Source organism: Microcaecilia unicolor, chromosome 10, assembly GCF_901765095.1.
Source record: "Microcaecilia unicolor chromosome 10, aMicUni1.1, whole genome shotgun sequence".
In the NCBI taxonomy this organism is placed as follows: Eukaryota; Metazoa; Chordata; class Amphibia; order Gymnophiona; family Siphonopidae; genus Microcaecilia; species Microcaecilia unicolor.
The window spans coordinates 196,839,508-196,961,591 of record NC_044040.1 but is presented as its reverse complement, the minus strand read 5'-3'; the positions used below and the strand labels follow the sequence as shown (position 1 = coordinate 196,961,591).

Below are 122,084 nucleotides of genomic sequence, written 5' to 3'. Positions count from 1 at the left end.
CAGGGACTGTCTCTTCATGTTCAAGTGTACAGCGCTGCGTATGTCTAGTAGCGCTATAGAAATGATAAGTAGTAGTAGTAGTCTCTGGGATTCTGGAATCTTGCTACTCTTTGGGATTCTGGAATCTTGTTACTCTTTGTGCTTATCCCTTATTTGTCCTGTTTGTCTGCCCTAATTAGATTGTAAGCTCTGTCGAGCAGGGACTGTCTCTTCATGTTCAAGAATACAGTGCTGCGTACGTCTAGTAGCGCTTTAGAAATGATAAGTAGTAGTAGTAGTCTCTGGGATTCTGGAATCTTGCTACTCTTTGGGATTCCGGAATCTTGTTACTCTTTGTGCTTATCCCTTATTTGTCCTGTTTGTCTGCCCTAATTAGATTGTAAGCTCTGTCGAGCAGGGACTGTCTCTTCATGTTCAATTGTACAGCCATCCCAGCCTAGAAATAACTGCTTGCAAGCCTACCTTTCAGGTTAAACTTTTACTATATGCCTTTCCGTGAGTACAAAGATTAATGTATCAGAGGAAAAGAATGGTGCAGAGGCACAAATAGAGCTTGACTTCAGGCTTGTCTTACAGTCGCTCAAACTGCTCTGCCTTTTCCTCAACACTCTGTTTACTTTTCCTCTTTTTTTTTTTTTTTAGCAAATGTTTTGAATTTGTCTATTTATTAATCAAGAGACTTTGGAAGTAGCTTTTCGGGCTGTGTGTGCTCTGGGTATGGGGTTTTTTTTTTTACTTCATCTCATTGAGCCACAATATTTTAATGCAAATTACATCTGTCAAGACGGGAAAATGAACAAAATGAAGAATCACGTCCCGGGATGTGCTGCATCGTCTAGAGCAGATTTGAGATCAACCGGGAGGTGAAAGTCGCACCTTTGAAATTTCACCGTTGATAAAAGTAATTAATTTTATGACCCTGTGCGACCTATAAACTCCCTCGTCTCCTACTTCAAAGATGCAGTAAAAAAAAAGTGTTGTGGAGTCAGAGAATAAGTATCATTCAGCCGATGGACTAATAGGTGTTGGTTGGGTCCCCCCCCCCCCCCCCCTTTAATACCTCATTCCTCCTCCTCCTATAAATCCGCTCAATCTGGATTTGCAACAGTACTGGTGGCAAACAAGGGAATGGACAGGAGTAAAATGCATGAAGACAAGGTACTGATTTCTTCCATTTTTCCTGTTATTTGAGTTCTATTGATTTATGCCGTTAGGCAAAAAAAAAAAAAAAATCTTATTATGTTACTCTGTTAATTTAGTAAAACAACATTTTCTAATTCGTGGCTTCATATTTATTTTGATTCATGTGGATTTTTGACTCACGCCTATTTCAAGGCGAGTTACACTGTTTAGAGGAACATTTTTTCTGGATTTTATCTTTCCCTTTTCGGGGAAAAACTCGTTTATACTTACAGTACAGGATTATTCCAACGTAAGACCAGCGTTAACTTTGCAAAGCTTCGCGGGTTTCTGTTAACCCTTTTTGTGTTTCAAGGATGTTACTAAAGAGCAGGGAATTCATTTCCACAGTTTGGGGATTTCTGCTAACCTTTTTCAATTCTTCATTTACAATTTTTGGACACTGTCTTTCCTGGATTTTGCCAGAGAATAAATGATCGAATTTGGGTTAAATGTGGACCTTTCTTTCTGGTTGCTGGTGTGGGCTGCATGTTGAGCTAAGCAGTGAATATCACAGAAAACGAATTAAATTATTTTTATTTTATTTTTGTGTGGGTTCTAGTCAAACATAGGGTTCCTTTTACTAAGGTGCGCTGAAAAATGGCCTGCGGTAGTGTAGACGCGTGTTTTGGGTGTGTGCAGAATCATTTTTCAACGCACCTGCAAAAAAAATGCCTTTTAAAATTGTTTGCCAAAAATGGACGTGCGGCAAAATGAAAATTGTCGCGCGTCCATTTTGGGTCTGAGACCTTACCGCCAGCCATTGACCTAGCAGTAAAGTCTCACACGGTAACCTCGTGGTAATTTATTTTATTTTTATTTATTTTATTTGTTACATTTGTATCCCACATTGTCCCACCTATTTGCAGGCTCAATGTGGCTTACATAGTACCGGAGATGCATTTGCAGACTCCGGTGGGAACAAATACATAGTGATGCTGAGATAAGATTAAGTTCAGATGGTCCAACCACATAAGGGAATCGTGCAACGGGAGAGTTGTGTTATGTCCGTTACATGTTTTAGTTTTGGTGTGTTGCAGAGGTCAGGCATTTATGTTGGGTTGGTAGGATATGCCTTTTTAAACAGATGAGTTTTTAGTGTTCTCCGGAAGTTTAGGTGGTCCTACATAGTTTTCAAGGTTTTTGGTAGTGTGTTCCACAATTGCGTGTTTATGTAGGAAAAACTGGACGCGTAAGTTGATTTGTATTTGAGTCCTTTGCAGCTTGGGTAGTGCAGGTTTAGGTAGGCTCGTGTTGATTCGGATGCGTTTCTAGTTGGTAGGTCGATCAAGTCTGTCATATATCCGGGGGCTTCACCATAGGTAATTTTGTGAACCAGAGTGCACATTTTGAAAGCAATGCGTTCTTTGATTGGGAGCCAGTGTAGTTTTTCGCGGAGGGATTTTGCGCTATCAAATCGGGTTTTTCCAAAGATAAGTCTAGCTGCTGTGTTCTGAGCGGTCTGACGTTTCTTTAATGTTTGTTCTTTGCATCCCGCATAGATTCCATTGCAGTAGTCTAGATGGCTTAGTACCATTGATTGTATCAGGTTGCGAAATGTTTCCCTTGGAAAGAATTGTTTCACGCGTTTGAGTTTCCACATTGAATGGAACATTTTCTTTGTTGTGGATGTCACTTGGCTCTCTAGTGTTAGGTTGCGGTCCATTGTAACTCCGAAGATTTTCAGGTTGTCTGAGATAGGGAGGGTATAATCTGGGGTGTTGATTATTGTGGGGTTGTCCTCTTTGTATTAGGATGAGACAATGAGAGAGTGTTTTTTTCTTTGTTGAGTTCTAGTTGAAATGCATTTGCCAAGGTAATGACCTATGCGCGTCAAATGCCACTTGGCGCGCACTCAATATGCGTGCCTGAAAATAAAAATGATTTTTCAGCTGTGCATATCAGACATGCGCCAAAAATGAAATTACCATAAGAGCCACATGGTAGCCAGGCGGTAACTCCATTTTGGCGCACATTGGGCACATGTAGACGCTTACGCGGCTTAGTAAAAGTGCCCCTAAAAGAACACAAAAGTAAAAGAACAGAAAAAGCACAAATCCACATATAATTTAAAACAACAAAGTACAGCTTTCAGGGAAATTGGCACTGAACGTGTGCCATCCAAAGTCATTGGGACATGGTTGTCTGTCTGTTCAGAGAGCCAAATCTTCAATAGAGACTTAAACTTTTTCAGAGAAAGTTCACTATGGAGCGACAGAATTACACAAATGTGGAACTACAAAGAAAAAGGCAGTATTTTGGGTGGACTCCATCTGCACTGAAAGTGGACCTGGCAGGACCATACGATGATCATCGTTAAGCCATCTCAGAACACATGCTGGTGAATAAGGGATAGTCAATGTGGACAAGTAGGATGGAGTATCTCCTGGAAATGCCCAGGAAAGAAAAACCCTGTCAGGGAGTTGACAAACTGAGGTGATCATGTGGCTGAATGCGGGGTTAATGAGGAGGAGCCACAGACGTGAAATTGTGGGCAGTGCATTCAACTGCAGAAATTTACATTTTTTTTATTTATTAGGATTTATTTACCGTCTTTTTGAAGGAATTCACCCAACGAGGTGTATGTAAGAATAAATCAAACATAAGCAATAGACAATTACAGCAGTAAAAATATTCAAATAACAATACAAAGTATGGCATAGTATACTACTTATCATCAAAAATCCAATGTGGTGTGGAAATAATAGCAACTCAGCAAATAACTCAAAAAATCTACGTACTAAAAAATGACAAAAATATCAAAAATATATGTGCTGCACTGACTGATCATAAGCACATAGAAGGCGTTCAATACAATGCAAGAAGGAAAAAGGACTCAAAGAGCTCCAAGATATTAAATAATCTGACGGAGCTAAAACAGATCTTTATGATCTTCTCTTCATCATCGGCCAAAACACCTTCTGAAATATAGTAAACCTCCACCTCATGTAGTGATCAATTATGGATGAAGGTTATCTAGCAACCAATATGCTTTTTCTTTATTAGTCTTAATGTAGGTAGACCACTAATCGAAAGCACTTGATACAAACACCAGCACTTCTCTTTGGAGGTGGTGCACACAATGGATCAAGTGTTCTGCTCTGTAGTGTTTCACATCCAGCCCCGAGCCGATGGTAGGAGTGGATAAACCTGTCCAGCTGCTGTATGTGCAGCCTGTGTCACTCGTGTGTGTATGTATGTGTGTGGGTGTGTGAGAAACAGGGGCGTAGCCAGACTTCGGCGGGAGGGGAGTCCAGAGCCCGAGGTGAGGGGGCACATTTTAGCCCCCCCCCCCCGGCACCACCGACCCCTCCCCGCCATTGCCGAACCCCCCGCCACCAACAACCCTCTTGACCCCCCTCCCGCCGCCAACAACCCGCCATCGCCGTTGCCTACCTTTGCTGGCGGGGGACCCCAACCTCCGCCAGCCAAGCCGAGGGCCTCTTCTTCCCAATCCCGTGCAAGGACGTCAGACTAGAACGAAACCTTGGGCGGGATTGGAAAGATGAGGACCTCAGCTCGGCTGGCAGGGGTTGGGGTCCCCCACCAGCAAAGGTAGGCAACGGCGGGTTGTTGGCGGCGGGAGCGGGGTCGAGAGGGTCGTCAGCAGGGGGTCCAGGGGCAAATCTACGGGGCCCCATGTTGCTACACCCCTGGTGAGAAAGACTAAGAAGTTAGTTACTTCTACCATTAAAGGCTAATCATTAGCGCATGCTAAGTCTGTTAGCGTGCCTTAGTAAAAGGAGCCCCTATTTTATAGACGATAAGGGCTCATGTGCTAAGTATGCGCTAATCAGTTAGCGTGTGTCAATGTAGCTTTGCTAATTGATTAGCACAGAACACACTTTCTGCTCCCGATCCGCCCCAGCTCTAAAAAAATAAATGTTATTTGTAGCACGTGGGTAGTGTGCACACATACAAAATTACCGCAGGACACCTGAGCGTGCCCCGCAGTAAGCTCTTTTTTGCTGCGCTAAACACTACTACTACTACTACTTAACATTTCTAAAGCGCTACAAAGTGTACGTAGCGCTGTACAAACACAGAAGAAAGACAGTCCCTGCTCAAAGAGCTTACAATCTAATAGAAACTTAGGGCTAGATTATATATATGGAGCCTGAAAAATCCAGGATAAAAAATAATACACCTAGGCATGTTCTATAAAGTACGCCTAAATTTAGGCATACACCGAGCGCCCGTCTGCACAACTAAATTTAGTTGCGGGCCATGTAAATCCTAACGCTTAAATTAGGTGCGGACTGAGTGTATTCTATAACAATGAGCACAGATTTGAGAAATGTCCATGACCCACCCATTTCATGCTCTTGGCCATGTCCCCTTTTCAAATACGCAATGGAATTTACGTGCATCACGTTATAGAATGCACTTAGACAGTTGTGCATGTAAATTCTAATTAATGCTAAACTGTGTCCATAATTGTTAAGTGGCAATTATAAGTACCGATTGGCTTAACTAATTAAGTTGCGCACGCAAATCCAGACCAGATTTGCACACATTAATGCTTACCACAGCTTAATAAAACAGAGTGGAGGAGTAGCCTAGTGGTTAGTGCAGTGGACTTTGATCCTGGGGAACTGAGTTTGATTCCCACTGCAGCTCCTTGTGACTCTGGGCAAGTCACTTAACCCTCCGTTGCCCCTGGTACAAAATAAGTACCTGAATATATGTAAACCACTTTGAATGTAGTTGCAAAGTATATCAAGTCCCATTTTCCCTTAAATTACAATTCAAAACATAATTAAAAATAAACAGTTCATACAAATCTATTGAAATGTTTCCCATGCATTAACTTAAATTTACATTTTAAAGTCTCTTATTGTTTTCCAGTGTTCTTTTCGAAGCTACAGAAAGTTTTGTATAGTCCATAGATTTTCTAGCATTGTGTGTCTATCAGTAAAGTAAATTCTGATAAAATAGAATCCTAATTTTGGAAGATTTTTCACCTAGAATAACATTTTTTTCCACTTAAATCATGAACTAGCTTTTGATGGTGGTATATGGTACTGATAAATCTTTCCAAAATAGCAGTGAGGAAGGGAGTCTTGGCGAGTTTGTGTGTTATATCATTTGTATTTGTTTTATTACTCTCTGATTTTTTCCTGTTAATATAAAAATAACATTAAATTAAACTCAATTCTGACATTGACTTCTGATCTATGTGATTCTCAAAAGTTGTTTATTCATTCTCCTTTCCTGGTTCTCTCCTAGCACCTGACGGGCAGTTTGGTTTTCGCAGTATTCACGGCAGTGTTGGGTTCTTTCCAGTATGGGTATGGAATTGGGGTGATCAATGCGCCTCAACAGGCAAGTCGATAATGCTGTATATGTTTGTGAAGAGACAAGCCATCATATGTTATCTCTGTTCTCCCTAGCGCAGTCCTGCTTTAAATGTCCACATAAGTACATAAGTAATGCCACACTGGGAAAAGACCAAGGGTCCATCGAGCCCAGCATCCTGTCCACGACAGCGGCCAATCCAGGCCAAGGGCACCTGGCAAGCTTCCCAAATGTACATTCTATACATGTTATTCCTGGAATTGTGGATTTTTTTTTTGTTACATTTGTACCCCGCGCTTTCCCACTCATGGCAGGCTCAATGCGGCTTACATGGGGCAATGGAGGGTTAAGTGACTTGCCCAGAATCACAAGGAGCTGCCTGTGCCTGAAGTGGGAATCGAACTCTCAAGTCCATTTAGTAGTGGTTTATGGACTTGTCCTTTAGGAAACCGTCCAACCCCTTTTTAAACTCTGCCAAGCTAACCACCTTCACCATGTTCTCCGGCAACGAATTCCAGAGTTTAATTATGCGTTGGGTGAAGAAATATTTTCTCCGGTTTGTTTTAAATTTACTACACTGTAGTTTCATCGCATGCCCCCTAGTCCTAGTATTTTTGGAAAGCGTGAACAGACGCTTCACATCCACCTGTTCCACATCACTTATTATTTTTTTTTTTTATTTAGTACACACCTTTCTTAGTACTTCAAAGCAAGTTACATTCAAATACAATATGGGGCAGCTGCATGGGCCCAGCTTAACAGGAGACCCATGAGCAAAAGTGGCCCTGAGCACAGGACTCACAGCTGCTTCTTCCTTCCCTCCTTTCCCCTCCCTCAGTCCTGCAGTTTCCCTGGGAAAGAAAGGCGGCATAAAGGCATAGAGTTGCCTCAGTCCGTGCCATTGATGGCTCTGCCGTTCCCAACCCTCAGAAATAGGAAGTTACATCAGAAGGAGTGAGAGAGTTATCAATGGTATGGGCTGAGAGTGGCTCCGTGACTTTATGCCACTGTTCTCCCTGAGTAGGGAGACAAGCTGCTCTGCTGAATGGGGGAGAGGGGAGGTGTTGTTGGACTGGGGAAGGCCAAACTGGGGGAGGGGGGGGCATCCACAAAAGTTTGCTCAGAGCTCCATAAGTGGTTAATGTGACCCTGGTTCCAGAGTAATAACGTGGTTTTTGTTGGCACTCAATTTAATTATTTATGAATTCAAACACCTTGTTTCATTTCTCTGGCTTTTAAACCAAAACAAAAAAGAGATACAATTTTTATTTTCTTTTGAAAAATAAGTCCTGCTGCTGTGGCAAAAACAACAGAAAACCTCTCCTGGGCTTTCTCCCCGTAGTCCTCCACTCCCACCCTATCCACTGACAGATGAGAATACTTCATAGGGCAGAACTGATCTGCAATATCTCCTGTCCTTCCAATGTAGAAATGGAAAATGCGTATCTTGAGGCAGGAGTAACTGGAAATTGAGTCCTTTTGGGCCATGAGGTTGTGGGGAGTTATTTTGTCCTCTTTTTGCAGGATCCAAACCTGACAATTTTTTAATTTAATTTTTGGGAGATTTCATTTTCAATTAATGAAACAAATAATAAAATAAAAGATTTTAAAAATCCAAGCAACCCCCCCCCCAAAAGGGAAATAATATACCACCTTTCTGAGGTTTTTTGCAACTACATTTAAAGTGGTTTGCATATATTCAGGTACTTATTTTGTACCAGGGGCAATGGAGGGTTAAGTGACTTGCCCAGAGTCACAAGGAGCTGCAGTGGGAATTGAACGCAGTTCCCCAGAATCAAAGTCCACTGCACTAACCACTAGGCTACTCGTCCACTAGCAACATTCCATGTAGAAGCCTGCCCTTGCAGATCAGCAATGCGGCCATGCAGGCTTCTGTTTCTGTGAGTCTGACGTCCTTTACATACGTGCAGGACGTCAGACTCACAGAAACAGAAGCCTGCGCGGCCGCGTTGCTGATCTGCAAGGGCAGGCTTCTACATGGACTGTTGCTAGTGGAATAGCAACATTAACGTTCCATGCAGAATCTCCAATAGTAGCAACATTCCATGTAGAATCCCAAATAGTAGCAACATTCCATGTAGAATCTCAAATAGGGAAAGGGAAATGGGACTTGATATACTGCCTTTCTGAGGCTTTTTGCAACTACATTCAAAGCAGTTTACATATATTCAGGTACTTATTTTGTACCAGGGGCAATGGAGGGTTAAGTGACTTGCCCAGAGTCACAAGGAGCTGCAGTGGGAATTGAACGCAGTTCCCCAGAATCAAAGTCCACTGCACTAACCACTAGGCTACTCGTCCACTAGCAACATTCCATGTAGAAGCCTGCCCTTGCAGATCAGCAATGCGGCCATGCAGGCTTCTGTTTCTGTGAGTCTGACGTCCTTTACATACGTGCAGGACGTCAGACTCACAGAAACAGAAGCCTGCGCGGCCGCGTTGCTGATCTGCAAGGGCAGGCTTCTACATGGACTGTTGCTAGTGGAATAGCAACATTAACGTTCCATGCAGAATCTCCAATAGTAGCAACATTCCATGTAGAATCCCAAATAGTAGCAACATTCCATGTAGAATCTCAAATAGGGAAAGGGAAATGGGACTTGATATACTGCCTTTCTGAGGCTTTTTGCAACTACATTCAAAGCAGTTTACATATATTCAGGTACTTATTTTGTACCAGGGGCAATGGAGGGTTAAGTGACTTGCCCAGAGTCACAAGGAGCTGCAGTGGGAATTGAACGCAGTTCCCCAGAATCAAAGTCCACTGCACTAACCACTAGGCTACTCGTCCACTAGCAACATTCCATGTAGAAGCCTGCCCTTGCAGATCAGCAATACGGCCATGCAGGCTTCTGTTTCTGTGAGTCTGACGTCCTTTACATACGTGCAGGACGTCAGACTCACAGAAACAGAAGCCTGCGCGGCCGCGTTGCTGATCTGCAAGGGCAGGCTTCTACATGGAATGTTACTAGCGGAATAGCAACATTAACGTTCCATGCAGAATCTCCAATAGTAGCAACATTCCATGTAGAATCCCAAATAGTAGCAACATTCCATGTAGAATCTCAAATAGGGAAATGGGACTTGATATACTGCCTTTCTGAGGCTTTTTGCAACTACATTCAAAGCAGTTTACATATATTCAGGTACTTATTTTGTACCAGGGGCAATGGAGGGTTAAGTGACTTGCCCAGAGTCACAAGGAGCTGCAGTGGGAATTGAACGCAGTTCCCCAGAATCAAAGTCCACTGCACTAACCACTAGGCTACTCGTCCACTAGCAACATTCCATGTAGAAGCCTGCACTTGCAGATCAGCTGCGCTGGCTTCTGTTTCAGTGAGTCTGACGTCCTGCATGTATGTGCAGGACGTCAGACTCACAGAAACAGAAGCCTGCGCGGCCGCGTTGCTGATCTGCAAGGGCAGGCTTCTACATGGACTGTTGCTAGTGGAATAGCAACATTAACATTCCATGCAGAATCTCCAATAGTAGCAACATTCCATGTAGAATCCCAAATAGTAGCAACATTCCATGTAGAATCTCAAATAGGGAAAGGGAAATGGGACTTGATATACTGCCTTTCTGAGGCTTTTTGCAACTACATTCAAAGCAGTTTACATATATTCAGGTACTTATTTTGTACCAGGGGCAATGGAGGGTTAAGTGACTTGCCCAGAGTCACAAGGAGCTGCAGTGGGAATTGAACGCAGTTCCCCAGAATCAAAGTCCACTGCACTAACCACTAGGCTACTCGTCCACTAGCAACATTCCATGTAGAAGCCTGCCCTTGCAGATCAGCAATGCGGCCATGCAGGCTTCTGTTTCTGTGAGTCTGACGTCCTTCACATACGTGCAGGACGTCAGACTCACAGAAACAGAAGCCTGCGCGACCGCGTTGCTGATCTGCAAGGGCAGGCTTCTACATGGACTGTTGCTAGTGGAATAGCAACATTAACGTTCCATGCAGAATCTCCAATAGTAGCAACATTCCATGTAGAATCCCAAATAGTAGCAACATTCCATGTAGAATCTCAAATAGGGAAAGGGAAATGGGACTTGATATACTGCCTTTCTGAGGCTTTTTGCAACTACATTCAAAGTAGTTTACATATATTCAGGTACTTATTTTGTACCAGGGGCAATGGAGGGTTAAGTGACTTGCCCAGAGTCACAAGGAGCTGCAGTGAGAATCGAACTCAGTTCCCCAGGTTCAAAGTCCACTGCACTTACCACTAGGCTACTCCTCCACTGTCTGTGTACACCCGTATTCCAGAATGATGCAACAAATCCCTTCAGACTTTACCCTTCTCAGCACAATTTAGATTGGTAAACATGCCATATAGCGCATTTTTATGTTTTGTTTTCGATCCAGGTAATAGAAGCTCATTACTACCACGTGCTTGGTATTCCTCAACCCGAAGCAAGGACGAACATCACAGAAGGAGAGGAAGATAATGAAAGTTCAGCTGTCACCCTATACTGGTCCCTATCTGTATCCATATTTTCCCTTGGAGGGATGGTTTCTTCATTCTTTGTTGGATGGATTGCAGAGAGATTGGGAAGGTATGAACCTGAGCTTCTTTCAAAGATGTTATCATAGAAATACCTCGCTATGCAAGACTTTGAGGTCCTTGTACCAAAGGGTAGCAGTTACTTCAGTGGCTCGTTACTTAATGCATGCTGCGTCCTGTATTAACTGCATAACGTGGAAAGGGGTAGCTACTTGTTTGTAGAACCATATAGGCTTCCTGCTTCTCTTGTTTTTGTTTACTTTCCTCAGAACTACTACTACTACTACTATTTAACATTTCTAAAGCGCTACTAGGGTTACGCAGCGCTGTACAATTTAACATAAAAAGACAGTCCCTGCTCCAAGAGCTTACAATCTAAAGGACAAATGTACAGTCAGACAAGTAGGGGTCATCAGACTGGGGCAGTCTAGATTTCCTGAAAGATAAAAGGTTAGGTGCCGAAAGCAACATTGAAGTGGTGGGCTTTGAGTAAGGATTTGAAGATGGGTAGGGAGGGGGCTTGGCGTATGGGCTCAGGAAGTTTATTCCAAGCATAGGGTGAGGCGAGGCAGAATGGGCGGAGCCTGGAATTGGCGGTGGTGGAGAAGGGTACTGAGAGGAGGGATTTGTCTTGTGAGCGGAGGTTTCGGGCGGGAACGTAAGGGGAGATGAGGGTAGAGAGGTAGTGAGGGGCTGCAGACTGAGTACATTTGTAGGTAAGAAGGAGAAGCTTGAACTGTTTGCAGTATCTGATCAGAAGCCAGTGAAGTGACCTGAGGAGAGGGGTGATATGAGTATATCGGTTCAGGCGGAATATAAGACGTGCAGCAGAGTTCTGAACGGATTGAAGGGGGGATAGATGGTTAAGTGGGAGGCCAGTGAGGAGTAGGTTGCAGTAGTCAAGGCGAGAGGTAATGAGAGCGTGGATGAGAGTTTGGGTGGTGTGCTCAGAGAGGATCTTTCCTCAGAAAAAGATCAGTCGCCATATTTATAGCAGCCTTTAGCTTTGACCACTGTTTTTCCACTTCTCCTACGCCTTCCCACGCCAACAGCTCCTTCTTCATATATTCCCCCATTTTATCAAAATCAGTATGTCTGAAATCCAGTAGTTTGACTTTTGTGCGTCCGCACTCTGCCTTCGCCCTTATATCACACCATACGGTGTGATGATCACTATTACGTAGGTGGGCACCCACCGGATATCGGAAACACTACCTCCATTCATGAGCACTAGATCCAGCATCGACCCTTCCCTCGTGGGTTCCGTCACCATTTGTCTTGTTGGGTAGACTGGATGGACCGTGCAGGTCTTTATCTGCTGTCATCTAGTATGTTACTGTGTTACTATATTCCAAGTTCCACTTGTACCAGCATCATCCTAGATGATGTAACGATGATTTTACATAGATTTTACGACTTACCATTAACTTAAATGTATGTGGGGAACTTTGCCACATGACCTTTGACTGCCATGTAGGAAACGTGTTCTCTTTGTTCCAAGAAAGGTGATTTGCTTCCAGGCTGCCTCCATTACACACCTAATGTGGAAATATTATTTGGAGAAATGTCAGAGATAGGAATTAGTGCATGTAGCAGGTGGCAGCCAAAACAATTTCCCCATGTAATTCTAAGTGAGCCAGTGATTGAAAACACAAACTGAGGAGACCCCTCAGCTTATCTAGTCCATATAAAGTTACTAAAGACAGTGCTATACCAAGGGCTCTGCAAGCAATGCAGCTGCACAGGGTACAAATATGGAGGGGAACAAAAACTCCTCGTAGCCTATATGGGTCTCCTCTCATTGGTGGTGGAAAGCGGTGGGACGGAGGCGCCAGTGGATCAGTCACACAGGGCTCAACGATACAGTCCTGACTAGAAGATGATAATAGCAAACTTTGGTGAACAAATACAAAACTGTCAATAAAGTACAGGCTGGTGGACAGGCTGGTGGAGCTGGACATTTGAGCGTCACTTCGGATTCAGCACTTGATTGCTATCAGGAGCCTAGGACAGCGGTGCTGAAGCCAGTCCATGAGGCCCCCTAGTGTATTGGGTTTTCAGGAGACCCTTAATAAATATGCATTAGGGGGAAAATTCTTTAAATGGTACCAAATATTGGGCGTTGATAACATTCAACGCCAAGCGCTATTCTACAAACAACATGCGCCTTATATAAAACTAGTAAAAAAGGCCCATTTCTGACACAAATGAAACGGGCGCTAGCAAGGTTTTCCTCGGAGTGTGTATGTTTGGGAGAGTGTATGTGAGAGTGACTGTGTGAGAGACAGAGTGAAAGTGTGAGTGTGTGTGTGTGAGAGAGAGAGTGAGTCTGGGTGTGAGTGTGTTTGTGAGAGAGTGTGTGTGTTAGAATGAGAGTGTGTGCAAGTGTGTATGTGAGACACAGTGTGAGAGAGAGTGTGTGTGTGTGTGCGAGAGAGAGAGTGTGTGTGAGACACAGATTCTCTGTGAGAGTGAGTGTATGAGACCAAGCGAGTGTGTGAGTGACTGTGTGGCACATAGAGAGTGAATGTGATACAGTGTGAGACAGAGTGTGTGAGAGTGTGAGTCAGAAAGACATTGTATATGAGAGAGAGAATGTGAGCCCTGCCCTCCCAATCCATGCCCATCTGTCCCCTGCCCCCTCCATTCATCCTTTTCCAGCAATTCCCCTCTCTCCCTGAGCCCTGCCCTCCCAATCCATGCCCATCCATGCTCCTCTGTCACCTGCCCCCTCCATTCATCCCTATCCAGCAATTCCCCTCTCTCCCTGAGCCCTGCCCTGCAATCCATATCCATCCATGCCCATCTGTCCCCTCCATTCATCCCTATCCAGCAATTCCCCTCTCTCCCTGAGCTCTGCCCTCCCAATCCATGCCCATCCATGCTCCTCTGTCCCCTGCCCCCTCCATTCATCCCTTTCCAGCAATTCCCCTCTCTCCCTGAGCCCTGCCCTCCCAATCCATGCCCATCCATGCTCCTATGTCCCCTGCCCTCTCCATTCATCCCTTTCCAGCAATTCCCCTCTCTCCCTGAGCCCTGCCCTCCTAATCCATGCCCATCCATGCTCCTCTGTCCCCTGCCCCCTCCATTCATCCTTTTCCAGCAATTCCCCTCTCTCCCTTCCATGACCCCCCTCGCATCCATGCTCCTCTCTCTCCCATGTCCCAGCCTGGCCCGCCCTCTTCTCCCCCCCCCCCTTCGCATCCATGCCCCCCCCTTCGCATCCATGCTGTCGTTTCTCCCCTGCCCTCCCGCTCCCATTGTTCAACTTTACTGCCCACCCTCTTCTCTCCCCCCAACATCCCTTTTTTTTTTCTTTTTAAATTTACCTCCGTGGCGGTTCCGGCAGCGCAGCGTCAGGGAAGGAGGCGGCGCTCCCGACGTCTAGCCTTCCCTTCGCTGTGTTCCACCTTCTTCTGACGTCATCCTTGACGTCAGAAGAAGGCGGAACACAGCGAAGGGAAGGCTAGAGATGTCGGGAGCGCCGCCTCCTTCCCTGACGCTGCGCTGCCGGAACCGCCACCACGGAGGTAAATCTAATATAATTTTCCGCCCTCGATGTCATGACGTTTGACGTGAGGGCGGGGCAGAGACGGCTGGCTGGCTTCACACCATGAATCCACGAACCCTACAGCCAGGGAGTGTTTGAGTGACTTCAGAACGTTGTCTTCAGAACGTTGACGGTGCGTTTTATTATATTAGATAGCGCTTAGATGCAGATCCTGTGCCTAACTTTTGAGCACTGGATTGAAACCAGGTGTAAATGCTGGTCCCCAAGTCAGGTGTGCTTAGGCCAAATTCTATAATTCCACGTGCAACTTTTTGGAATGTCCCTGACACGCCCCCCTTTTCAGATAGACACTATGAGAGTTGGGCACCCGAGCCTTATAGAATAGCACACAGCCAGTTGCATGCGCAATTCTAAATAATGACAATTAACTGCAATAATTAGTTGTTAGCACCCAATTATTGCTAGTTAAGGGCTCATTGCTCACATTTTGGCATGCAACATATATGTATTTCCACACATTGGAGCTGGTGCATTCAAAATATTGTGTGTATATTCATTAGACAGCAATAAAGTAAGCGGATCTGATCAAACAGATTTGCAGAATGATAAAAAAATAAATGGGGGGGGGGGGGGGGGAGAAAGACCTCAGACAGGTGATGATCAGCCAGATTACTGGAATTCCTCTTGAAAAATCACTGGTCTTGACCCAATCTCCTCCTGTGGTGTAAACAACATTTTTTATGCGATATTTTATAATAAATGTGCTAAATCCACTGTGTTCGTCAAAGCATTCAAAGACATGAAATGCAAAAGAACACAAAAACTACTTAGCTTGAAGCAGCGTCGTACTCGGGCATCCCCAACGGACCCGTTTCGCCAATGGGGCTTCTTCAGGGAAAGGGTGCCCTATCAAAAAGCACTGCTCAAAATGGCAAGTAGTGGTGTCTGCTTGCCAGCGCTGCTAGCGGATGAAAAATGAGCAGGAGGAGGTTGGGTCAAGACCAGAGATTTTTCAAGAGGAATTCCAGTAATCTGGCTGATCATCACCTGTCTGAGATCTTTCTCCCCCCCCCCCCCCCCCCATTTATTTGTTATCATTCTGCAAATCTGTTTGATCAGATCCGCTTACTTTATCCAGACTGCCCCAATTTGACTACCCCTATCGGACTGACTGTCTTTAGATTGTAAGCTCTTTGAGCAGGGACTGTCCTTTATGTTAAATTGTACAGCGCTGCATAACCCTAGTAACGCTTTAGAAATGTTAAATAGTAATAGTAGTAGTAGTATTGCTGTCTTACAAAACTTAAAGCGGTGTTTTCCACTTTTGCATTTGTTACCTGTGTATATTCATTACAAATATCCTAAAATCCTGACTAGCTGAGGATCTTAAGGACGTAAGGATATAGATCTAGGACCTCATGATCCAAAGCCCCGCGCTGTCCCAAACAGCGCCCTAAAAATAGCGCCGGGACAGCGCAGGGCTTTTCTGCATCGATGATCAAAGATAATGCATGCAAATCTAAGCAGCGCTATTATCTTTGATTATCATGTTGAAGTGCGGGAGAATTGCACCCGAGCATGCGCTCAGCACAATCCTCCGGCACTTGTTTGACAGGTCTGGGCTGTTAAAAGCCCAAATCTGTCAAACAGCTTGCCGAGGCCCGAACAACGAGGGCTGGAGCTCCGGTGTGTCTCCAGCCCCCCCCCCCCCAAATCCCCAGAAAACGTTGTGGCCGCCACCGGCCAAACCCTCTCCCACCCTCCCACCCAGTGATGGGGGGGGCCGGAGGTCCTGTGGACCTCCGGTCCCCCCCGACGATCCCACCCCCTCCATGTTCAGGGAGGGCTGGAGATCCAGTGGGTCTCCAGCCCCCCCAAACCCCCAGAAATGGTGAAGTGGCCACCTCCGGCCAAAGGCTCTCCCACCCTCCCACCCAGAGACTGGGGGGGCAGGAGATCCAGTGGGTCACCAGCCCCTCAAACCCCCAGAAATCCTTGAGTGGCCGCCTCCGGCCAAAGGTTCTCCCACCCTCCCATCCATCGATGGGGGGGTGGGGGCTGGAGGTCCAGTGGACCTCCAGCCCACTCCAACTCTTCCCCCCCAGCATTGTCCTTTGACTACCTGGTGGTCCGTGGTGACAACCCCCCCTCCCGGCCTCCCTACCTTTCATTGGAGGAGGGACACAGCATGCCTGCCTCCCTCCTCTTCCAGTCGACGCCACTTCAAAATGGCGGCACCCAGCCCCACCCATTGCATCCTGGGATGTGTTGGGCGGGCTACAGACCATGTAAGGGAATCACTTCCTTACATGGTCTGTAGCCCCGCCCAGCGCATCCCAGGATGCAATGGGCGGGGCTGGGCGCCGCCATTTTGAAGCGGCGTCGACTGGAAGAGGAGGGAGGCAGTAATGCTGCGTCCCTCCTCCAACGAAAGGTAGGGGGGTTGTCACCAAGGACCACCAGGTAGTCAAAGGACAATGCTGGGGGGGAGGAGTTGGAGTGGACTGGAGGTCCACCGGACCTCCAGCCCCCACACCCCGTCGATGGATGGGAGGGTGGGGAGAACCTTTGGCCGGAGGTGGCCACTCAAGGATTTCAGGGGGTTTGGGGGGGCTGGTGACCCACTGGACCTCCAGTCCCCCCCCCCCCCCCATCACTGGGTGGGAGGATGGGAGAGCCTTTGGCTGGAGGCAGCCAATTCACCATTTCTGGGGGTTTGGGGGGCTGGAGACCCACCGGATCTCCAGCCCTCCCTGAACATGGGGGGGGGGGTTGGGATCGTCAGGGGGACCGGAGGTCCACCAGACCTCCAGCCCCCTGTTTGCGTTTGCTTTGGGGGGGAACGGGGGCCTGCCAGCATGCAACTGCATGCTGGACAGGGCTCACCATTCCTCCCCAATGATCCGCAAAGTCTAACGCCAGGTCGGAGCTGGCGTTGATTTTGCCGCGGCCAGCGACCCAATCTTTGGCACGCTGGACGCTGATCATTGGGGATGAATGCGTTAAGCGCTGATTAGCATGCATTTGCAAGCTAATTGCGCTGAGAGCCCTGTTTAGCATGCTACTTGCGCTAAGAGCCCTCGAGTGCGTTGTTTCTGTCGCTCGAGGGCTCTGATCATGGGTCGGCAGCCAACTCCGGCGCTAGTATGGCGTTAACAGCCTCTAGCGCTGGGGTTTGCTTTTGATCATGAGGGCCCTAGAAACAAGGCAAAGCTCCTTTTTTCTTTTGTATTAGATTTTATCTAATCCTTGATGTTGTTGTTCTTCATTTCAGAATTAAAGGCATGATGGTAGTGAATTCTCTCTCGATTATAAGTGCTCTTCTGATGGGGTTGGCCAAATTTGGAGCCTCCCATGCCCTTGTTATTGCTGGTAGATTAATTCTCGGATTTTACTGTGGTATGTAACAAATATATTTGAATGTTTAAAGGTAAAAAACATGATTTTTTTTCCAGCACTAACACTATATAAGGATTCTGTAACTTCTTGTTATAACGTGTACATATCGAAAAATGTTTTGCTTTCATCTGATCGCGTTCAACTTTCTACTAATGGCATTCTTTTTTTTTTTGCACAAAAAAAGTTGATAGCATCATAACCCTTAGAGATACAATAAATGCATTTAATAAGAAAAATTAATAGCAGGGCAAAATGGTGGAGTTTAGACGAACAAGTTGAAAAGAATTATGCCTAGGGGCATGTTTGGAGTTCAGGTGGTCTGGAAAATGGACCAAAATGAATCAAAATAGGGGCCCACACAACTTTCAGTGGATAACCACCATACCAATTTTCAGGCAAACCGATGGTCAACAACTTGCACTTTGCTTTGATAAATGCATCTAAAAATGGGGGAAAAAAAGACCCAGAAAAAGGGGAACCCCCCCCCCCCCATTTTTTAAATATAAAAAATACTGAAAAATCGATCAGTTTAGGATGGAATAAAGGAGTTCCTTTTTACTATGCCTCTTTCTGGCAGAGGCCACTGAGAGGATAGGATGGACAATTTTAAAAATGTACACTTTTTATGATTTCACTAGCCGTTGAGCCCGTTAAAACGGGCTATTGGGTCGGCACTGCCCCCTCCCCCCGATGTCGCCGCTGGCCCCTCCCCCTCCTGAGTCGCCGCCGCCGGCCCATCTCTTCGCTATTCAACTTACATCTCCGGAGCAGGCAGATCAGCTGAGCTCCCGTCGGCCTTCCTTCTCTGCCTGTGTCCCGCCCTCGTGTGACGTAACGTCGGCGAGGGCGGGACACAGGCAGGGAAGGAAGGCCAACGGCAGCTCTGCTGATCTGCCTGCTCCGAAGATGTAAGTTGAATAGCGAAGAGACGGGCCAGGTGGAGGGGTGGTGGTGGCGGCGATTCCGGGGGGGGAGCGGTGGCGACCTCGGCGGTTCCCTCCCCTTCGCGCAGTTTCCCTCTCTGTCCCGCCCCCCCCGTCATTACGTATTGATGCGGGGGCGGGACAGAGAGGGAAGTCTACTGCGCATTTGCGAGTGAGTACGGTCATTCGCCGTTTATATATTTGATTCTCTTCCTTCCATCCGTGGCATGTACCCATGTGAAGCCTTCATGGGGTTCTTCTGTGGGTCAGTAGAGTGGTTAACCAGTTAATTTGGATTTAAAATGTTGGGAGCTTGCAAAAATGTAAGCAGTAATATCGTCTCACATACGAAATTCAGCTCAGGGTGAAAAGGATTTTCTTTTAACTATCTACTGAACTATCTACAAATGTTTCTCAGTGCTGTTGGATTAACTTAAGCTTATTCCCCTCATTTCCATCTACACAACATAAATTATTTTAACATAATCCATGTACACAGGTTTTTCTGTCTCTTAAGGTTCTGAAATGTTTGAGCTTTTTTAACGTTTATAATGGTGACATTTGTAGCAGTTGTATATATAACTTTGGCAGTTTTATTTGCAAAACAACCAAAGTTATATATTTTTAAAATGGGCATGGCTTTCGGCATAGTGAGGGTTAAAAAAAAACCTTCCATGCTCTTTTGCAAAATTCAGCCACTAAGGACTGGATTGTATCTATGGCACCTGAAAAATGCTGGGCAGACTTATACGGTCTGTGCCAGAACCGGTGGTGGGAGGCGGGGCTGGTGGTTGGGAGGCGGGGATAGTGCTGGGCAGACTTGCACGGTCTGTGCCCTGAAGGGGACAGGTACAAATCAAGGTAAGGTATACAGAAAAAGTAGCACATATGAGTTTATCTTGTTGGGCAGACTGGATGGACCGTGCAGGTCTTTTTCTGCCGTCATCTACTATGTTACTATGTATGAAAAATCTGTACAGTAAAAAAATACTCCTAGGTGTATTCTCTAAAGTATGCCTAAATTTTATAGAACTGGCTTAAATTTTCATGTGGTATATAGAATATGCTGAGCGCTTCTCCACATGACCAAATTTTGTTATGTTCACTTAGGCCATGTTTTACATGGTGTAAATCCTGACGCCAAAAATTAGGCACAGAGTGGGTGTATTCTATAATAATGCATATAGATTGTAGAAACGCCAACACCCCACCCCTGGTCATTCCCTCTTTTCAACTATGCGACTTAGAACTTAGGTGCACCACGTTACAGAATTTGCTTTGCGAGCTGTGCATGTAAATCTTAATTAATGCCAATTAGTGCTGTTAATTGCTTGTTAACATCCAATTAACAGCGCTGATTAGCTAGGTAACCAATTAGGTTATGGGCATTGTTATAGAATATGCTTCGATTTCTGTACGAAAATCAAGATGCGCTATATAGAATTTGGGGGTAATAGGGTAATTTTGTAAAGATTGTTTCACACATATATACCATTATACAGATGTTTACAAAATGCATATGTGCAAACCTCAGACGTGTAAGGAATGAAGTGCCAAGATGATCCAAAATGGTGAACAAAATGCACATATGCATTTATACCAGCTCTTGAGCATGTGAAAATGTACTTAGGTTCATTGTATCTGCAATTTCTTCAGGATTTCTGCTGATGCTTTATACAGGCGTGGAGGCAGTGTGCTGCTGCGGCTAGGAAAGCGACTAGAATGTTGAGTATTATTAGGAAAGGTATGGAAAACAAGTGTGAGGATGTTAAAATACCGTTGTATCGCTCCAGGGTGCGACCGCATTTTGAGTATTGTGTTCAATTCTGGTCGCCGCATCTCAAGAAAGTTATAGTAGTATTGGAAAAGGTGCAACGAAGGGCGACTAAAATGATAGCGGGGATGGGACGACTTCCCTATGAAGAAAGACTAAGGAGGCTAGTGCTTTTCAGCTTGGAGAAGAGACGGCTGAGGGGAGACATGATAGAGGTATATAAAATAATGAGTGGAGTGAAACAGGTGGATGTGAAGCGTCTGTTCACGCTTTCCAAAAATACTAGGACTAGGGGGCATGCGATGAAACTACAGTGTAGTAAATTTTAAAACAAATTGGAGAAAATTTTTCTTCACCCAACACGTAATTAAACTCTGGAATTCGTTGCTGGAGAACGTGGTGAAGGCGGTTAGCTTGGCAGAGTTTAAAAAGGGGTTAGACGGTTTCCTAAAGGACAAGTCCATAAACCACTACTAAATGGACTTGGGGAAAAATCCACAATTCCAGGAATAACATGTATAGAATGTTTGTACGTTTGGGAAGCTCGCCAGGTGCCCTTGGCCTGGATTGGCTGCTGTCGTGGACAGGATGCTGGGCTCGATGGACCCTTGGTCTTTTCCCAGTGTGGCATTACTTCTGTACTTATGGCATCTCTGTATCTTTATAAAATGTACTTAAATTAGGCACTTACTTGGAAATCTCCACCTAGACAATCTATTACAAAACTACTTCTAAACATGCAAGTAATACCTTTACACGCTGACAGGTAACTGTTTAAAGTTGTATGTGTATTTTCAGTGGTGGCATTTCTACATCTTTCGCCACATTTTCCATATTTCTCTGATTTATTTCTTGCGCAGGACTTTCATCAGGACTCGTTCCCATGTATGTTGGCGAGATATCTCCAACGGCACTCAGAGGGGCTTTGGGAACGCTTCATCAGCTTGCTATAGTCATAGGCATTCTTATCAGCCAGGTAAAACGGAAATGCAGCCATCCGGTTGCTGCGGCTTTCAATGTTTTAGCACAGAGCGAAACCATGGCCCAGTAAAGCTTGTCATGGTTCAAGTATTTTCCTTGACTTAAAAAAGAATGCATATTATTAACTGTAGTCAAATGAATGTTATCCAATTTGATAAAAGTTAGGGGGTGCAATTTTTTCTGTTTTTTTTTTTTTTTAATTTGTTTCTTTTTTTTGTTTGTTTTACTTGTCAATTATATCATGTTGTTTCATTTATTTAACATAAAAACAGCAAAATAAATTGTAAAGAAATACAAAACAAAATGAAGAGGCTGCGCTCCCCCTCTCCCTCATCTGAATATAACCCAGGTGAACCCAAATTTAAAATCTGAAGTTCCCTGGGCTTTCCTCCTATCTCCCCACTTTATGCATGGGTCTGCAAAAGTCCAAATAAGGCAAAAATGATCCCAAGTCACTGCTGCTCCTCCAGATCCCAATTTCAAAATAAGATTCTGGTGGACCAGCAATGACTGGGCATTGCTTCTGCCACATTTGGACAACTGCAGATCCCACAGATGGGGGTAAGATGTGTCCAGGAAGTTGAATGATAGGGGAAGGCCTGAGGGCTTCAGTTGTTCAATTTTGGTGCACCAGTTTTAAGTCAACAGGAGGGGAGGGGTGGGCTGGGGCAGGCCAGGGGTGATAGCCAGTGGCGTACCGCAGGTGGGATGGTGGGGGTGGGTCCGCCCCAGGTGCACTCTGCAAGGGGATGCAGGGAGCAGCCACATGGCTGTTGGCTCAACCGGTTCCCTGCTCCCTCTGATGTTACTTCCTGTTCCAGGACAGGGAACCGGCGGAGCTGACAGCTGCGTGACTGCTCCCAGCACCCCCAGGAGGTAAGGGCAATGCACGGGGGGGGGGGGGAAGGTGATGCACCTGGGGGGGTGTGCTGCTGCACTGGGGTAGTGCTGCACACTGGGGGGGGGAGGGGGGGAAGGTGCGCAGCGACAATCCACCCCGGGTGGCAGCCAACCTAGGAAAGCCACTGGTGATAGCTGCTTTTTTTGAAAATGAATATAAAAGAAACTAAATTTAACTTTTCCTGCTTTTATTTTATTTTATTTTTAAGATGAAATGAAAGTACATCCCTAGTAAATCTTGGGGTTGATATTCAGTGGTATTTATCCCGATAGGAGCAGTTCCTGCCTGGAGAAGTGCTGCTCACTGGAGCCAGACATGGACTTTCAATGGGATTATCTGGATAATGCTGCTGGGATAGAACTAAGATAGAACCAGGTGTTACCCAGATAGGGTTAGATACTATATATCACGCTGAAAAAATTGGCGCCAAAAAATCTACGCCTAGGAGTATTCTATAAAGCACTCCTAAATTTTAGCGTGGTTTATAGAATACACCAAGTGCCTGCCAACATGACTAAATGTAGTCACGGGCAGTTACGCCAACTAAAACGGTGTTAATGCTGGTGCCTAAGTTAGGCGCGGACAAGGTATTCTATAACAAAGCACATAGATTTTAGAAATGCCCATGACCTGCCTATTCCATACCCATGGCCACACCCCCTTTTCAGCTGTGCGCCTTAGAATTTACACTCATCACGTTACAGAATATGTTTAGACAGTTGTGGGCGTAAATTCTAATTAATGCCAGTGTCAATAATTGCTTGCTAATTAGCAGTTATCAGTCCTGACTGGCTTGTTAGAAAATTAATTTGCACACACAAATCCAGAATACGAACGGATTTGTGCATGCAACTTATGTCGTGTTACACAGAATCTGGGGGATTGCGCTGATATTCAATCCACTACCCAGATAATTACCTGGATAAAGGCTGTCTTAACTTTATCCAGGTAGTACAGTCCTCAGTATCACCATAAGCACATAAGCATCGCCATGCTGGGACAGACCAAGGGTCCATCGAGCCCAGCAACCTGTCACCGACAGCGGCCAAAAGAACAAGCAATTTGTCCTGCCCATCCTAGAAATGCTGTATTATTCCCTCGTCCATTCAATAACATTCTATGGCTTTTTCCTCCAGGAAGCCGTCCACAGTGGCGTACCAAGAGGGGGGGGCAGTGGGGGTGGTCCGCCCCGGGTGCACGCCGCTGGGGGGGTGCCGTGCGCTGGTCAGCTTTCTTCGTTTCCATGCTCCCTCTGCCCCAGAACAGGAATTGTTCCGGGGCAGAGGGAGCATGGAAACGAACGAAGCTGACCGGCGCGCGGCACCCCCCCAGCGGCATGCACCCGGGGGTTCTTTCACCATGGGGGGTCACGCTGCACTGGGGGGGCGCTGCCCCCGGGGGGCGGGGCGCATCGGCGATCCGCCCCGGGTGTCAGCCCCCCTAGGAACGCCACTGGCCGTCCAACCCCTTTTTTGAAGTCCGCTAAGTTAACCATCTTAACCACCTTTTCCGGCAGCGAATTCCAGAGTTTAACTACGCGTTGAGTGAAGAAAAATGTCCTCCGATTCGTTTTAAATTTACCACACTGCAGCTTCAATATGCCCCCTTGTCCTAATAGTCAGATAACTGCCAGTGGCCAATTTATATTGGATATTTCACACCACTATCCGGATATGGACCGGAACTAAATATCCAGACGTAAAAACCCTGCATTAACCATGTTTAAAAAAAACACTGACTGCCATGGGCTGAATATCGGGGACAGGGGAGGAGGGAAGTTTGTCTAGTTAGATACATTGCAAAGTTTAATGAATTACTTGTGTTGTCACATATTCTATTTGAACACTGCCAGACCCTCCCATCGTGATCCTTAAACAGTGAAGTTACTGCTTTTGAATGGCACCAGATTGGTAGCATTGAAGATCTAGAGTCCTAGACTTATCCTCAAAACAAGAAGTGTGTGACGAGGTAGCCTTGTTGATAGAGGGTGTCAGTCCTTTTCTGGAAGGATGCCATCTAAGGCAGGGTGGGTGGTTTAGTTCATGATACTCGCATTCTATCCTTAGCTACCATATCTCCCCTTACGTAATCTCCCCTTACGTTCCTACCCGTAACCTCCGCCCTCAAGACAAATCACTCCTTTCAGTACCCTTCTCCACCTCCGCCAACTCCAGGCTCCGCCCTTTCTGCCTCGCCTCACCCCACGCCTGGAACAAACTCCCTGAGCCCATAGGCCAGGCCCCCTCCCTGGCCATCTTCAAATCCTTGCTCAAAGCCCACTTCTTCAATGTCGCCTTCGGCACCTAACCACTATACCTCTATTCAGGAAATCTAGACTGCCCCAACTTGACATTTCGATCTTTAGATTGTAAGCTCCATTGAGCAGGGACTGTCCTTTTTGTTAATTTGTACAGCGCTGCGTAACCCTAGTAGCGATCTAGAAATGTTAAGTAGTAGTAGTAGTAGCTACCATGGTGACATTACTAGTACAAGCTGCCAGTTTGTTCCAGCTATCAGATGATATATAGTGACATAAACATCTGTCCACTAAGACCTATATTCAGATTGCCACCTTATTTCACATAGCTTTTCCATGGTAATGATTTTCAGTCATTACTGACCTCAGACAAACATGAAGAATGCCAGTGCCATTTTGGCCAAAACCCAGTCTAAAATGCACTGGCCTCAAACCAGCCAATGATATTTTCAAATACAGCACTGACAGGACAAAAATGGCTTGGGGTGGTGAGGATTTTAACTTTTTGTTACATTTGTACCCTGCACTCTCCCACTCATGGCAGGCTCAATGCAGCTTACATGGCGCAATGGAGGAGGGTTAAGTGACTTGCCCAGAGTCACAAGGAGCTGCCTGTGCCTGAAGTGGGAATCGAACTCAGTTCCTCAGGACCAAAGTCCACCACCCTAACCACTAGGCCACTCCTCCACTGTTGCTACTATTTGAGATTCTACATGGAATGTTGCTATTCCACTAGCAACATTCCATGTAGAAGTCGGCCCTTGCAGATCACCAATGTGGCCGCGCAGGCTTCTGCTTCTGTGAGTCTGGACGTGCAGGACATCAGACTAACAGAAACAGAAGCCTGCGCAGCCTTCTACATGGAATGTTGCTAGTGTAATAGCAACATTCCACGTAGAATCTCCAATAGTAGCGACATTCCATGTAGAATCTCCAATAGTATCTATTTTATTTTTGTTACATTTGTACCCTGCGCTTTCCCACTCATGGCAGGCTCAATGCGGCTTACATGGCGCAATGGAGGAGGGTTAAGTGACTTGCCCAGAGTCACAAGGAGCTGAGTGTGCCTGAAGTGGGAATCAAACTCAGTTCCTCAGGACCAAAGTCCACCACCCTAACCACTAGGCCACTCCTCCACTCTATCCCAGGGATGTGAATATAAGGTGAGGCAAAGTGGAGCAGGGTAATGCAGTATGACCCAAGAGGTGAAGGCAAGCCCGGGAGAAGCCTTTTATTATCATTTTGGAGGCATGGGTATTAGGGAAGGAGACTCGTTGTCATTTGAACACAGAATGAAAATGAATTTTCTTCATATTTTTTAAGGAGCAAAATAGGAAGGTTTGTTAAGACTTCCTTTGGAAAGTAAAGCATCATGTACTAATCCAACACATTTGATTGAATCAGATGTTCTTTCACATAAGTTTAATTTGGGGTTTGTTTGTTGTAACAAAGCATCCAAGCTACTAATCACAAGGAGACTAAGATCCACAAACAAATAAAGTCAGGCTATTTAGCTGCAATGGGAGTTCTTCATGGACAACATGATACATCAACCAATGGTGTCACTAGATGATATCACCAGTGTGTGGCTGACTTATCCTGGAGAAAATGAGTTTGCTTACCTGTAAAACAGAGATTTTCAACTTTTTTTCATCTCACAGTACACTTACACGCACTAAAATTGTCAAGGCACAACCCCACACATGGTCCAGCATCTCTCCCTCCTGTCCGCTCTCCAGTTGATGACTAGACATTTCCCCTTGTCTCTCTTGACCCCCCCCCCCCCTCTCGTGTACCTTATGAACGTTTTCTTGTCTCTAACGGTCGGCGGCAGTGAGCAGTAATTCACAAATCCTGCTCGCACCAACCATGGAGCCCTTCTCTCTGATGCTTCCTGCCTATGCGGAAAGCAGGAAGTTACATCAGAGAGAAAGCCCTGAGGTTGGCGCGAGTAGGATGTATGAACTGCTGCTCACTGCCACTGACCACTAGAGAAAAGGAATCTTTTAAAAGTCACACTCCGCTCCAGCACTAATAATGACCCTCAACTCCTTCACCACACCTGCGGACTAGCCGTGATCCAGCTGTTGAAAAATGCTGCTGTAAAAGGTTTCTCCATGCACAGTAGGATAAGTCAGCCACGCACTGGTGGCTTTGTTTTATTTATTTGTTACATTTGTATCCCACATTTTCCCACCTATTTGCGGGCTTAATGTGGCTTACATAGTACCGTACAGGCGTTCGCCAAGTCCGGTAGAGGAACAAATACAGGGTGATGTGATCGAATAGGTAGGTATGTTTCAGGCACATTAGGGTCGAGGATAGGGAAGGTTATATAGTGTCCAATACGACCTTTGGTTTTGCTGTGTTGCAGAGTTCAGGCCTTTATGTTGGGTCGGTAAGGTACGCCTTTTTGAACAGGTTGGTTCTTAGTGATTGCTTGAAGTTTACATGGTCGGAGATTGTTTTCACAGCTTTTGGCAGTGCGTTCATCCAGTGATGCTGTTAGATAACATCACCATGGGGGTCCTTTTACAAAGCCGCGGTAAAAAGTGGCTTGCGGTAGTGTGGGTGCGTCTTTTTGGAGTGCGCTGGGCCACTTTTTACCGCGGCTGGGAAAAAGGCCATTTTTTTAATGGGCTGGGAAATGGGCAAATGCGCAAAAATTAAAACTAGCACATGCCTATTTACTTCCTGAGCCCTTACCGCCAACCATTGACCTAGTGGTAAGGGCTCACGCGTTAACCATGAGGTAACCATGCAGCATGCACCAACGTGGCCGCGCTGCCGATTACTGCTGGGAACACCCCTGCTGTAGAAAATATAAAAATATTTTCTACCTTTGGATTTGCCGTGAGGCAAACTCGGAACTACCACCAGGTGTGTGCGCTACCCTGGTGGTAGTAACGATTTGGCATATGCTACCCACGGGCCCCTATGTATGATTGACTAATCCTGCTTGTCCTTGGAGAAAATATTTTACTTTGAATCCTACAGGTCTGATAAGGTTAGTCAAATACAGATACTGAGTAAAGAATGGCAACACAGATTTTGAAATACAATTCCATTCCTATTGAATTAAAGCCTAGAGCAGCTTAAGTACCTAAAGGAAACCTCTAAACAAATTCACTCCCATCCCCCCCCCCCCCCTCCCTGAGTTCAACTACTGTTAAAACTATTAGCATCTTTCATCCAATCCTCTTACATGGGAATGAGTTCTGAGGTTTATCATTAAACTCAGCACTACACAGAATGGGACAAAGCTCCAGTCGAAACTCTGATCCTTCAGTTCTGCAATTGGATACTCCATGTCCACAGGAACATTCTCACTAACGGGCAGATGATCAAAAGCCCTGCGCTGTTCCAAACAGCACTCTAAAAATAGCTCTGGAACCAGACCTTACCAGACCCATGATCAGAGATAATTGCATGCAAATTTAAGCATCCTCCCGCACTTGTTTGACAGGTCTGGGCTGTTAAAAGACCTGTCAAACACAAGGGCTGGAGGTCCATGGGACCACCAGACCCCAACTACTCCCGCCCCGAGCCAAGCGAATCGGGGTCTGGCGGACACAGAACAGAATTAGGACACATTCCCTTACTATTAACTATGCAAAAGAGAATATTTAAATTATGGTGGGTAACAAATCAATGTAATAATAAGTCCCAAAGTTTGAGAATAGCGAATAACTTCAAAACACATTATAAACTCTTAGGGGGTCTTTTACAAAGGCACATTAGCGTTTTTAGTGCACGCTAAATGCTAGAGATGCCCATAGGAATTAATGGCATTTCTAGTGTTTAGCACACACCAGGGGCATAGCCAGACTTCGGCAGGAGGGGGGTCCAGAGCCCAAGGTGAGTGGGCACATTTTAGCGCCACCAACCCCCCCTGCCGCCACCACCAACAACTTTGACCCTCCCCTTCCGAAGACCCTCTTGACCCCCCTCCCGCCATCAACCTGCCCCCGCCATCGCCTACCTTTGCTGGCGGGGGACCCCAACCCCCACCAGCCGAGGTCCTCTTCTTCTGGCGCAGGGCTTCATTCTGGTTCTGTGAGTCTGACATCCTGCACGTACAACGTGCAGGACATCAGACTCACAGAAGCAGAACAAAGCCTTGCGCTGGAAGAAGAGGACCTCGGCTGGCGGGGGTTGGGGTCCCCCGCCAGCAAAGGTAGGGGACAGCAACGCTTATTTTTAGCACGTATTAAAAATGCTAATGTGCCTTTGTAAAAGGTGCCCTAAACTAATAATTGGTGATAAATGAAACCATCAGAATATTGAACCGCGTGTGCAACCGATAATGTTTGACTGTTGATCAGTCCCACATGTCTATTAATGCGTGCATTATTTTTTGAGCTTTTTTATGCAGCAAATAAAAACAGAGGCTATTATTTTTTTATTTTTATTTTTTTACATTTTTTATAAGTATAGCAAATCAAAACAGAAATGGAGATCTAACTTGCACTTAAATTGCAGAGCTCAAACGCGGTTATCTTAGAAGACCGCTCAAAATACAATCGCTATCTTAACCCACATGGGGCTAAGTTTCATTGCTGTAACTTCCTCAGGGACTGCTATGCTGTAATACAATTCGCTTGCAACCTTCAGTGGGGGTTTTTTTTGTTACATTTGTACCCCGCGCTTTCCCACTCATGGCAGGTTCAATGCGGCTTACATATTATATACAGGTACTTATTTGTACCTGCGGCAATGGAGGGTTAAGTGACTTGCCCAGAGTCATTCTGACAAGTGGTGATTCTACAATGCAGTTTCATAACTATTGGGGGTAATATTCACCCCCACTGCAGTCTGCAGATCTATGTGCAAACCTTGTTGCACGCAACTCAAAAGGGGGTGTGGCCAGGGGCATTCCCTAAGGATGTGTGCAGTATTACTGAATACCAGGGATCCGCACCTAAATTTTGCGCCAGTATTTACATCAGGTTTCAGTTAGAGTAAATCCTCGCACCCAAAGATTGACGAGGAAACCGGCTCTAAGTGCTATTCTATAAATGGGACCCAACTCAGAGTGCCCTTTTAGTCTAGCGCCCCCTGTGGATTTTTTTCAGTGCCATTTTTTGAGTGTCATTTACTGAATCTTGTCCTTAGTGCTGGTTCTGCCCAAGCTTCACCCCTGGACTGCCCCTAACTTAGGGGTCCTTTTTTTTTATTTGTTGCATTTGTATCCCACATTTTCCCACCTTTTTGCAGGCTCAATGTGGCTTACATGGTACCGTAATCGGCGTTAACCAATTTCGGTATGAACAAATGCAAGTTGCGATTAATATCAAGGTGATATTATGGTAGAGTGAGATACATGTATGGTAAAGACAATTGGGGAGAACTTAGAGAGGGAAAGGAAGAGTTAAGATATGTCCGTTACGATCTTTGGTTAAGTTGTGTCGCAGATGTCCAGGTTTTTTTATGTTGGGTCGGTGGGGTAAGCCCTTCTGAACAGTTCTGTTTTTAGTGCTTTCCGGAAAGTGGTCGAGTGTGGTTTTTACTACTTTTGGTAGTGCGTTCCACAATTGTGCGCTCAGGTAGGAAAAGCTGGAAGCATAGGTGGATTTGTATTTGAGTCCTTTGCTGCTTGGGTAATGGAGGTTTAGGTATGATCGTGCTGATTTTATGGTGTTTCTGGGTGGTAGGTTGATGAGGTCTGTCATGCATCCCGGTACCTCGCCGTAGATGATTTTCTGAACTGTCGTACAGATTTTGAATGCGATACATTCCTTAATTGGAAGCCAGTGCAGTTTTTCTCGTAGTGGTTTGGCGCTGTCAAAACGTGTTTTTCCATATACAGTATAAGCCGTGCTGCTGTGTTTTGGGCGGTTTGAAGTTTCTTTATGATTTGTTCTTTGCATCCCGCATAGATTCCGTTACAATAGTCTGCGTGGCTTAGCACCATTGATTGTACAAGGTTGTGAAATATTTTCCTTGGGAAGAATGGTTTCACACGTTTTAGTTTCCACATTGAGAGAAACATTTTCTTTATGGTGAGTTTAGCTTGGGACTCTAGTTGGAGGTTACGGTCGATTTGTTACTCTGAGAATTTTCAAGCTGTCTGAAATAGGGAGGGTGTATCCTGGAGTGTTAATGTTACTAAGGTGCGCTGAAAAATGGCTTGCGGTAGTGTAGGCATGGGTTTTGGCTATGCGCCGATCCATTTGGTTTGGCTGAGTCCCTGTTCGCAGACCCAGTACTTTTTAGCATCCTCGCACTCAAATTTGGTTTGACATTCAGCAGAGGATTTTTTTACCGACCCCTGAGGAAGGCTTTTTACGCCGAAACACGGACCGTGTAGGGTCCCAATAAAACTTTGTTTGGAGCTCTTACTCCTATGTTTTGGCTGGTCACTTGGACTTGGTTTTCTTCCACCCTTTGTTTGCTCCGATCCATTTTTCAACATGCCTGTAAAAAAGGCCTTTTTCAAATTTTTGCCCCAAATGAACCTGCATCAAAATCAAAATTGCAGCGCGTCCATTTTGGGTCTGAGACCTTACCGCTAGCCATCAACCTACCGGTAAAGTCTCACATGGTAACCAGGTGCTAATGACCTATACGCATCAAATGCCACTTGGCGCGTGTCTGAAAATAAAAATTATTTTTCAGACGTGCGTATCGGACGCGCACCAAAAATGAAATTACCGTAAGATCCATGTGGTAGCCGGGTGGTAACTCCATTACATGCCCCCTACATCGCATGCCCCCTACTAGGACTAGGGGGCATGCGATGAAACTACAGTGTAGTAAATTTAAAACAAAACGGAGAAAATGTTTCTTTACGCAATGCATAATTAAACTCTGGAATTCGTTGCCGGAGAACATGGTGAAGGCGGTTAGCTTGGCAGAGTTTAAAAAGGGGTTAGACGGTTTCCTAAAGGACAAGTCCATAAACCACTACCAAATGGACTTGGGAAAAATCCACAATTCCAGGAATAACATGTATAGAATGTTTGTACGTTTGGGAAGCTTGCCAGGTACCCTTGGCCTGGATTGGTCGCTGTCGTGGATAGGATGCTGGGCTCGATGGACCCTTAGTCTTTTCCCAGTGTGGCATTACTTATGTACTTATGTTGGCGTGCATTGGGTGCACGTAGACGCTTATGCGGCTTAGTAAAAGGACCTTGTAGCCAGTTAGGGAATGGTCAGTTAGCAGAGATATCCATTGGTACTATCCAGTTAAGTGTCACTGAAAATCAGTGGACAGCTAGTTAAGCAGGATTTAACCAGGCAGGACCCTCTCCTGCCCGGTTAAACCCTGTTGAATATTAACCTCATTATTTTCAACTGGTGCACATGAGCTGGTGTAAATGTACATGGCTGAAGTGGCCATATCAGCATGTAAATGACCCTTTATAAAACACTGACAGGCGTAAGAGTACATGACAGGATATGATGGCGTATATACTTTGCTAGTGGGCATGAACTCTGAGCTCTAGGAGATCAAAGTGCCGCACGAAAGACTCCTGAAGAAATTGCAGAGTCATGGAATCGGAGGTAGGGTATTATTATGGATTAAGAACTGGTTGAAAGATAGGAAGCAGAGAGTAGGATTGCGTGGCCAGTATTCTCAGTGGAGGAGGGTAGTTAGTGGGGTCCCGCAGGGGTCTGTGCTGGGTCCGTTGCTTTTTAATGTATTTATAAATGACCTAGAGATGGGAATAACTAGTGAGGTAATTAAATTCGCCGATGACACAAAATTATTCAGGGTCGTCAAGTCGCAGGAGGAATGTGAACGATTACAGGAGGACCTTGCGAGACTGGGAGATTGGGCGTGCAAGTGGCAGATGAAGTTCAATGTTGACAAGTGCAAAGTGATGCATGTGGGTAAGAGGAACCCGAATTATAGCTACGTCTTGCAAGGTTCCGCGTTAGGAGTTACGGATCAAGAAAGGGATCTGGGTGTCGTCGTCGATGATACGCTGAAACCTTCTGCTCAGTGTACTGCTGCGGCTAGGAAAGCGAATAGAATGTTGGGTGTTATTAGGAAGGGTATGGAGTCCAGGTGTGCGGATGTTATAATGCCGTTGTATCGCTCCATGGTGCGACCGCACCTGGAGTATTGTGTTCAGTACTGGTCTCCGTATCTCAAAAAAGATATAGTAGAATTGGAAAAGGTACAGCGAAGGGCGACGAAAATGATAGTGGGGATGGGACGACTTTCCTATGAAGAGAGGCTGAGAAGGCTAGGGCTTTTTAGCTTGGAGAAGAGACGGCTGAGGGGAGATATGATAGAAGTGTATAAAATAATGAGTGGAATGGATCGGGTGGATGTGAAGCGACTGTTCACGCTATCCAAAAATACTAGGACTAGAGGGCATGAGTTGAAGCTACAGTGTGGTAAATTTAAAACGAATCGGAGAAAATGTTTCTTCACCCAACGTGTAATTAGACTCTGGAATTCGTTGCCGGAGAACGTGGTAAGGGCGGTTAGCTTGACGGAGTTTAAAAAGGGGTTAGATAGATTCCTAAAGGACAAGTCCATAGACCGCTATTAAATGGACTTGGAAAAATTCCGCATTTTTAGGTATAACTTGTCTGGAATGCTTTTACGTTTGGGGAGCGTGCCAGGTGCCCTTGACCTGGATTGGCCACTGTCGGTGACAGGATGCTGGGCTAGATGGACCTTTGGTCTTTCCCAGTATGGCACTACTTATGTACTTATGTACTTAAATCTGTATTGGCACCATTGGATGACATTAGCCATGTTTAGCTGGCTTATCTGCTGTCCATGGAGAACCCAAGTTACAGGTAAGTAACCTAACTTTTCAAAAGAGATATGTTCTGAGTCAACGATATTGAAATGCCACTTCTGCCCATAGAGGCATCTGTAACTCTGTACTTGTCATTTCAGATTATTGGCCTTAGCTTCCTACTGGGAAGTGAGCAGTTCTGGCCCCTGTTGCTTGCCCTCTCTGGTGTTCCTGCTATCCTGCAAATCATTCTGCTGTTCTTCTGTCCAGAAAGCCCAAGATACCTTTACATTAACCTTGGACAGGAAGATAAAGCTAGAAAAAGTAAGACTTCCGTTCATGAACCTTTCTGTTTATTTAGAAATGTAAAATGCTCACATGAACTGCATTACCTTTTTGCTTATTCCAAGCTTTTAACAGTGGTCCTTTGAAACTGAGACTCAGCCCTTTGTTAATCAGCAGGCCAGATGGTGTTCAGTGGAAAATAAGGAACCTGTTTACTAAGGTGTGCTAGCATTTTTAGCACACGCTAAACGCTAGAGACATCCATATATTCCTATGGGTGTCTCTAGTGTTAGTGCGCGCTAAAAACGCTAGCGCGCTAATAGCGTGGCTTAGTAAACAGGGCCCTAAGAGAGTGAAAGGCTGATTTTACATGGGTCAGCTGCAGTGGCGTACCGAGGGCTGGCCGGTGGGGGCGGTCCACCCCAGGTGCACGCTGCAGGAGGGGTGCTGGTTCCCTGCTCCCTCTGCCCGGGAACAGGAAGTAACAGCAGAGGGAGGAGGGAACCAGAGGAGCCGACAGATCCCTGCACCCCTCCTGTAGCATGCACCTGGGGTGGACCGCCCCTACCGCCCAGCCCTCGGTACGCCACTGCAGCTGCACCCAAGCAGGTAAGAAGAATGCACCTGTGGGGGGGGGGGGGCTTGGAGGTGATGCACTGGGGGGGATGGTGATGCGCCAGGAGGGTGGGGGACGGATGAAGCTGCACCGGGGGGGGGGGGGGGGGGGGGTTGCACAGCGGTGATCCGCCCCGGGTGGCAGCCAACCAAGGAACGCTACTGGTCAGCTGTGCTCAGTTCTCACGAATGCTCAATTCATGTGCAAGATCGGAGCATGTGCAGAGTTCTGGCAGTGATGGCTGAGAGTACAGGCACTGACTGCCATGGTATTCTGATGGCCTATTAGTTTGGGCTGAGGATTATCTACAGCTGGCAGAGTTTGGGGATCCCTGCCAACTTCACCAGCGGTGCGCACTGCTTCTGGGTGGGCTCCCTGCTCTTCTTGCCCTGCCCCTGCCAACCAAAGTATTAATTTTTTAACTTTAGTGGGGTGGGGGAGCAGGAGGGAAGGCAAGGGTGGGGAATGGGCAGAGTAAGCAGGGGACAGAAAGGAAATGCTTCATGTCCACTCATTCCACTCCGTGGCCCACCCAAAAGTTGCCTTCTGGCAGCCACTGTTTTGAACATGTAAATTCTGGAACTTGCACTTGCATAAGTGCCAAATTCTACAAATCCAGGAAGAGAAAATTAATGAGCCAAGCAAAAAGCTCATAATTTTTGTATTTTTGAGGTGGCTTTAAACAGTAGCTGGCATGCCTGCCTTAAGGCAGGTATAATAAATACCAATATCTAGATTTTTTTCAGGGTGTAAAATCAAAATACATGCACACCTTTTGGTCCTGCTGAAAGTAGAGGTATAGCCAGACAAAATGTGTGTGTATGGGGGGGCATATTTTGCCTCGTCTCCTCACCGCCCTTGACCCCCGCTGTAACCCCACATACCTGGGCTAGTGGGGGTCCCCAAGCCCTACCAGCAGAAGCTTTCCTGCAGCGATATTCACTGCCACGTTGCCTGCCCTGTTTTCCCGCCCCGGCGCGCATGCTCGTTTTTAGTGAAACAGAGCATACGTGAAGCTCATGCATGCTTAACTTCATTAAAAAATACCATGCGCATGGGGGAGGGGGAAAGCAGAGCAGGCAGCGTGGCAGCAAATATTGCCAAAGGAACGCTTCTGCTGGTGAGGCGAGGCGTGATGACCCCTGCCAGCCAAACCAACAGACCTTGAAGAACCCTGAACCCAAATGGGGGGTGGGGGTGAGGTCCCCAAGGCCCCTGTGGCTAAGCCACTGACTCAAAGTATGCCCTCTCAAACAGCCCCCTCAAAACTTTGCATGCTGTGGATCTACAGTGAGGTAGTATTCAGCCTGCGGTGGTGAGCAGCTTATAAGCTGCTTCGAGCCATGGGCTGACTTAACCTCGAATATTCAATGTCAGGGGCATGCACAGCTCTGGCATTGAATATCCAGGTATGACCGCCGACCTGGAAGTTAACCAGGCATCGGACAATATTCAGATCTCTGCCCAGTTAATTTGCCACATAAAATTAGGACAACCGTTTTGCTTTCCAAACTTTATGCTGTTACTTAGCCAGTTAAAGGACTGAAAATCACCGCTAACCTGCTAAGTTTCTGCTCTAACCTAATTCCACCCCTGGACCCCCCCACCCCACCCCCAGCAAACTAGTCTGTTTTGGCATAGGTGGTTAGACGGAATGTTCAGTGGCACTATCCAGTTGCCACTCCATGTCTTCAGAGAGCCCCACACAAGAGATTTAAACAGCCAGGAGCCTCTCCTGGCTAAGTCACTTTGAATAATGACCCCAATGTGAATAGAAGCTTTTTGAAAATTTCGATTTACATATTTAGACGCATTTGCACATAGAAAAACTGCTATTCACGTGTGTGAATACCGTGCAAGTCTTCTAAAATAACCTGACACGATATTAATGATTATTTTGTGCCCTAGTAAATCAGAGCAGACTTTGGCTAGAACTACCTAATCATGAAAGACTCCACAAAGTCCACAGTACAAATTGCAACATTGAGCAATAATGACACCAAGATCTGTAACAGAGTGGACAGCCGGGAGGGAGTGGAAAACATGAAAAAGGATCTGAGGAAGCTAGAAGAATGGTCTAAGGTTTGGCAATTAAAATTCAATGCGAAGAAATGCAAAGTGATGCACTTAGGGAATAGAAATCCTCGGGAGACGTATGTGTTAGGCGGGGAGAATCTGATAGGTACGGACGGGGAGAGGGATCTTGGGGTGATAGTAGCTGAGGATCTGAAGGCGACGAAACAGTGTGACAAGTCGGTGGCCGTAGCTAGAAGGTTGTTAGGCTGTATAGAGAGAGGTGTGACCAGCAGAAGAAAGGGGGCGTTCATGCCCCTGTATAAGTCATTGGTGAGGCCCCACCTAGAGTATTGTGTTCAGTTTTGGAGGCTGTACCTTGCGAAGGATGTAAAAAGAATTGAAGCGGTGCAAAGAAAAGCTTCGAGAATGGTAAGGGATTTGCGTTACAAGACGTATGAGGAGAGACTTGATGACCTGAACATGTATACTCTGGAAGAAAGGAAACGGTATAAAAGAAAAAAGCATTGGCATGTTGTTAAAAAAGAAATCCAGTACATAATACTTATGAGCAAAATCTGTTCGTTGACCCACAAGATAATCTATGGGGAAGCCCCTGCTTATATGCTGGATTTGATACATCTACCTTCTAGAAGTGCTTCTGTGGCGGCTCGATCCTACCTCAATTTACACTACCCTAGTTGCAGGAACGTTAAATATAAATTACTTTTTGCATCAACCTTCTCGTACGACAGTCCGAAATCCTGGAATGTTCCAGGATTGAGGACCACCAGCTCTTCAAGTCATCCTTAAAGACATTTTTATTCAAGAATGCTTACCCCACTGCCAATACTTAAACCAAGTCTCCCTCATCCCCCATCTTATCCACATGTTCATTCCCCTTCCTTTTGACTTTATTGAACCCGTTCCTCATTGATTTCTACCTGTTTGTAAATTTGTAAGCCACATTGAGCCCGCTCTTGTGGGATAATGCGGGGTATAAATGTACCAAATAAATAAATAAACTTGAGGCATAAGGAGAATGCTCCCAAAGCCATCTTCTTCTAATCCAGAAATGATCGCAATTGTTCCGGACCCCCAAGTACTTGGTTATTTATTTATAAGGAGAGCATAGCAAAAAAACAAAGTACCGTGTTTCCCCGAAAATAAGACACTGTCTTATATTAATTTTTGCTCCCCAAGACCCCCTAGGTCTTATTTTCAGGGGAGGCCTTATTTTTTGGGGAAACATCGGGTCGCCCCCCCCCCCACCTGAGCTCCCCCCCAAAACCGAGATCGCCAGCTCCCCCCCCCTCGATCGCCGGCTCCCCCCGCCCTCAGTCGCTCCCGGAACTAACCTCTTAAATGCTTCCTTTCACCATTCATCTTCGCACTCGCAGCAAGCAGCAGGGCAGGCCACTCCTTCCTTCCGTGTCCCGCCCTCGCATGACGTAACGTAACGTCAGGCGAGGGCGGGACACGGAAGGAAGGAGTGGCCTGCCCTTCTGCTTGCGGCGAGTGCGAAGGTGAAAGGAAGCGTTTAAGAGGTTAGTTCTGGGAGCGACTGAGGGCGGGGGGAGCCGCCGATCGAGGGGGGGAGCCGCCGATCGAGGGTGGGGGGCTGACCCCGATGTTTCCACGAAAAATAAGGCCTCCCCTGCTAGGTCTTATTTTTGGGGGAGGCCTTATATTTTCAAATTGCAGCAAGACCTCTACTAGGTTTTATTTTCGGAGGATGTCCTATTTTCGGGGAAACACGGTAGTTCCCAATGCCAAGGTCCTCCTTTGCTTTTTACATGTCTGACTTATTAGGACATTCAAACTGTAAGGTCCAATTCAGCAGCCTAGTGGCACTGTTGCACACTGCCATGCAGAAGGCCCCTGGTTCGCAGCCCTGCAAAAGTGAATTAAGACACCACTGGGTCACCAAGACTTTGGAGGCTTTTCTTTGTAGTACAAAAGCCAAGTGGCAGCCTGTGGCCACAGGACAACATATGAAGTGCATGTAAACAAACCTGTAAATCTATTAATCAGTAGGGGCCAGGGCTCCCATAACTGAGAGCCAAATTCATAACAGACAAATAGTATACGGATCAAATATGAACTGTATCATTCATTCTTTATTATTTCAATAATGTTGACCATATAACAGTCAACCTAGAGGCTTGGGGGGGGGGGGGGGGGAGATTGTTTAGAGAGGATATGTTTGCTATGTGCATTGAGTAATGCAGCATTGGGTTGGGTGTTCCTTTTCCCTTATCAGCTGGCACTGGAGATACTGTGGAGACAGCTCCTGGAGGTGGAAGGGTTATTGTCATTGCTCAAAGGTGACACTTAGTGGCTGAACTTAGGATCCGTGATTGAGGGCTGTAAAAGAGTCCTGGTCCATGGTCCAACCAAATTGTTGCAAATTAACGGAGCTCCAAAAGATAGATGTTTTTCTGCAAATATGGTACAAAATGAAAATGTCTAGGGCCAAATTAAAACGTTTCAATTATGACTAAGTGACCAAAAGGGTCCTAAATGATCAAATGACCACTGGAGGAATCAAGGTATATACCCCCTTACTCCCGCAGTGGTCACTGACCCCCTCCCACCCCCCAAAGCTGTGAAAGAAACAGTACATACCTGTGTCTATGACGGCTTCGGATGTTATGTCCTGTCCTATTACAGCGACAAGCAGGTACCTGGAGTAGCCTAGTGGTTGATGCAGTGCACTGTAGAGAGGGGGACCCAGGCCCTAACCAATTCTAACTAGTTCCCTTGTGGAGGAAAGTGGGGGCCCTCCAAAACCCTACCAAAAACCTACGGCATAAGATCTATTGTAGTGGTGTGCAGCTGGGTACCGTAGATTTCTGATGGGTTTTGGAGGGCTCATCACAGGGGCGTAGCCAGACAGCAGATTTTGGGTGGGCCTAGGCAAGAAGTGGGTGGGCACCAAATGTTCTCTTGCCCACCCCCACAGCAAAAAAATATCTTAGCTGGTGGGAAAATGCTTCTCTCCAGTCTCCACCTTGGTCGTCTGCAGCAGGCATGCGCTGAAAACTGAGCATGCGAAGGTGTCAGCATTGTGGAGAGCAGTGTTTTCATTACCCTGTGCTACTGTTGGATGGGCCTGAGCCCTAAGTGGGTGGGCCCCGGCCCACCCAGGCCCACCTGTGGCTACGCCACTGGCTCATCATACAATATAAAGGGGTAATGGTGAGATATGTACTTAAAACCTTTTATGTGAAGTCCACTGCAGTGACCCACAGGGTGCCCCACTCTTCTGCTGGGATGTTTGTGTGGGCAATCTACTAAGAATGCTGCCCCCCCCCCCCCCCCAGATCCCAATGGCTTATTCTTGAGCATTGTTAGATGCACTAAGCACAAAAATATCTAGCAAATGGCCATTTTTTGAAACAAAAAGTTGCACATTTTTCTGGTTTTAAATGGCCACGTTCACTACTGGAGTTTTGGACATTTTTCGCAAAATGTCCACAATCAGATTTAGACGTCATATAGAAAATGCCCCTCCGCGTCTCCCAGAATCTGAATCACAGCACTGGTTCTGCATACGTTGGAAGCCCAAAAGAGGAGAAAACTGCTGGATCCGAAAGAATTTCTTTTTGGCAACTTACTTGTGTCTGTTCAGCCCTTTTTCCCAGAGCTCCTCCATTTAGCTCAGGGTAGGCAATTCCAGTCCTTGAGAGATCCCAAGGCAGGTCATCGGATTTTCAGGATATGCACAATGAATATGCAGGAGATAGATTTTCATGGTATGCAAATCTATTTCCTGCGTATTCATTGTGGATATCCTGCGCAAACCTGACTTGCCTGGGGCTTTTGAGGTCCAGAATTGTCTACCCCTGATTTAGATGATAGAGAAATTTTCAGGTGTGTTCATAATCAGTTCACATCACGTACATCAATCAGTTACAAGACATATGAGGAGAGACTTGCTGAACTAAACATGTATACTCTGGAGGAAAGGAGAAACAGGGGTGATATGATACAGACGTTCAAATATTTGAAAGGTATTAATCCGCAAACGAACCTTTTCCGGAGATGGGAAGATGGTAGAACGAGAGGACATGAAATGAGATTGAAGGGGGGCAGACTCAAGAAAAATGTCAGGAAGTATTTTTTCACGGAGAGAGTAGTGGATGCTTGGAATGCCCACCAGCGAGAGGTGGTGGAAATGAAAACGGTAACAGAATTCAAACATGCGTGGGATAAGCATAAAGGAATCCTGTGCTGAAGGAAATGGATCCTCAGGAGCTTAGTCAAGATCGGGAGGCGGGGCTGGTGGTTGGGAGGTGGGGATAGTGCTGGGCAGACTTATACGGTCTGTGCCCTGAAGAGCACAGGTACAAATCAAAGTAGGGTATACACAAAAAGTAGTAAATATGAGTTATCTTGTTGGGCAGACTGGATGGACCGTGCAGGTCTATTTCTGCTGTCATCTACTATGTTACTATGTTACATCATAAGGTATGTCTAATATGTTGCAAGCATAGGAGCCAGTTCTATGGGTGCTTGAACACCCCCAATATTGAGAAAATGTCTTGACTGTGTCCAGGGAGAGGCCATTTCCATAGGGATTAGCACCCCCAATCATTTTGAAAAGTTGCCTCCTAGAGTTGCAACCGCAAGCATGTATTTGCAAAAAGGAATTAGGATCTGAATGCCTAACCTACTTGAAAATGTTCCATTATATCTTTTTATTTCTTTTGGAGTAATGAGTTTGCATTGGAATCAAGCTTCTCATTTCCAGGGCATTCTTTAAATCCTTACCTAAAATACACTGCAGACTGGTTACTATTAATTATAGTTGCTGTGATTCGTACTTTGAAATCAGGTGCTCAAAAACTAATGCATATAGATACATCATGCAGCATTTTTCAGTTCTACTGAATTTCAGGTCTACGGTTGGTCTTCACCCATCTGTCTGTCCAGTTTCTAACAAGCGTTATTGCACTGTCAGACAAATGGGAAGAACAGACGTCCGCACTGGCTGTAATTAAGAGCGCTAACCATGTATTGTAACCTGCTTTCTAGGCTTGAGAAGGCTCAGAGGAGAATTTGATCCCTCCAAGGACATTGCAGAGATGAAGAAAGAAAGAGAAGAGGCAGCAAGTGAGAAGAAGGTCTCCATTCTGCAGCTCCTGAAGTCCATCAGTTACCGGCAGCCGCTCGTAATTGCACTGGTCCTCCATATTTCTCAGCAGTTTTCTGGAATCAATGCAGTAAGTTCCCCCCCCCCCCTCCCAAATTCATTTCAAGATCCATAACATTTCTGCAGCTGCTTGTTTAAAGCTTTCATATAGCAAGCTGAACAATTTGTCTGATGAATGAAAAGCAGTATTAACCAGGGGCGTATCTGCGTGGGGCCACAGGGGCCTGGGCCCCCGCAGATTTCGCCCTGGCCCCCCTCCCCGCCGTCAACCCTCCCCCGCTGCTTACTTTTGCTGGCGGGGTCCGACCCGCAATCTTCATATTTCGGCTTCCTCCGTGGCCATGTGCTTCCAGGAAGTAACGCTGCAGCGCTGATTCGTTGACGTCAGACGCCGAACTAGATTCAACGAATCAGCGCTGCAGCGTTACTTCCTGGAAGCACATGGCCACGGAGGAAGCCGAAATATGAAGATTGCGGGTCGGACCCCGCCAGCAAAAGTAAGCAGCGGGGGAGGGTTGACGGCGGGGAGGGGGTGGAGAGAGGCGGCGGCGGCGGCGGGGGGGGGGGGGGAGGCAAAAATGTGCCCCCCCTCTCTGGCTCTGGCCCCCCCTACCGCCGGATTCCAGATACGCCCCTGGTATTAACAAAGATTACAAAAAGGCTCCATTTCAATGCAAAAATGAATTGCTGAGATCTGTAAACTCAGTGGGTTTTTTAATCCTTTTTTTTTTCATTACATCAAAGAATAATGGAAAGCAAATATCTAAGGAAATGCATCAGTAAAAGAAACTTAAGCGTCACACTCGTTAGTCAAATTCAAGGGGATGCAACACATACAGATCAATAGTCAAAAGCGCTGATCATTGCCACCTAAAAAGCAATTATTGACACAAATTGGCATTAATTAGATTTACATGCAGAACTGTCTAAGCATATTCTATAATGTGAGGCACGTAAATTCTAAGTCACGTGGAGGGACATAATCGAACGGGGGCGCCCATCTCTATGGACGGCCCCGTAAAGAAGTGTTCCCGACCGTATTATCAAAACAAGATGGGCAGTATCTTTTGTTTCGATAATACGGTCAGGATCGGCCAAATTTGGGTCGACCTTAGAGATGGTCGCCCTCAGATATGGCCGGCATTGGTTTTCGTCGATAATGGAAACCGAGGCCGGCCATCTCAAAACCGGCCAAATCCAAGCTCTTTGGTCATGGGAGGAGCCAGCACTTGTAGTTCACTGGTCCCCCTCACATGCCAGGACACCAACCGGGCACCCTAAGGGGCACTGCAGTGGACTTCATTAATTGCTCCCAGGTACATAGCTCCCTTCCCTTGGGTGCTGAGCCCCCCAAAATCCACTACTCACTACTGTACACCACTACCATAGCCCTTATGGGTGAAGGGGGGCACCTACATGTGGGTACAGTGGGTTTTGGAGGGCTCACATTTACCACCACAAGTGTAATAGGTAGGGGGGATGGGCCTGGGTCCGCCTGCCTGAAGTGCACTGCACCCACTAAAACTGCTCCAGGGACCTGCGTACTGCTGTCATGGAGCTGGGTATGACATTTGAGGCTGGCCGCGCAGCTCAGCCCCTCCATGGCCTGCTGCAGGAAGGCTCCGATGCGGCTCGATCGTAGCAGGAGAGTGAAGTTGAGGACGTCCATCCAAAAAGACATCCTTTTTGGACATCCTCCCCTCTCTCCCCCCCCCTCCCCCCCGCAATAATAAAAACATCCTTTTTGGACGCCCTTCACTCAGCTGAGAGACCTGGACTCAGCTAAGCGCGTTGTGATTGGCTCAAAGACTTCAAGGTCTCTCAGCTGAGTGAAGCACATCCAAAAAGGACGTTTTTATTATTGGGGGGGGGGGGGGAGGACATCCAAAAAGGACGTCTTTTTGGATGGACATCCTCAACTGCACTCTCCTGCTACGATCGAGCCGCATCGGAGCCTTCCTGCAGCAGGCCCTGGAGGGGGTGAGCTGCGCGGCTTCTTCCTTTTGGGTGGCACAGAGGCGTATTTGGCATGCGCAGAGCAGCCAGCATAACGCTTGGAATTGGATGACTGGGGTAAGCTTCAAGGAGGCTTCCCTTCAAAACTTGGAAAATACATCTCCAATGGGCCTGAGTTTGCAAAAGCACTATTTCTATTCTGTGTCTAGTCCCATCCTGTGTGCATGCTTTTAAAAAAAAGTTTTGGAATTTCAATCACGGAACAAAATGAACCAGAAAATAAAATGCTAAACAAAGCCGGTTCCTGTACCCCAGTTAATTATTCATTGTCACTTACAGATCTTTTATTACTCCACGAACATTTTTAAGAAAGCTGGAGTTGGACAACCAGTTTATGCAACCATCGGAGTGGGCGTGGTGAACACAGTGTTCACTGTAATCTCAGTAAGTAACGCAGCTTCCATTTTAACTATTGTTTGGTTTCCTTCTGCACAGATGGGATTGTATTCAATGACAAATCATAGAATTCCATGTCATTGACGTAGAACAATGTTTTCTACCACCAAAGACAGACAGGGCTGGCTTAGCACTGGGCAAGACTAGGTCATTGCCTAGGGTGGCAGTTTTAGGGGGTGGAGGTAGTAAAAAAGAGCTGCAGTCAAAGCAAAACTGACAGCCATACAAATGGAAAATCAAAAGGGGGGGTCTTTTACTACGGCGCACTAACGTTTTTAGCTTGTACTAAATATAGGTGCACGCTAAACGCTAGAGACGCCCATAGGAATACATTCGCATCTCAAGCATTTAGAGTGTGCCTATTTTTAGCGCGCACTAAAAACGCTGGTGTGCCTTATAAAAGACCCCCTTATATATCATGCCAAGATTTCCATGCGGCAGGGCCACCGAGAGGGGGGGCAGGGGGGACAAAATTCCCCAGGCCTCCAAGAGGGGCACGGTGCTGGGGTCAGGCTGCCGGCGCTACAGTTCTCGGTCTCACCTGCCTGCCTCCTCGGCTCCAGGCCCCCTTCATTCGAAGCGGCAGTCACAGATCGCCTCCCTTCGGGCCTTCCCTCCCTGTGTCCCGCCCTCACGGAAACCAGAAGTTACATCAGACGAGGGCGGGACAAAGGGAGGAAAGGCCAGAAGAGAGGAGATCTGCAACTGCCGCCTTGAATGCAGGGGGCCCGGAGCTGTGGAGGCAGGCAGGTGAGACCGCGGACTGCAGTGGCAGGGGGAGCGACGGGGGGCGGCAGCGGCGGGGGCGGACGCGGGGCAGCCTAGTCTCTCGGTGACCCTGCCATGCGGAAATCGAAGTGTATGCCATAACAATGCACATAGCCTAATTGGTTAAAAAGGCAATCAGTGCTGATGATTGCCATTTAACAAGCAATTATTGACACCAATTGGCATTAATTAGAATTTACGCGCAGAACTGTCTAAGTATATGTGCATTAATTCTAAGTCGCATAGTTGAAAAGGGGGTGCGGCCATGGGCATGGAATGGGTGGGTCATGGACATGTCTAAAATCTACGCACGTGGATATAGAATACACCCAGACTGCGCCTAATTCAGGTGTCAGCATTTACATCAGGTTTTACTTGGCATAACTTTCCATGTCTAAATTTAGTTGTGAGGACCAGCGCTTAGCGTATTCTATAAACCATGCAGAAATGTAGGCTTATTCTATAAAGTACACCTAAACTAAGACATACTTTATAGAATGCACTTAGGTGAAATTCATTTCACTGCCAAAGTTTTAGGCGTGATATATAGAATCTAGTCCTAAGTGTTAAAGGTTTTCTTGTACACTGTGAGCGCACATGACTTTACCATTTGGTTCCCTCACACTTTGTATGTTTTATGATTTATGTACTGCATTATGTTGTGTTTGTTTATATGAGTTTATGTTATTTTTATTACTGTACCCCTGAAGCAGCCCCTGTGTGGGTGAAACGTGGACCACATCGGGTGATATTTTAAATTTATTGTGCCGGATTTGCTGTTTGTTGCATCTTCCCATGCTCTGTCCAGACTCTATCCATTTGTTTACGCCTACGTGTCCAATACTGGTTGCACATTTAAATTTATAGAATACCGCCGTTCATGTATGTAAATCTACACTTATGCACAAAAATGGCAGTAGTACACCCAACTGCTACTCTGTAATTACATGTTAAAACGATTTAATGTGCAATTGTCAGGGTGGTGGTCACAGGGAGGGGCATGGGTGGGGCCAACATTTATGCACATAAAGTGCAGAGTACTGTAATTTGAGCATGTAAATGTCGCATTGAAGTGAACCTATTTACGCCAGCCATAGACCTGACATCAATGTATGCGTCGATATTTAGGTGTGCTGATGACGACATGCTAGTATTCTATAAGAATACTTACACACATATGGTGGTCTGAGGAAGAGTAAATACAAATGTTTCATTTTAATTTAGATGTATTTTCCGTTTATATAATTTCTCTGTATTACCTTACAAATGATTGTTTGTTTGTATTATTGAAATCATATAAATAAATAAATTTTAAAAAAAAAGAATACTTACACACATAAGTGTCCTTATAAAATAGGTGCACTGCTCACATTATTTGGGCACCTAAAATGAGGTGCACAGTTATAGAACTTGAGGCCTCCTTAGTTTCAGGCCTCAATATTGTGGAGCTCCCTTCCTAATAATCTAAGAGTAGGTATAACCTACTCTGTTTTCAGGGCTGAAGTCAAGGCCTGGTTGTTGACAACAAGGCTTTGATTCCTGATAAAACGCTTATCCATTGCACTTCTTGACTCTTACTGGATTTGTAGTTACTATACTCTGGTATTCATTAGCGTGGTATTTAAAATATATGTTTTGTGTTGTTTATGTGGTTATATTCCCTGGCTCTTCTCAGCAGATGATTGTAACTGTATCATATTTGAAGATTTTGTTATGGTCTTGTGTAATATCCTACTTTTTATTGTAAACAGTCTTGACGCAGTGGCGTTCCTAGGGGGGGGGTGCGGTCTGCCCCGGGTGCACGCCGCTGAGGGGGGTGCCGCGCGTGCCTGTCCTTCGTTCGTTCCATGCTCCCTCTGCCCCGGAACAGGCTACTTCTGTTCCGGGGCAGAGGGAGCATGGAACGAACGAAGGACAGGCGCGCGCGGCACCCACCAGCGGCGTGCACCCGGGGGGTTCTTTCGCAGGGGTGTGTCCTTTCACCGGGGGGGGGGGGTTGCACTGCACCCGGGGGCGGGGCGCATTGGCGATCCGCCCCAGGTCTCAGCCCTCCTAGGAACGCCACTGTCTTGACGTTTAAACTAAAGGCAGTACAAGTCAATAAACCATAAATCATAAAACCCTTCGTAGTACCTATAACACTGCAGTTAATGTTGTAAAAAAAAAAAAAGAAGGTTATTTCTCTTGTTTCTAGAATGATCTTCACTTTTCAAGGCTGTTTAAGATAGTTAGACGACTCACAGTTCCAGAACACTCTATTTGCCTTCAACCTACACCAGAACTGAGCTCGGAACAATTTGCATTAGCTTTTGTAAGGAAAATCAGTTCTACTTGAGACTACCTCCACTTACTGACATACTGTAGAAGAGGTGGGGGCAATCAGTCTGAATTCATATCTTATTCATGCACTCAGTCCATTAGTTTTTATAACAGTAGCACTGCCATCTGGCTATAAAGAAAATTATAAGCTGTATGAAGTCTATTTACATCTGTGACTGAACCTTTGCCAACACTTTGGGTCAAGCAGTGTATTGATCCCTTGCTACCATTTCTTTATAATATGGTTACCACTTGTCTAGAAAAAAGTCTGATATTTGATGAGTAGACTTTCATTTGTCTACACTTTAAGGATCTAAAGACTGATCTGAACAACACCGTCGATTATCACACAATATCAAACCACCCAAAGTGACTGAGAAAGCTGTTTTCCCTTCAACTCACAAACCCCCCTGTTTACGAATCCACACTAGTGACTGCCGTGTAGTAGTGCCAACACAGCCCATTCAAATTGAATGGGTTGTATTGGCATTAGCGCACGGCAGCCGTTAGCATGGCTTAGTAAACGGGGGGGGGGGGGGGGGGACTTTCTAGATAAAACCAATGCATTACACTCTAGACAGTCGGGATTCTTACCCAATCAAAGCACTGAACAGACGTTGATTGATTTATTTGACTTTGTTTAGACTTGTCTTCAGTATTTGATCTGGTGGACCATCCCTTATTACTACAAAGACTTTCTGAATCTTGGGATACATAGAACAGTTTAAGCTAGTTCCAATCCTTTCTAGAACAAAGGACCTTTTGTGTTCATTGGCATGAATATCCATTCAAAATTCTGATACCACTCAAATCTTCTACTTTGGATTACCAGGGTTCTTATTCAGGCTGTTTATCCTCCACATTCCCACACATGCCCTCTGATCCTCTCAACAAAGCCTTAGAATGGAGGTGTAGCCTCATTGTTAATGCAGTGTGCTGGGAACCTAGAGCTTCTTGTGATCCTGGGCAATTCATTTAACCCTCCATTGCCTCAGGCACAAAAACTTAGATTGTGAGCCCACTACAGATAGAGAAAGTACCTGTACGTAATATATGGAAACCACTTTGGCTGTACCACAGAAAGGAAGTATATCAAATCCTTGACCCTTACCCTTCGTGAAGTCCCACCTTATACGATGATTTGTCTAGAAGTTACAAGGTGTGCTGTCTTTAGGATGACTGCTTTGCCCTCTGGAACGGGCAGGTTTTAGATTAAGGCCAGAAACCTCATACTGCTATCCGGATAAGTCTCTCTGACTGGGGCCTGTCAACAATTTCCAGCAGTGCAGTCCAGATAATGCCACTGAAAATGATCACAGCCCATCCCAGCACTCTCTGGATAGTATTACTGTTGGAATGTAATTGTATTTTACATGCATTGCCTGTCACCTATTATTTCTCTGTGATTACTCTGTGACCTCTGATGTGAATTACTTAGAGAGGTCACACAGCTATGCAACTTCCTGTGGGGGTTAGATGCAGCAGATGCAGCACATGGAGCACATGGAGCTCATGATCTCTCCTAACCTGAGAGGATCTATGGTGGTGTGAGCATCCATTACCATCTAAGCACATGGAAGGAGCTGATAAGACAAATGTATAGTAATATGTAAATATAAGCCTGTCTGATTATAATCAAACTGCAAACTGTGAGTAAACAGATGTTTTGTTACTTCAACTTTAAAGTGACTCAGCAGTGAATTATTCAGGGGTGAATGAGAGAGAGATGAAGAAAGAAATTAACATTTCTAAAGCTGAAGCTGTGTGTACTAAAATCTGCTAATTATTTACTACAAATAATCCAACAAAAGGGTTATGGGCCCAGGGCCAGGAATTGAAAAAGAAGAGAAATATTACCAGGCAGAAAAAAAGGCCACATTTTTCTCTTAAGTTTTAAAGGAAAGATTCAGTCTGTCTCTCTCTCCCCCCCACACAGCAGACAGAAGGCTAAGAAAATGGCTGAGGGAAGAAATTCACCATTGTTCTATTCTCTCAAGGTGCCTAAATTAACTGAGTTTAATTATCAGCAATGGGAACTAAGATTCATATGTCTCCTTCGAGCAAAAAGATTAAATATATGCTTAGACCAAGACAGAACAGATGAAAATATGGCTGAATGGGACAATGCAAACTATAATGTGAAGTGCATGCTTTTGGAAGCTCTCTCTGAGAAACAAGCCATATTAGTGGAGGGAAAAGATACACCAAAGGACATTTTATATAAACTGAGAACTATGTATGCAACTACATATGCAAAGCAGCAACCAATTTGGTTGGCAGAGTTGAATGAAACCAAATTAAGGGATAAAAGTAAATGTAATGATCACATTATGCATCTTATGTCTTCATTTCAAAAGCTAGAACTTTCAGGAATTCCCATGTGTGATGCATTGAAAAGAGCATTTCTTTTTACCTCACTATCAAAGAAGTTTGATGTTTTTAGGTCTGTAAATGAGGCAATTGAAGGGCAATCTTTTGAACAGGCAACATCAAAACTAAGGCAGGAATGCATAATAAATGATTCTGAGGAGATGTGTTCTCAAAGCAAGTCAGAGAGAAATGAAACAAATTTCTTGGCAAAGAACAGAGGAAGGCGGAGCTATGGGAAAACTCCACCCAAGGGCAAGCTGATTTGCTACTCATGTGGAAAGGAGGGACATGTATCTAAATGGTGTAAGGAAACACAAAACACTCCCTCTAGCTCACCTAAGCCAATGGAACTAAAGAATTTTCAAACCAGGAAATGTATGAAGGACAAAGATAAACACCAGGGCTTTCTAATGGCAGAAAAATCTTTGACTATGGTAAATAATAATTCAAATGAAAGTACTTGGATTTTGGATTCAGGGAGCACATGCCATTTAACCAATTGTAAGGATTTCTTTCAGGAAATGAATCCAGAGGAAGGTATTCTTAAAACTGCAAACGCAGGGACTGCTAAGATCCAAGCAAAAGGTATTGGATTCTTAAAATGCAAAGTGTCTAATGAAGTTAAAGAAATTCCTGTAAGTGATGTCTTGTATATTCCCCAAGCAGTTTGTAATATGCTTAGTGTATCTACATTAGATAAGAAGGGATTTGCGATTCATTTTGAAAACAGTAAGTGCACAATCTCTAAAAATGATGAAGTGTATGCTGAAGCTTTTATGCATAATGATGTTTATAAACTGAGCATTTCAGGTGAAGCCTCACATATGGCGCAAGTAAGGAAGAATGATGGTAAATGTAGTCTGGAAATCTGGCACCGCCGCCTGGGACATCGTGATTTTAAGGTGATCCAGGATCTTTACAGTAGGCAACTAGCCACAGGCATTCAGATAAGTGCAGATGCTGGTAAAATGGAGAAATGCATAGACTGTGTTACTCAAAAAGGTATGAGACCCTCATTTCCTGCATACACAGGAAATAGGAGTAATAAAGTACTGGACTTAATACACAGTGACTTATGTGGACCGTTTAATATCCCATCATTGGGAAATAACAGATTTGTGCTAATATTCTTGGATGATTTCTCTAGATACTGTGTGGTCTATTTGCTGAAAGAGAAAAGTCAAGTCACAGACATGCTGAAGAAATACGTAGCCATGGTGAGCAATAAATTTGAAAGAAAACCAAAGGTTCTTCAGACCGACAATGGTGGTGAGTTCATTTCACAAAGCATGCGCACATTTCTAGAACAAGAAGGCATTCAACATATCACAACAGTAGCTTATACACCAGAGCAAAATTCTGTTGCAGAGAGAAAATTTAGGTCACTTGTGGAAATGACCAGATGTATGCTGTCAGATAGCAATCTCCCTAAAAGACTATGGGGGGAAGCCATTCTCACAGCAGTGTACCTACAAAACAGAATGCCAACTAAAGGCGCTGAGCGCACACCACATGAGACATGGCATGGTAGGAAGCCAAACCTGTCACACATAAGAACATTTGGAAGTACAGCATATGCTCACGTACCAAAGCAAAGAAGGCATAAGCTGGATTCCACAACAGAAAGGGGCATTTTAGTTGGCTATACTCCAGGACACAAAGGATATAGAATTTTGAATCTGAAAACTGGCATTGTTGGCATAAGACATGTTACATATTTTGATAAAAACAAAAGGGTTGATAAAGGCTGGATTATCCCAGATGAGCCTTATCATCCAGAATATGAAACTAGAACCATAATAGACATGCCAGTGTATATAAATGCCATACCAAGGCAGATGTCTGAAAGCAACTCACCTGTATCTAACGAGGAACAGGCAGAGGAAGCAGACACAGAAAGGATCATTGAAGAAGACAGTACAGTTGGAGAAGGGGAATCAATTGGAGAAGAACTCTCAGATATAGAGGATGCAGAAAGGTCAGACCAACCTGTTGTCAGACGCTCATCCAGGGAAAACAAAGGTGTTCCACCCCCAAGACTGTCTTACTTAACAAAGTCAGCAGAAGCTCAAGAGCCCTTAACATGGGATGAGATTGAGAAAATGCCAGCAGAAGAAGCTGCTGAATGGCATAAAGCTGCACAAGAAGAAATTGATGCATTGGATAAAAATAATACTTGGATTCTTACAAAATTACCTCCTGGCAAGAAAGCTATAGGATGCAAATGGGTATTCAAGTTAAAAAGGAATGCACAAGGAAAAGTGGAAAGGTATAAAGCCAGATTAGTGGCAAAGGGATATCTTCAAAAATATGGAGAAGATTTTGATGAAGTGTTTGCACCTGTAGTGAAACACACGACAATCAGAACACTTCTGAGCATTGCAGTCTCAAAAGGCATGCAAGTCAAACACATTGATGTGAAAACAGCATTTCTTCATGGAGATATAACTGAAGACTTGTACATGGAACAACCAACAGGTTTCATAAATACAAAACAAAGACAGCTAGTGTGTAAATTAAACAAAGGTCTTTATGGATTAAAGCAAAGTGCAAAATGTTGGAATGATAAATTGCATGAAATATTGACAAATTTAGGATTTAAGCAAGGTGAAGCAGATAAATGCTTGTACACTAGGTGCACAAATGGACAATATGCATACATTTTAGCTTTTGTTGATGATCTGCTCATTGCAAGCAAAAGTGAGCAAGAGTACAAGGACATTGTAAAGTGTTTAAACCAGAATGTTGAGATAAAAGAACTTGGTAATGTGTCATACTATCTTGGTATAGAAATTGAGAAACAAAATGATGGTTCTTATCTTCTAAGCCAGAAGCAGAAAATAAATGAGCTTATTGAAAGTTTAGGTATGCAAGATGCCCAAGTTGTAAGCACTCCCATGATCACTGATTTTCTGAAGGATGAAACAGTAAGAGAACCTTTACCAGATAACATCCAATATAGATCAGCCATAGGTAAGCTTTTATATCTAGCTACCACATACAGGGCTGATATAGCAAATGCAGTAGGAATTTTGAGCAGAAGGGTCAGCTCACCTACCAAATCAGATTGGACTGCAGTTAAAAGGATGGTAAGGTATTTAAAGGGTACCATTGATTGTAAATTAAAGATTTCAGCCAATAGTAATCCAAAACTAATATGTTACTGTGATTCAGATTGGGCAGGGGATCATTCTAATTATAAATCCACAAGTGGATATGTGTTTATGTATGGAAATGTACAAATTTCATGGGCCAGTCATAAACAAAGTATTGTGAGTCTGTCTTCTACAGAAGCTGAATATGTGGCTGTATCGGAAGCGTGCAGAGAACTGATGTGGATTGAAAAACTTTTGCTGGATTTCGGAATAGCTGAAAAGAGACCAATCCAGATAATGGAAGATAATCAGAGCTGCATCCGACTGTCACAGAATGACAAGGTTCAGTCACGCACCAAGCACATCGCAACGAAATACCACAACGTGCGAGAGTTGGCGAAAGAAGGGGTCATCAGTCTACACTATTGTCACACCAGTGAGATGACAGCTGACATTATGACCAAACCGTTACCCAGAGAACATTTTGTGAATCTGCGTATAAAGCTTGGACTTTGTATGAATAAATAATTGCATGACAGTTATGCATGAGAAGGGGTTTGTTGGAATGTAATTGTATTTTACATGCATTGCCTGTCACCTATTATTTCTCTGTGATTACTCTGTGACCTCTGATGTGAATTACTTAGAGAGGTCACACAGCTATGCAACTTCCTGTGGGGGTTAGATGCAGCAGATGCAGCACATGGAGCACATGGAGCTCATGATCTCTCCTAACCTGAGAGGATCTATGGTGGTGTGAGCATCCATTACCATCTAAGCACATGGAAGGAGCTGATAAGACAAATGTATAGTAATATGTAAATATAAGCCTGTCTGATTATAATCAAACTGCAAACTGTGAGTAAACAGATGTTTTGTTACTTCAACTTTAAAGTGACTCAGCAGTGAATTATTCAGGGGTGAATGAGAGAGAGATGAAGAAAGAAATTAACATTTCTAAAGCTGAAGCTGTGTGTACTAAAATCTGCTAATTATTTACTACAAATAATCCAACAATTACAGCAGTCCAGGAGCAGTCTGGATAACCTAGGTCAGTGATGATTATTTGGAAATATCTTTAAATACTGTTCCACAGCCTACATTTAAAAGAAATGCCAACTGTGGAGTTTAAATATTGGCCCAAATACATCAATTTCTCTTTCCCTTCTGTGATCCTTTTTTGTTATGGAACTACTTATTGAATATTGTATAATGCCTGTCATGTCTTCCCCTTCCAGACTCATCCTGTCTTTAAGGTGTCTTGTTTTTTTTTTTTAAACCTAATGTAACCGCAGGTTAAACTTTCTGTTTACCTGGGCATGGTTGGACCAGTGCTGGTGCTGGTACTCTGCCAATTGCTGGTGTTGTGGGAATGGAGGTGGTGCTGGCATGGAGTGTTCTCCATGGGTGCAGCTGCACTGAGAACTGGTACTGGAGACTGCAGATAGATGATCTTGGGGCTGAACTCAGAAGTGTTCATAGCTATTTGAGAGGTGGCCCTCCAGATGTGATATGTGCCTGAGAAGTAGCCATGATGCTGCTTCAGGGTTTGGGAGGCAGTGTAGGGCCAAGTGGACTCTGGCAAGATGGCAGGTGGCCTCTGGTATGATTGCGGTGGTTGATGGGGGAAGGCTCTGTCAACTCGTGGATATAGATTGTGTCCCAGGGAGCAGTGGCGTACCAAGGGAGGGGGCAGTGGGGGGCGGTCTGCCACTGGGTGCACGCCGCTGGGGGGTGTGCCACGTGCCGGTCAGCGTTGTTGGTTTCCATGCTCCCTCTGCCCCGGAATAGGAAGTAACCTGTTCCAGGGCAGAGGGAGCATGGAAACCAATGACGCTGACCGGCTCGCGGCACCCCCCCCCCAGTGGCGTCACCCGGGGGGGTTCTTTCTCCGGGGTGGGGGGGTGTCCCTTCGCCGGGGGGGGGGGCACTGCACCCGAGGGCGGGGCGCATCGGCGATCTGCCCCGGGTGTCAGCGCCCCTCGGAACGCCACTGCCAGGGAGCACTCATGTCTACATGTGAACATGCACGTGAACAAGGAGGTATGAAGTGCTGAAGCTGGTACTGGGGTTTGGATGAGAGGGTGAGTACCAGGTAGGGGTGAGTGTTTATATGTGTGAATATGTAGGGATTAGGGTTTTTAGGGGAAGACGGTTTTTATTGTAAAGTGGTCCATATTTTTCTGAGGCAGGGTTTGTGTGCCTTGTGGCTGTAGTGAACCCAGAACAAGGAAGACTTTAAAATTGTAAGTGGGCTGATTTTGGCAGTTGAGAAGGAATTGCCAAAATGATTGGTTTTATGTGAGTATGATTGTGATCTGGGAAGAAAAACTAAGGAAAAGTTAAAGCAAAATTGGTAGTTTCAGTGTGTGTTTGAGTCAGTCATAGACTGCCTGCTTGCGTAGTAAGTGTGACTGACTGGTAAGGGAAAGAGAGCAGATGCAGTATTTAATTCCTCTCAGTATAATTATTGAAGGAGAGACTGGAAAATTGATGTATGATTTTTGATATAAACTGGAGAAGAAAGTTATTTAAAAGAAAAATTTCCTTCTGGAGTAAAAAAAAAAACATTAATATTTAAACTGACTGAACTAATACCATTACTATTCTAAAGTGTATGTTTAATGAAGACTGTAATTGAAAATAATTTCCAGAGCTTAAATACAGTGCAATCTGCTTAAGTGCAAGGGTCTACGACCAAAGAAATACATGCAGTTAACCGGAGCATGCACTTAACCGTTGTGACCCAAAGAAGCTTGACATCTGATAAACATATGTACAGTACTGTTTATTACATGTACAGTATACAGTCTCCATTAATTGACGTTAGGCTTACTTGAAGTAATCAGCTATAGTCCTCTGTACACTATTGTGTCTGTGAGTTCCATAGACTACGTCTGCCAGATGGTAAAAACTGTCATAGTACTGACATCCAGTGGCCTCCAGATAGGCCCGCATGGTGTTGAGACTCTCCAGTGCTCTTTCAAAAGTGACAGGTGGTTGTTGAATTTCGTCACCATGTGCATCGCTGCTCATTTCATCATCTGTTTCATCATCAGCCATTGCCTGCATGTAGGCACATATCTGGACATCAGTGCTGTCGTCAGCTGTATGTAGATCGTAATCAACAGCTACATAGTGATGAAACTCCTCTTTAGTAACACAGGCTGGGATGTCAATAGCCTGTTCATCTGACGCGTTTACAACAGCTGCATCTGTTTCGTCCCTCTCCACATCCTTAACAAAGCTTGCCCACTTGTAGCAGTTCACAATGGTTGCCTGTGTAACATGATTCCAGGCTTCTTTCTGCATATGTAGGGAATCCAACAGTGATAGATTACGAGCCAGTTCAACAGCATGTTTATCCTTTCCAGTCTGGTCATCCATAACGCTCATCAGACGACGTAGCACAAGAGCCCGATAATGTTTTTTGAAATTGGCTATTATGCCCTGATCCATAGGTTGGATCAGAGAGGTAGTGTTTGGTGGCAGGAAGACCACCTTGACATTAGACAGCCTGACATCATTACTGTGTGCAGCACAATTATCACAAAGCAACAAAATCTGACGCTTTTGTGCCCGCATTCTAGTGTCTAACTTCTTTAGCCACTGCTTCCAAATTTCTCCAGTCATCCATGAATTTGGGTTAGCCTCGTATGACACAGGAAGTCGCTTAACATTCTTGAAGCAACGGGGATGTTTGCTCTTTCCAATGATGAGTGGTTCCAACTTCTCACTCCCATCCATATTGCAGCAAAGGAGGATCGTCAGTCGGTCCTCCGACATTTTACTTCCTGTAGTTTTGGCTTGTTTAAATGCAAGTGTTCCATCAGGAATTGCTCGCCAGTAGAAACCATTTTCGTCAGCATTGAAAATGTCATGAAGTGCAAACTTGTTCAAGATGGTAGAAAGAACTGAAACAACCCAATTTTCAGCACCAAAGTCATCAGCGTCTTGTTTTTCACCATGCTGTTTCTTGAATTTTATGTTGTTCCTCTCCTTCCATCTTTCCAGCCATCCAACAGTGGCTTTGAATTCAGTTAGTCCAAGACTTTCAGCTAGCTGATTAGCTTTCTCCATAAGCAGTGGACCACTGACAGGAAACTGTCTGCTCCTACCTCGAGAAAACCACCGAAGAAGAGCATCTTGTACCTCCTCAGCTTTTCCCGCCCGTTTACGTTTCCTGTGTGGATTTGTATTGTTTTGCCAGCCTTCCAGAAGTTGATCTTTCTGCTTCAAGATATGTGAACTTTGACTGGGATTGACACCATATTCTTTAGCAATAGATGCTTGACTTTGTTTGTTTTCTAATTTTTTAAGAACTTCTATTCGTTCAGCCAGTGTTAAAGTCTTACAGTTGCATGATGACGATGACGACAACAACAACTCCAGTGTACACTCTAACAACTTTCTTTCACTTATTCTGCCTGTGGCAGTTAACCAATGAGATTTCAAATTTATCGCCCCTTTGTCACGTGCCAATCGGCTTTCATATTCCGTGCGTGTGCTTATGCGGAGTCTTTCCTGCAGAGGAACGGTCTTAAACTAAGTGAATTTTGCACTTATCAGTGCTAAACCAAAGTTTGTCCCCATAGAAATTGATGGTGCCAAAAACGGGACCGAAGTACGGCATACAGTTAAACAGAGCATGCACTTATCCGACGTGCACTTAAATGGAGTGCACTGTATTATTGAATGAGTGAGAGACTGCTCTGACAATGTAGGTATTAAGCACTGATATTACCATCTGGTTTTTTTTAAGTGTTACAGAAACAGAGATAACTGCTCTTACAGTATTTAAAACAGATATTGAAAATAATTTCTAAAGCTGAGTTTTAGAGACAATATATTATAACAACTGTAAGCAGTTAAAGAGTTTCATTTGTTCAAGAGTGAGAGAGTGCACAGAACATTTGGAAAAACTAGGGTGGATTAGTTATGGAATAAAAATGATCTTTTAATTTATTGGGGTTAGTCAGATTCAACCATTAGGTTTCTGAAGAAGGAAAGTTAGGAACTCAAAGTGACACTAGTACCGAACAGATACAAATAGGGAGAAAGGGGGGGACTCATGGACTTGATATCCCAAAAGTGGAGCATGTGACTTATTTATACCATAGGATAGAGGAATATCAACTGCTTAACCCTGCAAAAGTTCAGCCTCAAATATGGACTAATTATGCCTTTAAAAAAATGAGAAATGTTTATCAATAAAAATGTACATTTTTTAGAAAAATTCATTTGAAAAATAGTAAACTGAAAACATCTATATCTCTGTAATCCAAATTTGTGAAACAATTGTATAGTCTCTTTTTACTGACCCTATAGTACACAAAACTTTCAAAAATGAAAGTTGCCCAAGTTACCCCTCCAAATGCTACAGCAATTATCTCTATTACTTGTAACCCCAATTTTGGTACCTTTTCACTCAGCGGGTCACACACACATATATATATATATATATAATGTATACATATATGTATATATGCATATGCACATATACATATGCACATAGAAAACAAAGTTTAATATATAAATTATTACATGATCAATTTTAGTGTGCTAGTGTTCAGTGATCATGTTAGTTGAATTATCAAAATCTCTCAGGTGGACATAAGGATCCAAAAGGTAATTGAGGTGGCCATGACTAGAGGTCTGCCTACAGCGCCCAGTACCCTGGAAGTAGATGTAATTTAATAGATACACCTGTGTACTTACATCATATTTGGCATTCCCTATTCAACCTTTGAACCATATTTACCAAAGGGATTTCCCTGTTTTGTTTCTATGGGGAAAATGCTTGTACATCTGACCCAAAATGTGTCTCTTTATTGAAATATTGTAATTTCACGTAGGGAAAATGCAGAGGTGTAGTTAGCTATCAGCAAACAGAACTCAAACTCAAAATCCATTAACCAGTCTTTGCAAGCTCCTCTTACCTCAAAGTCCCCCCCCCCCCCCTTTGTAAAAAAAAAAAAATCTCCAAGCGGCAGTTTAAATGAATTATGATCATCTATGAGAAACTGCTTAAACAGAGAGGCTTTAATATATCTCCAGACTATCAAATAATTGGGTTCCCATCAGATGAATTTCGGGATGAAATTCCACCATTTGGTACAGTGGTAAGGGAATCCTGACATGTAGATTGACCTGTAGATCACATTTTTGCAATTGGGATAGTGGAGGGTTAGATAATCTCTTGAACCAGGGAGAGCGTTGCGAAGGGGGAGATCAATTAAAGGTTGCATAAAAACAGGGGTTAAGCCAAATGGAGTTCTCAAGGTTTCCGTGTTTTATTTCATTATGTAAGTTACAACTTGAAGAAGAAGAAAACAAAATCACCAAAATAAAAATATGTTGTGAGTACATTTAACTTGCCTTCCTGTCTAAATTAGCCAGACCTTTCTACAGGGTTAATCTTACTTCGCCATCCATACTGTGCTCTGAGCTGCAGAGTCCACATAAGGATTTTCAATGGCCTAGTTGTACATCCTGCCCTTTCATCTATGATGTTTTGAACACAATCATGGATCAATAAGAGCTGATATAATTTGTTATCAACTCTTCCAAGGTCTAACGCAGTTTAAATGTTGATGTTGTGAAACTGGACCTTTAACTCTGTAATTCATTACCAAACACTGTTATGCAATGTTTAGAAGTGAAGTGAAAAGCAAGCACCAGGAGAGACAGTAATACTGATCAGCTATGAAAGGTATGGCGTAGAACCTGCGAGCAATTTCTCTGGGTCGTTATGGGGGTAATGCCATAAAGTGAGCATGAATATTTATGCACCCATTATGTGCCTAAATCATTAGAGTAATGGCATATATGTGTATATGCGTGTGCACATATACATATAAATGTCAAAATTCCACCTGAGTGCTATTCTGTAAATATGTACATTTCATACATACAGTGGCGTTCCTAGGGGGGCTGACACCCGGGGCGGATCGCCGATGCGCCCCGCCCCCCCGGGTGCAGTGCCCCCCCGGAACAGCACGATGCCCCCCCCGGCGAAAGAACCCCCGGGTGCACGCCGCTGGGGGGGGGGGGGGTGCCGCGCGCCTGCCGGCTCTTCGTTTTCATGCTTCCTCTGCCCCAGAACAGGAAGTAACCTGTTCCGCGGCAAAGGGAGCATGAAAACGAAGAGCCGACAGGTGCGCGGCACCCCCCCCAGCGGCGTGCACCCAGGGCAGACTGCCCCCACCGCCCCCCCCTTGGTACGCCACTGCATACATAGTTCATATTTGACAGGTAGGAGTACGCTGGCAGAATATGGGAAGAGCATGGTTTCATTTATGTTCCTGTGAGCAACAGCATCATTGACTCTGCTTATTTTTAAGCACTCAGTTGCTCACTTTTACGTGAGCGTTATGCAAAGACCTTTCGGACCAATGACTTTACCATCCAGCATATCACCCTTGACACAGGCGTAGTGCTGAAACACGGCCGTTCAATCGCTAGGGACAGGCAGGTTCCCTGGAGTCCTGCAGAACTTGGCCTGTCCTTCACTACTGAAGGTGTGATACTGAAACAGCACCCCCTACTGGCAGGACTGTAGTTGAATGACTCCTACTCAGATTAGAGGGAACACTGGTGTGAAGTGCATCCACACTAATTGCCAATATACTTAATAGGTGATAAAGAACTTTTCTGTACAGTTCCTGCATAGTGACTGCTGGTCATACAACACCAGTAACCCCCGGAATGTATAAATGATGCCCAGATTTACGTGCCCAAAGATGCGTGCACAAATTAATTGAATTACGAACTCAGAATCATCAATAATTGGGTACTAACAACCAATTATTGACGTTAATTGGCACTGATTAGCATTTGCATGTGCATCTGGCTGTGCACTATTCTATGAGGCAGGGGCGTAGCTACGTGGGGCCACGGAGGCATGGGCCCCCACAGATTATGCCCTGGCCCCCTCTACATTTGACCCCCCCCCCCGCCGCCGCCCGCCCCCCTGCCGCTGCCGCATCAGGTACCTTGTTTGCTGGCAGGGGTCCCCAAAACCCGCCAGCCAAAGAGTTTTCTTCAGCGCCAGTCAACTCCGGCGCCTTCGTTGTGGGATCATCTGTTTCTGACGCCTTATGTCCTGCACCGTGCAAGTAGCCCCGTGCAGGATGTAAGGCGTCAGAAACAGAACGAAGGAAGAAGAGGACCTTGGCTGGCAGGGGTTGGGGTCCCCCGCCAGCAAAGGTATGCGACGGCGGGTTGTGAGAGCTTAACAAATGGAAGCACTTCAGCTTAAGTCATTTTGTGAAATGATGCCGTGTGTATATGCACAAAAAAAATAAAATTATCTGGGACCAGAAACTTAAAAAAGAGACATCTAGACCAAAAGACAATGGTTCAAGTTGTATATAGATTTAGGCCATGATAACCAACTATGTGAAGTCATTTTATTGGTGAACTTGAATGTTTTTTTCTCCATTTTTTATTAATAGGTATTCCTTGTTGAGAAAGCAGGAAGGCGATTCCTGTTTCTCATTGGTTTGGCCGGTATGTGTGTATGCACCATAATCATGACTATCGGGCTTGAATTGTTGGTAAGTTACGTGAAGCTTATGAAAGTGTACATGTGAAATATGTAAATTATATCATAATAGAGAAAAGGAATTGGTTGATTGGTGTAAGTTTACAAATACCATCCCCCTAACTCTATAAAAGTCACTAAAATTTGCCCATACAAATTTGGGCATGTGCCCAATTTGTATGTATAATTTAATTGCATAATGAGCTAATTAGCACTGGTAATTGGCTTTTTAACAAGCAATTAATGGCATTAATTAGATTTAATTGAAATGTACGCGTGTAAATTTTATGCGTGAGTCAAAAAAGGGGGTATGGAAATGGGAAGGTCATATCAGGTCATGGGCGGATCAGGGGCATTCCTTTAAGTTACATGTGTAGTTAGAGAATAAGGGCATCGGCACCTAAATTTACACATGGGTATTTGCATCACATTTTAGTTGGTGCAAATGGGTGAGCCGAAAGTTAGACACTATTCCTGGGTATAAGCATTACTCTACAAACTATGCCTAACTTCAGTGGCGTACCAAGGGGGGGGGCGGTCCGCCCCGGGTGCACGCCGCTGGGGGGTACCGCGGCGCGCGCCTGTGGGCTGCGACTTCGCTAACTTCCCTCGTTCGCTACAGCTCACTCTGCCCCGGAACAGGTTACTTCCTGTTCCGGGGCAGAGGGAGCTGCAGCGAACGAGGGAAGTTAATGAAGTCGGAGCCCACAGGCGTGCGCCGCGGCACCCCCCCCCAGCAGCGTGCACCCGGAGGGGTGTCATTTCACCGGAGGGGGGGTGTAATTTCGCAGGCGGGGGGGCTCTGCACCCGGGGGGGGGGGCGCATCGGCGATCCGCCCCGGGTGCAATCCAAGCTAGGAACGCCACTGCCTAACTTTAAGTACATTTTTCAGAATAGCTCTTTTATCAGTGCTGATTATTTTTTGGTGCCATATATAGAATTCACCCCCCCCCCCCCCTATATACAACTAGATTCAGTGGTAACTTATTGAATTATAAAAATGAACCTTTAAGAGTGGACTAACACGGCTACCACACCTCTCTATTAAAAATGAACACAAATTGCAAAGTAGCTTTCCAGATATAAAATAGTGTCCCTAATCTGTGAATCTGCAGTGTATATACCATCCCCCCCCCCCCCCCCCCGCCAAGTCCCCACGCACTGATTAGCTAGCAGTTGGAAAAGGAGAGTGGTGGTACCTTTGGCTGTACGCTCCTCTAGAGGCACCCCATATGGTTCAAGTTGCATCCTGGTGCAGCAGAGCAGAGGCGGCTGAGGGGAGATATGATAGAGGTCTATAAGATAATGAGTGGAATGGGACGGGTCGACGTGGAGCGTCTGTTTACGCTTTCCAAAAATACTAGGACAAGGGGGCATGCGATGAAGCTGCAGTGTGATAAATTTAAAACGAATCGGAGAAATTTTCTCTTCACTCAACGAGTAGTTCAACGCTGGAATTCGCTGCCGGAAAAGGTGGTTAAGGCGGTTAACTTAGCGGACTTCAAAAAAAGGGTTGGATGGCTTCCTGGAGGAAAAAGCCATAGAATGTTATTGAATGGACGAGGGAATAATACAGTATTTCTAGGATGGGCGGGACAAATTGCTTGTTCTTTTGGCCGCTGTCGGTGACAGGGTGCTGGGCTCGATGGACCCTTGGTCTGTCGCAGCATGGCGATGCTTATGTACTTATATATTCGGAGGCACCACTGATTTCCTCCGACTACTGGATGATTAGGAAGGGGCACAGAGGACAGAGAATTAGCAGGGGTTAGGAGGGTGAAAGAGGGTTCAGTAGATGGTGGACAGAGAACAAGTGTGGATGTATGCGAGAATTGTTGGGCTCATTTTCAAAAGAGAAAAACATCCAAAAAGTGGCATAAATCTGCATTTGGATGTTTTTCTCTCAAAAACGTCCACCTTGATATTTTCAAAACCAATTGGATGTTTTTCAGCCATAATGGAACAGAACAAAACCGTCCAAGACTAAAACTAAGACGTTTTGAGCTAGATCTGTTGTTTTTTTTTTTTTTTTTTTTTTACGAATAAGGCACAAAAAGGTGCCCTAAATGACCAGATGACCACTGGAGAGAATCAGGAGTGACTTCCCCTTGCTCCCTCAGTGGTCAATAACTCCCTCCCACCCCCGAAACAAATGTGATTAAAAACATCACTTGCCAGCCTCTATGCCAACCTCAGATGTTATACTCAGGTCCATTAGAACAGCATGCAGGACCCTGGAATAGTCTAATGGTGGGTGCTGTTCATTACAGACAGGTGGACCTAGGCCTATACCTCACTACCTGTTACACTTGTGGAGGAAACTGTGAGCCCTCCAAAACTCACCAGAAGCCCACTGTACCCACATATAGGTGCCCTGATCACCCATAAGGGCTATGGTAGTGGTGTACAATTGAGGGTAGTGGGTTTAGGGTGGATTTTTTTGTGGGGGGCTCAGCAGACAAGATAAGGGAGCAATGGTGAGATGTGTGCCTGGGTGCATTTTATGAAGTCCACGGCAGTGCCCTATTGCTTTCCTGGGACGTCTGGGGGACCAGTCTACTAAAAATGATGGCTCCTCATACCAGAGGGAGGGGGGAGGTATCTCTGTCACACACACACTCTCTCACAGTCAGTGCCTTTCTCTCTCTCACTCTCACACAGTCTTTCACACTATGTCTCACACTGTATCACATTCACTCTCTATGTGTCACACAGTCACTCTCACACACTCTCGGTCTCACACACTCGGTGTCATACACTCTCGGTCTCACAGAGAGTCTGTGTGTTCACTCTCTCTCTCTGTCACACACACATACTTGCACATTCACTCTCCCTCTGTCACACAGTCACTCTCTCTCAAACATACACACTCCGAGGAAGACCTTGCTAGCGCCTGTTTCATTTCTGTCAGAAACGGGCCTTATTTACTAGTGTGCATATAATTTAGGCCTGAGCACTTACAGCAGCCTAAAGGCCAGAAATATGTGCATAACTTATATTATTCTATAAATTATTCCCTGGATTCTTTATAGCATGACCAAAATTGCGCTCACAAATCTGGTCAAATTCTGGATTTGTTCGTGCAATTTAATTACTTAACAAGCCAATCAGCGCCAATAATTGCCAAAAACACACAATTATTGACACCAACTTGGTATTAATTAGAATTTCCTCTTACAACTTGCTAGTCGTATTCTGTAAAGTGATAATGTAAATTCTAACGCGTGCTTCCAGGCACGGCCACTAGGTGTATTCTATAAATCGTGTCTAAATCTAGGTATGGTTTACAGAATACGTCTAGGCGGAAATGTTTTTGGCGCTGATTTTTCAGGCGCCATATATAGAATCTAGTCCTATGTGCTTAAAATTTGAGTCCTGCTCTGCTCAGACTATGCCCATGTGTGTGCTTGCCTGTAAAATATTACATTATACAGTAATACCTCGGTTTTCGTCGATAATCCGTCCAAAAACAATCGGCGAAATCCCAAACCGAGGCAATTAGTATTAGCACTCGCAATCAATAAAAAAATGCTCACACAACGAGAAACAACGCCACACTGAGCAGAACGCATGGGTCACCCTTTGTTTTCGTGAGGTCATGTGGGCACGCCAACGAAATCCGAGGCAACCGACAAAATCCGAGACAAATTTTTCGCGAAAAAAATCGACGAAAACCGAAACCGACGATAACCGAAGTCAACGGAAACCGAGGTATTACTGTATTACATTACGCACATGACTTATATTCTGCAGATACCTTTCAGTTCACTGCGGATTACAAAGCAAAAAAACTGAACACAATAGTTCAGGAATTAACAAGAAAAGGTCTAATGCATCCTATATGATCAGATAAACTCACTTATCATCTGATAAAACAAACTTTTGGAATAAAAGTCTTAAACATCCTTCCGAACTATAATTAGTTCTTGTTTGATCTAACCAAGAATCTTAAAGAATCCCACAGGGAAACAGCTTGATATGAAAATGACGATTTTACCGACTTGTTTTCATAGACGGGAAACATAACAACACGCAATCCAAAATGAATGTGTCCTAACGATGAGTGTACTAATTACATCATATACCATGGTGCTTCTCCATAAAGGATTTTAAAAATCATTACGCCTAGCTTGAATTGAATCCTGGCCTCTACCGGAAGCCACTGTAACTCAAGAATTGCTGGAGTTACAGAATCAGACCTAGTAAATCAATCTATTAGCTGTATTTTGAACTATTTGAAGTCGTCTAATAGAAGCCTTGGAACAGCCAGAAAGAGCTAGGTTACAATAATCCATTCTTGATAGCATCAAAGCTTGTACCAACAGTTGGAATGCAGATTGGTCAAAGTATTTTCTAATAACTCTAAGCTTTTTGATTAAAAAAATATATTTTTTAATTACTAATACCAATCATTTCTATAGTGCTACTAGACATACACAGCACTGTACACATTATATGCAGGTACTTTCTCTGTCCCTAGAGGGTTCTCAATCTAAGCTTTTGTATCTGGAGCTAATGAGGGTTAAGTGACTTGCCCAAGGTCACGAGGAGATGAACTGGGAATTGAACCCAGGTCACCAGGGTTAAAACCCACTGCACTAACCATTAAGCTACTCCTCCACTCAAATTTATATGATTTTTCATAGTGAGGGTACTATCTACCTCAACCCCAAGAATTCTTGATGAAGTATCAGAAGAGAATTGGTTCTTTCCAGTAGTAAAACTATGAGGTCTCCATAAAAATTTGGATTTATCTTTATTTAGTTTAAAGTTGGTGAGATAAAACCCAACTCTCAATTAAGTTTAGGCAGTTAAGCATTATGTATGAATGAAGTTACAGAATACCATATATATGCCATTATTCCAGTTATTTATACTTTACCGAATATCCCCCAGTCCCGGAAGTGTACATCACAGGAGGCAGGCCTGGCACAGGAAGCAGCAGCGGTAGCGCAGAGAACTGGGTCCCGCATCTCCCATAGTAGTTTATTAATGCAAACTCAGAGGTTCAGGCCCAATCAGCTGCAAGCCGCATCTGACATCAAATCTTGTAGAGAGGGAGAAACAGAGATGGAAAATACTTAAAAAAAAAAAAAAAAAAACTACTTCCCAAATTTGCACTTTGTTATTAAGTACAAAAGTATAGATTAAATGTAACTCGTTAAAAGTAAAAAGTATTGCAAAAAAAAAAAAAAGTAACTTGTTATAAGCAAAAGTATTGCCAATTGTACTTAAGTATTGTAACAAAGTACAATACTTTGTTACTACCCATCTCTGGTGGTAACAGTGGCTAGCGTATCTAGAAAAGGATTGGACAAGTTCTGTAGGAAAAGTCCATAGTCTGTTATTGAGATGGACATAGGGGGAAGCCACTGCTTGCCTCGGAATTGGTAGCATGGAATGTTGCTACTATTTATTTATTTATTTATGTATTTATTTATTTATAGCATTTATATCCCACATTTTTCCACCCATGGGCAGGCCCAATGTGGCTTACATCATCTGCAAAAACATACATCAATTTGAAATTCTGAATGGAATGTTACTACTCTTTGGGTTTCTATATGGAATGTTGCTACTATTTGAGATTCTGAATGGAATGTTGCCACTCTTTGGGTTTCTATATGGAATGTTGCTACTCTTTGGATTTCTGCCAGGTACTTGTGACCTAGAATGGCCACTGTTGGAAGCAGGATACTGGGCTAGAGATGGACCATTAGTCTGACCCAGTATGGCTATTCTTATGTCATGTTCTTATATGTCAGGGGTAGGGTCTGATTGTTGAGGGATTATTGAGTGTTGGGGTTTCTTATTGAAAGGGGGGTTGATTGTTGGGGGAGGGTATTAATTTATTGTTGGGGCAGAATTGACCCTGTCAGGGATGGTGATATCATTGTGGAGTGGGGTGGGGTGGGGGGGGGGGGGGAGGATGATCACACCTGTTGAGGTCTCTCCTTCCCCTCATTCCCTCTCTTCCTTTCCTGAAGTTACTATTGAGGAAACTACACTTCTCCTTTCTTCCTCAAAATGTACCGCCTGTTCCTCTGATCCCATTCCCACCCACCTTCTTAATGCCATCTCTCCTGCTCTTATTCCTTTTATCTGTCACATTCTCAACCTCTCACTTTCCACTGCGACTGTCCCTGCTGCCTTTAAACATGCTGTGGTCACACCTCTCCTTAAGAAGCCTTCACTTGACCCTACTTGTCCCTCTAATTACCGACCCATCTCCCTCCTTCCTTTTCTCTCCAAATTACTTGAGCGTGCTGTTCACCGCTGCTGCCTTGATTTTCTCTCCTCACATGCTATTCTTGACCCACTACAATCTGGTTTTCGCCCTCTCCACTCAACCAAAACTGCGCTTACTAAAGTCTCCAATGACCTATTACTGGCTAAATCCAGAGGTCAATATTCCATCCTCATTCTTCTTGATCTTTCCGCTGCTTTTGACACTGTCGATCACAGCATACTTCTCTATACCCTGTCCTCACTTGGATTCCAGGGCTCTGTCCTTTCCTGGTTCTCTTCCTACCTGTCCCTCCGCACCTTTAGTGTTCACTCTGGTGGATCCTCTTCTACTTCTATCCCTCTGCCTGTCGGCGTACCTCAGGGTTCTGTTCTTGGTCCCCTCCTCTTTTCTATCTACACTTCTTCCCTTGGTTCATTAATCTCATCCCATGGCTTTTCCTACCATCTCTATGCTGATGACTCCCAAATCTACCTTTCTACCCCTGATATCTCACCTTGCATCCAAACCAAAGTTTCAGCGTGCTTGTCTGACATTGCTGTCTGGATGTCTCAAAGCCACCTGAAATTAAATATGACCAAAACCGAGCTTCTCATTTTCCCCCCCAAACCCACCTCCCCGCTCCCCCCGTTTTCTATTTCTGTTGATGGCTCTCTCATTCTCCCTGTCTCCTCAGCTCGAAACCTTGGGGTCATCTTTGACTCTTCTCTCTCCTTCTCTGCTCATATCCAGCAGATTGCCAAGACCTGTCGTTTCTTTCTTTACAACATCCGTAAAATCCGCCCCTTTCTTTCCAAGCACTCTACCAAAACACTCATCCACACCCTTGTCACCTCTCGTTTAGACTACTGCAATCTGCTTTTTGCTGGCCTCCCACTTAGTCACCTCTCCCCTCTCCAGTCGGTTCAAAACTCTGCTGCCCGTCTCATCTTCCGCCAGGGTCGCTTTACTCATACTACCCCTCTCCTCAAGACCCTTCACTGGCTCCCTATCCGTTTTCGCATCCTGTTCAAACTTCTTCTACTAACCTATAAATGTACTCACTCTGCTGCTCCCCAGTATCTCTCCACACTCGTCCTTCCCTACACCCCTTCCCGTGCACTCCGCTCCATGGATAAATCCTTCTTATCTGTTCCCTTCTCCACTACTGCCAACTCCAGACTTCGCGCCTTCTGTCTCGCTGCACCCTACGCCTGGAATAAACTTCCTGAGCCCCTACGTCTTGCCCCATCCTTGGCCACCTTTAAATCTAGACTGAAAGCCCACCTCTTTAACATTGCTTTTGACTCGTAACCACTTGTAACCACTCGCCTCCACCTACCCTCCTCTCCTCCTTCCTGTACACATTAATTGATTTGATTTGCTTACTTTATTTTTTTGTCTATTAGATTGTAAGCTCTTTGAGCAGGGACTGTCTTTCTTCTATGTTTGTGCAACGCTGCGTACACCTTGTAGCGCTATAGAAATGCTAAATAGTAGTAGTAACCTATAAATGTACTCACTCTGCTGCTCCCCAGTATCTCTCCACACTCGTCCTTCCCTACACCCCTTCCCGTGCACTCCGCTCCATGGATAAATCCTTCTCATCTGTTCCCTTCTCCACTACTGCCAACTCCAGACTTCGCGCCTTCTGTCTCGCTGCACCCTACGCCTGGAATAAACTTCCTGAGCCCCTACGTCTTGCCCCATCCTTGGCCACCTTTAAATCTAGACTGAAAGCCCACCTCTTTAACATTGCTTTTGACTCGTAACCACTTGTAACCACTCGCCTCCACCTTCCCTCCTCTCTTCCTTCCCGTTCACATTGATTTGATTTGCTTACTTTATTTATTTTTTGTCTATTAGATTGTAAGCTCTTTGAGCAGGGACTGTCTTTCTTCTATGTTTGTGCAGCGCTGCGTATGCCTTGTAGCGCTATAGAAATGCTAAATAGTAGTAGTAGTAGTCTCTTGTAACCAGAGCTAATATTGTGATGTCATAATGCCTCAGTCCACAAATAAGAGCCAACCTCATCAGTGATGTCACAATGGCTTGATTGTCCTATACTTGGCTCACATTACATAGCTCTTTGAGCAGGGACTGTCTTTCTTCTATGTTTGTGCAGCGCTGCGTATGCCTTGTAGCGCTATAGAAATGCTAAATAGTAGTAGTAGTAGTAGTAATATCATTGTTGAGGTTAATCAGACTGTTTAGAGGGATATCATTGGTGGTGGTGGTGGGGGGGGGGGGGGGGGGATGTGATTGGACCTGCTGGGAGGGGAAGATTGATTTTTGGGGAGGATGTGGTCAATGGCAGAGGTGTATTGCCATGGAACTTCAGCTGCCTGCAACAGTAATGGCAGTAGTGCTGCTGCACTTGGCACCTGCTTTTGTGATGGCAGTAAGAGCACCAGCACATTGGTAAGCATGACAACTAGTACACAGTAATGACCTCAAGCCTGCCCAGGGCGCTCCTACAGTGGCGTACCAAGGGGGGAGCAGTGAGGGCGGTCCGCCCCGGGTGCACACCGCTGGGGGGGGTGCTGCGCGTCTGTCGGCAACGCTCGTTCCCTGCTCCCTCTGCCCTGGAATGGGTTACTTCCTGTTCCGGGGCAGAGGGAGCAGGGAACGAGCGAAGTTGACAGGCGCGCGGCACCCCCCCAGCAGGTAAAGATGCACCCGGGGGGGGGGTGTCCGTCATTTCACCGGGGGGGGGGTCGCGCTGCACCCGGGGGGGGGGGGCGCATCAGCGATCCGCCCCGGGTGTCAGCCACCCTAGGAACGCCACTGCACTCCTAGTTCCCGCCTCAACCGGCATTAAGCAGCAAGCACTGGTTTTTTACCTTGCTTGCAGTTTTAATATGATTAGGGGCCCTTTTACTAAGGCATGCCTAAAAGTGGCCTGCCCTGGTATAGGCATGTGTTTTGGACGTGCGCAGGTCAAATTTTCAGTGTGCCTGGAAAAAAGGCTTTTTTTTGTGTGTGTGGCCGAAAATGGACGTCAGGCAAAATTAAAACAGCACATGTCCATTTTTGGCCTAAGACCTTACCACCATCCAGCAAACTTTTCCCTACCAGTATCAGACACCCTGGAAATTCTTGGAGTAACCATCGATCGAAATCTTACACTTGAAAGTCATGTGAAGAACACAACTAAGAAGATGTTCCACTCAATGTGGAAACTTAAAAGAGTAAAACCTTTCTTCCCAAGGGCCATTTTTCGCAACCTAGTACAGTCAATGGTACTGAGTCACCTCGATTACTGCAATGCACTCTATGCTGGCTGCAAAGAACAGATCATCAAGAAACTTCAAACAGCCCAGAACACTGCAGCCAGACTCATATTTGGAAAAACAAAATACGAAAGTGCAAAACCACTAAGAGAAAAGCTACACTGGCTGCCACTTAAAGAACGTATCGCATTCAAGATCTGCACATTAGTTCATAAAATCATTCACGGAGATGCCCCGGCCTACATGTCAGACCTTGTTGACTTACCACCAAGGAATGATAAAAGATCAGCTCGCACATTCCTTAATCTACACTTCCCCAGCTGTAAAGGACTGAAATACAAACTAACACATGCATCCAGCTTTTCATACACGGGCACGCAGTTATGGAACGCCTTACCACGTAAACTAAAAAACAACGAACTTTCACAAATCTCTGAAAACATATCTCTTCAATAAGGCATACCACAACATCGATCAATAATTGGAACTGTTCTAAATAATCTCTTCTTATGCCTATCATCCTATTCTCCATGTAACTCCAACTATAACTTTTTACCCTGGAATGGCGAATGCCATTACGAAACATTGTAAGCCACATTGAGCCTGCAAAAAGGTGGGAAAATGTGGGATACAAATGCAACAAATAAATAAAATAAGGTCTCATGCGCTAAGCGGGCGGTAAGCGGCCAGTGCGCATAAACTGCCAATTACCGTCGGGTAAGTGCCACACGGTAGAAAATATTTTCTACCCTGTGTTTTGGGCATGTATCAAAAATGGAATTACCACCCGGGTCACGCGGTAGCTGGGTGGTAATTCCAATTTGGCATGCATTGGACACGCGTAGGTGTCTACGCGCCTTAGTGTGGGTCCATGCTAATGTAAACTGTTTCATGCTGCTTAGTAAACATACCCCACTGATTTACTGTGGGTAGGTTAGTCTATTGCTAGTATAAAAATGCATCAGTCACTTAATTCTGATCTCATTTTCTTTCTTCACAGAGCAAGTATACTTGGATGAGTTATTTAAGCATGGTGGCCATCTTCCTTTTTGTGACTTTTTTTGAAATTGGGCCTGGACCAATTCCCTGGTTCATTGTTGCTGAGCTGTTCGGTCAAGGGCCACGCCCTGCAGCGATGGCAGTAGCTGGGTGCTGCAACTGGACTTGTAACTTCATCATTGGAATGTGTTTCCAGTACATAGCTGTAAGAGAATTATATTGCAACTTATCTGTTAGTGATACATCAAAAACAGTACATAATGTATTACCTAGGGCTGGCTGAACCATGAGGTAAACCAGGCAGGCGCCTAGGGCAGAACAGTCGGGGGGGGGGGGGGTAGTGAATGGCATAAAATGAAGTCATCCATGTCACTGTTCCACTCTGTTCCTCGAACCTGGCCAGTGATTTTCACTCTTTCAAAAAGTACAAAGACCAGGGGACACTCATTGAAATTACCTGGAAATACTTTTATAAAACAAATGAGAGGAAATATTTTTCACTCAAAGAATAGCTAAGCTCTGGAGCTCATTGCCAGAGGATGTGGTAACAGTGGCTAGCATATCTGGGTTTAAAAAAAGGTTTGGACAAGTTCCTGGAGGAAAAGTCCATAGTCTGCAATTGAGATGGACTTGGGGGAAGCCACTGCTTGCCCTGGGATTGGTAGCATGGAATCTTTCTACTATTTGGGATTCTATATGAAGGAATAGGGGAAACCAAAAAACCACTTCCCAGAATATGAATATATATATATATATATATATATATATATATATATATACTAGTAAAACATGCCCGTTTCTTGCAGCAATGAAACGGGCGCTAGCATGGTTTCCTTCCGGACCTCCCCCCCATCACTACTCACCCCGTCGGTGATGGCGTTCATCCGCCATTGTTGCGGACCTCGGCACCACCTTCAATGTGCTGACATAGCTCCGCCCTCGACGTCATCACGTTTGACGCGAGGGCAGGGTCCCAGCACAGTGTTTTCAGTGGCTTCACCACCACGAAGGCTTCAAACAGGAAGGAAGTGCCCGGAGGACCTGACAGTGACGTCAGTGTCCTCAGAACGTTGAGGGTGAGTTTTATTATATATATATATATATATATATATATATATATATATATATATACACGATTTGAGATTCTGCCAGGTACAGGTGACCTGGTTTTGGCCACTGTTGGAGGCAGGATACTGGGCTAGGTGGATCATTGGTCTGACCCAGTATGGCTATTCTTATGTCCTAATCTTCATTGTAAGAACCTATAATGAACATTAGAACACAAGAATAGCCATTAGAACAACTTTCTCAAGGAGTGAGTCCCCAGTTTGTTCTGTTCTTGTAGTGGGATTAGAACACAAGTTCTTTATCGCCTTTCAAAAGAATTGAGGACTCGCTCTTCAAGAAAGCTGTTATGGCAAAAACCACTGGCCAGGTCAGATGAGCGAAATGGAGGATATGGACTATTTCATTTTTGTTTTGATTTCCTTTATTTCAGAGAACTTCCTTTTCATCCTTAGAAAAATTGCTCAGATATACAGGTATATATATATTAGTTTCTGATATATTGTTTGGATGGTCCCGGAGAGGTCATCACTTTTGGCGACCTCCCTGATTTTGTTCTTCTTCTGTCAAGCACATTCATTTTACATGGTTATGGGAGGGTTCACTTACATTTCAGACTAGCAATGCAAATTAGAACTTTATCTTCTAATTTGCTTTTTTTGTTTCAGAAATAGTTGAAAAATTAATTTAAGATGGAAACTATGGGGTCCTTTTACCAAACACCGGTAAAAGGAGTCCTGCAGTGGCATCAGCACGTGGATTTGCCATGCGCCAAGGTCCCCTTTTACCACCCTAGAAGACCCTTTAAAACTTGTCATACAGCCATTTCCAGGGGGAGCCCTTACTGCCTCCTACTTAGGAGGCGGTAGGAGATCTGGCAGTAGGCTGGTGCTGCCTAATTACTGCCGAGCACATCCCCTGCGCTAGAAAATACAAAAGTATTTTCTAGCAATCTAATCGCTGCACACTGGAAGCCTGAACTACCACCGAGCTCCTGAGCAAGCCTGGCAGTAGGGCCGATTTGGCGCATGGCGATACAACGGTACAGCTACCACTGCTTCGCAAAAGGGCCCCTTATATGATTTATTTTGTCATTGTCAACTGAGTTAATATCTTTTGCTAGTAAAAAAAGGCCCGTTTTAGACACAAATGAAACGGGCACTAGCAAGGTTTTCCTCAGAGTGTGTTTGTTTGAGAGAATGTGTGTGACAGTCACTGTGTGAGGGAGAGTGAATGTGCGAGTGTGTGTGTGAGAGAGACTAGGTGTGAGTGTGTCTGTGAGAGAGTGTGTGTATAAGAATGAGAGTGTGTCCCAGGGCCCCCCCCTCTCTCTTTCTCCCTCCCTGTTCCAGGGTCCTTGTCCCTCCTCCCTCCCTCCCAGTTCCAGGGTCCCCCTTCCCAGTTCCAGAGTTGTCATCCCCCCTCCCTCCGAGTGCCATGGTCATCCCCTCCCTCCCTCTGACTTTCAGGGTCTCCTCCGTCTGAGTTTCAGGGTCTCCCCTCTCCTTCATCCGGGTTTCAGGGTCTCCCCCCTCCCGGCCATTTGCGCGTGAAGGGCTCAAGGCAGCACAGGAGAGAGCGGCTCATGAGCGAGGGAGTCTTCCTCTGCTCCCTCCTGCTCAGTATTTGCTGCACCACCCATCCCGCAGCCGCCCGGTGAGCTCCGCACGCTGGAACCTGCTTATTGTGCGTGTGACCGTGAGGGTTTGGAGGCAGCGCTGCTGTTCAGGTGGCCGGCGGGAGGTCAAGCAAGCAAAGCTGTTTTAATCTGCTTTTCTGGGGGGGGGGGGGGGGGGTTGGTTTTTGTCCTTTTTCTTAGCTTTTATTTTCCATGAAGCTGCCTGGGCCCGCACTGCTGTTGCTTGGGCTCTCTGGATGATGTCATCCGAGGCTTCAGTCCCAGGCACAGCCAATCAGAATGGAGGCACGGGCCCAGGCAGCTTCATGGAATGTTCATGGTGCAAATTATTATATAGGATGTTAAACCATTTTGAACCCAAAAGGACTAAGGGGCCCTTTTACAAAAGCAAGGGAGGGCTAACGCACAGGTAGCGTGTGCACCCAGTGGAAATTCAGATTTTGGCACACGCCAAATCCCGCGGTAGAAAATCATTTTGTTTTCAACTGCGAGGGGGGCAGCAGCGCACCCACATTGGCACACACTGCATGGTTATCACGTGGGTAGTGCGTGAGCCCTTACCGCTAGGTTAATGGGTGACAGTAAAGTCTCAGGGCATAAATAGGTGTGCATTAGTTTTAATATTAGTACAGGTCCATTTCCTGGCATATTAAAAAAGAACCTTTTTCTTACCTGCAGTATAAAAGTGCCCAGCACACGCCTAAAAGATGTGCCCACACTACCGCTGGCCACTTTTTAGTGCAGCTTTGTAAAAGGACCCCTAGATGAGCTATTTAAAAAAAAAGCATATTTTTGGAATATGCTTTTGTTTGCGAACGAATAATGTAAAAATTTAGAGACAAATAAAGAAGTGATGAAACATTAGTCACAATGACAAATGCTCAGAAGCAGTGGTATATTTTTTTATCCTTTAGGAGTGAAGGAGTAGCCTAGTGGTTAGTGCAGTGGACTTTGATCCTGGGGAACTAAGTTCAGTTCCCACTGCAGCTCCTTGTGACTCTGGGCAAGTCACTTAACCCTCCATTGCCCCTGGTACAAAATAAGTACCTGTATATATGTAAACCGCTTTGAATGTGGTTGCAAAAACCTCAGAAAGGCAGTATATCAAGTCCCATTTCCCTTTTTTGTTTCTGCTATAGTGTTGTACTTTAGTATTGAAAATGTTTGGTTTATGAATGATTAAACTTTGAAATAAATCTTTTTAAAAATTACATACATTTAAGACAAACCACTCTATGTCATTAAAAATATTTCTCTGTTTTGTCTTTCCCTCCGGCAGAAATTGTGTGGATCCTATGTGTTTCTCATCTTTGCAGTTCTGCTCCTTGGTTTTACCCTGTTTACGTACTTCAAAGTCCCAGAAACAAAAGGAAAATCCTTTGAGCAAATTTCTGCTGAATTCCGTCGGAGGAGGCAGTCTCCACGCACACTCAAAACTGCAACTGAAATGGAATACCTTGGAAGTAGCACAGATGCTTAAACTGTCATGCAAGGTCAAGCTTACAGATAATATGTTTAAGAAAAACAAAAGTATATACACGTATACAGCAAAGAGGGTCTCATTTACATGCCATCCTATGAAATGTTACGATATAATGAACAAGCTTTACGTCGCCAGACTTTTACTTCCAATATCACTGAAGTCCCAGGGAAATGCATCAGTGGTTGTACATCTACTTAAGGGTTATAGCCTTCGGACTTTAAATCCAGGAAATACCACAAGTACGCTGTAAGGAAAGGAAGGACGAAGGTGATGTTACATATTCAGGTAGTTCACTTGTAACAAACATCAGTGTTTAACATAGACATGTCAAATTGAAAATGCATTTGTTTTGTGGCAAAGATAAGAATTTCAGTTGGGATATCAATTCCAAAAGTGTTCATTAAAAAAAAACTTGCCTTTTTTTTTTGGGGGGGGGGGGGGTAATTTTCTCTTAAGTCTCCTCATGAACTTCCAGTTTGGTCAGTGCGAGTCTCAAGCAGTGCCATGAGCTTTCCATCACAAACTATCCAGAGATTTTGCACACTTAAACACACTTGTCATCTGCTACAAAAGACAGTGACTCTCTGTGGAACCAAAGTACATGTGAACCAAAATCTGACACGTGACACTAGGCGTTACCATTGTAAAGTGGCTAAATCTATTCTTTTCTGCTTTCAGAAAAGTCAGTGCTTCCTGTATAGCCTCCAGATCCTCAGTTGGCTCAAGAACTAGAAACAGGAATCAAACCAGGAATCCTGCATGGGACTGACATTGCCAGTAGGCCTTTCTAAAGGCTTAAGATTTGCACTGAGCTAGGGTTTACTTGCTATTGTATGGATCCTCAGGAGCTTAGCCGAGATTGGATAACAGAGCCGGTAGTGGGAGGCGGGGCTGGTGGTTGGGAGGAGGGGATAGTGCTGGGCAGACTTGTAGGGACTGTGCCCTGAAAAAGACAGGTACAAATCAAGGTAAGGTATACACAAAAAAGTGGCACATTTCTTGGGCATACTGGATGGACCGTGCAGGTCTTTTTCTGCCGTCATCTACTATGTTACTTGAGGGTTGCACTTAAAAGTAGAGGGTTCCAGACTCCTGTATTCACCAGTATTAGTCACAGCAGAGGAGCAGAAGCAACAATGATACACCAAGAAAGGAGCATTAAGAAACGAAATGTAGAAATCTCTTTGGTGCTTTTGTCTGACAAACATTAACTCACCAAGAAAATGGAAAATTGTTAAGTGACTGACCCCAGGGTTTGGCCACTTGTTTCTTGGCATTTAAAAAAATATATATTATTGCAACAATAATTTTGGACTGGTGATGTGTAACTAGTTTCTTATCAGAGATTCATGCCTGCGTTGTGCTATTCCTTGTCTTCATAAATTAAATTAACCAGAGACTACCCGAGTTCAATTCCTGGCTCAGGAATTCTGGTTCCAGGGCTTGCTGTGGCTGCGGGACAGCTTTCACACCAGTGGGGAGGGGGAGGAAGGGGAACAAGTCTCAATCATCATTCAAAGGTAACATGTAGGGCTGAATTGAGGGCTCATGAATAGAGCTGTGCATTTGTTTGAAACATTTCCCATGTCATGTTTATCCACTGAAATAGGAAACCAACCCCACCCCCAAAAAAAAAAAAATTCAGTAGAGGTCCTTTCAATTAGGGATGGTGCATGGCACAGTCTTTTGTTTAATTTTCTATCCCTGCTTGTCCAAAGCGGTTCACCTAATTACCGTATTTTTCGGACTTATAAGACGCACCTAGGTTTTAGAGGAGGGAAATAGGAAAAAAAAAATTGCTTTTTCCCTCCTTTAAAACCTAGGTGCTCCGGTGCGTCTTGTCCGAATCCCTCCCTCCAAGTTCGGGATCGCCCTCAGGGTTACCTCCTTCCCCCTCCCCGGCCCTGTCACCACCTCTCCCCTTACGCGATCTTCCCTGGTGGTCTAGTGACGTCGGGGCAGGAAAGAGCCCCCTCTTTCCTGCCCAGTGCGCTGCTCTCCATCCTCCTGTATGCATTGCTGCCTGACGGTCTCGGCGAGATTCAAAATGGCCGCCGAGAATTGAAGTCTTGGCGGCCATTTTGAATCTCGCCGAGACCGTCAGGCAGCAATGCATACAGGAGGATGGAGAGCAGCGCGCTGGGCAGGGAAGATGGGGCTCTTTCCTGCCCCGACGTCACTAGACCACCAGGGAAGATCGCGTGAGTAGGGAGAAGTGGTGACAGGGCCGGGGGGAGGGCGATCCCAAACTCGGAGGGAGGGAGGGCGGCCAGCCAGCCAAATCTCTTCCTTCGGACTATAAGACGCACCCCCCATTTTCCTCCCAAATTTGGGGGGATAAAAGTGCGTCTTATAGTCCGAAAAATACGGTACATTCATAAAATGAACAAATACCTAAAACAAGCAGGACCTCAGCTACATATGTAAGGTATGTTCAATGTGTGTAGATGTTGCTAAGGTTTTGTTTAATGTATGTAGTTGAGGTTTCCTATGTTTCTTCATTATGTTTTATTTCATTTAGGCTTCTATTTACTATGAGGCATATTTTCAAAGCACTTAGGGGTCATTTTACTAAGTTGCACTAGCAGCTTCTGCGCGGCCTTGCCAACATAGCCCGTTCAAAGTGAATGGGCTGTGTCGGTGGTAGTAGCTTAGTAAACCCCAGCGTTCGACTTACAAAGTTCCACAGGTTACTACAGGGGCTCATTTGCAAAGTACTTAGATTTACGGTTATTATGCAACTTTGTAAGTCTAAGTGCTTTGAAAATACACCTGTATGTAACTTTGTAAGTCTAAGGGGGTCTCGCAGTAGAAATCAGCTGGTGGTAAATGCTGAGACGCCCGTTATATTCCGATGTGTGTCTCGGCATTTACTGTCAGCTGATTTCAACCACGAGCTAAAAACGCTACCACGGTTTAGTAAAAGACCCCTTAAAATGCTTTGAAAATGAGCCCCTCTCTCTCTTCATTAGGTTGTGTTTCGGCATTTTAGCATGTTAACTCAGTTTTCTCAGCAACCGCTCTGAATTTCAACAAGAAATCTTACGTACTTCTATTAAACAACATTTAATTATCTTAAGCTATGTTGATGTTACAGACATGTTAGCATTACTACCTAGTGATTTTTGCATGTTAAAAATGTTTGAGCTAAAACACAGTAAAATAATGTCATTCAAACGATACAATTAACGCGTCAGAATTTCGCAGTCTCTGTGAATGCTAAAAGTGTCCACCCCCAGCTTCAACACAGGTCTTCAGTTGCTTTGGGAAGTTAACAGCCTTGTCGATTGGTCTCTGTGTCAGGCTGTCGCAGCTCATCTGCCAACACCTTGCCCATGATTGCCATTCCGATCCAAAATGCTTTTAAAAAGAAATTAGCTGTAAATGATCATATTACCAAATACAAATTATTCAAATGATTATTTGCAAAAGTCTATGTCACTGTGACATCACTAACAGTATGCTCGTACCCTGGGGGATTTTTTCCCCCCCCAAATAATGGTAGTTTTACAGTGCAAACATTTTTGAATGTGTGAAAATCACTGGGTGGTCATGCTAAAAAGTCTGTAACTTCACCAAGTTTAAAGATAATCTCATTCCACTCAAGCACATAGACATAGGTAGTAAAAACAACTAAAACTGTAAAATTTCACTTTGAAATTCCAGGCGGTTGCTGAGAAAACAGCAATAAAACTAGAGGGTTACTTTTTTTTTTTGCCACACCCTGTAAATCAGCGTACCTACAAATTTGTCTCATGCATATTTATTACTCAAATTCCCAGGAAAACGATAAACTTTATATTTAAAAAAATTTGCAGTGAAAGTGCTCAGAAACCAGTGTGACTCGTGAAACTCACATTTCTTTAAGGTAATATTAAGGTGATAGTCAGGCTCAGTCAAGTAACAATAGTATTTCCTTTGATAGAACCACTTATCTGATTAATCCATGTTGCCTTCAGGTTTGTGCAGTCTGCGGTGATAGATATGGTGTATAATATATCAAATCTTCTTATTCCACCCCATATTTATTAGGAATATCCTGAAACCTGAATGGATTGTTGCCCACACAGAAGTTGTGTACCCCAAGATCAATCAAATAATTAGAGTGACATCTGACGTACAGGCTTATGTGGTCTCAGATTCTCATGTGCACCAACATATTCTCTGTTCATCCTTATAAATAGTGTCACATTCTACAAAGGTTCCCCGACACCTAACTACAAATTTTGGAAGATCTATCTTGCAGCCTTTTGATTACAATTGTGATAGTACAAACTGGCTGGCTGTAGCTACGTATAGCATATGTATTGTAGAAAAGTATTTTTAGTGTCTATTTCATTGCTGAAAAACTTTGCTGTTGTTCCTAATTTATTATAGTTTTTTGTATGTTAACTATATTTTTTATGCTTTACCCCAAAAAAATATTTTAATCCTATAAAAATTTTGCAAAAAGCCATTGTCCATTTACGTTCTTGAGACATTATCTCCAGATGCTGGAAAAGTAAGAGAAGGTAACCAAAAACCATATATTAGTAAATAAATGGCATTTTGGCTGTTTTTGGATCGTAGTGATTGCTTGTGAGGGGTACAGAAGTGAACAATAGTTCTCAGAATGTTCTACACTACCACATTACACCTGTGCAAGGCCCTTGACTTGGGGTATCATTTCTTAAATACAGTATTTTCTCCTGAACCAGCCAGGCCCAATGAACTGGTAGTTAACACCCAAAAACTGCTATTCCCTCTAATTATTGCTCTGAAATAAAATCACTTTTTTATATTTCCACTTCTCGAGTCAATTTTGAGCTATAGAGCTCAGCAGCTTTTTAAACACTGGATATCCAGTGCCAGCATATGATCATGGCTGATGCAGACTCTCTGGATAGTCACATATTTTTAACTGTATAGCTGTCTGAATAGCAGTCTCAAGATCACTGCTATCTAAACAGCAGTGCTGCTTGCTGCTATATCTGGATATTCAATCCAGCCACAATATGGATACTGGTTCTGAATATCAAGATTATGTTTTTAAACTGCCATGGCCAGTATTTAAGAAAATGTCTGACCCACAGATGCCAAGTTACCCGGTTCCAGGCTAGAGACCTTTTGGCCAGTCCTGTTTTTGGACATACATTCCAAAGCACTGTGAGAGTTGTAGTGCCTGATCCTATCAATTGAAATCAGTGCTGCAAGTCCCTAATGCACCAAGATGGGATTGGTCAGAGCACCAGGACTGTCCTACAATCTCCAGGTAACCACAGCAACTGAAGATTAGGTCTTGTAATTAGAGCAGCTAAAATGAATTAACAGAATAGGGGTATTGAAAGGGATATTGAAATTGCGGATAGAGGCACATTGTTACTCTGAGGCAGGGTTGTCCAACCTCGATCCACACGGGTCACAATCCAGTCAGGTTTTCAAAACAAAGCCCCTGAAAACCCAATCTGGAGAGGGCCAAGGTTGGACACCTCTGGTCTGAGGGATCCATCAAGTCAAGGGGTTCTCAACCCAGTCAGGGTTTCAAGATACCCACAATGAATATGCACGAGATAGATTTGAATAGAATACAGGTAGTGCATACAAATTTATCTCATGCATATTCATTCTGGAAATCCTGAAAACCTGACTGGTTAGGTGGGTCTCGAGGACTGGATTGACCACCCTTGATTTAGTCCCTCTCTCTAAAGTCTGTGAGGCCAAATTCACTAATGCTGTTCTCGCATTCTGTATCCATGGGAAAAGACCTTGATTAAATTTGCTAAATACTTTTTATTAATATATTTTTCATGGTAGGCAAACATGTTTTACACACAGACATTTTTAGGGGCCTTTTTACTAAGTCACGCTATAAAGTGGCTGGCACTGTTGTTAGTGCATGGGGTTTCCAGTGTGTTGCGGTCACGTTTAGCACAGCTGTAAAATGGCTGCAATTTGGTTTGTGCCATTAATGGCCACACGCTAATTTCCCAATTAGCATGTGGCCATTACTTCATGAGACCTTACTGCCACCTATTTTGTAGGTGCTAAGGGATCGTGCGCTAATCAGGTAGCGCACGGCAATTTGCCTGCACTACCCGATCAGCGCAGGGCATGCTTACTCTCTACCGCCATACATGCCTCCACGATAAAAAATATTTGATATTTTTAGTATGGGAGTGGTACGCTGCGATCCAAGAACTACCGCTGGATGCCTGAGCATGTCCCATTGTAGTGCCTTTTCAGTGCACTGTAAGCACACAATCATGCTTACCACCGCTTAGTAAAAGGGCCCCTTAGGCTTTAAATATGAGCAAAGTATATTAGTGTTAGCATTTTTCCTGTATTATTCTTTTTACACGGGTTCAGTGGCGTAGCCACAGGTGGGCCCTGCTCAGGCCCACCCAACAGTAGCACACGTTTAGTGGTAGCTGGTGTGGATCCCAAGCTCCAACAGTTGAAGTCTTCCCCCTGATGGTGACAAAAATGCTACTCTCCACGCTACCGGTACCTGCACATGCTAAGTTTTCAGCGCATGCCTGCTGCAGATGGCCAAGGTGGAAAGAAGCATTTTCTCACCAGCTGAGATATTTTGTTTGGTGGTGGTGTTGGGGGGGGGGGGGGGGGGGGGAGAACATTTGGTGCCCACCCAGTTCTTGCCTAGGCCCAGGGACGTATCTGAGGTTTGGCGGTAGGGGGGGCAGGGGCTAGAGTGAGGGGGCACATTATAGCCCCCCCCTGCCGCCGTCACCTACCCCGCCGAGGTCCGCTTCCTCCGGTCCAGTGCCTTTAAAAATGTTACTTCAGCTGGCGGGGGACGTCACGGCCAGACTCAGTCCGAAACTGGAAGGGATGCAGGCAGGCAGTTTTCAATAGCACGAGGATGGAAGAAGAACTTAAAACAAGACCTCGGCTGGGCTGGCGGGGGACCCTCGGCGAGGGTAGGTGACGGCGGTAGGCGGGGGAGGGTTGACAGCGGTAGGGGGGTCTAGGGCGAAATCTGCGGGGGCCCAGGCCCCTGTGGCCCCATGCAGATACGCCCCTGCCTAGGCCCACCCAAAATCTGTTTTCTGGCTACGCCCCTGCACAGGTTATTGTATTCACAAGAGATGTACAGATCAGAAAATAAATATATTAATATACGTATATCTAAGCTGTGGCAGATGACTCTTGTCAGTTTTCACATGTGTGTGTGTATGTATGTGTGTGTGTATGCATGTGCTTTGCAGGAAGGATAATTAAAGGTAAGGTAATCTAGCTTTTAGATCAAATGCAGGCATTACTCATCATGTTCCTTTGCATGATCTGGACAGTGAGTAAAGGTTCTGTTTTCATTGTTCCCTGGATCCCTCATGCTTGAGTGACTGACAGGCTCATTTTCAAAGCACTTAGCCTCCCAAAGTTCCATACTTAGCCTCCCAAAGTGCTTTGAAAATATGCCTCTATGTAGCCTAATGGTTTATGCAGTAGGCTGAGAACCAGGGGAACCAAGTTCCATTCCCACTGCAGCTCCTTATGATTCTAAGCAAGTCACTTAGGGCTTCTTTTGCAAAGCCACGCTGCCGATTCTCAGCGTGGCAAATGAAAGGAAGTCCATTCAGTTCATATATTTTTATTACATTTGTACCCCGCGCTTTCCCACTCATGGCAGGCTATGGAGGGTTAAGTGACTTGCCCAGAGTCACAAGGAGCTGCCTGTGCCGGGAATCAAACTCAGTTCCTCAGGACCAAAGTCCACCACCCTAACCACTAGGCCACTCCTCCACTCATATAGGCTTCCTCTCATTTGTCGCGGGGTAACTGCTAGTGCAGCTTTGTAAAAAGCCCTTAACGTTCCATTGCCCCTGGTACAAAAAGCTTAGACTGCAAGCCCACTAGGGACAGAGAAATTAAAACATGTAAACCGCACTTTGGTTCTACCACAGAAAGATGGCATACCAAATCCATTACCCTTACAGCTGAAGCTACAAAGCTGCACCCTCAAAGCAGAAGCCAGCGAATAGTTATCCTTGGGGATGGGCACCGAGAAAATTTTGTATAATTTTTGTTTGGAATTTTTTTCATTTCCAACAAATGTCATTAATAGTATCTTTAAAAATTAATCTTTAAAAAAAAAAAGTTGCCCTCTTTCCTGATAGGTTACACATGACAATGGGTTCATGCATGCACCATAGTTTCTGCATGTGCCCTAGGGGGAAAAGAGTGCACACTAACCCCCAAATTCTATGTAACTAAAAATTGTGCATTTCTGCTCCCAATTAAATTGAATGAGCTAATTAGCACCAATAATTGAGTGTTATCAATTATTGGTGCTAACTGGCATTAAAATTTATGCATGTAAATTTTATGCATGGATCTGAAAATTAGGTGCCGGGAAAAATCTGCACTAAGTGCAATTCTGTAAAGGGCTCTCTAGGCTGAGCATCCTTTATAGAATAGCGCTTACCCCAGGGTTCTACATTTGTTGAATTTGCAATAATAATTTCAAAATGATAAAAGCTGGGATCTGGTTATCACAGTCATTTGTCTAACACAAGAAAAAGGTACCTGGCAAGATCCTAGAACAGTAAAACAGATTTTATACTGCTCATCCTAGAGAAAAAGCAGTGGAGTTTCCCATGTCCGTCTTAATAATGTCTTATGAACGTTTCCTTTAGGAAATTAGCCAAAACTTTTTTTTTAAACCCTGCTAAGCTAACTACTTTTACCACATTCTGTGGCAACAAATTCCAGAGTTTAATTACATGTTGAGTGAAGAAATATTTTCTCTGGTTTGTTTTAAATTTACTACTTAGTAGCTTCATTGCGTGCCCCCTAGGCATAGTATTTTTGGACCAGCATAGGGTGTTTTCTTAATTGGAGACCAAATGCTGGCCCAGTGGGTTCTATCAGTGGCATGTCCCTGTGCCTATTGTCCAGAGGGATGGGCTGTAACTTGAAATGACTGGCATCTGCTAGTAATAGTACACCACCTTCTAAAAAGTGCGTGCTATGTGCGTGTAGTGTCTGCACTGCTAAATCCTCTTTTTAACAGCCTCTTCTGTTCTCTTCTTTCCAGCCTTATTTCAACAATATATATGTTACAGTTTAATTATTAAAGTGAAGAAAACAAAGTCATTAGGTAACAGAGCACAGAAGGTTGTACTTTGGAAGGCCAGCCAGTTCATTTATCCATTAATAACAGGTGGAACTGTGCACTGTCAGCAACCCCCCCCCCCCCCCCCCACCTCCAATACCCTAATGCACTGAATCTAGTACCATGAGTCATTTTTCTTGTGTTAGACAAATGACTGTGATAACCAGAGCCCAGCTTTCTGCAGTATCATTTTGAAATTATTATTGCAAATTCAACAAATTCAATTAAAGTGTTAAGTAGGAGATATTTCCTGTCAAAGCCTTTTTTTTCTGCTAAGAGCGTGATGCCGCTGTGGAGCACATCATGCTGTTAGCATATGTCCTTATTTAATTATTCAAACAAAAATAGCAGACACCAAGAAACTACGTAAAGCACTATAAGAAAAAAAGTGTGTGGTACGCAATACTTCATACAGCACCACACAGACTTCTGGGTGGTCAGAGGAGTCTCTCTTAGGACCCACATGGTGGGCCTGCTGCACCCGAAATGGGCCTGCGGCTTCTGGCAAAGATAAGGCAGAGGGGATCCACATCTCCAAAAAGGCCCTCAGACCACGATCTAAGATGGTTTTGGGTAAGCCTATAAACCAGAGATTATTACGTATTGAGCGGTTCTCCAAATCCTCCAGTCTGTTTTCCGGTTTACCGAGTCATAAGTATATAAGTATTGCCATACTAGGAAAGACCAAAAGGTCTATCAAGCCCAGCATCCTGTTTCCAACAGTGGCCAATCCAGATCACAAATACCGGGCAAGATCCCAAAAAAGTACAAAACATTCTATGCTGCTTATCCCAGAAACAGTGGATTTTCCCCAAGTCCATTTAATAACGGTCTATGGGCTTTTCCTTTAGGAAGCCGGCCAAACCTTTTTTAAACACCGCTAAGCTAACCGCCTTTACCACATTCTCTGGCAACGAATTCCAGAGTTTAATTACACCTTGCATGAAGCAAAATTTTCTGATTCGTTTTAAATTTACTACTTTGTAGCTTCATCGAATGCCCCTAGTCCTAGTATTTTTGGAAAGCGTAAACAGAAGCTTCACATCTACCCGTTCCACTCCACTCATTATTTTATAGACCTCTATCATATCTCCCCTCAGCCACCTTTTCTCCAAGCTGAAGAGCACTAGCCGCTTCAGCCTTTCCTCATAGGGAAGTCGTCCCATCCCCTTTATATATTTGGAGTGGAGGAGTAGCCTAGTGGTTAGTGCAGTGGACTTCGATCCTGGGGAACTGAGTTCAATTCCCACTGCAGCTCCTTGTGACAGCCTAGCAAGGTGGGGGTGGGTAGGAGGTATGCATGGGTACATCAAAGCATTTCATTTCATTGATAGTCTAACAGGATGGATGTGGGTAGTTGAGAGGAGAGTGATAAACAGAGAAATACAACTTTATGGTTTATAATGGGCTAGAAAACCCAGATCCTTGTTAAGTCCTGTCTGTTGGGTGTCAAAATATTCAATCATTCTGACTTCAAAGGTCTTATGTTCCTGTATTGTTTTAAAGTTACCTTTCAGGATTCTTACTGTGAAATCACTGGTGCAGTGTCCTGGTCCTGTAAAGTGTTGGCCCACAGGGGTGGGAATCTGACTGGCACCAGCTTTCATCATGTTGTGTCTATGTAAATTGAATCTTGTCTTAAGCATCTGGCCTGTTTCTCCAATATAGCATCCTTCGTTACATTTTTTACACTGAATGATATATACCACATTGGAAGATGAGCATGTGAAAGATTCCTTTATGTTGAATGTTTTGCCTTTGTGAATAACTGTGGGGTCCTGTGAAATGTTTTGGCATAGCTTGCAGCTGGATCTGGACTAACACGGCTACCACACATCTCTACTTATGAAAGAAGATAAAAAGCGATTCTGGGGGTGCTTCAGCTAACTAGTCCAGGTTTTTAATGAGGGAGCTCAGGAGAAGCAAATCCCTGCTACTTACTGCTCCATGACCCAACCGGAAGACCTGTCTATCTTATATGCTAGATGGGTTGCAAAATACAGATAATAGAACATAGACTTCATAAAATAAGACATTGTTTACATAAATAAAAATCATAATATCAAGACAGAAATAACATATACCAGCTTTAAAAACATATATGACAACCAATGTTATATTTAAAAAATTATCCTATTTTCAGAAAAAAAAAGTACACTTTAAATGTCCTTTCTTTAGAATAGGGACATCTCTTGCACAAAGGAAGAAGCACCCATAATATTTACTAATCATGTTTTTCTTTAGTGCCTGCATGAAATTTCCCGTTCTTGCTTTAATTTCACTTGACTAATTTTTTTTATTTTTTATATTTTTATTGCATTTGTATCCCACATTTTTCCCACCTATTTGCAGGCTCAATGTGGCTTACAGAGTATGGTTATGACATAATCATTCCATTATATCAGATAAATTTAGTGGTGTGCAAAGATTTTGTGGTGTGTGTATATAGATAGATAGATATACGCACATATACTATTTTTGCACACACAATACCAATACAGAGAAAGAGAGAATGTGTATATGTGTAATTTTACATTTTGCGGTACATATAGGGCCCAATATTCAGCAGGATTTAGCCAGTAAGTCACAGATTGTCAATACTCGGATAATGGCATCAGGGATCTCTCTGCAAACAGATCTTCAGTTCCATTATCGGATAATAATTAGCACTGAAAATCAAAGTATATATGGCCAGATTTATGCATTGAACTGTAACGCAATACCACTTTATTTCTCATTCCGGAAATGAACTCTCTATACCTGACTGCTTAAAGTACTCTGTCGCTTATGAACTTTAATGCAATTCCACTCTGTATTTCTCATTCCGATAATGGCAATCGCCATTACGGCATTATGTAAGCCACATTGAGCCTGCAAATAGGTGGGAAAATGTGGGATACAAATGCAACAAATAAATACATAAATAAATAATCCCCCGGATTCTATATAGTACACCTAAAGATCCTATGTGTTCAATTTAACAAGTTTAACAAGCTAATCAGCCTTGATAACAGCCCTTAACAAGCAACACTGAGCACTAATTGGCACTGATTATAATTTAGGCGCACAACTTGCTAAGCGTATTCTATGACAACGTATGCTCGAACGTCTTATGAGCACAGGCAAAAAGGAGCATGGTTATGGGCGGGGAAATGTGCATTTTGTGGGCGTTCCAAAATTTCGGCACCTAGTTATAGGTCCACCCAACGGTAGCACGTGTTTAGCGGTAGCTGGTGGGGATCCCAAGCTCTGCCAGCTGAAGACTTCCCCCTGATGGTAATGAAAATGCTGCTCTCCACCAGAGGCGTAGCCAGACTTTGGCGGGAGGGGGGGTCCACAGCCCGAGGTCAGGGGGCACATTTTAGCCCCCCCCCCCCTGGTGCCGCCAACCCCCCCCCCCCCCCCCGCCATTGCTGAACCACTCCCACTACCAATTTTGACACCCCCCCCCCCCCCCCAACTTTGAACCAGCCAGCTCTGGATTGCAAGACCAATGCTCTAACCACTAGGCCACTTCTCCACTCTGAGCACCAAGATTCTGTTATAGAATACTAGTCCAGCGTGCATCTACACGTCTGTGTGCCCTTTTACACCATGTCAATAGCAAGTGTAAATGTGCATGCTAAATGCAGTAACTTAGGGGTGAATTCTATATAGCTGAAAAAAGCACTAGTCTATACGTGAAAACATTAGGTGCACATCCTCCCTTATTCTATAACAACTCGCATAAATGCTAGGAACACTTCCATTCCACCCATGACCCTCCCATTTCCTCACCCCTTTTTTTTTTTTTTTTTTTTTTTTTACTCGTGTGTACAATTCCAGTGCTTGTTAAAAAGCCAGTTATTGGCATTAATTAGATTAATGAAATTGATCACAATTAGGGGGTTAGTGTGTAACAGTATTCTGTAAGTTACATGTGTAAATGCTACTCCCGCCCATGCTCCACTCATAGTCCTCCCATCTGTACCATTGCATTTGCACACTGAACATATCGGTCCAGATATTTAGCCAGTGGCAATCAGCGCTTTGCCAACTGCCACTGGAGTTAAATCTGGAAATTCAATGCTGAACCTTGTCCGGGCACCAAGATTGAATTTCTGTGTTTCCAGATTCTGACTAATGTATATAGCTGGCTAAGTGCATTATTCAGCACTTAACCAGCTATGGGTTACCATATAAAGATAGGATTGACTTTTATGCATTCCTATTTATACGGTTACCTTGACTGGTTAAGTGTTGAATATTACTACTACTACTACTACTACTTAACATTTCTAGAGCGCTACTAGGGTTACGCAGCGCTGTACAAATTAACAATTAAGGACGGTCCCTGCTCGGAAGAGCTTACAATCTAAAGGACGAAATGTCAAGTTGGGGTAGATAAGTTTTCCTGAGAAGAGGTGAAGTGGTTAGGTGCCGAAGGCGATATTGAAGAGGTGGGCTTTGAGCATTGATTTGAAGATGGGTAGGGAGGGGGCACGGCGTATGGGCTCAGGGAGTTTGTTCCAGGCGTGGGGTGAGGCGAGACAGAAGGGGCGGAGCCTGGAGTTGGAGGTGGTGGAGAAGGGTACTGAAAGGAGGGATTTGTCTTGAGAGCGGAGGTTACGGGTAGGGACGTAAGGGGAGATGAGGGTAGAGAGGTACGGAGGGGCCGCAGATCGAGTGCATTTATAGGTGAGTAAGAGAAGTTTGAACTGTATGCGGTATCCGATTGGAAGCCAGTGAAGTGACTTGAGGAGAGGGGTGACATGAGTATATCGGTTAAGGCGGAAGATAAGACGTGCGGCAGAGTTCTGGATGGACTGAAGGGGAGATAGATGGCTACGTGGGAGGCCAGTCAGGAGTAGGTTGCAGTAATCAAGGCGAGAGGTAATGAGAGAGTGGATGAGAGTTCGGGTGGTGTGCTCGGAGAGGAAGGGGCGAATTTTGCTAATGTTGTAGAGGAAGAAGCGACAGGTCTTGGCTATTTGCTGGATGTGCGCAGAAAAGGAGAGGGAGGAGTCGAAGATGACACCAAGGTTGCGGGCAGATGAGACGGGGATGATGAGGGTGTTATCAACTGAGATAGAGAGTGAAGGGAGAGGGGAAGTGGGTTTGGGTGGGAAAACAATAAGTTCAGTCTTAGACATATTCAGTTTCAGGTGGCGGTTGGACATCCAGGCAGCAATGTCGGATAAGCAGGCCGAGACTTTGGCCTGGGTATCCGCAGTGATTTGTGGTGTGGAGAGATAAAGCTGGGTGTCGTCGGCATAAAGATGATAGTGGAAACCATGAGAAGAAATCAGGGAGCCTAGGGAAGAGGTGTAGATTGAGAAAAGAAGGGGCCCAAGGACAGATCCCTGAGGAACTCCAACAGAGAGCGGGATAGGGGAGGAGGACGCACCATGAGAGTGTACTCTGAAGGTACGATGGGAGAGATAAGAGGAGAACCAGGAGAGGACAGAGCCCTGGAACCCAAGGGAGGACAGTGTGTCAAGAAGTAGGTTGTGATTGACAGTGTCGAAGGCGGCGGAGAGGTCGAGGAGGATGAGGATGGAGTAGTGACCTTTGGATTTGGCGAGGAATAGGTCATTGCAGACTTTAGATAGTGCTGTTTCTGTTGAGTGTAGGGGGCGAAAGCCGGATTGAAGCGGATCAAGGATGGCACTTAACAGGCCAAGTGCCGACTCTGACCCTGGAACCCCTCCTCCCAAATAGCTGGTTTTCAGTTTACCGTGAACCGGTTATTTTCAGCATCACTAACAGGTTAAGTGCCTCTGGATTGGCCACTGTTGGAAACAGGATACTGGGCTTGATGGACCTTCAGTCTGTTCCAGTATGGCAACGCTTATATCCTGAACAGGAAACTTAACCGGCCAGGATCAGTTCCTGGACAGTTAATTCACTTTGAATATGATGCATTTATAGGATGGTGCTAAGCATACACCTAGCATTTATGAACATACGTGTACATAAGTGGTAAATAAAATATAAGCAATGGCACTTACATTTAGGTACCAAAGTTATAAAACGAGGGGGAATATGTATGTGGAAGTAATGTTCTTGAAAGGCTTGCTTTGTACATTTTCTGTTTGGTTCCCTCTAGTGGTCACCTGTGTTCACATATCTGCTGGTCAGTAAGGCAGTAAATGGCATTTTCAGTCCCTGTAGGAATACGCAGGCATCCAGATGCTAAAATATGGTCTATAAAAACAAAAAACAGATTTGATTGGAGTTGGGGGTTCACCTTAAGTATAAGAATTTCATGAAAACTCACCTTAAAAATCAGCAAAATCTCATTAAAATGGCCCTCACTATTATGAGAACACTCCTGTTGCATCATTCTTTTAATTCAAGTGATCGCAAATCTCTATCTTCCAAGCGTTCTGTAAAATTACTCTAGCACCACCTATGGACAAACCAACAAAATACAACAAAAGCAAATTCAAAGGCACCTTTCTTGTCAAAGCTTCTAAGATTTTTTGTTATACAGGTGAATGATGCAGTACAAGTGCTGCGTGCATCTAGCACTGCTACAGGAAATGGCCGGTTTTAAACATGGTGGGGCCCAGGGCAGAAATTAAGAAGAGGGCCCGATTCCCGCTCCCACCAATCTCCCAACCTGCATTGCTAGTGTGTGGTCTGGGCATCTCTTTCCCTTCTCCCCACCGCAGTCTATCTCTCTCCCTTCCCCTTACCTTGTGGTCATCTTTCAAATTTTTATTTCCCTTCTCGGAGTGGCTCTGGCACAGCAGGCATCCTCACAAGCTACCTCCAGTTGTCCTGAAGCTTCTCCTCTAGTTATAGAATATGGCCCAGTGTGCCTAAATCTACTCTCTGGGATCTACTTTTTCAATGGTGTAAATGGATGCATGTAGATTTAGATGCTGAAATATCAGCATAGAATATGCTTAGTCAGCACCGATTTCTTAGACGCTATATATATATATATATATATATATATATGGTTACCATATTTGGTCCCCCTAAAAAGAGGACATGCCCCACCCCCGTCACCCCTGCCCCTCCACCCACACCCCTCTGAGGGTGTCCTATCCCCTCCCCTTACTCTGGTGGTCTAGTGACCTCTTCTGGGCAGGAAAGAGACCCCCTCTTTCCTGCCCAGAGCGCTGCCCTGCATTCTCTCTCTTCCCCTGCCTTGGAATACTGACAGTCCCGGACTCCCGGCACCAATTCAAAATAGCCACCGAGAGTTGAAGCAGCCTCGCAAGACTTCTGCAGATGTGCTTCAGATGTTCTTAAAAACTGGGATGAACAACCGGCGAATATAAATACAATGGAAGACTTTTACAGAAGGCACGATGTGCCAAGATCAAAATCTTAAAACGTAAATGTAATAAAGAATGGGTAACTAGTGCTGTTCAAAGAGTGATGGGGTATGGTATGACTGTCTAACATTGTAAAGAAGTTTCACTGTTATATTTTGTACTGACTGCTTAGGATGTAATGGTTTAGGCCTCTTTTCTTAATTTCCACAGTTTGTTTTACTTGTATTATTCTCTCAGAACTTTTTCAATGTTAGGTCAAGGTGAGTTACATTCTCATAAGGAAGATATTCTCCTGACCCCAGAAGGCTTACAATTTGAGGGGTCCTTTTACTAAGGTACACTGAAAAATGGCCTGCAGTAGTGTAGGTGCAGGATTTGGCCACGCACAGATCCATTTTTTCAGTGTGCCTGTAAAAAAAATGCCTTTTTAAAATTTTTACTGAAAATGGACATGCAACAAAATAAAAATTGCCACGTGTCCATTTTGGATCTGAGACTACCGCCAGCCATTGAGTCAGCAGTAAGGTCTCTCACGTTAGCCGTGCAGTAATCACCTATGCGCGTCAAGTCATACCATGTGCCAGAAAATACACAGGATTTATTCATCAAAAACCACTTATCGACTCAACATGGAGCCATGCTAAAGAGAATCTGCCTCAGGAGTCTGTAGTGAATGATGTGGTATTAAAAAAGAAACTATATAGACACAGTAGTAAAAAACCTGGAGTGTTTTCAAACAAAGCATAAGCTGTCACAGAATAATGCTCTCAGGGGCCCTTTTACAAAGGAACAGTAAACTCATCGTGGGCTTACCGCATGCTAATCTGGAGCTACCGCTGGCCCAACGCAGGCGCCTGTAGTAGTTCCAGCCCCAGAACGCCATTTCATGCGCTAGGGAAAAACACTATTTTTTTTAGCTCAGCAGTGATTGGGCAGCACTGTGCGCTACCTGGTTACCATCAGGTTTGCGCAAGAACCCTTACAACCACCTCAATGGGTGGTGGTAAGTGCTCCCCCCCCCCCCCCCCCGCATGGCCATGCGGTAAGAGCAATCTTAGCACATGGCCATGGCTATTTTCAGCCTTTTTTTACCCGCTGTGCTAAAAAGGGCGGCAGCACACATCAAAAATGGCTCCTGCCGGTAGCGCAGGGCCCCTTCTATCACAGCTTGGTAAAAGGACCCCTCAGTAAGCAACACATCAGAGGGGTGTTTTTGTAATGTGTTCTATACAGTTTTCATTTTTAATACCACATCATCTCTATAGACTCCTGAGGCAGGCACTCTTTAGCGCCAAAACACGGCTCCGTGTTGAGTCGATTAGTGTTTTTTCATGAATAAATCCTGTATGTTATTCCTTGACTCCCTCATAAGTGTTGGAAATGTCGTGTTTACACTACTTTCTTGACTGTTCTGTTTATATTACTAGTAAAAAAAGCCCGTTTCTGACACAAATGAAAGGGGCGCTAGCAAGGTTTTCCTCGGCATGTGTATGTTTGAGAGTGTGCGTGTGTGATGGAGTGTGTGTGTAAGAATGTGTGTGTTTGTGTCAGACACAGAGAGTGTGAGAGAGATTGTATGTGTGTGTGTGTGTGTGACAGAGAGATAGACTGTGTGTGTATGTGACAGAGATAGAGTGTGATACAGAGTGTGTCAGAGAGATTGCATGTGAGTGTGTGTGTGTGCGGGGGCTCTGAGTTGCATGACCCCCTCCCTCCCCTCCGAGTTCCAGGCTCCCCTTCCGTCCGAGGTGCATGCCCTCCTCCCTCCCTCTCTCTCATCCCATCCAAGTTCTTGGTCCCCCCTCCCTCCGAGTTCCATGCCTCCCTCCCTCCCCTGCGAGTTCCATGCCCCCGTCTTCGGAGTACCAGACCCCCCCCCCGCGCCTCTCTCCCTCTCAGTGGCAGTCCGACCTGCGTTGGCCGCTCCCTCCCCTGCAAGTTCCATGCCCCCCTACCTTCGGAGTTCCACACCCCCGCGGCCTCCCTCCCTCTCTCAGTGGCAGCCCCGAGTTGGCCGCCCTCTTCTCGCAGTCCTGCGCGCTGGCTGTAATTTAAAAGTTCTTACCTCGGTGTACGCCGGCAGCAATGAAAGTAGAGCACTCACGGCGCTTCAGCCTGCCTTCCCTTTTGTCTCAGCTCTGCCTCTGGTCCCGCCCTTCTGCAAACATCAGGGGGCATGGAACTCAGAGAGGGGGGCCTGAAATTCAGAGGTTGGGGGGGAGCGATTCTCCGTCGATTCAATCCTCACCTCCAACATTCTTTTGCTGGCTGGTGCTGGTTTTGCTTTCCTCTCATTGATCCGCCCTCTGACGTCATCACATTCCGACACGAGGACAGCCCAATGGGAATTGTGTTACAAACCCAGGCATCCAGACGTAGAACGTTGGAGATGCAAATTATTATATAGGATGCCAGCAGCCCATGTATTTATTGCTTTTACTGTATTTCCTGCATTCAGTTTTGACTAACATTTTCCAAATATGCCTGATATATTCTGCCATAGTTTTGTTTTTAATCTGATCATGTATAATTTCAGATGCTTTGAAAATGTCGAAGTTATCTATAGGTTTCTTCAAATGGTAATAGTTTAATGATGCAACTATTCTTTATTATCAATGTTTTCTCTTTTTAAGGATAAAACTCACACATTTGCCAAGTCCAAATTCCATTGAGATATCCTCACTGAAAATATGAACACTGTTCAGTAGTGACTCAAGTTCAGTCTTAGATATTCCATATAATTCCAAATCATCCACGTATAACAGATGTAAGATTTTTCAGAACATGCTTTGACATTTGGTAACCATGATTAGTAAAGATTTTTCATTAGAGGGATCAGTAATAGAAGAGAAGGGTGATCATGAATCTTTTTGAAAAATGCCTCTTCTCCCAGGGCCTCTTTTACAAAGGCACGTTAAAAACAAGTGTGTGCTCATCGCTAGAGAGGCCCATATACTCCTATAGGAGTCTCTAGCGTTTAGCGTGCACTAAAAATGCTACCACGCCTTTATATTTCAACGGTTTTTATTGATGTACCACGTCAAACAAAACCAATAAAGTCAAACATTTTGTAAACATTCAGTCGTCATAATTGTACATGTGCATCTAGTCTAACATTATCATGCTACCACGCCTTCCCATTTCCTATTTAGCATTAGACTTGTTTTCCAAAATTTTACCGTTGCTTTTGTCTCATTCTTTACATAATGTGGACTTAAAGTATTGTAACACACATTATATGCATATGGATTTTTGGAAAAAAAAAAAGGCACTTTGTTATGAGACCCAATGATTACTTTTCTCTTTTTGTTTCTATGAGAAAAATGCTGAACATCTGCGTCCCATATTGAGGTAAAGCTTTTCTTTTTCTCACAGCAGCTGAGAAGGGAGGATCCCAGGAGCAAGGTGAGGACACTGCTGACTGGGCAGGGCTCACCCAGTCTTAAGGCAAACACAAGTCACAGCCTATTCCCTGGGAGTGCCTCATGGGATGAGGGATTTTCAGAGAATCAAAGAGCACTGAATCAGTGTAAATTAGGAGGTCCCAGATATAGAAGCAGCTGAAGCAGATTTTTAGCTGTAGAAACGTGCAAACTTGTTTATAACGGTCCAGAGACAAAATAGCCCCAACAACAACAAAAAAACGCTAACAAAAAAGCCCCTGACATAAGTCTCCGACAAAACGGCCTGCCCAAATGATGCCCCCCGACAAAATGGCCCAATCAGGCAGTGCTCACTTACCCATTATTAGCTGCCACCAGTTGTCCTCTTTTGGGTTCCAAGGCCCTGTCCTCTCCTGGTTCTCCTCTTATCTCTCCCACCGCACCTTCAGGGTACACTCCCATGGATCTTCCTCCACTCCCATCCCACTATCTGTTGGAGTTCCCCAGGGATCTGTCCTTGGACCCCTTCTCTTCTCAATCTACACCTCTTCCCTGGGCTCGCTGATCTCGTCTCATGGTTTTCAGTATCATCTTTATGCTGATGACACCCAGCTATACCTCTTCCACACCTGACATCACCACGGAGACTCAGGCCAAGGTATCGGCCTGTTTATCCGACATTGCGGCATGGATGTCCAACCGCCACCTGAAGCTGAACATGTCCAAGACCGAGCTCCTTGTCTTTCCTCCTAAACCCACTTCTCCTCTTCCTCCACTCTCTATCTCTGTTGATAACACCCTCATCCTCCCCGTCCCATCTGCCCGCAACCTCGGAGTCATCTTCGACTCCTCCCTCTCCTTCTCTGCGCATATCCAACAGACTGCCAAGACCTGTCGCTTCTTCCTCTTCAACATCAGCAAAATTCGCCCTTTCCTCTCTGAGCACACCACCAGAACTCTCGTCCACGCTCTCATTACCTCTCGCCTTGATTACTGCAACTTACTCCTCACCGGCCTCCCACTCGGCCATCTATCCCCCCTTCAATCCGTTCAGAACGCTGCTGCACGTCTTATATTCCGCCAAAACCGATATACTCATATCACCCCTCTCCTCAAATCACTTCATTGGCTTCCGATCAGAAATCGCATACAATTCAAGCTCCTCCTCCTTACCTACAAATGCACCCAGTCTGCGGCTCCTCACTACCTCTCCACCCTCATCTCCCCCTATGTTCCCGCCCGCAACCTCCGCTCACAGGACAAAGCCCTTCTCTCAGTACCCTTCTCCACCACTGCCAACTCCAGGCTCCGCTCATTCTGCCTTGCCTCACCCTATGCCTGGAACAATCTTCCTTTACCCATACGCCATGCCCCCTCCCTACCCATCTTCAAATCTCTGCTTAAAACTCACCTCTTCAATGCTGCCTTCGGCGCCTAACCGCTAGAGAAATATAAAATGCCCCAATCTATCCACCCTATCAGATTAACTGTTCACTCGTCCTCTAGATTGTTCACTTGTCTTTAGTTTGTTCTCTTGTCTTTTAGATTGTAAGCTCTTTGAGCAGGGACTGTCCTTCTATGTTTAAATTGTACAGCGCTGCGTAACCCTAGTAGCGCTTTAGAAATGTTAGTTAGTAGTAGTTGTTTAGAATACCGAGTCATTGGCGTTTACGTGGTTCTGTTTAAATGTGCTGCTCAAATGCGCCATTTTTTAAAATTAATATAGAGGTGCCCCACTCCCAGTGTATGTTTGCAATTGTGGTGTTAATGGTGAGTGCCTTTCTATATTTTTTGGCTCTTTACCGTGGTACTATTTGTTCTTTAAAAAAAAAAAGAAACAGCATAATTTTACAGTTTTGAGATACTTAAGCTGTACTGATCTCTTTCGATTTATACCACAATCTGTTGGTATATTGGTTTTTTTTCAAATATAGAATGTTAGCTTGTATTATTTACGTAAGGTGCTATGCTTTTTAATAACAGTAGTTTCTACCTGTGTGAGATTCCCTCTTTTTTTATTTTTACTTATGGCATTTTTAAGAAAGTAGGCGCACTGCATCAGGTATATACATGTTTTAAGCTAGTAAGTAATGTGTTGATAGCATCTATTTTTGTCAAGGGGCCATTTTGTCAAGGGCTATTTTGTTACGAGGCCATTTTGTTGAGGCTATTGCGACAGGGTGCCATTTATAACCATGAAAGAGAGGTGTGGTAGCCGTGTTAGTCCACTCTTAAAGGTTATCAATAGAAATCAAACAAAATAAAACATAGAAAAGAAAATAAGATGATACCTTTATGTCCAATAAAAAAGGTACCATCTTATTTTCTTTTCCATGTTTTATTTTGTTTGATTTCTATTGATAACCATGAAAAAAATTGCAGTAGCTAAATTAATTTTTGTTTTCAGTGAAAAAGTGAACATAAAGCATTTTTTTCAAACAGATCTCCCTTTTGTGTGTGAGATCTGAGCTAAATGGCCCTGATAGGGACCTCCTCCTCTCCCAAAAGGCCTGCATGGGTCCCACCCATTAAGAACAGTTTGCCACATAAAGACACCCTTTATCAACTAGTAACAGCACTGTAGGTCGAAGCAAGATTCCTTATTTCAACCTTCATCCATTGTTACTAATGAAATGTAGAGCCAGGTGCGTTACTCATCCTCTGGTTTCCTGCTACTAATTTTGGTGCTACTAATTTTGTTGGCAGGAAGAAAAGTGCTGGGACCTGTGACCTTTCTTCTACCATACTGTCTTTGTGTGTGCATGCAGGCACAGGAAACACAGCAACTGAGAGTCTATTGTATTTTTGGTTCCAAGGGAACTCCATAAAGCAAAACAAAAACCTTAACTTACCAACCACACTAGATGCAGACTTTGGATGTGGTAGCTAGACTTGCTGTGTTAATTACTGTGGGGATGATAGTTAAAAAGTATTTATTAAGCTCAACATTGGATGCCGACCACAAAAGTGCTAGGATTTCAATTTTCCAGGCTATCAACCCCCTCGTTATCAGATTGCCATTTTTTTTAAAGAAATTTGTTTTTAAAAAGTATACAAGACAAAGGAATGATCAGCACTACACTGTAAATACAAATACAACAGGAATTCAGCATCAAAGTAATCCTAGTCCACATTAACAGTGAGAAAAAAGGGAAAAGAAAGAACTAAAAGGAAATAAGAAGAAAATTTCTAACCAAAGCCTGATCTATCTAAACCTGATGTCAAAAATAATCCCCCTATCTAAACATCAGCTGAAAAATGCCCATTACTATTTCATTTAGCCTCCAGAAGAAAAGTCTCTAACTGAACTGTACGCTCAGTTTATTTTTAAGTTGCCTATAGTGCTCTCCCAACTCTCTGCTCACCCAGACAAATCTATTAATCGGATTCATAACCATGCTGCCCTGGATCCTGCAATACATTGGATTCCAGAAACTACACCATCCTTAGTTTAGCAGCATTTACAAACTTACCCACCTAAGAGGTCAAACTAACTGGCCTGACAATCCCAACCTCCTCCTTACTTCCACTAGGTCCCCCCTCCTCCTTACTTCCACTTTTATAAAGGTCCCCCCCTTCCTCCTCCTTACTTCCATTTTTATAAAGGTCCCCCCCCCCTCACTTCCATTTTTATAGAGGCCCCCCCTCCTCCTCACTTCCATTTTTATAAAGGTCCCCCCCCTCACTTCCATTTTTATAGAGGCCCCCCCCCTCCTCCTCACTTCCATTTTTATAGAGGCCCCCCCCTCTTCCTCACTTCCATTTTTATAGAGGTCGCCCCTTCCTCCTCCTTACTTCCATTTTTATAGAGGTCGCCCCTTCCTCCTCCTTACTTCCATTTTTATAAAGGTCCCCCCCCTCACTTCCATTTTTATAGAGGCCCCCCCCCCTCTTCCTCACTTCCATTTTTATAGAGGTCGCCCCTTCCTCCTCCTTACTTCCATTTTTATAGAGGTCACCCCTTCCTCCTCCTCACTTCCATTTTTATAGAGGTCCCCCCCCCCCCCCCGAGCTTAAGTCCTCCAGAACTACACTCACTTCTAAAGAAGCACTGAATAAAACAACAAAAACCAAACAGCAGAGCTGCAAGAACTTCCCTAAGTTTCTTCAGTACCCTTGGCTGTATCCCACCTAGCCCCACTGCTTTGTCTACTTTTAATTTGGATAGCTCCTCACAGTCTTCTGCAAATCATCTGAGGTATATCTCACTTCCATTCCTAAATGTGTTTGTTTTCTGCAATCCTACTCCCGCAACATTCTCATGAGATTAACCTTCCATACCCTGGTGCAAACTTAGAGCCCTGTTTACTAAGGTACACTAGCATTTTTAGTGTGCGGTAATGCTAGAGATCCCCATAAATTCCTATGGGTGCCACTAGCATTAGTGCACACTAATTTTTAGCACATGTTAAAAATGATAGTGTGCCTTTAGTACAGCTTAGTAAACAGGGTCCTTAGGATGAAGCCCTTCAGGTACAGAGAAATACCTAGTGTACCTGAATGCAATTTGCCTTGAACTACAACCAAAAAGATGCAAGCCAGTACTATTTCTACATATTCCTCCCCTTCAACCTTGAGTCTGATAATGTTACTGATAGGAAAAAGTACACAACTGACATCTAAAAAAAACTAAATGAAAACTCTTGCTCTCTATGCTCCCCCTCCCCTTTTTTTCTGTATTGGCTATTTTTTTCTTCCTTATGCATCTTTGCATTCCTGCCTACTTTATTAGCTTAACGTTTCCCCAATATTGTTTTGTCTTTCTTTTGTAGTTCATGAGGGTTACCCTCCTTTCCCTTACCTTTTTAACTACTTCTTTCAAGAACCACACAAGCCTCTTTTCCTTCTTACTTTTATTTACTTTCCTAATTTAAAAAAATAATAATAAAGTTTGTCCACTTCTCCCAGATTTTCCCCCATCCCACTGACCCTAATACCCCTTGAGATATTCCCCAAGATGCCAAAACTGGCTTTCATGAAAGTCTAACCCTTCTTTTCGAATAAATCCTCTCAACACTGGGGGGGGGGGGGGGGGGGGGAGAGAAGGTGGGAAACGAGCTAAATCATAGTAACATAGTAGATGACGGCAGAAAAAGACCTGCATGGTCCATCCAGTCTGCCCAAGACAAACTCATATGTGTATACCTTACCTTGAATTTGTACCTGTCCTTTTCAGGGCACAGACCATATAAGTCTGCCCAGCAGTATTTCCCACCTCCCATCACCGGCTCTGGTACAGACCGTATAAGTCTGCCCTCCCCTATCCTCGCCTCCCACCCCCCACCTGCTCCGCCACCCAATTTCAGCTAATCAAGAACAGCAAAGTGCTTACAGCTTAACAGAGACATTAACAACCAAGACAATAAGTAGCAAGCAAATCGAGGCCCCACCTAAGCGATTTACCACTATCATTTTCTATTGTGAATTACTCTTACATAATGAAATTTGTCAAAAATATCCTGCAGGAGCCCTTTTTTTTGGTGTTGTTACCCAGACTCACAAATCCAACGCTCCAAAGACACGTTAACAGAAAAAGAGAGCAGCGTCCGACAATTAGGCTACTCAAACCCCGAGTCAGAAACATTAATTCCCAAGCTTAAAATACAATTAGAAACAAAACAAAGCAGTTGAGCCAAGTACTTTCACCGGCAACAAACAACTAATCCCCACACACAATACCAACAGCACTGCACCACCCACACCCAACGCCTTTTGTGCAAAGCAGAGGAGCGCCGTCAACACATGAAGCAACAGACACACCTCCTGCTTCAACTTACCGCCCCAGTGGCGCGAGACGAGCAAGAAGCAAGCAACGTCGTCGTCAAGTGACGGCGTGCGTGCCCGGAAGCCGAAGGGGCGGCTGGGAAATTTCTCCTCTGGCTCCGCCCACCGCCGGGTTGCCGCAGTGAAATTGGGCGCGTATGCGCAGTGACGTTCCTTTTTTTGTTGGAAGGTAAGGGCTGGCATGGCGCGTGGTTCTCTTCGGCGATAACTTTAAAACGCCCTTTAAAACCGGCAGGGTAGTGCGGCGCCGGAGCGCGGACACGAGGAGGAGGAGGACAGTTGAGTCTGTCCGTCCGACGGACCTTTGGGTAGGAGTGTGGGTGGGTGCGTGAGGTTTTTTTTTTTTTCCCCCCCTTTCAGGAGAGGGGGGGGGACTACTTGGCGCTTTTTTTGACCGTTGCGGGGGGGGACTAGAGAGGGACAGAGCCTAAGAGGGGGAGGGGACGGGCGTCTTGGAATGAGTCGGTTGCTGTATTTGCGGCCTCGGTGATGGCGAAGCCCTTGAGGGCCTCGTGCAGCTTCGTTGCTTTTTTTTTTTTTTTTCCCTGTGCCTGTACACGTCAGTAGCGGAGTGCTGCCGTCCGCTTAAGGTTGCTCTCATCTAAAGGGGGGGGGGGGGGCGTCGGGTAGAGAGAATTGTGCTGCTGTGGGTTAGGACAGAATGCGTGCGTGCGTCTACCGTGCTGCCGCCACCGCCTAGTTCATTTCACTCACTACTACTAGCACTTAATTAACTGTGCAGTGAAATTGAAAGAACGCGATGCAGCGTGGAGGCCGCTGACTATTTTCGTCAATGCGTCTTAGATCTGCCGTTTATTGGCTGCTGTGGTAGTTTTAGGCTTGGCCGGTTGTAATCGGGAATGAAGCGGGGGGGGGGGGGGCGTTTATTTAAATTTTCCTAAGAATCCGTAAAACCCGTGTCAAACCTAATTTGTAAACGGAGCTGGGTCTCTCTTAGGCCCGGAAGAGAGCCATGACTATGCAAGGGTCGTGAGTGACTCTCGATTTCCGTTTCCTGTATCGCCGGGGTTCAAGGTGTATTTTTCCCCCCCTTTCAGACACGTGTGCAGCAGGGCGTGGGATTGGGATGGGGGGTTGTTCCGCGCTGGCTGTAGACAACATAACGCCTTTAAAGTGGCTTTCGCTATTGAAAGGCGTCGGCATAGTAGTGTGCGTAAAATGCCGCCCCAATTCAATTTGACTGTTTTAGCAGCGGCTTTGCGACAAAAAAAAAAAACTACAATAAACTTTGTTTTAAAATCTTTTAGTACCCCCCCAGTAGAAATTTGCAAATATGGCCGATGAGGTTGACTTTACCACTGGAGATGCCGGGGCTTCCGCCACTTTTCCCATGCAGTGTTCTGCTCTGCGCAAGAACGGGTTTGTGGTACTGAAAGGACGTCCCTGCAAGATTGTTGAAATGTCGACCTCTAAAACTGGCAAGCACGGGCATGCCAAGGTAAATATAAAAATGTAGTTGAGTTTGCATGCATTTGATGTGGAGGGCCTAATGCCTCTTTTTTTAAATGTTTTTATTTTAAATATACTTCAACAAACTTCAGGTAAGGTATGTAATAGTATATCATATAGTTATAAGAACATATTAATACAGAGAGTGCAAAAATAAGAGCATAATACTAGTATTGAGTTCAAGAAGCAGTAGGCATCAAATGACTTCCAAATTAATGTTTTTGGAGAGGGATGCATATTAAATAGGCTTGTTCATATTAAACAAGATAATACAAAGGCAAAGCTTTGTCTTCATCTGTAAGATCTGTTACTAAGCCTGAAGATTTCCATATTTGGTGTTTTAAAGATATAGGTTCATGAGTTTAAAGATTACAAAGGTCTTTCTAGATGTCTGACCAAAATAAAGTAAGATTTAGGCACTTAATAGGACCAACATAAATCTGAAGGGGTAGATCCACAAAGCCTAGCTTTTCTTGGTGTCCACAAGGAGCTGAAGGCCTGAATCCTTTGTTATAAGCTGTGCAACCTTCTCAAATCCAAAATTATACATTTTTAACGTTTATATTTTCTAAACTGCATTTTCTTCCATATTTCACAATTCCTGAAATCATGTTTTTCAGTTGAAGTATAACACTGTATAGATGCTGCAGTTTTATTTTTATTATGATTTATTTACTGCCTTTTTGGAAGAAATTCACTCAAGGCAGTGTACAGTAAGAATAAATCAGACATGAATAGGCAATTACCACAGTAAAAATGTTCAAATTGCAAAAAGTATGGCATAGTATACTAACAATGTCAACACAATATGTATGAAACATATAGGTAAGAGAGTAAAAAGAGTTAGAAAGTAAGGTGGTTAATTTAAAGTTGCACTTGAGGTCAGACATGGTTTAATGTTATCCCAGCTAGGGTAGAAGTGGGTAAACATGTCCTGCTGTAGTATGTGCAGCCCGTGCCACTTTATTTCAGTTGTTTCATGGATCAGGTTTGCTTAATTTCTCTTCTGTGCTTAGTGTGGTAATTCTAGAACACATGTAGACACACCAGTAAAACCTTTTGAAAGCAATACTTGCAGCTATGTTATTTTTCTTTGTTTTGAATACACTCTAATCTGGTTAATCCAGACTGAGCCTGACTGTTGTTTTGAAAGGTCAGGTATCATATCTGGTCTGTTTATAACTTATCAGATGTGTTAATTTTTAAGCTAAATTCTTTAATGCTAATTTTTCCTATTCATGTGAGCAAAGTATTTTGTGCTGTTATAAGCAAAGATGAAAATAAGGTATATATGTGGCAATAAGTTTTAGAAGCCAGAGAATTTTTTCACTATTTTCTTTAGCGTGTTTTCCCAAATTTGCAGCACAAGGTGCAACATTTTAGGCTATGACCTAGCGCCTAGACATTTTGTAGCAATTAAATATTTAAGCACACAAATGCAGTAGTTTTAAGGTGTACTTCACTTTTTGCTATAGGCAAATTAAAAAGTAAGGTAATTCTGCCCTTTCAGACTTCTAGTTCTCCCTCATACTTTTCATACAGTGCAAGGGCATACTTGGTGAGTCACTTGTTCTCATCCCATTCTTCCATAGTTTCTTTGCTTCTATGTGTGGTAGCAGATAAGGATTGTCACTCTGAATGTGTTCTGTTGATACAGCAAATGGTATTTCAGCTGACACCTGTTGATAGAGCAAATGGTACATCAGCTGGCAATACACATAACTGCCTGATATTCAGCTGGCGGTGTTCAGCCTGGGTATTCAGTGCCAGGCCATATCAGGCCACCGGCATTGAATGTCCAGTTTTATTTTTGGCTGCTAAAAAGTAACTGGTTAAGTCAATATTATATGCACCTGATTTCGTAAGTTAAACCATAGTCAAATGGGACTGCTGTTTATGTGGCCCAATTTAACTGGTTATCTTAAGTGGTTAGGCGCTGAATAGCTGTGCCTAACTGCATGCATGTCACCCTCCCCCAAGTTGGCCAGCTTTATGGTTAGCCACAAACAAGCTGTTTAACTGGCAGTGACCAATTAAATAGCTTTGAATATTGGCTATATAGTTTTTGTTAAACTTCCCTTTAGTTTTTATTTGGGGTCCTCCACCTTTTCAGTTGCACTTCAAGATAAGTTTACATTCAAGGCATGCTAGGTATTTCCTTGACCCTAGAGGTCTTACAATCCGCTACAATTGCTAATGTGTTGTAAACTAAGTCCTTTTGCATAAAATGGAACATAATAAAATGTGATAATGGCATTAGTGTGCACTAATAGATCTAGTTACTAATGTATTTACCCTAATTTGAAGCAGTGGATGGTCGAAGGTCACAAAGCAGTGGGATTGAACCCTTGCCTCCCTGGTTCTGAACCCACTGCTTGACCCATTCTCATGATCAAGTGAATTGGAATAGAATAACTTTAAATATGTTCAGATTGTTCTTAAAGAATTTTGATTACTGTCTTCCAAGCTTAGAAACAAGTAGTGAACCTAAGCTAAGGGTTAAAGACTGAGCCTGCCATGAGTGGGAAAGCGCGGGGTAAAAAAAATGGCAGTAACTTTTGAGCAGTTTGTATCCAGATTAATTTATTACAAATTAACCAGCATTAACAGTTGTTTTGATGCTTGTTTAATTGTTTTTGTACATTTCTTCAGCTATCTTTGATATAAAGCATCTTCATTTTGCTAATCAGAAAAATGCTTTCCTTGTTCAATTTTTAGGTTCACCTGGTTGGTATTGATATTTTCACTGGTAAGAAATATGAAGATATTTGTCCCTCCACTCACAACATGGATGTTCCAAATATTAAGAGGAATGACTATCAAGTGAGTGAAGATGCCTTGCTGTTTGGCAAAAATCTGATGTCAGTGTCTTTTTCTTACGAGAACAAATTGCCAGTGGGTCACCTGGTAGAATTTCTATAGTATTAACTTTTTTATGGACTTGTCGATCTGAATGGTGTGTTGTGGTTTCCAAGACTAAAGTGGAGAATAGTACCACCTGGCTAGTCAAGTTTCCAAAATATCCACATCAATATGCCATCAGAACAGAAAACGGCTACCTTAGCTTCAGGAAGAGGCTAAAAACCTTTCTCTTCCCAAAGACTGCTTCATATCAGTCCATTGACTTCTGTCTCTTGGTTTCATCCATTATCCTTTCCTGTAATGTTTTTGGTCTCAAGCATTACACCAGTGGTCTCTAATTGTTCTCATACCTCTCATTAACGTTATCGGCTTTTGTCTTGCGTAGAATGTAAACCGCACTGAATCTTGAAAAGGGGGATATTAGCAGTATACAAGAATTGATTTGATTAGAAGTATTAGCTTGCACTTCTCCATTGTATGCAGATCTCTCATACATATTCATTGTGGGTATCCTGAAAACCTGACTAGATTTGTGGTCCCTGAGGACTGGGTTGAAAATCACCGTTTTGTGGGTAGCAAAAGTTGTCTTAACCTTGTTTCCCCACCAACTTATAAGGTACAAGGGTGTGAATCGGGCCATGCAAAATCTCGAAGCAATAGTCCTCCCGCTCTTGCTTCTGAGTCTATCAGGCTGAGAGTTGTACCTGCTGCATTAGTATTCAGAGAACTAGGAAGCTCCAGTGCATGCCTAAGGGCACATTATTGGCTTCCAAAAGGTTCATTTCCTCCCACTGGATGAAGTCCATAATAGCTGGTCTAATAAATTAAGAAAAAATGGAGAGGCCACAAGTTTAAACCCATGGTGCTTCAGACACTGTTCTTTGAACCAGTGCTGTGAAATCAGTACTTCAGACCCTTGACGCAGACACTTCTGTTTTTCTACTGTCCAAAGTGTATAGTAAATCTAAGATAAATTAGATTAATTACAGAAACATAGGATATTTATGTACAAAATTTAGGACTAATAAACCACATTTATTGGAAATTTGAACAAAAAAAATCAAATATGCAGTAAACTGTTATGCATTTAATAGTAATTCATATAAACAAGAAAAATAAACAACTTGTACAGAAAAGTGGAGTGGAGGAGTGGCCTAGTGGTTAGGGTGGTGGACTTTGGTCCTGAGGAACTGAGTTCGATTCCCACTTCAGGCACAGGCAGCTCCTTGTGACTCTGGGCAAGTCACTTAACCCTCCATTGCCCCATGTAAGCCGCATTGAGCCTGCCATGAGTGGGAAAGTGTGGGGTACAAATGTAAAAAAAAAAAAAAGCTAGTATACAAGGAAAAACAACCATAAGTTACAAAGAGGCATATTTTCAAAGCACTTAGCCTTCAGTAGGTTTCTATGGAACTTTGGAAGGCTAAGTGCTTTGAAAATATGCCTCAAAGTAACCTATAGCTATCAAAACTTTTACATTGTAATACATCTAGCTCAAGCCCACAAATATTCTGGAATCCAATAGCACACAGGAGAAATCTTTGAAAAATTTGTTCTCATAAAAATTCGCCTCTGTTAAATCCTCCTTCATGGATGCCCTCAAATATGATCTAATTCTCAGCAAAGAACAACCTCAACACTAACTTGGGTCAGTGGTAAAGTAGTAACCACTAGAGCAATGTCTCTAACAACTGAAAAGGAGTGGCTTTTTGCATGGTTAGTTGTGACAAATTATCAAATTCAAGTATTAATGCAAGTGAGAAATTAAGTTGAAATTTACTCAGTTTGTGTTCTCAGAGGAATCCTTTTCTATGCGGAGACAGCTTTGCACCTTCTTTTTGATGCAAATATCAAAATCAAATTCATCCTCAGTTGATGCTAGTGCTGCAATGTCTTCAGCCTCAACTTCTTCCTTCCAACATTCCTGCAACCCATTCATCCTAACTGCTACCTCAGAGCATTTTTCCCTTTAGTAAGTAAGCTGTTCATCTAGAAGAACCCTCTGTGGTTGAATATTCTGACCCATTTAACCTCTCAACTTACGATTGTTCGATCTACTTTCAGTAACATGAACTACTCCTAAGCATCTGACAAAGGTACTCCACTATTACAAAACAGGGGAAGTCTTACGAGGTCTCTAAAAGCTTCCAGGTAGCAATGCAAAAGAAACATGTTGATCAGTGTTTTGGATTGATGAAATGAAACTGGTTCATCCACAACCACACAATGTACATTTGGAGAAAAGGTGAAGTGTTGGAAGAAAAAAGTTTTGCCATACTGGGACAGATGGTCCTCCAAACCCAGTATCCTGTTTACAGCAGTGGCCAATCCAGGTTACAGGTACCTGGCAAGATCCCAGAACATTAAAATAGATTTTACATATCCTAGAAATAAGCAGTGGACCCCCCCCACCCCCCCCAAAAAAAGTCCATTTTAATGGGTTGTGGCCTTTTCTTTTAGGAAGTTGTCCAAACCTTTTTTAAACCCTGCTAAGATAATGCCTTTACCACATTCTCTTACTACTAGAAATTTCCAGAGTTTAATTACGAGTTGAGTATTCTCTGATTTAAATTTACTAAATAGCTTCATCATGTGCCTGTTAGTATTTTTGGAAAGAGTAAATAAGTGATTCATGGCCACCCATTCCATTCCACTCATTTTTATAGACCTCTGTCATATCTCCCCTCAGCTATCTCTTCATGCTGAGGAGCCCTAGCCGCTTCCCATCTCCCTTATCATTTGTAACCCTTCTCTGTACCTTTTCTAGTTCCACTATATTTCTTTTGAGATGCAGTGACCAGAATTGCACACAGTATTCGAGGTGCAGTCACACCATGAAACAATACAAAGGCATTATAACATTCTCATTTTTGCTTTTCATTCCTTTCCTAATAATGCCTACCATATTTGCTGTCTTAGCCACCTCTGCACACTGAGTAGAGAGTTTCAACTTTTCAGTGATAACACCTAAATCCTTTTCCTGGTCGGTGACTCCTAATGTGGAACCTTACATCACGTATTTATAGTTTGGGTTCCTCTTTCCCCATATGCATCACTTTAAATGTCATCTGCCATTGGATTCTCAGTCTTGTAAGGTCATCTTGCAATTTTTCACAATCCTCTTGCGATTTTAAGAACTTAACTGTGTCATCAGCAAATGTAATTACCTTGCTAGTTATTCCCATTTCTAGACATTCTGCAGAGGTCTCAACACAGAACCCCTCTACCCTTTTCCATTGGGAATACTTACTATTTAACCCTACTCTGTTTTCTGTCTTTTAACCAGTTTTTAATCCACAATAGAACACTACCTCCTATCCAATGACTTTCCAATTTCCTCTGGAATCTTTCATGAGCTACTTTGTCAAATGCCTTTTCAAAAACAAAATTCACAATATTAACTGTTTCACCTTTTATTTGATACATTTGTATCCCACATTTTCGCACCTATTTGCAGGCTCAATGTGGCTTACATTGTACAGTAGAGGCGATCGCCAATACCAGTATGAACAAATACAAAGTTAGGTTAATGGCAGGGTCATGATCAAGGGTGAGAGGCACATTGGGGTTTGAAAGGGAAATGGGACTTGATTTACCGCCTTTCAGAGGTTTTTCCAACTACATTCAAAGCGGTTTACATTATATACATTGTACCTGGGACAATGGAAGGTTAAGTGACTTGCCCAAGGTCACAAGGAGCTGCAATAGGAATTGAACCCAGTTCGCCAGGATGAAAGTCTGCTGCACTAACCACTAGGCTACTACTCCACTAGGAACAGTCCATCTAGATGCCCTTGCAGATCAGCAATGCAGCCGCGCAGGCTTCTGTTTCTGTGAATCTGACGTCCTGCACATAAGTGCAGGATGTCAGATTCACAGAAACAGAAGCCTGCGCAGCCGCATTGCTGATCTGCAAGGGCAGGCTTCTACATGGAATGTTGCTAGTGGAATAGCAACATTAACATTCCATGTAGAATCTCAAATAGTAGCAACATTCCATGTAGAATCTGAGTGAAAGGGAACTGGGACTTGATATACCGCCTTTCAGAGGTTTTTGCAACTACATTCAAAGCGGTTTACATATATTCAGGTACCTATTTTGTACCAGGGGCAATGGATGGTTAAGTGACTTGCCCATATAAGGAAGATGGGTTAGATTATGTCCAGTAAGTACTTATATATTATGTTGTGGGGTTAAGGCATTTAGGTTGGATTGTTAGGGTATGCCTTTTTGAATAGGTAAGTCTTTAGGAGTTTTCGGAAGTTTAGATGGTCATATGTTTTCAGGGCGGTTGGTAGTGCTTTTCATAATTGCGTGCTTATATAAGAGAAGCTGGATGCATAAGTTGATGTATTTGAGTCCTTTGCATGTTCACCCCTTCAAAGATATGTAGTAGATTGAGGCAAGATTTCCCTCCACTAGATCACCCCTTTGCTTAATAGCAATCAAGCTTTGGGGTTGTGTGGTAGCCAGTAGCCCACATATTGTACAGGTGAAAGGAATAATGGATTCATCTAAATATCAATGTTCTGAAAGATTGGTAGTAAAGAAAATGTAAGTTGAAAATCTGAAACCTACTTCAAAATGAACCATGAAGTCATTGTGGGGGAAAAAAATGCTCCCCTGACAAATATTGAAAGTTTTATGGGGGAATCTTGAAAATGGAGTACATGTAAGGAAACAGGCGGCTTTTTTTTTTTGGGGGGGGGGGGGATAATGTTTCAAAAGCAAGCACTCTGAACTGCCACAGCTTGGAAGCTTTCTCTGAAAAGAGTGAAAGTTTTGACTGAGTGTCGGGGCTTTTACCTGCGATATCCATTGTTTTTGTGTTAAATCCGGAAGACATATTTTCAAATGGAGGAGGAGTGGCCTAGTGGTTAGGGTGGTGGACTTTGGTCCTGGGGAACTGAGGAACTGAGTTTGATACCCACTTCAGGCACAGGCAGCTCCTTGTCACTCTGGGCAAGTCACTTAACCCTCCATTGCCCCATGTAAGCCGCATTGAGCCTGCCATGAGTGGGAAAGCGCGGGGTACAAATGTAACAAAAAAATAAAATAATGCGTAATTGCCATTTTACTTAGTACCCTGTAAATGTTGGTTTCTGTTCGCTTAAGGATTCATTGAAACATACAATTTAACCAGGAGTTCCTTAATTTGCACGCACACACATTGTAAGTACGTACCACAGAATAGATCCCATGTTGATCTAAGGCATGTAGTCAGGGCTGTCAAGGGATCAGTGAATCCCTAGCAAGGTGAGCCTTAAATTGCTCCTTTTTTTTTTTCTCAAGTTGTGCATAATTGCTGCAGACCACACCAGGAAACAGCAAGTAGGGAGCAAGTGAGGTGGGCAGGTGCAGAGGTTTGATGCACTTCCCATGTTCTCAGCAGCCAAGTGAAACATGCCTGCTCAGCTTGCAGTATTGTGCTAGAGCCTACCTACTTGGCAGGTACTCCCTGCTACACCAGGCCTACTGCTGAACCACACATGGGCAGAGGGGGGTGGAGAGAGAGTAGCACTTTTGTAAAAGTATCATGTACTAACGGTGGTCTCTTCTTTTTAATAGCTCCTTGATATTAATGATAAATACATGTCCCTTCTGACTGACGGTGGTGACGTTCGTGATGATCTCAAAGTGCCAGAAGGTGACCTAGGAAAGGAAATAGAATCAAAATATGACGCTGGTGAAGAGATGCTGGTAAGTTGAATATGTTGGTAGGACTTGCATGGCATTGTGAGAATTACAGCCTTGATCCACAACATGTGGAAGGCAGCTTCATAAGTTGTGGGGAAGCGGCACAGTGCAAATTTAGTCTTACTGTTAAACTTTAGAAATTATTCAAACAGGTGCAGTGTGTTAGTGATGCATGAACGGTCAACATTCTAAAATAAAAGGAATCTTTAACAGAAAAAAAAATAGGAAAACTTAACTCCAAGCAACGGTTGAGTAAACATTTACGTTGAACATGAGTCATTTTATGGTATATTGCTCCCAGTGGAAGGAGCATCATCGGGCTGAAAATATAAAAATAAGGCAGGCCAAATTGGCAGAAGGATCACACTTTGTAGAATCGAGCAAGAACTTCTTGCAGGAAACAAAACAGCCTTTGGAATTTCTGTGGTAGCAAGGCATGTGATGGTATATTCCAGTGCTGCTACTCGCCTACTAGAATGAAAGTGAAATATTAGGGGAGCATGTAAAATTAGAAAAAAAATGATCTATTAATCATGTTTGGGTAAATGTCTTCTCATCAGGACATGCTAAAGTTGTGTTCTTCATGTAAGGGCCAGGGATTGGTGGTGGCCCATAAGAACAGCATTATGTAGTCAGGCCAGTGGGCCATTACTTTTTTTCCCTAACAAAAGCCAATCCAGGTCACACATACTGGCAGAAACCCAAATAGCAGTATTCCATGCTACCAATCCCAGGGTATGTGATGGCCTTATAAACTTGCCCAAACCTTTTTAAACCCAGATATACTAACTGCTTTTACCACATCCTCCAGCAACGAGTTCCAGAGCTTACCTATTGTCAAGTTAAAAAAAAAAAATCCGATTTGTTTTTGTATTTTCATGTAACTTGTCTGCTAGTCTTTGTACATTTTGAAATAGTAAAAAAATTGATTCACTTCTACTTCTACACCACTCAGGATTTTGTAGACATCAATCAAATCTCTCCTCAACTGTCTCTTCCAAGCTTGAAGAGCCCTAACCTCTTTAGCCTTTCCTCATATGAAATTCCATGTGTAAAAGGGAAAAGGATAGTGATGAACGGACAGATGTTTCCAGAAATTATGGAGGCTTAACAAATTGGGGAACACAATGGGTGATTTCAAATACCCTGATATTGATTGGGTAAATGTGGGGCATGTAAGGGAGGAAACATTCCTTGATGAACTGAAGAACTGCTTTATGGGAGCGGCTGGGACAGGAGCCAACAAGAGGGGGAAGAATTCTGATGGAGGTCTATAAAATGAGTGGCGTAGAATGGGAAGATGTGAATCGCTTGTTTACTCTTTCCAAAAACAGGACTAGAGGCACGCAATGAAGCTACAAGGAGAAAATATTTCTTTACTCAATGTGTAATCAAGCTCTGGTATTTACCAGATGTGTTAAAAGCAGTTAGCAGGGTTAAGTCCATAAGCCATTGTTAGGATGGACTTGGGAAGATAAACTGCATAAAATATATTGTACTGTTTTGGATCTTGCCAGTACTTGTAATGTGGATTGGCCACTGTTGGAAACAAGATGCTGGACTTGATGGACCTTCGGACTGTCCCAGTATGGCAACTCCTATGTAAGCTTATGTTCTTATGCTAGTTTATCTCCTTAAGCACAGGGATCACCAAATGTAGCATCTTATTTAGGTCTTTAATGCTTGGCTGGCCACATTCCATTCTACCTAGTGTATAAACAAGGTCAACAGTTATGATCTGCATGTTCAGGATCATACAGTAATCAATGGGGCATACTAGTGATGGACCATAGTATGCAAATAGAAATACAGGTAGTTACTGATTCAGGATGAGCACCCAGGTGTGGTCATCAGATATCAGCTTTGGCTTTTGTGCGGTTCTGGGTTCTTTTTTTTTTTTTGTCCCAGGCCCACTTCTCAGGTGCAGTGGGTTTTGTAGCACAATAGTACAACACAACAAGGTGTGGCTTGGAAAAGGTTATTCTATATAGAAATAGGCTTGCAGCATTTAGGACAGAAAGGTATTGCAGTGCTTCTTCTGTGGGTCTGTCTGCCTGTCACTCTGATTCTGTGTGTGTCTTAGTGTATGACCTTTTGGGGGCTAAGTAGTGGTACGTGTGTATATCTTTTGTATGCCCTGTGTCCCTCTGGGTTTAAATATCTGAATTTTTCCCCAACACCAGTCTGTACAATTTGGTCTATTTTGATTCTGATGTCTTTTGAAGGCACAGTTTTTGGAGACAGTGGTCTGACTTCTGTTCTCCTGAGCCCTTCTTCTTAAGACATGTAAATGTAAAACATCACCAGGGAGGTGGAAGGAATGTTGTAATCTCCCAGAGACCTCTGGGTAGGCCCTGGATCCTTAGGCTAATTCTTAGGTTCGTCTCTGAACTGCACAAGGTAATGCTGTCACTTAGTCTGCCCATACCTTGAAATTTCTAGGCAGATTAATGTAGCTAGTCATACCTGAGATGTACCTCTAATATAAACAAGGGGAAAACCATGTTCCAAAAATGGCTGTAGTGTTCAGGTGGCAGCAGTTAGTATTTTTTTATATGCTGGCTATCAGATGAATTGTACCTGGATATTCCAAGCGAGCACCTATCCAGGTACTGGCACTGAATATCCAGGCAGCCTGTGGCCTACCGGGAGTTACCCTACTATTGCAGATAGTGCCACTGAAAATCCAGGGAGATAATCTGGTCATGTGGTGCTGAAAATCTGCAGATCACCTGGTCTGCAGGAAGTAAATGGGTAGAAGTGTCTCCTACCTAATCTTCTATTGAATATTGTCCCTCAATTTTTTAGTTGCTCCAAGTTGTCCTCACTAACCCAGATATTCTACCTGTCTCAATACTTGTTAAAATAAAAACCCAGTCTTTGAGGATATTTTATCTATACAGAAGCGTGAGCAGAGTTCTCAAGTACAGGCCTCAAATTCTTGGAATACAGCAGCTGAGCTTACCTGCTCCCTATCCCCCTATGCTTACTGTAGTTCAGGAGTTTGGGGGGTGGGCCGGGTGTAGGGAATAATGCCTTACAAGATCTGCAGCAATTTTATTTAGAAACCTGGTTTTAATGGAAGAGACTTGGGGTATAGTAAATTAGTCCTTGAAGGTACCAGAGCACAAGTCTGAAAAGCCAGCAGACTTTCCAAAGCATGCTGTCAACAGTGTGGAGGCAGTTGACTTTCTTGCTTCACACATCACTGACATTGGTCCACCCCAGTCTTTTTCTATTTCTCCCCTCCATTCTTCACCTACTCTCTAATTAGTTATGAAGTGCAGAACTTTGGACTCAGTTTCATGGTCACAAAACATATGACTTGACCAGCCTAAAGTTCCTGCACCCCATGGCTGAAGCTTAGAGTGAAATCACAGGGTAATGGGAGCTAGAACAGCTTTGTTCCACAGCACAAAAAAACATTTGAAGACAACCAGGTTCCAGTGTGTGGAGTTTCTAGGTGACATGGTGCCCAGGATTTGTTTATCTCTGCTTATTTGAAGACAACCAGGTTCCAGTGTGTGCAGTTTCTAGGTGACATGGTGCCCAGGATTTGTTTATCTCTGCTTTAATCTAAGTAGACTAGTCTTAAGGTTTAGAGCAGCATGCTGAAAAGTAGGGAAAGGCTCGTTCAAATACCACTAATAACTGTTTGACCTTGGGCAAGTCACTTAACTCTCCATTGCCTGATTACAAGCACACTAGAGAAAAATACCTTTTGCTCAGGTGTGAGCCAAAACCAAATCTTAGCAATTTGTTCATTTACATGGCAGCAGGCTAGGTTGCCAGTCACTGTAATGACCATATAACTTGAAAAAAGATTTATAATGGAGAGAGTGGAAAAACATTCAGGTACCACTTACATTCTAAGCTCACTTGGGCATGGGAGTAACTTATACATATAACTAGCATTGAGTTTTGAATTTGGAAAACTGACGTAATCAAATGCAAACGCTTGCATGAAACAGATATGTGGAAACCAAGGCCAAATGTGCTTATGTATTTGAAAATTAAGGGAGGCAAAACTTAGCTGTATGGTTTAGTATGTGGGAGTCTACACTTTTTAGAATTTTTTTTGGCGTCAATAAAGCAGATTCAAATGAAGAGAGCATAAGCATTACAAGTTAAGATGTAAGGCAAGCCAAGAGAATTTGAAAAACTTGCTAGTGATGGCACAAATAACTCAAGTATGTTTATTTTAAGAAGCATGGGAGAGTGCGAAGCACTAGATGAACTGCTATGGTCATATCAGTGCTAACTAAATGAGTTTTTTTGGCTGTGGCCTGTGCTGAGGATGTTGATACCCATGTTAAAAATACTTGATTCAGATGCCCAGAAGCAAATCATTGTTATCCTAGAAAACTAGAGCAAAATGTCAAACTTAAATTAACATATCACAAGAACTGGATGATATTCACCCCAGAATTCTGAAAACTCAATTTCAGGAATGGAATTTGATGTGGTGGTCTTCATTGAGCTGATACTTGCCTGACAAATTATAAACTATTCTGAAAAAAAAGTTAACTGGACATATGGATGAATACTAAATCCGTGTTGCCTTGATGGGACAAAAATCTTGCCTCACCATCTTTAGAAAAGCTAGTTGATATACTATAACTAATGTAGAAAGTTTTATATTTGTGTGCTTCAGGGACCTGTACTGGGGAAAGGATCTTGGAGTCTTTGACATCTCAGTTCAGTTTGTAGCAGCGATCAGTCAGTTTCTTAGCATCCCCACCAAACCAGCCCAGAACGTGTGGGTTGTGCCAGTAGACCAGCAGGAGTTAAAAAAAAAAAAAAAAAAAAGATTGTATGGGCTGTGAATATAGCAGAGCTTTTCAAAATTGTCAGATTTTCAGGATACCAGCAATGAATGTGCATAAGTAACACACAAACTTGCTTTGGGCTCTCCATAGTTTTCAAGAACACATTTTTTTGGAAGCCTTGGAGTACGAGTTAGGCCATTGCTGTGGGGGAAGTGTTGCCCACAATTTATCCCAAATTGCCTGCATTGACAAATGGGACAGAATTGCTAGGGAACAAGCTCAGTTCAAATAGCTGCTCTTGTTCTTGTGTACATAAAACATAACTGGTACAGGGCTTCCTTGATGACCCCAGACAGGTGGTCAACATTTACAGGATGAATCTTTATTGTAAGTAAATTCACTATCCAAATACATTACTGGCTACAGTGTTAGGGGTTTGGAAGTCCTGGACTAGTGCTCCTGTCTACCAAGTGTGCCATTTCTATTTTAGATTCCTTTGCTGCTTGTTCGTGCTCTTTACCTTTGTCCAAGGACATCTTATTAGATATTTGTGCTGCTGACTAGCTGTCTCGGCCAAGCCAGTACCACAGTCCTTCAATTCTATAAATAGTGGTACTAATGCACAGTTTAGAAATGAGCCCCTGAGAACAAAAGTGGGCCAGATCCACTGTTAGTGGGAGATATTGGCCATCTAAGTTGCGGTATATATTTCATGAAAAACTAGTGGTGTGGTAGCCATGTTAGTCCACTTCGAAAGGTAATAAATAGACATAACTGACATGAGCTTGCAAACAAGGTCTAATTATAGAAATGTTGGTATTTGAGCTTGTCAACACTTGTAGTGACTGTGCATGGTTTAATATTATGCGAAATACAGATCAGCAACAGCCTACTGAAGATTACATAATGTGATTTTTTTTTTTTTTTTTTTTGTTTCCCCCCCAGATTTCAGTCCTGTGTGCAATGAGTGAAGAATGTGCTGTAGCCATCAAGGCCATGACCAAATAAGCAGGGATCACCAAGCTCGAGCTGTCTGCTCAGGTCCAAACAAACCATAGATCTAAAATTTGGTTCTGATTGTCACCAAAGCTATGGCCTTCACAAACAACCTCATTTCTTTTTGAATGGTGTCAAAATTGTGCTGGATTCTGGACTAACCTTACAAGTTAACTGGCAAGTTTTCAAAATCACTGAGGTTCTGAATTCTTTTTAGTAGTCTTACTCTTAACATTCCTATAGTTTGTGGGTCCAAGACCTTATCTTTAGTCTGTTTCTTTTTGCTTGAGCATATCTGTTTATATGGACAGATTAGGCTTTTAGTTAATTTAGTAAACTGCACCAGAAGTTTAAAATGGTTTTACTTAAGCACCATTTTAAGATGGTTGAATTACACACAATCTGAAATGCTATTAACTTATAGAGCCAATTTAAATTATATACAGAGCAAAATTCTTGGACTGAAACTGAAGTGACTTTTTTAACATGCCAGTTGGTTTGCTCTCCTCCTTCCCCCTCCCCCCCCCCCCCCCCCCCCAACTGATAAATCTTGTTGGCCATGTGCAGCTCACTGTTACCTCTTTCTTTATACCAACCTGACATATTGTAAGCTTTTATCAAATGGCATCAGAAAGCCTGCCTGTGGGTTATACAGATATTGTTTTCTTGGGTTGGTGCTGCACAGGTTAAAGAAGAAAAAAAAAAAGGCACAGAAGGGGGGAGTTCGCTACAGATTTTCACTCGAGGCCTTTGTTATCAGACAAAAACAAAAAAACAATAAAAATAGAAAAATACAGTTCGGTTGCTCTTTTTTTCTTTTGTATTTATCTTAAAATATTAAAAGGAGTAAAGAACTTCCCAGGAATTTATTTCCAGTGCTTCCGGGTTTGACTTTTTTTTTTTTTTTAAATTTTAATTGCAAATACTTGGTTTCTAAGTTTGCTTATAGTAGTGAATTTTTGACATTTAGAAACAGAATGTAACAATTTGTGTGGGGAGGGGTGTAGTCCACTTAAAAACGTACTGCGTGTTTTTGTTTTTTTTTTGTGTCATAGTTATTGCAAGTTCATTTAAGTTTCAAATGTGGACTTGGAGGAGACATCAAGATGTAAAATTAACTTATGATTTTCATATAGAATTGTCATTGTTACATTACAACATAAGAGCCATTGGTTTTATAAGAACTGTAGCATATAAGTTTATTTCTGGGGAGGAGGAAGGGATTGGCACAATATTCACTGTTAGACAGCCAGTTCAAATTGGTTATGACCAAAGTTACTGCTATCTGAAAAGAGTTGTGGCCTTGAGAAATGAGTTGCTGGTCTGTTGGGTTCCTACTGGATGAGGTGTGCACAGGACTGAAACACTCATTGGCACAGGCTCTAAAGACTGAGTAGGTATAAAACAGGTTAATTCAATTACCTTTGTCTTCAGGGCATGGTGTAGACACATTGGTAGTGCAGTTGGGAGGGGGGTAGGGAGAGGAATCTTGCACTGCCACTATCTGTGCAGTACCTGTTATGTGGACTAATAAAGGACTTGGTTTTCAGTGCTGTTAAATCTGGCACATTTAACATGCACTAAATTTCACGTATGGAAATACATTTCCTCATTTCACTGTTAATGAACCAGTCAGAAAGCTGTTCCATTAACTTGCCTTTGTGCATCTCAGAGAACTAAAAGTTTAACAGGAAAGTAATTTTTGTAATTGCAGAACTAGCAGAACAATTGCACATAATTTTCAGAAAATATCTGACTTGTATCTTTTAGAGCCTATAATCTGTCTTCTGAATGTTAATTATGGGCAGCAATATTTTTGTGTAACTTCTTTTTGCAAAACTTGGTTCTTGGTGTTCCTCTTCTGAGCACATCCATAGTTAAAAATTACTGTAACCTGTGAAATAACACTTGCATAGTATTACCCACAGGATTATGTGAGTGAGCACTTCTGCAATTTCACATCCTTACTTTGAAAACGGCAATATGGACATATTGTAGAATGAATTCATATTTGGCAACAAAACATGACTGGTCACTGAAACGAGAACAGCTAAGAACTCTATACCCCTTGTCAGACTTTATAACAGCATGGTTTTGTTCATGCTGTAAAGTTCATATCTGAACTAATTTGCTCTTCACATGCAATAACTCTATATCAAGGTTATTAAAACTAAAACACCACCCCATTGCTAGTAGTCTGAGTCTGTTGCAAGACTTGTATTTCAAGCTTACAGAAGCTCAGCATTATTTCTCTAGTATACCTTTATTTGCTTTATGCATGGACTGATCTTTTAAAGCACAGTGAACCCAACTTCAACATTACTTCTGTGATACCTTTTGCCTGTTTATAGGTACTTTTTTACCTGTTTAATCATGCAGTTTGTAGTAGTGAGCACCAACAGGAAGTTAGGCCAAGTTTATATATTATAGTGCTCTAATACACGAAAACATGGGAAATGCAGACAAGTTCTTATGTGAACTGTAGTGTAGCTTTTTAATTTGATGGAAGGGAAACTTGAAAAAGGTCCCTCTGTTTAAAGTTGTTATCCCAGTTCCTGTAGAAGTGTTTTTACATAAGGGAAAGACTAGCAGTGTTGGTCCCAGGAAGAAGTTTTAAAGATTTAGGTGAGAAGGACCAACATGACAACACATGATACACTGCACAGATGCTATTGTTCAAAGGGATCAGAACCTAGAACAGATATAGGTGTGAACATATATATTTGAAAGGCACAATTAAGAGTTTGCTAAAATTTGAAATGCTGATATTAACATTTTAAGTTGAAAGAATTTCTGCCTTATTCGCTCAGTATTTTGTGAAGCTACACATACAACTGGACTTTAATAAAAAGAATGTATGTGTGTCTTGATAACTTTGTGCGTCCTCTTGTTTTTTTATGGTACACAAATTTACTGCCAAGTATAATTTAACATTGTATATAACCAAACACATGTTGGCTGTATGCAGTTATCTACAGTGTTCTCTGCGTAATTTTCAAAGAATCCTGCTATTGAAATTTGTTGGGTAGGTGTATGTTCAAAAATGGTAATTTAAAGTTTAGTAAAAATATCAACCAGTTGGCTTGTATCGTCCTCCCTTGTGGCTCAGGAACTTAACTGTCCTGTGCCAGCCTTAGTTATGCTTACATAGTACCTGTCTGCACCTTTCTATAAAGACTTCTGTTTTAATTTTAAAATTTGCCATTTAGCTGCAAATCGGTAAGACATACCACCAAAATGCTTATTTCTAAAATGTCAGTGGTTAATTTGTTTCTAGATGTAAATCGGTGCTGAATATTTATATAATTCAGAATACGTTCCTAAAGTCACTGCTGGACAAATAACCAGTTGATGTCACAAGGTGATTTCTAGGCAGCATGTCATTGCTGTGCCCCTCCTGGCTGACAGGAATAGTGTTAACTTCTCGCCTAGTTTTTTTTTTTTTTTTTTGGGGGGGGGGGGGGGGTGGGGCGGGCAACCTGGCATCTATTTCAAGGTGGTTCTTGATCTGTTCTAGACCTGATTAGGTGGACTTTCAGGTGGTATGCAAGAAATCCAATTAAAAAATCAGGGTAATCTGGTACCATATGTAGCGGTCTGTGGCTGTGAAGGAAAATGGAAGTGAAATGAGTTGCCAGCTGCCAGTGAAGCATGGTTTATTTAAATCTTAGGTTGACCCATAACCGTATCATTTAGTACGAACCCAAGCAGAAAGATATGAAACTGATATTTCTCAAGTTATGACCACTAGCTTGAAATTCAAGCTTAGGTTGCTTTTACATGATTTCATTACTAAATGTCCTTTCTGGCTAGCTATTCAAGCATGAATAAAATTCAGCTAAGGTGACAACTTGGTTATGGCTACGGAAAGCATATTTCTGAAAATACTTGGGTTAAGCATGATCAGTGATAACTACAATTTTCCCAGATGCCTTGCAGCACAGCTAATTTTGTCAGTTAATGATGCAAGTGTTACCTTTTGACAAATTACCATGCTTTCACTTCTGAACTGGAGTGTTTACTTATTACTAAATCTAGATTAGTATTACAAGTAAATGCTTTTCTGAAGGTTGTCCCAGAAAGCATGTATAAAAGTGAACACAAACATTGTTAATTTGAAAGATACTTCTCCAGAACAGTAATATTCAGAAGCTAGATAAAATACTATATGGTTATTGAAGAGGTACAGAAAATGTTAAACTGATTAAAATTTAACAAATGTTTTGTAGGTTAATCTTAGATTTAGCTTTATTCCAGTGATAGTCTGCAGTTTTTTTCACAATAGGTTGTAGGCCTGATAATATGGAGTAGAAATGCCGAGCATAACATGGACTTGATGGAAAATGCCATATTAACTGTGTACTTCACCATGCACATTTAACATCTCATCTGTAAAACATGTATGACAAATTGTTTTTGGCTTTGGTAACGGCTGGTGCATCATGATATCAATGTGGTGCTTTTTTTTTTGCTTATCCATGTTGTAGCCATAACTTTAGTATTCTACATCCCTTATACTGTGTGCTGGAATCTTTAAATGTCTGGCAAAACAGTTGTGTAAATTTTTTAAATTAGTAAATGCAAAACTAAGACAAATAACTCAGTACAGTTAGCTGGGAAGATTTTATAGTAGATGTCTACTGATTTGTATGTCTGTAATACTAAATTACTGAATGGTAATGGCTATAGACCTAAAATATAACTGAAAAGCTACATTTTTAACTGAACATTTTAAGAATGTAAGGGGGAATATTTTAACATATTGAGGAAACAATCCTACAAAACAATTTGAGTAAGATTGTTTAAAATGTACAAGACAGATTTCCATAATGTTGCTGATTGAAAATGTAAAGGAGTATTGCCTTTTAACAGCGTAATGGGAATTAATGCAAGCTTCATTTTATCACTTATAAAATCTGTTGTTGCAAGAAAACATTAAGTTGGTTCTTCTATCTGATAATTTTTGTGCAATTAAGTTGGCTTTTAGTGACCAGGGCTGTTTAAAATTAAATAAATCCAGTAGCTGCTTGTGTGGCATCTCAGTCTCTGAGAAAT

General features: G+C 43.7%; 2 protein-coding genes across 2 annotated transcripts; both read left to right on the top strand.

Moving 5' to 3' along the window:
- Positions 1-1,039: 1,039 nt before the first annotated feature.
- On the top strand, positions 1,040-76,584 carry SLC2A2 (solute carrier family 2 member 2). The gene is made up of 11 exons (XM_030216915.1): positions 1,040-1,158; positions 6,409-6,504; positions 10,871-11,061; positions 17,795-17,919; positions 21,477-21,592; positions 33,619-33,781; positions 41,412-41,599; positions 43,825-43,929; positions 60,950-61,051; positions 71,499-71,702; positions 75,481-76,584. The coding sequence occupies exons 1-11, from the start codon at positions 1,129-1,131 to the stop codon at positions 75,679-75,681; spliced, it is 1,521 nt and encodes a 506-aa protein (XP_030072775.1). The 5' UTR covers positions 1,040-1,128; the 3' UTR covers positions 75,682-76,584.
- Positions 76,585-101,332: 24,748 nt separating this feature from the next.
- EIF5A2 (eukaryotic translation initiation factor 5A2) lies at positions 101,333-119,902 on the top strand. The gene is made up of 5 exons (XM_030216451.1): positions 101,333-101,403; positions 102,503-102,693; positions 105,423-105,527; positions 111,136-111,267; positions 116,979-119,902. Exons 2-5 carry the CDS (start codon positions 102,529-102,531, stop codon positions 117,039-117,041), a joined length of 465 nt encoding a protein of 154 aa, XP_030072311.1. The 5' UTR covers positions 101,333-101,403; positions 102,503-102,528; the 3' UTR covers positions 117,042-119,902.
- Positions 119,903-122,084: the final 2,182 nt, after the last annotated feature.

Coding starts and splice junctions, on each gene's coding strand:
- SLC2A2 (XM_030216915.1), top strand. CDS start 1,129: ATGGACAGGAGTAAAATGCATGAAGACAAG. Junction 21,593..33,618: donor TAGGCATTCTTATCAGCCAG/GTAAAACGGAAA, acceptor TTGTCATTTCAG/ATTATTGGCCTTAGCTTCCT. Junction 43,930..60,949: donor CAGTGTTCACTGTAATCTCA/GTAAGTAACGCA, acceptor TTTTATTAATAG/GTATTCCTTGTTGAGAAAGC.
- EIF5A2 (XM_030216451.1), top strand. CDS start 102,529: ATGGCCGATGAGGTTGACTTTACCACTGGAGATGCCGGGGCTTCCGCC. Junction 102,694..105,422: donor GCAAGCACGGGCATGCCAAG/GTAAATATAAAA, acceptor TTCAATTTTTAG/GTTCACCTGGTTGGTATTGA. Junction 111,268..116,978: donor ACGCTGGTGAAGAGATGCTG/GTAAGTTGAATA, acceptor TTTCCCCCCCAG/ATTTCAGTCCTGTGTGCAAT.